Source organism: Lepidochelys olivacea (assembly GCF_965140295.1).
Source record: "Lepidochelys olivacea isolate rLepOli2 genome assembly, chromosome: 1".
In the NCBI taxonomy this organism is placed as follows: domain Eukaryota; kingdom Metazoa; phylum Chordata; order Testudines; family Cheloniidae; genus Lepidochelys; species Lepidochelys olivacea.
In genome coordinates, this window is record NC_140411.1 from 11,737,931 (window position 1) to 11,882,109 (window position 144,179).

Genomic DNA, 144,179 nt, shown 5'->3' on the forward strand with positions numbered 1-144,179 from the left:
ACATATATTCTATGAACTAACAACACACACACATATGTCTTTGCAGGATCAAGGCCTGTTATATTGGTCAGAGAAGGTCACCAATATAAACAGCAAGTTGGGCCATTTCCAGCACAAATCCAGGTTTTCTCACCCTCCGCCCCCCTCCCCCCCAAACTCACTCTCCTGCTGGTAATAGCCCATCCAAAGTGACCACTCTCCTTACAATGTGTATGAAAATCAAGGTGGGCCATTTCCAGCACAAATCCAGGTTTTCTCACCCCCCCCCCCCAAAAACACACACACACAAACTCACTCTCCTGCTGGTAATAGCCCATCCAAAGTGACCACTCTCTTTACAATGTGTATGATAATCAAGGTGGGCCATTTCCAGCACAAATCCAGGTTTTCTCACCCCCCCCCCCCAAAACACACACACACAAACTCACTCTCCTGCTGGTAATAGCCCATCCAAAGTGACCACTCTCTTTACAATGTGTATGATAATCAAGGTGGGCCATTTCCAGCACAAATCCAGGTTTTCTCACCCCCCCCCCTCCAAAAACCACACACACAAACTCACTCTCCTGCTGGTAATAGCTCATCCAAAGTGACCACTCTCCCTACAATGTGCATGATAATCAAGGTGGGCCATTTCCAGCATAAATCCAGGTTTTCTCACCCCCCCACACACAAACTCACTCTCCTGCTTGTTTCATGGTCTCTGTGTATATAATGTCTTCTGCAGTTTCCACAGTATGCACCCGATGAAGTGAGCTGTAGCTCACGAAAGCTCATGCTCAAATAAATTGGTTAGTCTCTAAGGTGCCACAAGTCCTCCTGTTCTTTGTCCCTAGGTGGCAGCATTGCTGAAGGAATAAAGCACCAGACTGTGGGCCTTCAGTATGCTTCCTTCCTTGAAGATTGTACTTACAGTCAAAGTAGAACAGTTCCACGTATTTGCACTTTTTACTGAGTCTGTTACCCTCTCTCTTCTCAAGTATCATTTCTAAATTATTAATACTATTTTTTATAAACCAACAGCATGCTGGGTACTGTACAAAACAATGGACTCTGCTCCAAGGAACTTACAGTCAGACAGCATGATCCTAAATAGGTCACGTTTTAGAGTAGTAGCCATGTTAGTCTGTATCCGCAAAAAGAAAAGGAGGACTTGTGGTACCTTAGAGACTAACCAATTTATTAGAGCATAAGCTTTCATGAGCTACAGCTCACTTCATCGGATGCATTCAGTGGAAAATACAGTGGGGAGATTTATATACGCAGAGAACATGAAACAATGGGTGTTACCATACACACTGTAATGAAAGTGATCGGGTAAGGTGAGCTATTACCAGCAGGAGAGTGGGGGGGTGGGGGGAAACCTTTTGTCGTGAAAATCAAGGTGGGCCATTTCCATCAGTTGACAAAAACGTCTGAGGAACAGTGGGCGGGGGGGGGGAATAGTTTTACTTTGTGTAATGACCCATCCACTTCCAGTCTTTATACAAGCCTAAGTTAATTGTAGTGTATCCTGTGGACTCCTTAAGAATATATGTGGAAGAAGCAGTGTGTCAATAGGTTTTGATGTCCTAGAATGAAAGTCAGGAAACTCAGGGGGTGTCTAGTGAACTGTATTGAGAAAATGTCTCTGAGATCATCCACTGAGATCCTCATTTTATGCTAAAAGGAGGCAGAGACAAATAAAAGAATCTTGAATACATTAAGATGGAAAACGGGATGGTTTGGATTTCGTAGAATCAAAACTCGGGCTTGCTCAGCTGTGGGTCTTATTTTACCTGATCCACCAAATATGAGGATTTGATAACAAGGTTCTGACTTTGACCCATTTCAAAATGACAACCAATATTTTAATTCTGTAGCTTCCAAAACAACTGGGCCCCAGTTGTTCCAAACAGAAATAAAAATTACGCACCAGGAAAAGATAAGCAGAAAAAGCAGCATGTACTGTGTATCTGATCTCTTCCTCCCTCCCAAGGAACCTAATTAGCACGGTACATAGTAAATCAGGGGCAACTACTGCTCATATTGCCATTGTCTGTTGACATTTACACCCAGTTTAGCAGAAGGGACTAGGATAAGCATCCATATGTCTGGGTGCTTATCTGAACCAAATCTCCAAACCTGTCAAAGGCCACCTCAGCTATGTCTCAGGACCAAAATACATAGGGCCATGCCCAATCCTGGTGTAAGCAGGTGCAGCCACTTGGGGCTAAATTCACCACTGGCATAACCAAGTGTAATTATATTGAATGCAGTGGGTGAACTTGTCCCACTAACTTCAGTGGAGTTGTTCCCATTCATACTAGGTCTGCATTTGACATTTAAGGTCAATATTAATATGCTGCATTTCTGTAGTGCTTTTCATCTAAACTTTCCAAGCACTTTCCTGACATTAAAAAGTTAAACTTTACCTTACTCTGGGAAGTGTTACCTCCATTTTACAGATGAGGTTAAGTGACTTGGCCAAGGCCAAGCAACGAGTCAGTGGCAGAGTAGGGAGTAGAAACCAGAATTCCTGAATCCCAGGTTGTGTTTTAACTATCAGAATAGGTTTTCTTCTTGTCTAAAAGGTAAAACAAGGCATGGGAGTAGTGCACTCTCCCTATTTAAGAGGGTCCAGCCATCCTTATTTTTAGGAAAATATTTTCCATTCTGCACATATTTTCCTTCCAAAAAAGGCCAGCTAGCCTCTGTACTTCAGTGGAGTTGGAAGGTGTGTCTTTTTCCTCCCCATTCCTAAATGTCCCTATTTATAGCTCTCAAAAGTTATTTCTTATTACCTCTATTATAGTAGCACCTAGAGGACCTGATTAGGGATCAGGACCCTGTGGTGCTATGATGTACACACCCTGTCCCAATTGAAAAGCATGATGAAATAAAAACAGATGGATAAAACAAATAGATGGAGGAGGAGGACAGAGTATATATGAAACAATCCTGATTAGCTTGATAAATACAGGTGTCAGCACAACCGCTGCCAGATATCTAATCTAATCTAATCTATTAGATCTAATCTATAATCTGCAGTGAACGATTGTGCTGGTAACTCAGTACTGATGAACATTTGACACCAAAGTTCAGATACAGGCCCCGCTAAAGTCGAGGAAAGTTTGGGTCAGCCTATTAAAGATATAGGTGCAGGCTACTAAATTTGGATTCCAATTTGAAATGACCTCCCCACCCCTTGTAAAGTTAGAGGCTGCTTAGATTGGGAGTCGTGGTTAGAGACCATCTCTACATGGAAAAATATAAAATACTGCATGAAGTGTGTGTGTCCTTGATATATAAGCAAATAAAAGTGAGAAGACCACTAATTCCAGTGGATCAGTGTGTACTCAATGAACACTGTAAACAATTTTTTAAAATGACAAGCTTGAAGAGAGAAATCCCTGTTCTCCCTTGACAGATTTAGCTGGTGGTGTCTGTACTTTATTTTCTCTTGTTCTTATCTGAAAATGTTATAGTGATTAGTTATAGAAACAAATGCTCTAAATCACAAATGCATAACCAACACTGCATCTTAGAAAGCCACAAGTAACAAATTAGAATAAGTCAAATATGATGAACTAAGCACATCAGATTAGGGTTGCCAATTTTGGTTAGACATATTCCTGGAGGTTTCATCACATGACATAATCTTTAATGAAAGATTAATTTTTAATTCCTGGAGACTCCAGGGCAATCCTGGAGGGTTGATAATCCAACATGAGGTGGATCCTAGCAATATATGAGGGGAAGGGGTGAGAAACAGGAATTTTGCAATATGGATAGAATAAGAGCAAAGATTGCTGTTTTTGTTGGGATTTCTTTTTTAAATCAAGAGCTATTACATTTTCAAAGTTATTGGCTAAAAATTCAAACAAACAAACAGCCTCTGAAATTTTTGGCTCCAAAAATGTGTAAATAAAAGGCTTAAAACCAACACAAATCACAGAAAATCCGAGTGCAGACAGACAGATTGCAAAATTGAAAGTTAGAAAAAAAACTTTTGGCAATTTCAAATCAGAAGCATACGCTAAGTCCCTCCCCTCCACACAAACACCCCGCCCCACGCTGAAAACTAAAGTAGTCTATGGCTAGAAAACACATGGGCTGAGGAATGTTGTTTGCTACAGCAGCACTGAGACTATGAAAAGGGGTGTCTAGAAATTGTGAGTATCCCGAGTGCTTTGTTATAAGAAAGAAGGTAATTGAGCTGCTTGTTGCTTAACTTGTTTTGGTTTTTCCTCCAGATTCAGACCTCAGCACAGCTCATATGTCTATAAATCCGTAGCTGCCTGAGCTGCTTTCCCCAGTGGGTTACTTTTATACAACTTCTTAGACTGTGCAGGACTTGGATTTCTTAGCAGCTCAAAAAGAGGGAGTGGGCACAAATGTTCTGTACTGTTTGTTCCATGAGGAGTTCTCTGTCCTTGTTTTATTTCTTTGAGTCTCTTGTTCTAACAAAACAACCATACTTTTACACTGCAGCCTTAGGCATAACCCACTTGGAGTGAAATAATCTAGTGAAATAGAACAAAAGTTCCAGTGTTGTTCAAGAAAGTCATTTCACTGTAGGAGATTTCACTAACCCAGACTCACTTTTCTGATGTCTTGCATTTATTTTAGGGCAGGGTGGATTTCTAGGGAGACATAAGCCGTTTCCTATGTCTGAGTATATTTAACCCCTGAAGTTGGTGACATGGAAATAGTGCTCTGTATTGCAAGGAGAGGGACTTGGACTGGATTCCTGACCAGAGACTCATCTCATCAATTAAGGAGCATGTTGCTGCTTCATCTCCTTGGCCAGATGACAAAGACTGTGACAAGGAGCTGGTAGGTGTTAGGGTGACAGAAAAATCAAGCATTAATCTAGCGGAGCTGCATCTCTACACAGACTGTATGGTGACAGGTTTCAGAGTAACAGCCGTGTTAGTCTGTATTCGCAAAAAGAAAAGGAGTACTTGTGGTACCTTAGAGACTAACCAATTTATTAGAGCATAAGCTTTCGTGAGCTACAGCTCACTTCCTCAGATGCATATCGTGGAAACTGCAGCAGGCTTTATATATACACAGAGAATATGAAACAATACCTCCTCCCACCCCACTGTCCTGCTGGTAATAGCTTATCTAAAGTGATCATCAGGTGGGCCATTTCCAGCACAAATCCAGGTTTTCTCACCCTCCACCCCCCCACACAAATTCACTCTCCTGCTGGTGATAGCCCATCCAATGTGACAACTCTTTACACAATGTGCATGACAATCAAGTTGGGCTATTTCCTGCACAAATCCAGGTTTTCTCACATCCCCCTGCACCCCCATACACACACAAACTCACTCTCCTGCTGGTAATAGCTCATCCAAACTGACCACTCTTCAAGTTTAAATCCAAGTTAAACCAGAACATCTGGGGGAGAGGGTAGGAAAAAACAAGAGGAAACAGGCTACCTTGCATAATGACTTAGCCACTCCCAGTCTCCATTTAAGCCTAAATTAATAGTATCCAATTTGCAAATGAATTCCAATTCAGCAGTTTCTCGCTGGAGTCTGGATTTGAAGTTTTTTTGTTTTAAGATAGCGACCTTCATGTCTGTGATTGCGTGACCAGAGAGATTGAAGTGTTCTCCGACTGGTTTATGAATGTTATAATTCTTGACATCTGATTTGTGTCCATTTATTCTTTTACGTAGAGACTGTCCAGTTTGACCAATGTATATGGCAGAGGAGCATTGCTGGCACATGATGGCATATATCACATTGGTGGATGTGCAGGTGAACGAGCCTCTGATAGTGTGGCTGATGTTATTAGGCCCTGTGATGGTGTCCCCTGAATAGATATGTGGGCACAATTGGCAACGGGCTTTGTTGCAAGGATAAGTTCTTGGGTTAGTGGTTCTGTTGTGTGGTATGTGGTTGTTGGTGAGTATTTGCTTCAGGTTGCGGGGCTGTCTGTAGGCAAGGACTGGCCTGTGTCCCAAGATTTGTGAGAGTGTTGGGTCATCCTTTAGGATAGGTTGTAGATCCTTAATAATGCGTTGGAGGGGTTTTAGTTGGGGTCTGAAGGTGACGGCTAGTGGCGTTCTGTTATTTTCTTTGTTAGGCCTGTCCTGTAGTAGGTAACTTCTGGGAACTCTTCTGGCTCTATCAATCTGTTTCTTTACTTCTGCAGGTGGGTATTGTAGTTGTAAGAAAGCTTGACAGAGATCTTGTAGGTGTTTGTCTCTGTCTGAGGGGTTGGAGCAAATGTGGTTGTATCGCAGAGCTTGGCTGTAGACGATGGATCGTGTGGTGTGGTCAGGGTGAAAGCTGGAGGCATGCAGGTAGGAATAGCGGTCAGTAGGTTTCCGGTATAGGGTGGTGTTTATGTGACCATTGTTTATTAGCACTGTAGTGTCCAGGAAGTGGATCTCTTGTGTGGACTGGACCAGGCTGAGGTTGGTGGTGGGATGGAAATTGTTGAAATCATGGTGGAATTCCTCAAGGGCTTCTTTTCCATGGGTCCAGATGATGAAGATGTCATCAATATAGCGCAAGTAGAGTAGGGGCTTTAGGGAACGAGAGCTGAGGAAGCGTTGTTCTAAATCAGCCATAAAAATGTTGGCATACTGTGGGGCCATGTGGGTACCCATAGCAGTGCCGCTGATCTGAAGGTAAACATTGTCCCCAAATGTGAAGTAGTTAGGGTTAAGGACAAAGTCACAAAGTTCAGCTACCAGGTTAGCCGTGACATTATCGGGGATAGTGTTCTTGACGGCTTGTAGTCACCAGCAGGAGAGTGAATTTGTGTGGGGGGGTGGAGGGTGAGAAAACCTGGATTTGTGCTGGAAATGGCCCAATTTGATGATCACTTTAGATAAGCTATTACCAGCAGGACAGTGGGGTGGGAGGAGATATTGTTTCATATTCTCTGTGTATATATAAAGCCTGCTGCAGTTTCCACGATATGCATCCGATGAAGTGAGCTGTAGCTCACGAAAGCTTATGCTCTAATAAATTGGTTAGTCTCTAAGGTGCCACAAGTACTCCTTTTCTCTTTGTATGGTGACAGTGATCCCAGCAGCTCTAGTGGCTGCATGACAGGTGTACAGAGTGAACATCATGCTATGTTGCAGCACGTTTATTTATTATGTGAACAGCCTGCCGGCGAATGGGGTGGAATTATTAGCTTTGGAGAGCCGAGTCTTCAAGTCACAGAACAAGCAGTTTAGCAGTATAGCAATTTCAGTGCAGGTTCCCCTGCATTGTCCCAGCAATCTTTCTCAGCCTTGACTTAGTTGGCTCAACTCTAGGGTGGAGAGAGTGCTTTGCTCTCCACAACTCGTCCAGTCCTTGGTCACAGAAATATAGAATTGCCATGCTGGTTCAGACCAGAGCCCCAGCTATGTAGTCCAGTACCCTGTCTCTGACAGTTGCCAGCATGTGATGCTTCAAAGGGAAAATAAGAGCCTCACAATAGCCAGATGTGGGATAAACTGCTTCCCATGAAGGTTTTCCCCTGTCCTTAATAATTCGAGATAATTTAAACCCAGAAACATGACGTTGTATCTCCTGTGCTATTTTCCTTTGCTACCATTAACTGTTAGAACTTTAGATATTCTTCTTCTCCATATAAATGTTTCAGCTGAAATTTTCTTTCAGGGCCAGGGAGACAACGATACCAGTTGTGATGGTAGTTTTTATGAGGGGGATGTCTGTCCCCTAGGGACTGGACTAAGAGTCATCCAACTCTTTTCACAAAGGACACTGAATAGTCATCAGTTGGTAATGACTTTCAGTCACTGCTAAACTTGGCTGCCTTTGATCTGTTGAGCTTTAGGGGAAAGGCTCTGAACTACAGCACTACTGTAAAACATTTTACAGATGCCACTGTTCCATTTTCACCTAGCATTATCAAGGGAGACAAACGGTGACCCTAGTGTTTTGGAAATGGGAGATGAAGGTTTAATCCCCTGTCTTCCGCAGACTGCCTGTGTGACTTAGGCTTAAGATCCACAACGGTTCTTAGGCACCTGATTCCCAGTTTTAGGCATCACTGCAACCCACAAAATAGCCTTTTAGATGTCTCCCAATCCTGTAGGTGCCTCAACTGTGTATAAATGATTAAAGAGTCTTTGGAGGAGAGGGACTGGATCTCCCGCCTCTTAAGTGGATGCCCTAACTACCAGGCTACCTTGTCTCACTCTGGTCAATGACTCTAAGTATTTATCCACAGTGGAACAGCTTCACCAGGAGAGATTGAGGGACACTCCCCATCAGAACATCCCATAGTTAGAGCACTCCGAAAGGTGTGGGAGATCCTGTTCAAATTCTCTCCCCCTCAGGCAGAGTGAGGAATTGAAAGTGAGGGTCCTGCACTTAGGACGGAAGAACCCAATGCACAGCTACAGACTAGGGACCGAATGGCTAGGCAGCAGTTCTGCGGAAAAGGACCTAGGGGTGACAGTGGACGAGAAGCTGGATATGAGTCAGCAGTGTGCCCTTGTTGCCAAGAAGGCCAATGGCATTTTGGGATGTATAAGTAGGGGCATAGCGAGCAGATCGAGGGACGTGATCGTTCCCCTCTATTCGACATTGGTGAGGCCTCATCTGGAGTACTGTGTCCAGTTTTGGGCCCCACACTTCAAGAAGGATGTGGATAAATTGGAGAGAGTCCAGCGAAGGGCAACAAAAATGATTAGGGGACTGGAACACATGAGTTATGAGGAGAGGCTGAGGGAGCTGGGATTGTTTAGCCTGCAGAAGAGAAGAATGAGGGGGGATTTGATAGCTGCTTTCAACTACCTGAAAGGGGGTTCCAAAGAGGATGGCTCTAGACTGTTCTCAATGGTAGCAGATGACAGAACGAGGAGTAATGGTCTCAAGTTGCAGTGGGGGAGGTTTAGATTGGATATTAGGAAAAACTTTTTCACTAAGAGGGTGGTGAAACACTGGAATGCGTTACCTAGGGAGGTGGTAGAATCTCCTTCCTTAGAGGTTTTTAAGGTCAGGCTTGACAAAGCCCTGGCTGGGATGATTTAACTGGGAATTGGTCCTGCTTCGAGCAGGGGGTTGGACTAGATGACCTTCAGGGGTCCCTTCCAACCCTGATATTCTATGATTCTATGATTCTATGAATCTGACCTTTCACATCCTAGGTGAGCTCTCTAACCACTGAGTTAAATGTTATATGGTGGGTGATGGCATCACCTCCTCATCTGACAAGTTTGCAGGGATTTAGGTGCCTGCCTCACTACTTCTCACAAGAAATAACTTAGGCACCTAAGCCGTGTCACTTCAGTGCAGGGGTTCCTGGCTGTGGATTGCAAGCAGCGATAGGTGCCTCCCTATAGCCTTGATTTAAGTGCCTATCTCTATGAGATGGGTGTGGCTTAGGACAGCCTCCTCTCCTTGGCATCTCCTATTGGATGGCTCAGGCAGCTCCATGCTTAGCATGCTGGCTTTTGTGGATTGTATAGTTAAGCACTTAACTCTCCCCATCCATTGTATAGGGGGCTTAAGCACCTAACTCAGTGGCTGGTGCTGTTAGTCCTGTGATTTTCTAGGCACCTAAAACTTAGGTGTTGTGATGCTGAGCATTGTAATGCACAAATCTCTTTTTGGATCTGAGCTGTCACTTTTCTGTGCCTCAGATTCCTGCATCTGTAAAATTGCCTACTGTACACGGGAGCTGTGAGACTCAATGAGCAAATGTTTGAGCCCCTCAGACAGAAGATGCCATAGCCATAAAAAGTATTAACAGAGAACCCTCTTCCGGCAGTTCCTAGCTCTTCAGGATTGTTGTTGATATACAACTACCGTACAGTGAGCAGAAAATCATAACCAGTCCCTTCTATTTGTAACCTCTCCCAAACATGATAATACCCATTCAGTGTCAGTCTACAAGGGAGAGAATCTGAGTGACAGCCTGGACTTTCCTTTAGATTGTGAATGAAGGAAAGTACTTCTTAAAATCTTTATAAAACTAGGTTTTGCTTCTCTCACTCTCCCAATATGTGGGCAGGTAGGCATATGCACAACTGCCCTCAGCTGGATGGCATCAGAATTGCTAAAAGGTTTTGTATCTCTGTGGCTATCTATTTTTTGTATCTATATTTTGTATCTAGTGGCAGCAAACTAGAGAGGCTAGAAAGCCTAATATTACTGCAACTAAAGAAGATTCTCCTTTAGCCAAAGCGGGAGTAGAGTTTGGTTTGGGGAACTAAAAATCCTTGGTTCTGCCCACAATGCATGTGCATCCAAAAATCCAAACTGACCCAGGCGGTGGGTGTGAAACAAGTGCACAAACTGTTCATTGACTTACACCTTGTGCAACCCCATTGACTTCCTTCAGCCCAGGAACACAAACAGGTCAGATATTAATTAAAACCTGATTCTTGCCTCCTTCTTTAGCAGAGCACTGGAGCAGGGCTATAGTGAGGCACAGCAGGGCATCTTTGGAGCAGGATGGTAAATATAGTAAGGCAGGCTGAGGACCCTCGCAGAGACCTAACATAAGAAATAGTCAGAATTAAAGCCATGAGGGAGTGATACAAAGAGTTACTGCAGTAATTGCTCATATCTGGGGACCTGGGTCGAAATGCTGTCTTAAGGTTGCTGAAATAATTTGGTAGCTGTCATTGGGTATGGCTGCCCTATAACACAGTATGATGGAGCTCGCACTCCCTTCCTCAGTTTCCATCCTTGATGTTGGTCTCCTCAGCTTTCCAGACACTGGTCTGTGTTGGAGATATGGTTCAGCCCTTACAACCAAGTGATAAACTTAACCCTTTCCAAGGTAGCGAAAGTCCAACAAAAAAGTCCCAAACAAAAATAGTCCTTTGTTCTTCAGAACTTTTCTTCAGCCTGCCCTCTGGGCCCTTTTCCTAGTCCCTTCTGTACTACCTTTCAGAGTATTTCCCCTGATCTGGTATAGAGCACTTGTTCCCCAAGTGGGATCCCTTGGAGTACCCAGCCTCCTGCAGACCCTGGCTCGGGGCCTTCTACATGAGCCCTCCCACTCCTTGTGGATCCTCCCAGGCTGATCTCTCTCAGTCTTTTTTATAAGACACAGGGGACCATTAGACTATCATATGATCTTCTGTAGTCCTGTCTTCTCAGGCTGGGAAGCAGCTAATTAAATATAGCACAGTGTAGGTGACCCCTTCTCCCCTTAAAGGGGCCAATCACCCTATGACAGTAGCCTTAGCCTAGAATACAGTCTGTCATCTGTCAGCACTGCAAATGCTAATACACCACAGAATTTGGACTTGAGGGAAAGACTATACTTGAGAGAAACCTAGGACTGAAATAGGCAGTTTGTCTGGTTTCTGCCTGTCCTGGGGCTGACTTCAGCTAGTACTAGTTATGCAATATGACCCTCACAAAAACAAAACAAAAACCAGACAACCACTAACTCATCAACACTCATCAAAGTGGATTGAACTTCAGAACAAACATCAGCTAGCAAAAACCACTAGTCCTGGTTACGTCCTGAGGCTGTAATGGGAATGCTGTGTGTCAGCACAAGGCATCCTGCTTCTGGAGGTTGTCAAAATACTGACTCTACATATCCCTTTGTTAGAGCCAACCTTTAGACACGCTCCTTTGAAAATTTTGTAAAGTAAACATGGTCATGAAGACAGGACTATCAGAGGGATAGCCATGTTAGTCTGTATCCACAAAAACAATGAGGAGTCAGGTGGCACCTTAAAGACTAACAGATTTATTTGGGCATAAGCTTTTGTGGGTAAAAACCCCACTTTTTCAGATGCATGAAGACAGGAGTGTAAAATCTGCTACAGAATAATCAACACAATGGGGAAGCTTTGTCTTGAGAAATTATTCAAACAGGTTGATATTGCATAATACCCATCTTCTCCATTTATGTAACATGCTGAGATTTCAAGTGTCAGCAAAAGGATTTCTCTTCTGCCTTGTGTGTAACCTCCTCATTTCCTTCTCTCTGCTATTTTTAATTGTTTATCTTTGGACATGACTGGTGGATTCAACTCCATGAGCTTTTGGGGATTGAGGTTGTATGAAAGACACAAAACAAAACTGTAGTGTGTTGAGCTGCCGATGTATGTATGTGTACCACTGCCCTCTGCTAGATGAAATCAAAAGTGCTCAGCTGTGAGTCGGAGTCCTATACTACTATAAACAACAGGTGATTCTCCCTGAGCCCACATAACAGGAGCGTTAGCAGCAGGAGTTTTATTCCCTGGAGTCTCCATGAAGTTGTGAGTGGCTTTGGTGTAGAGTGACAACCACAAATTACCTTGAATGTGAACTGTCTGTGCAATTTACTGTGGCTATGTTGCTCAGATCAGCACTGCCTGAGGTGCCCAGTGCTTAGGACTATTCTCTATACTAATTACCAGTTACAAAACCAGCCCCTCCTTCTTTCCTTAATCTGTTTCCTCCAAGGTGAGCTTTAGGCGTTGAGTAAGTGGCCACATGGGATACCATGTTGCAAGGAGAGTTCCATGGCTCCTGTATGAATTCTATTGCAGAACCACGCAATGGGCCGGAAGAACGTCATGGGTCAGAAGCCTATCTCCAGAATGCTGTTTGGGGCAGAGGCTGTCTCTCTGAGTTTGTCTACATGGTGCTTTAGTCTGCAGTAGCCTATTGTGTTCTATAACGGGCCAGTGTGGCCCCTCCTGGTGCACACTCAAAGTTCCCAAGTGCCTCTCAATGTAATAGTGTTTGAAAGCAGAGTTCACATGGGCATATTAGTGTGCAACACATTAGTGCATATTAGAATTTACATTCCTCTAGTGCAGATTAAACCACCATGTAGAGAGTTAGATCGATATTATATGTTTGCAAAATACATGCATAAAGATCATCTGTGCAGGAGACAGAGCTTTCTTGGAGGCTGGTGCCAGACTGTGAAATGAACAGCTCATGTTACTAAGGACCATTACAAATCTCACCACCTTCCGCTCCAAGTGCGAGGCAGTTTTTGACCTGCCTTCACTTGTACAAGCATATAGCAACGTGTACATAGAATCATAGCAGATCAGGGTTGGAAGAGACCTCAGGAGGTCACCTCAAAGCAGGACCAACACCAACTAAATCATCCCAGCCAGGGCATTATCAAGCCAGGCCTTAAAAACCTCTAAGGATGGAGATTACACCACCTCTCTAGGTAACCCATTCCAGTGCTTCACCACCCGCCTAGTGAAATAGTGTTTACTAATATCCAACCTAGACCTCCCCAACTGCAACTTGAGACCATTGCTCCTTGTCCTGTCATTTGCCACCACTGAGAACAGCCTAGTTCCATTCTCTTTGGAACCCCCCCTTCAGATAGTTGAAGGCTGCTATCAAATCCCCCCTCACTCTTCTCTTCTTCAGACCAACTAAGCCCAGTTCCCTCAGCCTGTCCTTGTAAGTCATGTGCCCCAGCCCCCTGATCATTTTCATTGCCCTCCGCTGGACTCTCTCCAACTTGTCCACATCCCTTCTGTAGTGGGGGGACCAAAACTGGACACAATACTCCAGGTGTGGCCTAACCAGTGCCAAATAGAGGGGAATAATCACTTGCCTCAATCTGCTGGCAATGCTCCTACTAACACAGCCCAATATGCTGTTGACCTTCTTGGCAACAAAGACACACTTCTGACTCGTATCTGGCTTCTTGTCCACTGTAATCCCCAGGTCCTTTTCTGCAGAACTGCTGCTGAGCCAGTCGGTCCCCAGCCTGTAGTGTTGCAAAGGTTTCTTCCGTCCTAAGTGCAGGACTCTGCACTTGTCCTTGTTGAACTTCATCAGATTTCTTTTGGCCCAATCCTCCAATTTGTCTAGGTCGCTCTGGACCCTATCCCTACCCTCCAGCATATCTACTTCTCCCCACAGCTCAGTGTCATCTGCGAACTTGCTGAGGGTGCAATTAATCCCATCATCCAGATCATTAATAAAGATGTTGAACAAAACTGGCCCCAGGACTGACCCCTGGGGCACTCCGCTTGATACCGGCTGCCAACTAGACATTGAGCCGTTGATCACTACCTGTTGAGCCCGACAATCTAGCCAGCTTTCTATCCACCTTATAGTCCATTCATCCAATCCATACTTCTTTAACTTGCTGGCAAGAATACTGTGGGAGACCGAATCAAAAGCTTTGCTAAAGTCAAGATATATCAAATCCACCGATTTCCCCATATCCACAGAGCCAGTTATCTCATCATAGAAGGCAATTTTGTTAGTCAGGCATGACATGCCCTTGGTGAATCCATGTTGACTGTCACCTTCCTTTCCTCCAAGTGCTTCAAAATGGATTCCTGGAGGACCTGTTCCATGATTTTGCCAAGGACGGAAGTGAGGCTGACCGGTCTGCAGTTCCTCGGGTTCTCTTTCTTCCCTTTTTTCAATATGGGCACTATATTTTCTTTTTTCCAATCGTCTAGGACCTCCCCTGATCACCATGAATTTTCAAAGAAATTTCCTCCTTAGTCACCTGTAAAAATTTCCATGTCTTGTAAGCTTCCTTTCTGAGTTTAAGCTCACCGAAGATTTCACTGTTAAGCCAAGCTGGTCTCCTGCCACATTTGCTGTTTTTTCTGCACATCGGGATGGTTTGTTCCTGCACCCTCAATAAGGCTTCTTTAAAATATAGCCAACTCTCCTGGACTCCTTTTCCCCTCATATTAGCCTCCCAGGGGATCCTGCCCATCAGTTCCCTAAGGGAGTCTAAGGCTGCTTTTCTGAAGTGATGACAGATGACAGAACGAGGAGTAATGGTCTCAAGTTGCAGTGGGGGAGGTTTAGATTGGATATTAGGAAAAACTTTTTCACTAAGAGGGTGGTGAAACACTGGAATGCGTTACCTAGGGAGGTGGTAGAATCTCCTTCCTTAGAGGTTTTTAAGGTCAGGCTTGACAAAGCCCTGGCTGGGATGATTTAACTGGGAATTGGTCCTGCTTCGAGCAGGGGGTTGGACTAGATGACCTTCAGGGGTCCCTTCCAACCCTGATATTCTATGATTCTAAGTCCAGGATCCGTATATTGCTACACTTCTTTCTTCCTTTTGTCAGGATCCTGACCTCAACCATCTCATGGTTGCTGTTACCTAGGTTGCCATCCACTTCTACTTCCCCTACCAATTCTTCCCGTTTGTAAGAAGCAGGTCAAGAGGAGCACGGCCCCTACTTGGTTCCTCCAGCACTTGTACCAGGAAGTTGTCCCCAACACTCTCCAAAAACTTCCTGGATTGTCTGTGCATTGCATAACAACAACCACCCCTACTAAAACTAAACACTTCATTGAACACACAGTTCTTCACATGGGAAGAGGATGAAAGAACAAGCCACATGTCACATCACTTAACACACTACTGGAAAATGCTCACATACTACAACAATGAGCATGATATAAGAACCTATATACAATACAATAGAACAGGTACAGTCCCTAGCACAATGGGGTCCTGGCCTCTAGGCACAACCAGAGTACACATAATAAATAATAATCACAGGAGGAGACCAGATGGCCAGAAGATAAGTACCCTGCCCTAAAGAGTGGTATTTAAGGATAGATAGAGATGCTGAGGGGAGGGGATGGAAAACTGGATCAAGAACAACCCAGGAAACATCAAGAAAACAGGAACTGCCTTTGTTATTGTTGTTTATTCATTGTATCCATCTTACAAACACAGACTCACTCCCTGTCCTGAAGAGCGCACATTCTAATGCCTGGCATGGCACCGTCTGCCACAGTTACAGACCAACAGGTAGGAAAGCAGGAAGGTGAGCAGATGAGGATCCTGAACATAAATTCACTTCAGCTCCTTTCATTTTGTGCACACGTCTTTTCCAAATACATTCCATGTGATGTACAAAAGTCCCTCACTATCCAGTACCCCCTACACCAGCCACTACACTCCCTCAGGAACCAACCTGGAACTCAGGCCTGCAATCACTCCACACCTGCTCCTGACAATCAGCCTCCCAGTACAGAGGCATTACCTAAAGCACCAATGAACTTAGAGCTGGTCCTAATTTCCTCAATCTTCTTTCCTCTGACTAGTATGCAATCCACTCTCTCTCCTGTTCACTTCTCATTCCCAGTACTCACCTGGCTCAGACACCTCTAGCTGAAATGTGGCTTATTAAGCCCTGGTCTACACTACAGAGTTAGATCAACGCAAGGCAGCTTATGTCCATCAAACTATGGAAGTGTCTACTCTAAAATTTAGCTCCCACTGACATAACTTACCTGCTGCACCTACTTAATAACTCCACCTCCACAAGACACGTAGAGTCAATGTCGATGCAGTTAGGTCGACGCAGTGTCAGCGGAGACACTGCATTGCTTACATCGACTGTTGCTGGCTTTCAGAAGCCATCCCATAATGCCCCACACAGACAGTTCAATTGGTGCAAGTGCTTCTGGTGGGGACCAAGCACAAGCGATGTAACTACGGCAGCAGCTGTATGCCAACATAAGTTAGGTTGACTTCATTTTGCAGTGCAGACATGCCCTAAGTTAATATTGTGTCTGTAAACTAGTGATTTACATTGATTTGTACATAAATCTATAACTAACTAATACAGTGATACTCAGCCAATGGCTTTTTCCACATACTCTTCCTACATACCTTTATCTTCTTGGGGTTAAGAACCCCATTGTGTGGTGCCTTAACATGCACACAATGTAGAGGAATAATTGCACAGCTATTCTTCTGCTAGGATTAGATGTAAGGAAAAGTTTGGCAGGGCAGGCAGAACTGATAGGCAGAGTGGGCAGCAGGTGAGAGGGTACCATGGGAAGATTTGTGTATATTTTCAGTTTATAATTGTCTTAACCGCAACCAAATTATTTTAAATTGGTGTTTCTGGTGCATTCATATCACTTCAGGCTGTGACCTAGTTAAATCTCATTAGCTAACCTACTGTAGGTCCAGGAGTATTTGGATAGGAGACTGCCAAAGAAAATCAAAAGGTGCTGCAGGATATGATGGCTCATTATAACAATAGAGCTCAATTGTTAAATGTGGCTTTGTTAAATCTCCTGAACCAAGAGTATTATTTTCGGTCCATATTTATTAACAACACAAGTTTACAGCAGAGGATGCTTTCCTCTTTCTTTTAAATAACTTCTTATGTCTCATGATGGCTTAAAAAAATCCAAAAATAGTTTCTTTCATTTTTATTTTCATTTCTATGGGATTTCTCCAATAGCCTTGTAATAATTTCCATTATAAAGAGTTATAAAGTTAGTCTTAGCTAGCGTTCACTCCCTTGCTGTCTGTTGGGTACTGTTTGGGTACCAGTCTTTGGATACATGTTTAAATCCATTTTCTTTCTTATTCCAAGGAGAAGATGTCGTGTATAGTATGTCATCTATATTTATTGGTAAGGTAGCTTGTCCTCTTCACTGAAAATTTTCACTTAATACACACAAATTTAAGTATTTCAGTTTTATAGCTAGTAAATTGTAAATGATCCACAAATTTAGTAAAAGGAAGCTAGCTAACTCGATATTTCTAAGCTGTGTGTGTGTCCCTTGCTGAGCTTTAATTTGCTGCGTTTATTTCTCCATTTACGCAAGCTCCACTAAGCTCAAGTACTAACAGGAGTGTTTCCTTTTTCAAGTCCCCAGCTAATAAGACCTGTGCTGCTATTAATAAAAGTGTTATTAATAAATGAGAATGGTGCACTTGGATCAAGACTAGTATATTAGAAGTTATAGATGGAAAAGATGTATTAGACTAGGTAATCTATCTCACTACCACTAAAGAATTGTTCCCTACAGTACCTTTGCTGGGTGTTTCTTCAGGGTTCGCTGCACCCATTCCCCCCAAGTGCAGCAATCCAGAGTACAATGATAAGAGCTTTAGGCAAGGAAAACATCAGAATCCCTGGTAGTCATACTTTACATTAGTAAGATTTTGTAATTTAAAAATAACTATAGCAGGCTGGCCTTGTTCGAGATCTTAGTTCAAATTCTAGGCTCAGTACCTTGCCCCCGCCCCCACCTCAAAAGGTTTGGAGTACTGCTCCCAAGCAACGCATGCATGATAGATTCAAGGATCTGCATTGATGGACTTAGGACGGAACCACATCCTCCCAGGCCAGAGGAGGGGGTTATTGAGGCTCAGGGCCTCTGAGAACACAGAAATAAAAAGGAGAAAATGGCATCTAAGAGAAGTTCTCATCCCCAAAGTTAATGGGGCAGATTCTCTGCTGGCATCCATTGGAGCTGTTACAATTTACAGTAGCTGAAGGTCTGCCCCAGTACCTCTAAAATCCTAAAATGGCTAAGAGAGGCCCATGTGCATAATATGCTGACTCCCCCTCAATATTGTTGGTACAGGAAAGTGAGCCAACCTTCAGCACCTTGACTAGCGGCTGGTGGACCATTTCCACAGCTCTCTATGGTTTGGCTGAGTTAGATGAAGCATACAAAATGGGTGCTTATCTCAGTGCTTTATATCTGTTCGTCTTAGACACCAAACAAGAGGGACCTTTGTCCGAGTCCCCTGCAATGTAAATATCAGTTCATGAAACTTTGACCTAGATTGCGTGAACTGAAATCTGGTTGCCCTTGCATCTGGCTGTGCTCTGTTAACGCCTGTCAGAAACGTGGAAAGTCCCTGCAAGTTTTATGGGAGCAGCACTTTCTCCTTGAGAGCTTAAGAATTTACTTTCAAGCATATAATAAGTAAACAGTTTTCTGCTCCCCTAGGAGAAATGCTGCTTTGTAAAGAGCTTTGTGCTAGGGTCAATGACACTATTTAAAATGATCGATCTGCCACCTTTGCCTGCTGCCCTTGAAATACTGCCCGGTGCAGCCGTTTTTCACTGATTCTGATTTTCGGAGCAAATGAATAGGGAAATGAATTCGTGGTGGCTCTTATTTGGGGCGGAGGGGGGAGGGGCAGAGAGTAGGAGGAAGAGACCGCATATTTGAAAGCTACAAGATTACAGTAGGGGGTAATAAACAAAATGCTGGAAATAGCTGCTAGAATAAGATAACAGCTCTCTGGACAAGTGATGCGTATAAAGATTAAATCTGAAACCCACCAATATAAGCCAAGAAAGCTCATGCAATTGTTAATCCTTTAGGGAATTTCCATTGATATAGCACCTGTCAGTCCCAAGTGCTTTGCAGTCTTAATGTGATATGTCAGCTGTGCACATAGGGCTCATTTAACCCATTGCAGGGATGCAGCCACCTTGGGTAGACCTTAGGAGCTGGATAACAGCAAAAGTTTCCACTATACAACAATTTAGGACAGGAAGAGAAGGCTAAGGCTATGTCTACACTACAGAGCTTACAGCAGCGCAGCTGTCCTGCTGTACAATCTCTTGTATAGCCACTTTATGCCAATGTCTCCCGTCGACATAATTAATCCACCCCCAACGAACGGCGGTAGCGATGTCCGCAATAGAAGCTCTCCCACCGACACAGTGCTGTGTACACCAGTGCTTATGCCGGCAAAACTTATGTTGCCTGGGGAGGTGGAATATTCACACCCCTGAGAGACATAAGTTTCTCCCACATAAGTAATAGTGTAGACATAGCCTAATTCTGTTGTATATTCAAGTTAAATTGAAGGGAGGAATTTAGTGAAGCAGAACATTATAGTTTGGTCGCAACTCCAGCACTAATGCACTCTTGGCTTTTGAAATCAATAATGTTAGGGTGTAATAGGGAGCAGAATTGAGCCCCTCCCTACAAACTCCCCACACACACTCCACCAACCATCCCCATCCCTTGTAAAAAGTGCCATGGTATCTTTAATAACGATGAGTGGTCAGGACCTCAGAGTTAGGGCTTGTCTACACTACCGCGCGGGGTCGATCTAAGATACGCAACTTCAGCTACGTGAATAGTGTAGCTGAAGTCGACGTACTTAGACCTACTCACCGCGATGTCTTCACTGCGGTAAGTCGACAGCTGATGCTCTCCCGTCGACTCTGCTTGCGCTTCTCGTTCTGGTGGAGTACCGGAGTCAAAGGGAGAGCGCTTAGCAGTTGATTTATCACGTCTATACTAGACACGATAAATCGACCCCCCCCTGGATCGATCGCTGCCCGCCGACCTGGCGGATAGTGTAGACAAGCCCTTACTTCTCCTATGAAAGACAGAATCTCTGATAACACAGTGCCCATTAAAAGCACAGGAAGACAGTTGTTCAGAAGTAAGAATGCCACCTACTGAATCGGGAAAACCACATGCTACAGCACCTGGGGATTCCTCAGAAGTCTCCCATCACTGTCCTGACCTAGCTCAACCCCTAGCTTGTGCACTGAGATGGGATCTTAGCCCAAAGTGGGATGGCTACCAATAATCCAGTTTATAAAATCAGGGCTTGAAAACTGCTGCAATATTATAGTCAACATCTCAGCAGGAGCAAAGGAAAGTACCCAACTCAGACTGAGCTTTTTCCTGTCTTCCCCAGCTATTGCAGTACTAGTGGGCACCTGAAAAATAGCACTCACTGCATAGAAACAAGCCCATCTGCACCATGAAGAGTCTCAGGTATAGACTAAAGTGCAGAAAAGGGAAGAAAACATTTGATCAGCGATAATCTGGAGAAGGCTGTTGGGGTCTCTTGTGAGCCCATTGTTAAAATACTACCATCAAACTCTTGGGAGGGCTGGGGAAGTTTCCCTGTCTCTAACAGAGCTCATCTACCCCATTTGGAAAATACTGCTCGATCATCCCTACCAGAGACTATAAAGAGTTTGCCTTTCTATTGTGCCAGGTGTCAGGTATGTCCTAAGGAAGGATTCTACATTAACTAGTTAAGCTAATTAAACAGAGTACAAACATGTACAGTTCTACAAACATTATCTAAATTACTCCTGTTCAGCTAATTAAAGCTGGTGGACGTTTCCTCAGGAGTTGCAATGCTTATTTGCTTTGTGTTTGTAAATCACACTGAGAGCCTCACAAGGAGGCTGCTGTGTGTCACTGGAACTGCAAAGCATTCTTATTTGGAAAGTGATCTTTGAGATCTCCCACAGAACCCTGAATGCAAACCTGAATTGTATTTACACAGTGTGAGTAAGAACCTCTTCTTAAACAGCTAGGGCTATGTCCAGTGAGCTAATGGATCCTGTAAACACAGTATTATTGCCTGGGAAAAGATCTTGCAAAATTCCATTGTAGTGGGAATACACGGCAGCTTGTGTAACTCTGGGTGGTATTTAAACAATTGCTGGTCCTATTTGGCATTCTTGGAGATGGCACAAAATAGTTTCCAGCTCCCCTGCCCTGGTTAGAACTGTACTTGTCTACAACATCTCCTGGTCCAATATATGAAGCAGAATTCATGGCTGTGCTCTTTCAAATGAAGTTTTACAGTAGAGTCAAATTTCCATGAAGTGGAGGCCTGCTTGGTGAATTGTGAGTATTCCGTTGTAATGTTATCAGAGAGGAGATGGGACAGGTCAGGCTGTATATTGCAGCAGCTCTTATTTTGGTCTTCCTAGCGTATGCGCAATGTGCTTCAGGTGGCATGTGACCAGGATTCATCACCGAACTTGGTCCGCTGGGTGGATCATTAACTTCCCTGGCTTGGGCCGGGTACTGCCGGGGAGTGCGACGTGAACACTGATCCATGTCCCCCTGTATTTTGGTTATTGCTTATGACAAAGTACCTCTATAGTTCAGAGCTGACTCTAGAATGCAGGCATTTAGTGAAACAATAAACAACTCCCTTTGTTTTAAGTGTTCCAGTGTTTCTTACAATGAAAGAATATGGAATAATGGGCCCAATCCATCCCTGTGCAATAACACCTAGCTCTTATATAATGCTTTTCATCTGTAGATCCCAAAGCATTTTACAAAGTAAGTACCATTACTTTCAATTTACAGTGGGAAAACTGAGGCATGGAGCAGTGCCATGACTTGCCCAAGATGACCCAGCAGGCCAATGGTAGAACCAGAAAGAGAACCTAGACCTCCTAGTCTAGTGCTATATCCACTGGGCCACAGTCGAAATGAATTAGGCCCTACTTCTGTTGGCTTTCAAATTAAGTTAAAGAAAACCACTCCAGTATTTTACATCTCCCCCTTAGTGGCAGGTGGGTGCATGAATAGGTTAAAGTACAGCCTTGTGGCATGGGAACACATTGCTGGGCATAAGGAGGTCAGGAACATAGTCCTGGGAATGCAGGCCTCTTCTGGGATAGTGGGACCTGCAATTTGTTTAGCTCCAGCCTTGACCCAGCTAAGCAGGCGTGTAGTCCCATCCAAAGCAGGGGGAAAGGATTTTTCCCCCCTCTGGTTTTCTTTCCCTCCCTTCTTCTCCATTATTTTAATTAGGGAGAAGGCAGGTTGGACACACTGTTCCAGTATTTGCCATCTCTTTCCTCTACTGGCATGAACTGCAAACTCAAAATCAGCCTCCATTTCAGGAAAGAATAAATTTCCTCTTCTTCTCGTTCCTTAGAGGTGCAGATTCACTGAGGAATCCTCACCTGGAAAACCCATTATTTTAAATGGATGCTTTTGTACTTCGGGATCTATTTGTAAAGAGAAAGGGTTCAAAATGGAGGACAGTGCTTTTGTACAGCAAGCCCAGCCCCCGGGAGGGGTTTTGATAAACTGGGGGAGCATTGACTGCGGGTTATATATACAGCTCTGGTGTGAATAACTGGTAGCCTGGTTTGATTTTTGAAGAAGTGAAAAATTAATGAGACTCTGTTGTTTTCATTGCCTGGTTACAACTTGTTTTCCCTTTTAAATGTCTATGTGTTTCTATCTAACCTCGTCTATCCAATTATTTCTTTAAGTTGAAAGAAAAGGAGTACTTGTGGCACCTTAGAGACTAACCAATTTATTTGAGCATGAGCTTTCGAAAGCTCATGCTCAAATAAATTGGTTAGTCTCTAAGGTGCCACAAGTCCTCCTTTTCTTTTTGCGAATACAGACTAACACGGCTGTTACTCTGAAACCATTCTTTAAGTTGGTTATTTGTCTTGCCTGGTTTATAAAAATATTTTTTCTATTCTTTCATCTGATATTCCCCTCATTCTTGCAAGCACATCTTTGTTAAAATTATTATCATCCACCCACTAAACTTCTTTACTTTTTATGAATTGTGCCTTACATTATTTAAACTGACAGAATTCTGAAAATCTACTTTATGTTTCACTATTTATGTGGTTTGTCTACTTTCGTATTTTGATTCTCATGCATTAGCTCATTGATACAATATTGATTTGCAAGCACTGCAAGGAAATTTATAATCCAAATTAAAAAACAAAACAAGATTATTGTAATGAACACACCAGAGTGTACATGAACCAGTGCCCTTGACTGGATGGACTCAAAACTGCTCGATTGAGTGTTATATGCCCTATACTGCTAACAGCGAATGTAGATTCTTCTTTAACTCAAGTGGTAATGGACTCTGTTGGAGGAGGAGGATCTGAGCTCTATCCTTGGTGATGCTATGAAATTCAATGTGGCTATGGTGAACAACAAAAGGACAACCCTGGAGTCCAAGACTCCCATGGATTTCTTACAACATTTTATACCTGTTTTTCATACTGTAATGAAAATATGTCTAGTAGTGATTGGTTTTGTAAAACTTTTTAAAAAAAGAGGTTAGACTAACTCAGAGTCTGACTGCTTTCACAAAACATACTAGAAGATCAACAAGAAATAATTACTAAGGAAGAACTCCCTGTAACATGTAGATGGTGAAGAGCAGTACAGTCCTCAAAGTCTCCTATAGACCTTACTATGCAGGTTTAATTTAGCAGTACGGCACTTACATGCTATGGTATTGAGAGCTATTGAAAATTCTAAACCACACAGAGGACATGGGAGAATTTTTACACTGAGACCCTAAAGTACTTAACAGTCACTTTACCCATAAACATGCATAGCACTGCATTTTGCACCATAAAAATATTTGTGCTGGACACTTATTACTCCCCACTCCCATACATTTTGACACCCATCCTGCCCCTAAGCTAAGGGACCATCTCTAAATCCTTATCACACTAAAGAAGTGTGTAGTTGTAATTCATCACCAGTCCAGCTCCACAGGGCTAGCAACACGGGATGCTGTAGTGCACACAAGATCAGGTGTTTATACCACTGTATCATTTAACCTTCCAGAGGTCCAAATAGGCTTTTCTTGGATGCTTTAATTTATTACTGTAGTTACTTTTTAATCCCATACCGTGTTTTAGTATGGCATAACCTGTTCTCTTGGAACAGGACTGAGAGCAGCAACCAAGGCCAGTATGAAACTTGTAGATACCTGTTGTGTAGTTCATGTTTTTAGATTTATGTCTGCTGTGAAATACCTTTAAGAGCTGTATAAACATCACAGTTAAACCAATATTTGAGTTCACTTGAGATTTTGTCAAGCTTTACAGCAAACAATAAAATTGTTCGTTGATGCAGATTGCATCAGCTGATCAATTTTCTGTCCTGGGGGGAAATAGAATTATATGAAAATGAAAAAAGAAAAGGAGTACTTGCGGCACCTTAGAGACTAACCAATTTATTTGAGCATAAGCTTTCGTGAGCTACAGCTCACTTCATCGGATGCATACCGTGGAAACTGCAGCAGACTTTATATATACACAGAGAATATGAAACAATACCTCCTCCCACCCCACTGTCCTGCTGGTAATAATAGAGCCGTGTTGGTCTGTGTTCGCAAAGAGAGGAGGAGTGCTTGTGGCACCTTGGAGACTGGCCAATTTGTTGGAGCGTGAGCTTTCGTGGGCTGCAGCTCACTTCGTCGGATGCGTGCCGTGGAGACTGCAGCGGACTTTGTGTATACACGGAGAATATGAAACAATACCTCCTCACTTTAGATAAGCTATTACCAGCAGGACAGTGGGGTGGGAGGAGGTATTGGTTCATATTCTCTCTGTATATATAAAGTCTGCTGCAGTTTCCACGATATGCATCCGATGAAGTGAGCTGTAGCTCACGAAAGCTCATGCTCAAATAAATTGGTTAGTCTCTAAGGTGCCACAAGTACTCCTTTTCTTTTTGCGAATACAGACTAACACGGCTGTTACTATGAAAATGAAACTATTTAAAGCATCCCCTTCCCTATTTACACTAGAGTTTATGGCAGCTAATCCTCCGAAATATAAATGTTGCCCAGGAATTATGCATAAAAGGAATGGTTTATCAGAAGGAAATGGAGAGAAGAAATGTGTAAGATTCAGAGATTCTAAGGCCAGAAGGGACCACTGTGATCATCTAGTCTGACCTCCTGCTTCCCCAAATTAGTTCTTAGAGCAGATCTTTTAGAAAAACATTCAATCTTGATTTAAAAATTGTCAGTGATGGAGAATCCACAATCCCTTCTTGGTAAACTGTTCTGAGGGTTAATTACTCTCACTGTTAAAAATATACATCTTATTTCCGGTCGGAATTTGCCTAGCTTCAACTTCCAGACATTGGATTGTGTTGTACCTTTCTCTGCTAGATTTCAGAGACCATTATTAAATATTTGTTCCCCATGTAGTTACCTATAGACTGTAATTAAGTAATTAAGACTGTAATCTTCTCTTTGTTCAGCTAAATAGATTGAGCTCCTGGAGTCTGTCACTATAGAGCAGGTTTTCTAATCCTGTAATCATTCTTGTGGCTCTTCTCTGAACCCCTCCAATTTAACAACATCCTTCTTGAATTATGCGTCCCAGGATTGCATTAACTCTTTTGGCCACAGTGTCACACTATGAGCTCATGCTCAGCTAATTATCCACCACGACCCCCCAAATCTTTTTCAGAGTCACTGCTTCCCAGGATAGAGTCCCCGATCCTGTAAATGTGGCCTACTGTCTTTGTTCCTGAATGTATACATTTACATTTAGCTGTATTAAAACACAATGTTTGCTTGCACCAAATTTACAAGTGATCTAGGTTGCTCTGAATTAGTGACGTGTCCTCCTCCTTATTTACCACTCTCCCAATTTCTGTGTCATCTGCAAACTTTATCAGTGATGATATTTTCTCCTTCCAGGTCTTGATAAAGATGTATATAGTGTAGGGCCAAGAACTGATCCCTCTGCAGGACCCCACAGTTTGACATAGAAGAGGTTAATATGTCTCTGAACGCTACAACTTTTGAATCAGGAAGTCTGGGTACTGAAAGCAGAACAAAGACAGCAGTCTTTCTGCACATCATGCAATTTACAGATTTAGCCAAAAGGAAAAATGGAACACAGCACATCAGAGGAGGGCTGTTGTACAATGGGAATCCCTCCAAGGGTTCACTTCAGATAAGTTGTTTACATTAGTATACAACTCCATTTTGCAAAGCATCTTTCATACACCCTGTCCACACTGAGCTTTACAGATTTAAATTCACTTTCACCTTTAAAATAAAAAAAACAAACACAGATGGAGAGAGAAGTGAAGTATGAAAAGATGCTTTCAGGTGAGATTTGAAAATGCTACAAACGGAAATGAGGTGGAGAGGGAACGAGGCTCTTGCACCAGAATTGATAAAACTGTGTGAAGAAAAGAAGAGCTTGCCTCCCTTTACCCCACAGTTAATTCAGGAGCAGGCATCACTTCCTCTGCATCTGCAGCCATCTCCGTGGCTGGAGGGGAGCCATCTCCTTCTCCACATTCAGCCCATCAACTGAAAGGAAAGTAGCTCTGTATCCATTCCCAATTAGTTTAGGGGACGACGTCTCCATGCTCAAGGGAAGGAATCCACTCGGAAGCATCCACCCCAATCTGCTCAGGAGAAATACTTGATCCATGGGAAGGGATCTCCACATGCACCACTACCTGCCCCAGGGGAACACATTTCCACGTACACCTTTTTCTGGCTTGTCTTAGCTCAGATTTTTGGATCCTGTCCTCTCTGATAAGAAACTGCAAATAGACGAGTACCCTCCAACAAAACTTAGCAGCAGATATGTACTGGGTCACAGATTTCCCCAGGTATCATAAAAAAGCACAGAACAAATACTTGTAGCTGGAATACTTTGTGGAATGGGTGAGGTCTTGGGGAGTGTTTGGCCTGCACTGGGAAGCTGTTCCGGACAGGTGGGTGGTAGTATATGGAAGAAAGCAGAAAGCCCGAGTGGTTGAAAAAAGGGAGCAATCACGAGTGAAACTTGGGTAGACTTGTGAGAGCAGTAGAGCCTGTAATGAGTGCAGAGTTATGAAATTATTTTTTTATTCATATAGTTGGGAGCTGGGAACTCCAGAATATTGATTCTAGCTCTGCCACTGAGTCACTGTGTGGCCTGGAGCAAGTTACTTAACCTCTTTGAGATTCAGTTTCCCCAACTCTAAAAGAGGGCTAATAGTTCTTAACCTCTCTCTCACCCTGTTGATTAGTGTATTAATGTTTCGTATCATGCTTTGCAGATGTAACATGTTATTTAGTTAATAAATATTGTTAATAATAATTAGTATTGACTTACTATGGCCAGGTACCAGCTGTGTCATTATTTACAAAGCTCTACTGGGTTTTGCAGTGTTGTGCAGAGTTTACCCATCTGCACATTAAGCAATGTGTTGAATAATTTCTTTTCCGGCAGGCATATAAAGTGTAACTCACAGAATGGCAGCCACCATTACAGAGAGCAGCTCTGAGGATCAATCCAGACGAATATTCTGCAGGAACCCATTTCTCAATATCAAGGTAGATACCTCAAGCATGCTACGATCCCCACAAGGTCACCGGGCAAGGAAAGAAAAGGAAGTGTTTGGTTTCTGCAGCAGTCATCTGTCCTTATTTCTTTTTATTACATGATTCTTAAAGCTCAGATATGGATTTCCCTACTTGCAGAAATTCAACGAGGCAAAACGTGCTTTTAATCTAAAACGAAATCCTGCAAAAAGGATGTTACAACACAAGTTTTACTTACCATGTTTGTAGTATTTAACCTTTCACTGTTAAACTCTCTGCACCCATTATTGGAGCCAGATTTTCAAAATAATTTCACTCCCCTTTAGGCATCTACCGATGGGCCAGATTTTCAAAAGTGCCCAGCTCCCAAAATCTGGTCATTTTTCTTATCATGTCACAACAAGTGTACAAAAAGTATTATAAGGCATTTGAATTGGAAAAGGATAGCCTAGTGCTGAGAAAAGAGGGGAGGGACTCTGGGTTCAGTGCTCTCTCTCCTGCCATCTGAGGAATCGCTGGGCAAGCTTGGGCAAGTCATTTAGACCCTAATCCTGCAGAGATTTATGTGAGTGCTTAACTGTAAAGCAATGAAGTACACTGCTGAACCCAGTGAAACTACTCATGCACTTACAGTTAAGCATTGGCATAACTCTGCAGGATCAGGATCTTCCTTCTCAGTGTCTTGGAGCTTTTGAGGCTCTTCATCCATCTATCATATGTATCAAGTTCTGGGGTGCAATCCAGCCCAGTGAGGGGTTGTGTCACCCCTGCCCTGCAACCTTGTGTACCTCACAAAGACTTGCTAATGTAACTCCCAAGATGGGCTGCTCACAAACAGCCAAACAGCATGCAGGTCGCACCCTGAGTGTCTGTGTGTAACTATCAAGTATCAGGGGGTAGCTGTGTTAGTCTGTATCCACAAAAACAACAAGGAGTCCAGTGGCACCTTAAAGACTAATAGATTTATTTGAGCATAAGCTTTCGTGGGTAAAAACCTCACTTCTTCACATGCATACACAAATATACTTGTAACCCTTCTGCCTGTCAGAGTTGGCAGCAACAAGGGCCTGGTTCAGTATCTAGGGGATCCATTCCAATAACACAATGCAAAACTGGCTCGAGCCCCCACCCAGTGACCTGGGACAAATATATACCACCCCTCTCCCCTCCCCGGGCGCCTCCAAGAGGCAATACTTCCCCTCTCGCAAGCACATAGTCTGAGTGTAGCAAAAAGCCTTTTAATAACAGAGAGAAACAATGTGGCATTATGTTGTGGAAACACCACCACCAGGATTCATAACACAACCCATGAGCAAAAAACCCACCCCAAGCAAATTGGGACGTGTCCTTTCCCTTTGGTTCTTGAGTCCAGCAACCCCAAATCACCCAAAGTCCCAAAAGCCCAACGACTCAAAAGTCTCTGTCCCTGGTCAGGGCAGCCCCAGAGTTCGAAAGTTTATCTGTGGAGCTTTACCTCCCAACCTGGGTGGAGATGGGGGGGGAGTAAGGGGCACCTTACATGGTCCAAAGCTGATGGCTCCACCTCTCCATGGGGCTCCACTCTGCCAGCCGCCCCATGAACTGCTCTGCTCCACCAGCCGAGGGCTCACCGTCCCACAAACTGCTCCACCATATATCTTCAGGCTCCCCCACTCCTTAACACAGCACTCAGTGATTTCAGCTCTTAGTCAGTTCAGCTCTTTTGTGATTTCAGCTTGTAGTAAGGGAGCCTCAGTCCTGGTGCACCATTGGCCCAAAGTGAATTCAGCTCAGCAGCCTGTAACTAGACTCCCAATGGAACCAAAATTAGCTCTGATATTCCACAGTGGAGAGAGGAGGACGTGCAATTAGCATGTAAAGCCCTCACCAGGGGGCCCATGCCACCAACTATTAATACCTATCCCCAACCTCTCTTAAGTCACAGAGTTTTGGAACCCATGTCCCTTGCCTAGCGAGTGCTACTTAGTTGATGGCGAGTGCCTCCATCATAACAAAAGGCCAAGTACAGTTCCACTGTCCTTGATTCCCGTAATCAGGGTAATAACAATTTATTCTTCCTGCCCCAATAACAGAGACACTGGGGATCCCACAGCAGCCAAAGTGACCATTTGGGCAGCTATGGCCTTATTCTAGGCGGGGTGGGTGTGCCTATGCAAATGAGATCAGCTCCTGAAGTTCTTTTCCACAACTTGTCACACCTCACCGCCAGATGTCAGGGTGGAGCTCATCCTGACTCTGCTTACATCTTGACACATGAAGAGAAGGGAGTGACCTCACAAGTGGAGAACCAGTGTTGACAGGGACAATTCAATCAGGGTGGATGCAGTCCACTCCCAACAATAGATGAGGAGGTGTCAATTCCAGGAGAGGCAAAGCTGCTTCTGTGATGAGCCAGCCACTCCCAGTCCCTATTCAAGCCCAAATTAATGGTGTTAAATTTGCAAATGAATTTTAGTTCTGCTGTTTCTCTTTGAAGTCTGTTTCTGAAGTTTTTTTGTTCAAGTATAGCTACTTTCAAATCTGTTATTGAATGTCCAGGAAGATTGAAGTGTTCCCCCTCTGGCCTTTGTGTGTTACCATTCCTGATGTCCAACCTGCATGTCTACTAATGGGATATATGCCATTATGTGCCAGCAATGCCCCTCTGCCATGTACATTGGCCAAACCGGACAGTCCCTATGTAAAAGAATAAATGGACACAAATCGGACATAAATATACAGGGAACTTCATATTTTATACAAAGTTTATTACAATAGTGTGTAGGGTGTGAATATAGGGGTGCATTCAGTCACAACGTAGTTGTAGTAATACTTATTACCTGATAGGATCAGAGCTGTGAGGTTTGATTCATTAATGTTTGCAAAGTGCTTTGAGATTCTTGGACAAACCATGCTGTATATTTATGGTGTGAAGTTGATCACCTGATACTTTCTTATTAGATAATTTTACTAAGTTATAAAGTTACATGACCAATGCTTTGTTTTAAAGCGCTGGAGTAAAACAGGTATAGCCCTGCCTAATAATAAGACTTTTCAAAGTGTTTTACAAATATTAATGAATTTTGCCTTACAACCCCCTCTGAGGTAGGAGAGCATGATTGTCCCTGTTTTGCAGATGAAGAAGCTGAGGCTCGTAACATACCCACAGTCACACACGGAGTTTGTGGGAGAGTCAAGAATGTAACTCAGATTACCTATTGAGTTAGCCACAAAACCTTTGTTCCCATCAACTTTATTTTGTTCTCAAGGGTGTCCAAGTGCAAGTAAAACAAAGCTAATATTTTTTTGTGATGATGCCTACGAAGTGAAACTCAAAGAAACAAGCTGCAATAAGAGTGCTAACGATGTGTGGCACAAGGAAGCTCTGAAATCGGCCATTATTCTGGCCCAATCAGCAGTTATACTCCTGAGTTCTTTCCTGAGATGAGAGAGACACATAAGTCTTCCTCACAAATGTTGCGGGTCAAAGTGCCTGATAATGGACTGTGTTGTTGTGTGGGACTGGAAGGCTTAAGGATTTGATTACTGGTTTCTGAGCCTTTCTTTGCTGGGACGCTGGTCTGAAGCCAGTCCTTGCTGGTGATAGAAAATAGTTATTTTTTTGGTTATGTTCCAGGTCAGAATTGAAGCACATTGGCATGGCAATGTGGGGAATGTTTGCACTGACCGCTATCCATGTTCTGTAGTTGCTAACCCAGCACTTTACCAGCACTAAGCTCACTTCCAAAAGTCTGAGAGAAAATATGAGTGAGAGGCGTTCTGTTTCACATCTCCATCTACAGTATTAACTACCTGCACAACAGTCTGGACCCTTAGACAACTCTCTTGCAAAGAAATCTAGAGTTTGCTTCTAGGAACTTGGCAAGGCTTTAAAGGCATTTGCCACCTGACCTACTTCTTAGAGATTTATCTTTGTTGAAGAGAAAGCTATGAATGTGTCAGGAATCCCACCCAAAATTTAAAGCCCAGGAAAAGGCATCATGGGCTTTGTGTGTGGAAGTGTATTTGGCTGCAGCTCACTGTGAGTTTGAATACTATAAAAATAGATGATCTGAGCTGTCATGTGGATTTGTGCATGTGCTAGGAGAACCGAGACACAAGAATTCACTCCTCATGGACTCATAGACTCATAGATATTAAGGTCAGAAGGGACCATTATGATCATCTCCTAATCCATGTTGAATGCTGTGCAGAGAAGCTTTTCCCCATGCTTTATGTTGCTTTCCTGAAGTTAGGTCACTCAGGTTTCAGAATCAATGTCTGACTTCCTCACATTCTGGGAGACAATTTTAGAAGCAGGATCTGAATGATCCTTACAGGAAAACCAAAAAATTGCTTAACACACTTTGCACGCTTACAACAAGCTCGGTTGATTGCAAATGGAATCATGTCACTGTAGGTTTTCAAACAACTAAGGCACAAAAATGCATCTTAAGAACTTCATGCAAACAGTCCTCCCAGGGAATGCTGTACAGACCAGAAGGACCTTAAAACATTTAGTGACATGTTGCACTAATTCCTTCAATACTACAAAATGGACAAAATAAGGATTTGATGCAGTTTCCAGTGAAGTGCATGTCAAGACTCCATTGAGCTCTGTGGCAGCAAGATCTAGCCTTGACTTAATATAGTGAACATTAGGGGGCAAATTCTTTTCTACGCTACACAAAAGGAACTCCACTGAAGTTGATGGGGTTGCACCAGTATTCATGAGAGGAGAATTTGGCCATTAGACTTTGTAATAGAAGAGCACATCAAGCAAAATACATAAAGACCACTGACAAAGCTTTTTTCATGAATATTGTAATGAACATAAGGAGACAAATCCAGGAAGGAAATATGGGAAGATGGTGCTGGGGCTAAAGCCTAGGACTGAGCACAATGGGCCAATATTTTCAAAAGTGACTTCATATTTTAGGTGCCTGACCTGAGTCACTTTATATGGTCCTGATTTTCAGAGAGCAGGAGCTCAGCACTTTCTGAAAATTAGGTTCCATTAAGGTGTCTCAAGTTGGGCAGCCAAAAATGTAGGCACCCAAAATCACTAGTCACTTTTTAAAATCTTGGCAAAGAAATTGGGGTTCTATACTTGGCTCTGCCACAGGGTACCTCCCTGGGCCTGACTTTCCCCACCTGCAAAATCCAGGCTGTTGTGAGGGTGAATTAATTAATGTGTGTGAAGGGCTTTGAGATCCTCAGAAGAAAGGTGCTGTGGACAGGTGAAGTGTTATTAGCAGTTACCGTGTGCGTCATGGCAGCAATTCACCTGAGTAAAAACAAAGTTATGAGTGTAATATAGTCTGCTTGACAGCAAAGACATATAATTATATGGTATGGACACTGGCCAGCTACTATATAAAAAGAACTTGAGGTGTGTGTGTGTGTTTTCAGTCACTTCCTAGCTGGAATCAGTCCAGAGGCTGCACATCCATTTGAATTACTCATAACGTTAACCTGCACATTACTGTGGTTAAAGGGTCAGGTCTTGGCCTTCTTGTAAATAGCTTGCTCTGTCCTGCCTTGAATCCCCTTGCCGACTGGAGACATATGTGCATGTTGCCCATTTGGCTGGCAGCCTGAAATATGTTACGTGCAGGCCTGGCCTGAGGTCACACGGGGTGCTTGTGACCATCAAGAGAGGAGCCATTGCATGCCCCACAACTAAAGCCTGTGAAAACAGCACTAACCCAGCCCGGATTCTGCTGAGGAGAGCTGTAAGGCCCAACAGTGGAGGGTCAGCCCTGCCTGTGTTCTGCGGGCAAGTGTTGTGAGACCCAGACTGGTATGGGGATGGGCAGGAGAGGGCGCTAGGGGTCTGTTAGTAGCCGCTTGCTAAATATTCTGCCATTCTCAGGAAGAGTTGGTTGGGGTGATTTCCCTGCCTCTGACAGAGCCAGGCCAGCTCTGAATATCACTGAACCCCCCTCCCAGAGATGAGTGATGCCTAAGGCTCAGAAAACAATACTTCTGAAAAGTAACAGTTTTCCCTCTGTTATGCACCAGATTGCACCATGTGTCATGTATTTTCAAAAAAAAAAAATATCTTGGGGAAGGAGACTCTCTTCTACAAGCACTGTTCCCCTCCCCCATGACAGTTCAGATTACACAAGCTGCCCCCAGGCTATGCTAGCAGCATGCTGTGCATATTTGTTTAGGAACAAGCTCCAGATACTCCTTGCACAATGCCCTTAGTACAAGTTTGTTTGTGCAGTGGTTTGGCTTTGGTTATGGTTATGAACAAGCAGTTTTGATTCAGTGGGGAAACAAATGATTCCGCAGACTCTCAGCCCCTCCTTTCTGCAAATGCCTAAAAGTACAGGCTTTTATCACCGGCTAGGGGAGAAAATATCTGTGGGAGCCTGTTGTTAAAATAGCAGCAGCATATTCCTGAACAGACAGGAAGCAGTGTGAGATCGACTTTGCTACGACACAAAGTGTAATGGCTGGTATGTGTCTTTTCTGAGCATCCATTAAAATGGACGCTAGGATAGTGTAACTAGTAAGAAGTTTTTCAACTCCCTGATAGTAAGGAGTTCTTTTCCAAGCTCTACAACTTACTGGCTGCCTGGCTTTGGGCAAGTTGCTCCATCTTATTCTGTGTCTCCATTTCCCCCATGCGTAAAATGGGGATAGTAATACCTACCTTCCTGAGGCGACGTCAGGCTTACTGGATCTCTTGTTTATAAAGGGCTTTGAGGTCATTGGATGTAAGGCTCTGTATAAATACACATAATTACATTATTATAACATTCCCAGTCTCATGTAGGTGCCATGCAGAATTTTGACAGCCATTCAGATGGTTAATGTTGTGAAGAATCATGTGGATAAAATGCATCTGCACCAGTGATTCTCCCGCACATGCGCTTGGTTACATAGATCATAGAATCATAGAATCATAGAATATCAGGGTTGGAAGGGACCTCAGGAGGTCATCTAGTCCCACCCCCTGCTCAAAGCAGGACCAATCCCCAACTAAATCATCCCAGCCAGGGCTTTGTCAAGTCTGACCTTAAAAATATCTTAAGGAAGGAGATTCCACCACCTCCCTAGGTAACGCATTCCAGTGTTTCACCACCCTCCTAGTGAAAAAGTTTTTCCTAATATCCAACCTAAACCTCCCCACTGCAACTTGGAGATCACAAATGTGATCTCAAAAAAAGGTATTGCTTACAGATGTGGTCTCCTCATCTCAAAAAAGGTATACTGGCATTAGAAAAGGTTCAGAAAAGGGCAACTAAAATGATTAGGGGTTTGGAACAGGTCCCATATGAGGAGAAATTCAAGAGGCTAGGACTTTTCAGCTTGGAAAAGAGGAGACTAAGGGGGGATATGATAGAGGTATATAAAATCATGAGTGGTGTGGAGAAAGTGAATAAGGAAAAGTTATTTACTTGTTCCCATAATATAAGAACTAGGGGCCACCAAATGAAATTAATGGGCAGCAGATTTAAAACAAATAAAAGGAAGTTCTTCTTCACACAGCGCACAGTCAACCTGTGGAACTCCTTGCCTGAGGAGGTTGTGAAGGCTAGGACTATAACAGGGTTTAAAAGAGAACTGGAGAAATTCATGGTGGTTAAGTCCATTAATGGCTATTAGCCAGGATGGGTAAGGAATGGTGTCCCTAGCCTCTGTTTGTCAGAGGGTGGAGATGGATGGCAGGAGAGAGATCACTAGATCATTACCTGTTAGATTCACTCCCTCTGGCGCACCTGGCATTGGCCACTGTCAGTAGACAGGATACTGGGCTGGATGGACCTTTGGTCTGACCCAGTATGGCCATTCTTATGTTCTTAAATGTGGGTCTGGAATATCATTTATTTTGGTCAATGGTATATCGACAGAGACCTGGTGGAGAGATTCTCCTTCCTGCACTGAGCAGGGATCATCAGTTAGGATCAAATGGGTGTAACATACACGAGCTAATTGTAGCTATTGCAGAGAAGCAGGCACTGGTGAGCCTTGGTCCTTTCAGTCTTCTGTGAAAAACTACACTTACAAAAACAACAAGGAGTCCAGTGGCATCTTAAAGACTCACAGATTTATTTATTTTACACTGATAGAGTCATGCACTATCCGGTCAAATAGGGACCTGGTTTTCTAACCATGTTGGCAATGCTGGTAAGAGTCCCACATATCCTCTTCCCCAGGGAAATGGAAGAAAGTATAATATACTACAACCTAGATCAGGCGTGGGAAACCTTTTGGCTTGAGGGCCACATCTGGGAGTAGAAATTATATGCGGGCCATGAATGCTCACAGAATTGGGGTTGGAGTGCAAGAGAGGGTGAGGGCTCTGGTTGGGGGTACGGGCTCTGGGGTGGGGCCAAAAATGAGGACTTCAGGGTGTGGGAGGGGGCTCTGGGCTGGGGAAGTGGGTTGCGGGGCAGGGGGGTGTGGGCTGTGGGATGGGGCTAGAGATGAGGAGTTTGGGATTAGGAAGGTGCTCTGGGCTGGGTTCTCTGGGCTGGGTTCAGAGGGCGGGAGGGGGATCAGGGCTGTGACAGGGAGTTGGGGTGCAGGCTGTGGGGTGGGGCTGGAGATGAGGGGTTTGGGGTTCAGGAGGGTGCTCCAGGCTGGGATCGAGGGATTTGGAGGGTTGGAGGGAGATCAGGGCTGGGGCAGGGGGTTGAGGCATGGAGAGAGACTCAGGGGTGCAGACTCCGGGTGGTGCTTACCTCAAGCGGCTCTCGGAAGAAGCAGCATATCCCTTCTCTGGCTCCTACACAGAGGCGCAGCCAGGCGGCTCTGCACGCTGTCCTGTCTGCAGGCACCGCCCCTGCAGCTCCACTGGAGTGCCGGAATTGGCCACTGGAGCGGGGCAATTGGAGTGAGTAAGAGCCAGAGGGGGGCCATGCCGCAGCTTCCAGTAGCCATGTGGAGCAGGCCCCGATCCTGCTCCCTGGCTGGAGCGCCGGAGCGAGCCAAGCTCCAGACCCTGTTCCCTAGCGGGAGATCGAGGGCCGGCGTAAAACAGCTGGTGGCCGGATCCAGCCCACGGGCTGTAGTTTGCCCATCCCTGACCTAGATGGAGCTACTATTAGGTGGGTACATAACTGGGGCTGGAAAACCGTTCCCAGAGAGTAGTTATCAGTGGTCACAGTCAAGCGGGAACATGACCTAGGAGGGAAGATTGAAGAAATTGGGTTTGTTTAGTCTGGAGAAGAGAAGACTGAGAGAAGAATCTCCTTCCTTAGAGGTTTTTAAGGTCAGGCTTGACAAAGCCCTGGCTGGGATGATTTAACTGGGAATTGGTCCTGCTTCGAGCAGGGGGTTGGACTAGATGACCTTCAGGGGTCCCTTCCAACCCTGATATTCTATGATTCTATGATAAGACATGATAAAAGTTTTCAAGTAAATTAAAGGTTGTTACAAGCAGGAGGGAAAAACATTTTTCTTCTTAACCTCTGAGGCTAGGACAAGAAGCAATGGGCTTAAATTGCAGCACAGGTGGTATAGGCTGGACATTAGGAAAAACTTCCTATCTGTCAGCGTGGTTAAGCACTGGAATAAATTGCCTAGGGGGGTTGTGGAATCTCCATCATTGGAGATTTTTAAGAGCAGGTTACACAAACACATGTCAGGGATGGTCTAGGTAATACTTAGCCCTGCCATGAGTGCAGGGGACTGGACTAGATGACCTCTCGAGGTCCCTTCCAGTCCTACAATTCTATGATTCTATGTTTATTGCAGTGGCAAGGAATCCTTAGCTCACAAAAGGCTGGAAATTTTTTCTACCGATTTCTTTCAATCTTCTGGAGACAAGACGCTATTCTTGACAAAACTTTTAATTTTTTAGAGGCATTTGAGTATTGATCTTGGGCAATTGAGAAAACTTGACAGGAGAGTCAAGTGAAAGATTTGATTTGGCTTCACCAGCCAAAGCACAGGCAAAGCCACTGATACTTCATATACATATGTGGCACATCACATGTCTGAGAGCAAAAATTTATATAAGACAGAGCCTATGGTCACTTTTAGCATCAGGAAGGGGATTATGGAAGCAAGTGGCTGGACTTGTCTCTCTGGCTTGTTCTCCATACTGAAGGTGAACACATCTTGATCCAAATTGAAGCTTTCCTTGCCTTGTCCTCTATATTAGATATAAAAGAAGTGGCACTCTGCAGAATAATATACTGAGATGGTCATTGAGAGAAGCTGCAATTAAGCATGCTCACTGGAAGCCTTAGTTTCCGCTGGAAACAATCATAACCCAGAATATCATAACGCAGCAATACATTGACAATCCAGGAACACAACTTCCTGGTACAAGTGCTGGAGGAACCAACTGGGGGCCGTGCCCCTCTTGACCTGCTGCTTACAAACAGGGAAGAATTGGTAGGGGAAGTAGAAGTGGGTGGCAACCGAGGCAGCAGTGACCATGAGATGGTTGAGTTCAGGATCCTGACAAGAAGAAGAAAGGAGAGTAGCAAAATATGGACCCTGGATTTCAGAAAAGCAGCCTTAGACTCCCTTAGGGAACTGATGGGCAGGATCCCCTGGGAGGCTAATATGAGGGGGGAAGGAGTCCAGGAGACCTGGCTATATTTTAAAGCAGCCTTATTGAGGGCTCAAGAACAATCCACCCTGATGTGCAGAAAGAATAGAAAATATGGCAGGTGACCAGCTTGGCTTAACAGTGAAATCTTCGGTGAGCTTAAACTCAAAAAAGAAGCTTCCAAGAAGTGGAAATTGGGACAGATGACTCCCTGGGAGGAGTATAAAAATATTGCTAGAGCATGCAGGCATGTAATCAGGAAGGCCAAGGCACATTTGGAGTTGCAACTAGCAAGGGATGTGAAGGGTAGCAAGAAGGGTTTCTACAGCTATGTTAGCAACAAGAAGTCGATCAGGGAAAGTGTGGGACCCTTACTGAATGGGGGAGGCAACATAATGACAGATGATGTGGAAAAAGCTGAAGTACTCAATGCTTTTTTTGCCTCGGCCTTCAAAGACAAGGTCAGCTCCCAGACTGCTGCACTGGGGAACGCAGTATGGGGAGGAGGTGAGCAGCCCTCAGTGGTGAAAGAACCGGTTAAGGACTATTTAGAAAAGCTGGACTTGCACAAGTCCATGGGTCCAGATCTAATGCATCCAAGGGTGCTGAGGGAGTTTGCTGATGTGATTGCAGAGCCATTGGCCATTATCTTTGAAAATTCATGGTGATCGGGGGAGGTCCCAGATGATTGGAAAAAGGCATATATAGTGCCCATATTTTTAAAAGGTTAGAAAGAGAAGCTGGGGAACTACAGACGGATCAGCCTCACTTCAGTCCCCAGCAAAATCATGGAGCAGGTCCTCAACTAATCCATTTTGAAGCACTTGGAGGAGAGGAAGGTGATCAGGAACAGTCAACATGGATTCACCAAGGGCAAGTCATGCCTGACTAATCTAATTGCCTTCTATGATGAGATAACTGGCTCTGTGGATATGGGGAAAGTGGTGGATTTGATATATCTTGACTTTAGCAAAACTTTTGATACTGTTTCCCACAGTATTCTTGCCAGCAAGTTAAAGAAGTATGGATTGGATGAATGGACTATAAGGTGGATAGAAAGCTGGTTAGATTGTCGGGCTCAACAGGTAGTGATCAACAGCACGATGTCTAGTTGGCAGTCGGTATCAAGCGGAGTTCCCCAGGGGTCGGTCCTGGGGCCAATTTTGTTCAACATCTTTATTAATGATCTGGATGATGGGATTAATTGCACCCTCAGCAAGTTCGCAGATGACACTGAGCTGTGGGGAGAGGTAGATATGCTGGAGGGTAGGGATAGGGTCCAGAGTGACCCAGACGAACTGGAGGATTGGGCCAAAAGAAATTTGATGAAGTTCAACACGGACAAGTGCAGAGTCCTGCACTTAGGATGGAAGAATCCCATGCACCACTAGAGGCTGGGGACCGACTGGCTAAGCAGCAGTTCTGCAGAAAAGGACCTGGGGGTGACAGTGGACGAGAAGCTGGATATGCGTCAGCAGTGTGCCCTTGTTGCCAAGAAGGCCAACGACATATTGGCCAGCAGATCAAGGGAAGTGATCATTCCCCTCTATTCGGCACTGGTGAGGCCACACCTGGAGTATTGCGTCCAGTTTTGGTCCCCCCACTACAGAAGGGATGTGGCTAAATTGGAGAGAGTCCAGCGGAGGGCAACGAAAATGATTAGGAGGTTGAGGCACATGACTTACGAGGAGAGGCTGAGGGAATCTGCAGAAGAGAAGAGTAAGGGGGGATTTGATAGCAGCCTTCAACTACCTGAAGCGGGGTTCCAGAGAGGATGGAGCTCGGCTGTTCTCAGCGGTGGCAGATGACAGAACAAGGAGTAATGGTCTCAAGTTGCAGTGGGGGAGGTCTAGGTTGGATATTAGGAAACACTATTTCACTAGAAGGGTGGCAAAGCACTGGAATGGGTTCCCTAGGGAGGTGGTGGGATTTCCATCCTTAGAGATTTTTAAGGCCTGGCTTGATAAAGCCCTGGCTGGGATGATTTAGTTGGTGTTGGTCCTGCTTTGAGGAGGGGATTGGCCTCCTGAGGTCTCTTCCAACCCTAATATTCTGTGATTCTAATATCATCTAATTTTGTCACATTGGGTAAATCAGGAGATGTAGGTTCTATTCCCAGCTCCAACACTGACTTTCTGTTTGGCCTTGGGCAAGTCACATATCTCTCTGGGTCTCCTTGACTTCCAAAAGAGGATAATAATGCTTCCCTATCTCATAGGGGCGATATGAAGCTAAATTTCTTAATGTTTGTACGGGGCTTGGAGATCCTTTGATGCAAAGTGCAGTAATAGGGCATGCCATCCATTTTGCTCAGGCAAGCAACTCTAGACCCGGATACGTCTCCATGGTGCTATAATGACTGAAAAATGTTTGCCAGCTGTTTATTCCCAGGGAATGAGCAGGTAGAAAGAATTTTCCCATTTGAGCTGGATCGTGAGCACTCTCCGCCTGTGGCTGCAACAATAAACTACCAGACTGGAATACCACTCAGTTCACCGTAGTACTTGAGAATCTTCCACCAGTGTGCACTAAGTGATGTGACTGACTAACATCTGTCATGGGTGGTTAATTCTCTCTCTCTCTCTCAACCAGTCCCTAGGTGAGAATCATATGTACAGTGTTCTGCTTTGTTAGGGTTTTTTAAAATATCTACACATGAGATGGAAAAGCCCTAAGGCCATCTTGTCTGTTTCCTTGTCCCAGGGCCCCTATCACAGAATCTAAGAATTTAAAAATGTCTTTTTCTTCCTTCTCAGAAAGAGATCCTGGTCCAGCTCCCTACGGGCACATTGCACCTCCCTGTGCCAGCCTGATCTAGTGTGTTCCAGGGAATGGCGGAATCCATCATGTAATGGAGGGCAGGCAGCTATTTCCACTGGGGGTGGGCAGCTTTAATTTCCATAGAGTGTCATAGGAGCATTAAATCATCATATCCCCTGACTGTGCCCCTCCCTCATAAACACTGCCATACTGGGAGCTGCACTGGCCTGCTTGGGGTCCCTAATTTAAGGAAGATTGTGGCTTTCTTGTGTTGCTGTAATCCTCCAATGAACCTTCTGCTGCCAGGATTCCTGCCCGCAAAGGCCATTGCAATGGACTGGGGCCCAATGCCTTTGGATCTTGGAATTGTTCTTCCAGTAAATCCCTTCAGATCATTGTTCATTTTTGTTGTTTTTTTTCTCTGATTTCCTTTTCTTTGTTGACCTATTTCTGGTTTTAAGTTGGCTGTGACTCAATGTGTTGCTCGCAGAGAGGAACTGTTGTCTTCCTGCTCAGCGCTGTTATGTCTTACTAGAAGAAACACACACCACATTATACAAATAATACAATACATAATTTCCTGCTGGAGAGAGGAAAAGAGAACAAAGAACCATAAATGACAGCTGCTAGTCACATTGCTTAATGCGCTTCAGGAAGGCACTCAGCTAACATGGTGATGAGAGCTGTATAAGAACCTGAATAGAAAGTATATAAACAGATGTTGAGCTCTGAGACACATAGAAACAATGAGATCCATGTTCTGATTCGGGTGTTTCATCTGGATTAATGCAAATTAGTAAATCACAATTTACTGAACTAAAAGAAAACATACTTTTTGATGCCTTCAAGTGCCGTAAGCCCCACATTTCTAACATTTCCTGAAAACTGTTGTAATCCCATAGGAAACATCATCAAAAAACCTAGTAGCACCTTCAAAATCTATTGCTGTGTCACTTAGAAATTTTAAAACAAACAAACAAACAAAAAAGCTTTTGCTTTTGCAGAGCCTACAATGTATGCTGATAGGTTACCCAGTGATAAGAGAAGAAACCCAAGAGGTGGCAAGTGGAAATGCTTTGTTAATTTCAAACTCCAAGGATACCAGAGCACTGTGATCCATGTCTGACAAATAGGTAGGGATGAGATTGACAATACAATTTCTCTCGCTGTCAATCTTCTATGAAGGTATTACAAATGAAAGAGAACAGGAAGATATTTCAATGCAATAATTTCTGGCTTGACACTGAGAGAGAGAGATAGAGAGAGAGATAGAGAGAGTGTGTGTGTGTGAAAGAGAGAGAGAGAGAGATTTGGAGGTATAGTGGCCAAATGTGCTAACCTTTTCTCTCTACAAATGGAAGGGGAGTTACTTCATGGTTAGAACAATGGGATCTGGGTAGTTGGACTTCTAGAGTCTCTTCTCACCACTGACTCATTGCCCAGCCAGTAAAACTGGTACAATATACTTACATTCTGGTGCTGTGAAGCTTATCAGTGTTTCAGAAGTGCTTTGAGACTGTTGGAGGAGACGTGCTATGGAAGGGAAAGTTTAGTTTTTCAAATTCTGGCTTAGATCACAGGTCAGTCAAGTTTGGTGTTATTATTTTTAGCCTTAGTTGGCATCACCATATGGTACATCCTCATTTGATCGTCCCTGCCCTATGAGGGACGGATGTAGCATGGGACATTTCAACACATTGGTTCAGAAATTGTAGAGGCACTACAAGCCATGTGTATAGGAGATCTCTATATTGCCAGCTGGCGTTATGCCTGGCTCCAGCTATGGCTATCTGCCCTTCCTTGTATCTCCGTATGTGCAGCGTCTTCTCTATCGCAAACTCTCGTGCAGGAAAATGACCTCTGAATCAGACAGAGTGTTGTCTGAAACTTCAGCTTGTCCAGCGTGACCTAACACGGAAGCTGCTGAAGTGAGCAGTCTATGCTGCAGTACAAAGAGCAGGCCTGATGCATGGAGATTTGAGAGCTCTTCTGCTGTACAGCAGCTCATTAAAGTAACCTCAATGGTAGAAACCAGGTTTTGTTTCATGTGTTTCACTTTCAGATCCATCCACAGCATTGGCCTGCTAAACCCAGGGTTGTGAGTTCAATCCTTGAGGGGGCCATTTAGGGATCCTGGGAAAAAATTGGGGATTGGTCCTGCTTGGAGCAGGGGGTTGGACTAGAGGACCTCCTGAGGTCCCTTCCAACCCTGTCTATGTTTTTACAAAATTCAAGACTATCATAGATATGCGCTGACGTAAAGAGCAGGCGGCAGACTGTCCCCTCCATTCCATTGGAAAGGAGGATCAGTCTGATGGAACTGGATGAGGAGATACAGAAGGGAGGATGCCACATCTAAAGCCTCGTTCTTCCCTTCCCCTGACCTCATGGAAACAACTTTCTGGGGGCACCATGAGGAACAGTCTCTGCAGGCTGGTAGAGGGAACACCACTATCCATGTTATTGTTCTTGAGGGAACCTCTAGGGAATCAGTGAGTATGATCTGGCGGGCCAATTCATGAAGGAAGAGAGAGAGAGTGTGTGTACATAATCTTTGCCATTTTGGAGACACCTTAGATATCTGCAATAGGTAGCTGGAGAATCAATCAGTTTTCCAAGCACATATGACCCTACGCATTTCAAATGTAAAGATGTTTCCTCTCTCTCCACCCCCCCCTTATTACTGGGTTAATATTGTTGTAAATAGTTATTTGTCTTTCCAAAGGTGAAGAGCTTCTTTCTAGAACACACAAGCCAAAGAACCTGATGTCATGATCCAACAATTAATATAAAACCTCTATCACACTGCATGGTGAAATGCAGTAGAAAATGGTGCAACAAAAGACAAATAGGGGCCTATGATCTCCTAAACTGTCCTAAAGTCAACATCTCTTTTTCCTCTTTCACTGGTATGGTCTGAGGGCTAGAGGACGGGACTCAAAGGAGCTGGGTTCTATTCCCAACTATATCATTGAATATCTCTGTACATGAATTCCCTGATCTGTAAAATAGGGAGAATAATATGCGCCAGTATTTGATAACCTGGGATGAAAAGGTTTATGGAAATACCAAGTATCACTGGGAAGTTGCTCAAAAGGGAGTAAAGGTAAACACACACATGAAAATAGAAATAGCAGTAGTGTGGTCTGTTACAGACAGTTGAGGATGTGACAAATCCTGGATTTGGACTGGATGGATACACAAATCCACACTGATAGTGGAGGTTTTTCAAATTGCTCCCATAATGTTCTGAAATGAATACAGGTAACAGATAGCCAGAAGTGGCTCTGTCCATTCTGCTGAGCCCTGGGGCTTAGTCAGTCAGTCATCAAAAGTACTCAGATTCCACCTGAATGATATTCCTGTGGCCAGAAATCATGCCCCTGTAGCAACTTAAGATATGGAGAGGCTGGTTGTGTGGTGAGGGGAGTAGCTATGAAGCTACTAGTCTTTAACAAGAACTTTGAGAGCTGGGAAAGATCCATAGCTTCTTCCTAAGATATTTGACTAAATGCATCCTTTGCCACCCAGTGCCTGTATCAACAGAAATCAGGGGGAGGGAAGAAATAGAATTATATAAGGTTTTTCCCCGCTGAGCCTAGAAACAAGGTATTCGTTAATTTTAGATGCATGTTTGTTGCTGCAGTGCTATAACAGCATGTCAGGTTTTATTAATATCTCAGGCAACTGGATGGTTCTGAGTCATGGAAAGTAGAAATGGCTATGGAGCTGTCCATTTCTTGACCACCACTTGAAAGCCAGTGCAGGCTGGTAGTGCCCCATATGAAATGAGTTTGATTATCTAAGCCCAGTTTCTAGTGGACAGATGTCCCTAGCGCAGCTGGCAGCAACTGGCACTCTTGTTGGCAGTTTCAGCAGAGAAGGATTTAAGGGAGCTGGTGTTTGAACTACTCTCTAGCCCCAGGGATAGTGCCGCCTGGTTAGGATCAAGGTCCAGTATCTGGAGGGCGTGAGAGAAGTGTGTACCTGCTCTGGGGATAAATAACTCCAGTCTCTGGAGTCTCTCACCAGAAATGTCCATACTCAGTAACAGCAGTAACAACGAGGAGTCCTTGTGGCACCTTATAGACTAACAAATTTATTTGGGCATAAGCTTTCGTGGGCTAAAACCCACTTCATCAGATGCATGGAGTGGAAAATACAGTAGCAGGTATATATACACAGTACCTGAAAAGATGGGAGTTGCCTTCCCAAGTGGGGGGGGTCAGTGCTAATGAGACAATTCAATTAACAGTAGAATACCAAAGGAGGAAAAATCACTTTTGTAGTGGTAATGAGGGTGGCCCATTTCAAACAGCTGACAAGAAGGTGTGAGTAACAGTAAGGGGCAATTAGTATGGGGAAATTAGATTTTGTAATAACCCATCCACTCCCAGTCTTTATTCCGGCCTAATTTGATAGTATCCAGTTTGCAAATTAATTCCAGTTCTGCAGTTTCTCATTGGAGTCTGTTTTTGAAGGTTTTTGTTGTTGAAGAATTGCCACTTTTAAGTCTTGAGTCTTTAAGTTATTGAGTGTCCAGGGAGGTTGAAGTGTTCTCCTACTGGTTTTTGAGTGTTATAATTCCTGATGTCAGGTTTGTGTCCATTTATTCTTTTGCGTAGAGACTGTCCGGTTTGGCCAATATATATGGCAGAAGGGCATTGCTGTCACATGATGGCATATATCACATTGGTAGATGTGCAGGTAGCGATACTTTAAAGTTTCTCCCACATGTTCAATGGCCACCACACTTCTTATTTTTAAGGGATTGTTTTATTTAAATATAAGAAAGTTTGGGAAAAGAGTTTGTTTTTAGGTTACAACTTTCAATAGCAATAACTGTACTGAGTGGATTATTTTTTTGTCTCTGCAGTTTTTTGTGTTCTGCCATGGGTTTCTCCAGCTCTCCCAGCTCTTGCTATCTGGCTATCTGAAAAGCTCAATTTCAACAATTGAGAAGCGGTTTGGCTTGTCCAGTCAGACATCTGGATTGCTCGCTTCCTTCAATGAGGTAATCTCTGCTGTATTCAAAATTCTCTCTTTTAATCTCCCACCCACACAACTCTCCTGTACTCTTCTCTGTCCTAAGGAGGTCATTTGCAAAGTGTTTCAGAAGCTTTTTAATCTCTGTCTCCTACTGCAGGTTGGGAACACATTGCTGATCGTCTTCGTAAGTTACTTTGGAAGCCGAGTGAACAGGCCCCGGTTCATTGGCTGCGGCGCTATTCTTGTATCCATAGCTGGGTTTCTCATGTCTCTTCCTCACTTTATAATGGGGCTCTATGAATATGACCAGTCCATTGCCAGTAGGTACTCTAAATGTATATACTTTTTGGGAACAGGTAAAGGGGGAGACCTTTTCTTGAGGTTTCATTAACTGCAAAGCATAAAAATGTGGAATATGACACCAAAGAAGCAGATGTTGAACTTTTGTTTTCAGAAATTAAAATGTACTGGCCCCAAGAGGTAAATATTGACTGAGGTGGAGCCAAGAGAGGAATAACAAGAAAACAGCTCCTAGGCTGGAGTTAAAGAAAAGGAAAATGAGATCTAAAGCATTTACATTCTTAGATATACTGCTGCTTCCAGTTCCTGCTTCCCCTTTCATTATGATTATTTAGGGCACCAAATGTACCCTGGGTCCCTACCCCAAAGAGATTACAATCAAGGATCTATTCCTGCAAATCATTACTCACACAAGTTGTCCTTACACAAGTAGTCCCACTGAGTTCAGTCCAAATCAAGGAGAATACTTATGTGAGCAAGGGTTTGTAGGATGGGGCTTTAAACTGTAGGTGAAGGAAGAGGATTGGATGCAGTCAACAGCAGTGGTAGAGCAGTGACCATAGGCACAAGTGCCTGGATTTTAAATCTTTCTTTCTTTATTTGTGATTTCATTGATGCTTCCTTGTGGGCAAGGAGTAGTGTTCGTGGGCCTCATTGAAGAAGTCACTTTTAGGAAGGGACGTGAAGGAGGAGATGGTAGGATATGGAGGACCAGGTCAGGGAGGGGATTTACAGGCATCGGGGGCTTCATGGAAGAAGTTAGGAGATGAGAATGGAAGGAGAATATGCTGGTGGAGGTTAGTCATCCTACTCCTTGACCTCAAGGTTATAATCCCCAATCACAGTAATAATAGAAATCCTACTATCAGACTCCACAAAATCCTTTAGAAACTTCCCTAAGAGGCCTTTTCCCTGTTTCCTTGGATCACTGCAAAGGTACAGACCAGCCAGAACACAGCTGGGGTCACAGACTCGGTCTGCATTGTACTTTCCCATTAATATTTCCTCAGTTACAGCCACCAAAGGAAGATTTACGAAGTGCCTAATTCACAGCTATATCCAGGGAACAAGGGCTAACGAAAGTATGGAAACAAGTCCAACCTACACTTCATGACAGGCCCTTGGCTAGTGCAGATGTCTCCTGGGTCAGATGACTGATCTGTCAAACACAGAGGAAAAATCCAGAATTCTGTGTTGTTTGGGGGACTAAACAAAAATTCCAGAACTTTCAAAAGCAGCTGTTATGCTACACTTTTCAATATTCATTAATTATTTAGATAATTACTTTCAAGATAAATCTGTTATCTATTATTTCACAATTATTTATGATACCCAATTTTTTTTATCTCATGTCTCCATCTCCATTACACTGGTATCAATCCAGAGTAACTCCACCAGAGTCAGAGTAGATGAGATCAGACTGCTTCTTTAATTGGACTTGATTTTTATCCTTTTTGTATCCATCTATATTTTTAAATGTGACAGTTTCTGTACTTAGCTATGGAGTAACTTTTGGTTATTGCCATTGTTCTTTTATCATAATCATCTTTCACAGCTCAACAAATACATTTTATTTGTTTCTGATTGTCTTGCACAGTGTCGCAAATATGGATGTTAAATTAAGGCCTCCTGTTTATTTGATGTATATCTAGATGTATTTGCCATTGTTGTTAGGTAGGTTATTATTAACTAGATAAAGAGATTTTTAAAAAGAAACAAATATTGTACCAAATTCTGCTCTGTGTAACACTTGTGCAATTTCATTAGTCCATTGAGGCAGAAGGGGGTAACTGAAAGTAGAATTTAGCCCATCATTTGTTTAATTTGTAAACCATACATGGCTATAGAAATCACTCAGAGCCGGATTTCCCCTGGCCTCAGCAGCTGGCACGGGGTTGAGGAAAAGCCAGAGGTCAAGGACTATTTCAGCTCCTGCTTTGGAGAAATGTAGGGACTGCATGCTCTGTGTTGTATGCCAGGCGGCAGGATGAAAGCACTGTGCGGTGGAGCTGGGCTGGGGCACCAAGAAAGCAAGTTGTGTGCCAGACTGCAATCACTGCTTGTGTTCTGGAGAGCATGGGGAGGAATTAGTCCTCTGGAGGCACACTCAGTGACTGAGATCCCCATGGGGCTGTGTGACTGCACAGTCAGGACTGTAGCTAAGGGCCGCAACCTAACCCTCAGAGAGACAAACAGCAGCTCTGTATCTGATGCTATTTTACAGAGGATGTTTCACGTCTAAGGTTAGGTGCTCACCAACTTCGGCTTTGAGCACTTAGGGGTGTTGCATTTGCCTCCGCAGGTGTGTTCAGCAATTCTACTGATCTCTGCCAACCTGCTATATCCACCAGAAACCTCAGTGACACAGACTGCACCCCACATGCAGTGAAAGAAAACCGCGAGGTCCTGCTGATCCTGTTTATTGGCCAGGCTTTGCTAGGGATTGGAGGGGTCCCCATCCAGCCCTTTGGGATCTCTTACATTGATGATTTTGCCAGTGAGAGAAACTCACCTCTCTATTTAGGTAAGACTAGAACTGAGTCCCACCACGGTAAGAAAGAAAAGCAGCACTTATGCTGGGCTGGAGGGATCAGTTCCATGACAGGGTGTGACTGCTCAGCTCTCAAGAACAGACCCTTAGACTACAAGAAACTTCAAGTGTTTTTAATTTTGGCTGCTCCAGGGTATAAATAAACTCCTGAAACATATTTCACAAGGATTCAGGGTAACGAAGAATTGAGTCTTATGTATGTTCATGCTTTTCATCAGTAGTTGTCGTAAGAGGGCTTCCATGTAAAAGCTGAAGTAGATAAATTGAGGTAGCAAAAAAACATTTCAAAGAGCATGGCACAGTTTTTAATCTGAACAGTGCCAGCATATATCTTGAGTACCTTTCTGAATGTAATGGAGGTTTTACACGAGGAGTAACTGAAGTCAGAGTTTGGCCCCTGATGTACTGCGGAAGTCATAAGGGGTTCAGAGAAGAGTGACAAGAATGATTGAGGGCATAGAAAAACTCTCCTAAGGAGAGAGATTGAAAAGATTGGGATCGTTTACCTAGAAAGGAGAATTGGTAAAAGAATATACAATAATTACGGTATAGAAGAGGTAGATAAAGGATTTTGATTCTCTTTTTCACTTAAAACAACAACAAGGGGATATTAAATTAAATCAAAAGGTGGGAAATTCAAAACTGCTAAAAGGAAATACTTTTGCATACAACATGTAATTAGACTGTGGAACTCATTGCCACATCAAGTCCACGAGGCCAAGAATTTAAGCAAGATTGAAAGACAGATTGAACATTTATATGGATAACAAGAATATAGAGGTATAATTAATGGTAACAACATTTTTGGAAGGAATATTAGAACTCATGCTTCAGGGTTTATTAGATATCAGGATGAGACCTAATGTGGGGGTAGATTAACTCACACCTGCTCCTGCAAGTTTCTTACACCTTCCTCTGGTGCTGGCCCCAGTCAGAGACAGGATACTGGGCTGGATGGACTTTGGGTCTGACCTCATTTTGTAGTTCCTATTTTCCTGTGGTTTTGCATCTCATGTCCCCTGCATGCACTCCTCTCAAAGACAGAACCTTCCTGCTGAGTGGAAAATGCTTTCTTTTTGCAGGAATCCTGTTTGCTCTAACTATCATCGGACCTGGCGTGGCATTCATGTTAGGATCTGCCATTTTGCGCTTTTATGTGGACATTGACAAAGTTCCCCCAGGTGAGTTCATGTAGGTTCTGAGGGCCATTATCCATTCTTAATGCAGTGTGTGGGAGTGTGTGTGTGTGTGGGGAAACTTTCCTGTTATCATAGGCAATGTTATTTTAGATCTGAGAGCTAGCATCATGATGCCAAAAAAGTTAAAAAGATCTGAAGTGTGCAGCGACGCTGCTGTTCATCTGCCATCAAGTGAAGCAAAGCCTGGCTTCCTTTAACTCTGCTGACACATTTGTATATGCCTGAGTGCATTAACTGAGCTTCCTGTAATCATTCTGCTAGCGGCTTGCATGGTTCCGGGGGTGGTAAACCAAATACAGAAAGTGCTGTGATGGAACTCTCCGAATAATCAGATATGGCAAGTGGGTGCTTCCCTTCTAACTCAGGGTCACACACAAATGTTAGAGGGTTAGATCAAGCATGGCTGCTGCAGAAACTTCATGTTTTCCTCATGCTTTCTCCTTCCTCAATCATGGGGATCACTCAGACCTGTGCTGCAGCTCATTTCCAACATTGCCAGCACGAGTAGAATGAAGCCGACTTATCTGTCCTTACCATGCTCACCACTGTATTAGCTGGGTGCCCACAAGGATTACACCTTATTCAATATGCTTCTCTCGATTGCTTCTGAGTAGCCAGTGGTGCATGGGAACTGAACAGGTATGCACGTTCCACCCACTACCAGCGATCAGGGTGGGTGTGTAGGAGGAGGAGAGCAAAAATGAAAGGAGAGGAAAGAAAGGAGTGGAGGAGAGAAAGAAAAGAGACATGGAATGTGCAAAAAGAGAGGGTAACTGAGGAGGGGAGAGAGGCAGGGGGAAAGGAGACCAAAAACAAGGAGAAGAGACAAAGATCAGGGAGAGAAAAGGACAGTAATTGCCCTTAAAGTCATAGAATCATAGAATATCAGGGTTGGACGGGACCCCAGAAGGTCATCTAGTCCAACCCCCTGCTCGAAGCAGGACCAATTCCCAGTTAAATCATCCCAGCCAGGGCTTTGTCAAGCCTGGCCTTAAAAACCTCTAAGGAAGGAGATTCTACCACCTCCCTAGGTAACGCATTCCAGTGTTTCACCACCCTCCTAGTGAAAAAGTTTTTCCTAATATCCAATCTAAACCTCCCCCACTGCAACTTGAGACCATTACTCCTCGTTCGGTCATCTGCTACCATTGAAAACAGTCTAGAGCCATCCTCTTTGGAACCCCCTTTCAGGTAGTTGAAAGCAGCTATCAAATCCCCCCTCATTCTTCTCTTCTGCAGGCTAAACAATCCCAGCTCCCTCAGCCTCTCCTCATAACTCATGTGTTCCAGACCCCTAATCATTTTTGTTGCCCTTTGCTGGACTCTCTCCAATTTATCCACATCCTTCTTGAAGTGTGGGGCCCAAAACTGGACACAGTACTCCAGATGAGGCCTCACCAATGTCGAATAGAGGGGGACGATCACGTCCCTCGATCTGCTCGCTATGCCCCTACTTATACATCCCAAAATGCCATTGGCCTTCTTGGCAACAAGGGCACACTGCTGACTCATATCCAGCTTCTCGTCCACTGTCACCCCTAGGTCCTTTTCCGCAGAACTGCTGCCTAGCCATTCGGTCCCTAGTCTGTAGCTGTGCATTGGGTTCTTCCGTCCTAAGTGCAGGACCCTGCACTTATCCTTATTGAACCTCATCAGATTTCTTTTGGCCCAATCCTCCAATTTGTCTAGGTCCTTCTGTATCCTATCCCTCCCCTCCAGCGTATCTACCACTCCTCCCAGTTTAGTATCAACCGCAAATTTGCTGAGAGTGCAATCCACACCATCCTCCAGATCATTTATGAAGATATTGAACAAAACCGGCCCCAGGACCGACCCTTGGGGCACTCCACTTGATACCGGCTGCCAACTAGACATGGAGCCATTGATCACTACCCGTTGAGCCCGACAATCTAGCCAGCTTTCTACCCACCTTATAGTGCATTCATCCAGCCCATACTTCCTTAACTTGCTGACAAGAATACTGTGGGAGACCATGTCAAAAGCTTTGCTAAAGTCAAGAAACAATACATCCACTGCTTTCCCTTCATCCACAGAACCAGTAATCTCATCATAAAAGGCGATTAGATTAGTCAGGCATGAGTTGCCCTTGGTGAATCCATGCTGGCTGTTCCTGATCACTTTCCTCTCATGCAAGTGCTTCAGGATTGATTCTTTGAGGACCTGCTCCATGATTTTTCCAGGGACTGAGGTGAGGCTGACTGGCCTGTAGTTCCCAGGATCCTCCTTCTTCCCTTTTTTAAAGATTGGCACTACATTAGCCTTTTTCCAGTCATCCGGGACTTCCCCGGTTCGCCACGAGTTTTCAAAGATAATGGCCAATGGCTCTGCAATCACAGCCGCCAATTCCTTCAGCACTCTCGGATGCAACTCGTCCGGCCCCATGGACTTGTGCACGTCCAGCTTTTCTAAATAGTCCCTAACCACCTCTATCTCCACAGAGGGCTGGCCATCTCTTCCCCATTTTGTGATGCCCAGCGCAGCAGTCTGGGAGCTGACCTTGTTAGTGAAAACAGAGGCAAAAAAAGCATTGAGTACATTAGCTTTTTCCACATCCTCTGTCACTAGGTTGCCTCCCTCATTCAGTAAGGGGCCCACACATTCCTTGGCTTTCTTCTTGTTGCCAACATACCTGAAGAAACCCTTCTTGTTACTCTTGACATCTCTGGCTAGCTGCAGCTCCAGGTGCGATTTGGCCCTCCTGATATCATTCCTACATGCCCGAGCAATATTTTTATACTCTTCCCTGGTCCAACCTTCCACTTCTTGTAAGCTTCTTTTTTATGTTTAAGATCTGCTAGGATTTCACCATTAAGCCAAGCTGGTCGCCTGCCATATTTACTATTCTTTCGACTCATTGGGATGGTTTGTCCCTGTAACCTCAACAGGGATTCCTTGAAATACAGCCAGCTCTCCTGGACTCCTTTCCCCTTCAAGTTAGTCCCCCAGGGGATCCTGGCCATCCGTTCCCTGAGGGAGTCGAAGTCTGCTTTCCTGAAGTCCAGGGTCCGTATCCTGCTGCTTACCTTTCTTCCCTGCGTCAGGATCCTGAACTCAACCAACTCATGGTCACTGCCTCCCAGATTCCCATCCACTTTTGCTTCCCCCACTAATTCTACCCGGTTTGTGAGCAGCAGGTCAAGAAAAGCACCCCCCCTAGTTGGCTCCTCTAGCACTTGCGCCAGGAAATTGTCCCCTACGCTTTCCAAAAACTTCCTGGATTGTCTATGCACCGCTGTACTGCTCTCCCAGCAGATATCAGGAAAATTAAAGTCACCCATGAGAATCAGGGCATGCGATCTAGTAGCTTCCGTGAGCTGCCGGAAGAAAGCCTCATCTACCTCATCCTCCTGGTCCGGTGGTCTATAGCAGACTCCCACCACTACATTACTCTTGTTGCACACACTTCTAAACTTAATCCAGAGACACTCAGGTTTTTCTGCAGTTTCGTACCGGAGCTCTGAGCAGTCATACTGCTCCCTTACATACAGTGCTACTCCCCCACCTTTTCTGCCCTGCCTGTCCTTCCTGAACAGTTTATAACCATCCATGACAGTACTCCAGTCATGCGAGTTATCCCAGCAAGTCTCTGTTATTCCGATCACGTCATAGTTCCTTGACATCACCAGGACCTCCAGTTCTCCCTGCTTGTTTCCAAGGCTTTGTGCATTTGTATATAAGCACTTGAGATAACCTGTTGATCGCCCCTCATTCCCAGTATGAGGCAGGAGCCCTCCCCTCACAGACATTCCTGCCTGTGCTTCCTCCCGGTATCCCGCTTTCCCACTTACCTCAGGGCTTTGGTCTCCTTCCCCCGGTGAACCTAGTTTAAAGCCCTCCTCACTAGGTTAGCCAGCCTGCTGGCAAAGATGCTCTTCCCTCTCTTCGTAAGATGGAGCCCGTCTCTGCCCAGCACTCCTCCTTCATGGAACACCATCCCATGGTCAAAGAATCCAAAGCCTTCTCTCCGACACCACCTGCGTAGCCATTTGTTGACTTCCACGATTCGACGATCCCTACCCCGGCCTTTTCCTTCCACGGGGAGGATGGACGAGAACACCACTTGCGCCTCCAACTCCTTTCCTTGAAGCCTTTCCAGTTTCATTTGTACTGCACAATGTTAGGAGAGCATTTGTGGGATTTGCTGGGCATGGGAAAGATCTCTAACACTCTCGTAACATCAGCCTGTCAGCAAAGGCAAAACTAGAAACTACCACAGAAGGTAGGGAGGGTCAAAGAAGATCCACCCAGTCAGCACAGAGTTGTAACAGGGATGTGTACTGTGGAAAAGCCTAAGAACAAAACTGATGCTGCTGTCTCAAGAAGAGCTGGCTCAGGCACCAGGGAGGGCAGCGGCCCTGAGGAGGGGCTAAATAGCTGGTTGTCATTCTAAAAAGGATGGCAGGATGGGCAGGGATGGTGTCTCTAGCCTCTGTTTGCCAGAAAAAAATTAATCGCAATTAATCACACTGTTAAACAATAATAGAATACCATTTATTTAAATATTTTGGATGTTTTCTACATTTCAAATATATTGATTTCAATTACAACACAGAATACAAAGTGTACAGTGTTCACTTTATATTTATTTTTGATAAGTATTTGCACTGTAAAAAAAAAAGAAATTGTATTTTTCAGTTCAACTAACACAAGTACTGTAGTGCAATCTCTTTATCATGAAAGTTGAACTTACAAATGTAGAATTATGTACATAAGAATGGCCATACTGGCTCAGACCAAAGGTCCATATAGCCCAGTATCCTGTCTTCTGACAGCGGCCAATGCCAGGTGCCCCAGAGAGAATGAATAGAACAGGTCATCATCAAGTGATCCATTCCCTGTCTCCCATTCCCAGCTTCTGGCAAACAGAGGCTAGGGACACCATCCCTGCCCATCCTGGCTAATAGCCATTGATGGACTTATCCTCCATGAATTTATCTAGTTCTTCTTTGAACCCTGTTATAGTCTTGGCCTTCACAACATCCTCTGGCAAAGAGTTCCACAGGTTGACTGTGCCTTGTGTGAAGAAATACTTCCTTCTGTTTGTTTTAATCCTGCTTTCTATTAATTTCATTTGGTGACCCCTAGTTCTTGTGTTATGAGAAGGAGTAAATTAAACTTCCTTATTTACTTTCTCAACACCAGTCATGATTTTATAGACCTCTGTCATATCCCCCCTTAGTCATCTCTTTTTCAAGCTGAAAAGTCCCAGTCTTATTAATCTCTTCTCATATGGAAGCTGTTCCATACCCCTAATCATTTTTGTAAAATTTTAGAGCCTGCAAGTCCACTCGGTCTTACTTCTCAGCCAATCACTCAGACAAACAAGTTTGTTTACATTTGCAGGAGATAATGCTTGCCCGCTTCTTGTTTGCAATGTCACCTGAAATCGAGAACAAGCGTTCTCATGGCACTGTTGTAGCTGGCATGCCAGATGCGCTAAAGATTCATATGTGCCTTCATGCTTCAACCACCACTGCGTCCATGCTGATGACGGGTTCTGCTCGATAATAATCCAAAGCAGTGCAGACTGATGCATGTTCATTTTCATTATCTAGTCAGATGCCACCAGCAGAAGGTTGATTTTCTTTTTTGGTGGTTTGGGTTCTGTAGTTTCTGTATCGGAGTGTTGCTCTTTTAAGACTTCTGAAAGCATGCTCCACACCTCGTCCCTCTCAGATTTTGGAAGGCTCTTCAGATTCTTAAATCTTGGATATAGTGCTGTAGCTATCTTTAGAAATCTCACATTGGTATCTTCTTTGCGTTTTGTGAAATCTGAAAAGAAAGTTTTCTTAAAACGAACAACATGTTCTGGGTCATCGTCTGAGACTGCTATAACATGAAATACATGGCAGAATGCGGGTAAAACAGAGCTGGGGACATAGAATTCTCCCCCAAGGAGTTCAGTCACAAATGTAATTAACACTTTTTTTTTTTAATGAGCATTATCAGCATGGAAGCATGTCCTCTGGAATGGTGGCCGAAGCATGAAGGGGCATATGAATGTTTAACATATCTGGCATGTAAATACCTTGCAATGCCAGCTACGAAAATGCCATACAAATGCCTGTTCTTCCTTTCTAGTGACATTGTAAATAAGAAGAGGGCAGCATTATCTCCTGTAAATGTAAACAAGCTTGTTTGTCCTAGCGATTGGCTGAACAAGAAGTAGGACTGAGTGGATTTGTAGGCTCTGAAGTTTTACATTAATTTTGGTTTTGAGTGCAGTTATGTAACAAAAACAAATCTACATTTGTAAGTTGCACTTTCACGACAAAGAGATTGCACTACAGTATGAGGTGAATTGAAAAATACTATTTCTTTTGTTTATCATTTTTACAGTGCAAGTATTTGTAATAAAAATAATATACTCTTTAATTTCAGTTACAACACAGAATACAATATATATGAAAATGTAGAAATATCCAAAATTTTTAATAAATTTAAATTGGTATTCTATTGTTTAACAGTGTGATTAATCATGATTAATTTTTTGAGTTAATTGCGTGAGTTACCTGCAATTAATCAGCAGCCCTAGTTGGAAATAAATATACTTAGTCCATTCACAAACATAAATATGTCTCACAGTTCCTCTATAAGGTATTATAAGCATAGGCATGACATGATTTGCCCAAGGTCACTGTACCAGAGCAACATTGTCTGCTTACTCAATCCATGCTTAAACCGCTAGAGCACAGCTCTTCCTAGCCCATAATCCAGGTGGTGTTATGTGGGGATGGAGCTGTAAATTCCAGAACTTTGGAGTTTTGCATATTGTAGGCTTGCTTTGTTCTAGAAGCAGTAAGTGGCTGCACATAATGTAACCCTGTGACCCTTCCTCTGCCCTTGTCAGCTTTGGCTGGATCCTGCCTCCTAGTGTCCCTTAGAAAGACTTCAAAAAGTAAATTCTGAAGGAACAGAATCAATAGTTCTTTTCAAGCAAAGTCCCTTTTTCTTAGTTCCATTTTCTTGACTCAAAAACCAGAGGGAAACTATTCTCTCTGAAAGACTGGCCCTATATTAAAATGCTTTTGATTTATAATTATGCAGCATTGCTGTAGCCTTGTTGGTCCCAGGATATTGGAGAGGCAAGATAGGTGAGATAATCTCTTGTATTGGACCAACTTTTGTTGGTGAGAGAGGCAAGCTCTTCTTCAAGTCTGGGAAATGTACTCAGAGTGTCATAGCTAAATACAAGGTGGAACAGTTTTTTAGTGTAAGTATTTAACATATATTTCAAGGGACCATTCAAGATGAAGTGGCCCAGTAGCACCTGATTGTCGATAAAAGATTTCTTGGTGTGCTTGGGGTGGCTACTGGATCTGTGAAGGGAAGTGTGGTGATCCATGGGTTTCTTATGTGTTAACTGCTTATGCTAAACAATCGGTTCCACCTTGTATTTAGCGGTGACACTCAGAGTACATTTCCCAGACCTGAAGAAGAGCTCTGTGTAGCTTGAAAGCTTGTCCCTCTCACCAACAGAAGTTGGTCCAATAAAAGAGATTACATCACCCAGATCGTCTCTTCAATTTATATAACAGCTTTTACTCTGATGGACCCTCAAACTCTGCACAATCCACAGATACCTAATATCACAGAAACAACTATCTCTGGCAGGAGGGTAGCAGCCAACTGACATGCAGCAGGCTATACACATGGGGCAAAGGGAAATCTGGATCAAGGACACTGGACAAACTCTTATGAAAACTGCCATGGGATTGTTCATATCTGTGCAGAACAAACAAAGCCCCAGTTTTAAAGTCTGCAGCAAAAGACCCTGAAGTGGTAAGTGGCTTGGCACTCAACTTACCTGCCTCACGCTGTTGAAGGGATGGATTGACCATGGTGGGGATTGTGGTCCCAGGGGCTCTGCAAACCTGATGCTTAGATCTTCTAAGACATCCCCTCAGACTAAAGCTAAGTGAGGAATATGTCTGAGTAACTGGAGAGCTCCCTCTACCTGTGCTGTCTTCAGATAGGAAAGTAATTGGCTATTGAGTGAGAGGGAAAGGAGGAAGCGCAGAAAGTGGTGGCAGTGGTAGCTAGTCATGCAAAAATAAGGCTAACCCAGTCTCATGATTCTTGGCTAAACCTTGTCCCTGTGCAATTCCAGAAGGAATTTTAACCCCCACATACAGCACTACACAACTGGCTATGTGCATTGTGGAGGTAGGAGGTTATTACCTTCCTCCGAATCATGTTACCAACCCCTTCCAGAGACAAGTGGACCAGATGGTCCATCTGGCTTATCTGATACGGCAAATCCTAAATTTCTAATCAGACCCCATATGGCAATAACCAGCTGGCATGTTACATCCTAACAGTTGTGTAAGAGATGCTGTTCACTTATCCTTTAGGACTAGTTTCCTAGAACTAGGCTTAAAATTGATATCTAACCGCAGGAATTCCATGATCTGTAGAAATACTCCTTGGTTAAAACTGATTATATTGAGAAATTGCATCCTGACTTCTGAAGTTCATGTTTTATTTAGGCCCAGTACCTCCCCACAGTGTGTGTCATCTTTAGCAGGAAGCTGCTCTTATTTTGTGAGAAAGGGAAAAAACATTCCAGATGTTCTGTCTGCTCATGCAACCGGGGGGCGTGGGGGGTGGGGGCAACGGTCATTCAAACTGGAGGAAAAAGCAGAAGGGGGAGGAAGAGATGGAAGTTACCAAAAGATTTTGTATAATTGGTCAATTTGGGCTGTATATTGGAGATGCCTTAAAAGGGAGTGTTGTCTAACCATGAGACTAGCAGAGTGGGAGTCTGGTTCCCTGGGTCCTACTCCTGGCTTGGCTGCTGAGAGTAGGCAAGTTATTAAAGCCAAAATATTCAAACTTGGGTGCCTAAATTTAGATGCTTAAATTAACATTTAGTGGATTTCTTTAATGCTATTTAGAGCATTTCTTTAATGCTATTTAGAGCTATTTAATGCTATTTAATATTTAGAGCTATTTAATGCTATTTCTTTAATGCTATTTAGAGCTGGCTGTATTGTAAAGAATCCTTATTGAGGTTACAGGGACAAACCATCCCGATGTGTCGAAAGAATAGTAAATATGGCAGGCAACCAGCTTGGCTTAACAGTGAAATCCTTGCTGATCTTGAACACAAAAAAGAAGCTTACAAGAAGTGGAAGATTGGACAAATGACCAGGGAAGAGTATAAAAATATTGCTTGGGGATGCAGGAGTGAAATCAGGAAAGCCAAATCACACCTGGACTTGCAGCTAGCAAGAGATGTTAAAAGTAACAAGAAGGGTTTCTTCAGGTATGTTAGCAACAAGAAGAAGGTCAAGGAAAGTGTGGGTCCCTTACTGAATGAGGGAGGCAACGTAGAGACAGAGGATGTGGAAAAAGCTAATGTACTCAATGCTTTTTTTGCCTCTGTCTTCACGAACAAGGTCAGCTCCCAGACTACTGCACTGGGCAGCACAGCATGGGGAGGAGGTGACCAGCCCTCTGTGGAGATAGAAGTGGTTCAGGACTATTTAGAAAAGCTGGACGAGCACAAGTCCATGGGGCCAGATGTGCTGCATCCGAGAGTGCTAAAGGAGTTGGTGGCTGTGATTGCAGAGCCATTGGCCATTATCTTTGAAAACTCATGGTGATCGGGGGCGGTCCCGGACGAATGGAAAAAGGCTAATATAGTGCCCATCTTTAAAAAAGGGAAGAAGGAGGATCCTGGGAACTACAGGCCAGTCAGCCTCACCTCAGTCCCTGGAAAAGTCATGGAGCAGGTCCTCAAGGAATCAATTCTGAAGCACTTAGAGGAGAGGAAAGTGATCAGGAACAGTCAGCATGGATTCACCAAGGGCAACTCATGCCTGACTAATCTAATTGCCTTCTATGACGAGATAACTGGCTCTGTGGATGAGGGGAAAGCAGTGGACATGTTGTTCCTTGACTTTAGCAAAGCTTTTGACACAGTCTCCCACAGTATTCTTGCCAGCAAGTTAAAGAAGTATGGGCTGGATGAATGGCCTATAAGGTGGATAGAAAGCTGGCTAGATTGTCGGGTCCAACAGGTAGTGATCAATGGCTCCATGTCTAGTTGGCAGCCGGTATCGAGTGGAGTGCCCCAAGGGTCGGTCCTGGGGCCGGTTTTGTTCAATATCTTCATAAATGATCAGGAGGATGGTGTGGACTGCACCCTCAGCAAGTTTGCAGATGACACTAAACTAGGAGGAGAGATAGATGCGCTGGAGGGTAGTGATAGGGTACAGAGGGACCTAGACAAATTAGAGGATTGGGCCAAAAGAAATCTGATGAGGTTCAACAAGGACAAATGCAGAGTCCTGCAGTTAGGACGGAAGAATCCCATGCACCGCTACAGACTAGGGACCGAATGGCTCGGCAGCAGTTCTGCAGAAAAGGACCTAGGGGTTACAGTGGATGAGAAGCTGGATATGAGTCAACAGTATGCCCTTGTTGCCAAGAAGGCCAATGGCATTTTGGGATGTATACATAGGGGCATTGCCAGCAGATCGAGAGACGTGATCGTTCCCCTCTATTTGATATTGGTGAGGCCTCATCTGGAGTACTGTGTCCAGTTTTGGGCCCCACACTACAAGAAGGATGTGGAAAAATTGGAAAGAGTCCAGCGGAGGGCAACAAAAATGATTAGGGGACTGGAACACATGAGTTATGAGGAGAGGCTGAGGGAACTGGGATTGTTTAGCCTGCGGAAGAGAAGAATGAGGGGGGATTTGATAGCTGCTTTCAACTACCTGAAAGGGGGTTCCAAAGAGGATGGATCTAGACTGTTCTCAGTGGTAGCTGATGACAGAACAAGGAGTAATGGTCTCAAGTTGCAGTGGGGGAGGTTTAGGTTGGATATTAGGAAAAACTTTTTCACTAGGAGGGTGGTGAAACACTGGAATGCGTTACCTAGGTAGGTGGCGGAATCTCCTTCCTTAGATATTTTTAAGGTCAGGCTTGACAAACCCCTGGCTGGGATGATTTAGTTGGGGATTGGTCCTGCTTTGAGCAGGGGGTTGGACTAGATGACCTCCTGAGGTCCCTTCCAACCCTGATAGTCTATGATTCTATGATTTAGCAGGTGGAAGTAAGGAAGAGATTCAGCATTATGTGATAAGTCAGCTCTCCATGGTCCACCAGCAAATGTTCTGTGGACCTCCAGGGATCCACAGCCCCCAGCATGGGAGCCATTGCTCTGGAGCACTCAGCAAAATTAATTTGTTAGGGACAGATGGACACATCCAATATAGCCCATTTCCTGCAGTCAGAGGGGTAGGGGTGAAGACAGTGGTGGCCCTCACTTCTTCCCCTCATCTGTGTTTCTAATTTGTGTTTATTTGCTTGTATTTCAGAGGAAATTCAGCTCACTAACAAAGATCCTCGATGGGTTGGAGCCTGGTGGCTCGGCTTCCTGGTCGCAGCCACTCTCGTGGCCTTATCTGCCATCCCTTATTTCTTCTTCCCAAAAGAAATGCCTAAAGAGGTAAGAACTGGAATGGAGACAGGCAAGGTCAATTGCACAAATCATTCAGCTGATTTAAACAATTAAGTTCTCTTAGCTCCCATGGCGGGTGAGTTTACTCTAGGTTGGGATGTGAGGGGATGATGATCTCAGTGAGACTTTCCTGAAGCTGGTTGGGCAGTGCTGTGATGCTGAAGTCAGACAAGGTGTAGAATATCAATATGCTGTGAAGAATATGTTATAAATGTGCTGTTGTACACATGCCACCTCTCTCTCTCTGCTTCCCTTGTGGGCCATGTGCCTTCTAGAGATGGCCGTGTGCTGTGAAGTTTGTATCCAGATTCAAACTTCTCAAAAGTACAAAGGGCTTCTGACGGATGTTCTGATTTGAACTCTTCTCTAGTGTCTGTAGCCCTTACTAGCTCAGATCGGATAAACTAAGCAGAGTCCAGCCTGGCCAGGACTTCGGTAAGAGGCTACCAAGAAAAACCCAGAGTGCTGCTGATAGTTTAGTAGGTGGCATTCTTCCCTCTCCAGAGGTGCAAAAAACAATGGTATGGAATCCCTATTCTATTCTATTCTATTCTATTCTGCATAGGTTCTTATACCATGCTCATCCCTGTAGTATCTGAGTGCCTTCCAGTAGTGTATTAAGCAAAATGACTACACATCTGTCCCTGACCATGTGACCCATGGTACTTTTCACAAATACTTCCCCAAATTCTACTGTGGATTAGTATATTTTGCTACATAACACTACGCATTTTATTTCAACTGGTGAAGTGATTTTTCATTTCCTGTTGAAGGGGAGAATCTTGCAACCTTTACTCATTTAAGTAGCTCTTTTGAAGTCCACAGGGATACTTCCATGAGCAACCATTCCTCTATCTCACAGGTGACTGCACATCAGTGGTGGGAATATTATACTTATGTTCATAATATGTAGTCTGAATGGCACGGTGGGACCCTTCTAACTAAAGGGATGTGGTCTAAATCTAAGATATTATCCTCATGGTGTTTGAAAATGCCTTTCAAGGGTACTTCTGCTGATGAGTCAGCTTCTCAGCTGTACTGTTCTTTCCCCAAGATCTCTCTCCTCAACCTTCTTCAACCAGACTGAGACTGGTATAGTAATGACAGGTTTCAGAGTAGCAGCCGTGTTAGTCTGTATCCGTAAAAAGACAAGGAGGCCTTTTGGCACCTTAGACAATAACAAATTTATTAGAGCATAAGCTTTCGTGAGCTACAGCTCACTCGCTCACGAAAGCTTATGCTCTAATAAATTTGTTAGTCTCTAAGGTGCCACAAGTCCTCCTTTTGGTATAGTAGTGTCCCTCTTGTTCCCTTTAAACCTTTGACTTTCCTTTGGGTTCAGGGACAAATCAGCAGCTGCATCAGAGGCCAGTCTCATCTATCACCATTTATAAGTGAATTGCCTGCTAGCCCAAAGGAGTGAGAGATTTCAGATTACTCCCTTTTCCTGTTCCTCCCCTTTTTAATGCTCCCAAACCAAAATACATATAATCACTTGCGTGCTGTGCAGCATAATAGCTTCATGGAACAATAGGCACCTTCCATTCTGCCCAGTGTTTCAGTAACACTGTCAGGGGCGGTATGAGCCAGTGAATGGGGAGCAATGGATTGAGAGACAGGCAACTCTGGATCTGTTCCAGTTCTGCCAAGTAGAATCACCAGAGATGTCAATCCTGAAACTTTCTTCAGCACTAAATTCACACAGAAAATGCCCCTTCCACACACACACACTTTTTGTCACCAAAACCGAGCACACGTAAAGAACGTCACCCTTTGAGGAGGTATCTTTGTCTCTCTTGGCTCAGGGTTGTGACATTTCCTCTCTTGCCATGCAGCATTCCATCAGCAGTGCCCAGCGACATCCCTTCGTATTGCTGGCATTTCACAGCCCCCTGGCTCTGCATGCAGCATTCCATCAGCAGTGCCCAGCGACATCCCTTCGTATTGCTGGCATTTCACAGCCCCCTGGCTCTGCATGCAGCATTCCATCAGCAGTGCCCAGCGACATCCCTTCATATTGCTGGCATTTCACAGCCCCCTGGCTCTGCATGCAGCGTTCCATCAGCCTCACACTTCCGGTGTGAGGTGCCCTGACTCCTCGTGGGGCATTTAATCTCTGTTACAATGTACAAGCCTGCATTAGAAACGTCACAGTGAGGCTCCCTGTCAGTGCCACAGGGGGGATAACACCAATAGAAGTACTAAAAGTGACTGGACACTAAATTGGTAGATTAGATGGAATATGGAGCAAAGCTCTGTAGTATGGATTAAAGGAGAGAAACTTGTCCTAATGCTTTAAAGCCTGATTTCTAGCAGCGCTCCCAGCTTCAGATGAGGTCAGTGGGAGCTACTATTAATTATTATGATTATTCCCACATATGGGTGTCTGATAAGGCCTTTTCCTGACTGCCAAGATTAGCCCCGGGCAATGTCTGGGATGGTTATTTCATTTACTTTTTTACTTGAAGAAATCTGGATTTTCAACAATGACCCTGTGGTATACAACTGATGGGTGAGCTGCTGAGCCCATACGGTGCCCCACTGAAGTCTGTGGGCTCTGCACAGGTGCAGCAGTCTGCTCTCACGGTGCCAGGCTGGGGGCCTAGCTCCTTGAACCCACAATGTGCGGAGAGCCTCCTAGCACATGCTGAGCCCCCACAGCTCCTACCAGCATCAGTTAGTAGAGTTCAGGAGCACTGTGGATGCCGAAAGGAGTCAGGATATTCAGCAGATCAGAGTCTGAGTAAATCACAACTTCACCCGGATGTTGCCCCTCCCTTTACTGGGTGCCGAATGGGGAGCACTCTGGAAGAAACATGTGGCCCCTGTTCTGCACCAGCACCATTATATGCAGGAGTGTTCAGGAAGTGAAGTGAAGATAACATCTCTAATGTTTAGCTTGAGCCAGACTGGCATATGGAACAAAGCCCCTTTAAGGCTCTTTAACAGTTATGCAGCTACTTATATTACCTATTTTTGGTACTTCCAATAAACATGAACAGCTTAAAGGAAAACACTGAGGCAGAATTCTTGAGAGGCTATTCTAAAACCACATCTAAATTGAGCTTGCCAGCATGGGGGAAGGGTTGTCTTGTGGTTAAAGTACATGACCAGCAATCAGAAAAGCTGGGTTTTGTTTCCAGCGTTGTCACAGGCTTCCTATCAGACTTTGGGCAACTCAGTCAACCCTTGTGCCTCAGTTTCCCCATATACAAAATGTGGGTAACCACACTGGCCTACCTCCTGGGATTGGGATGTTGTGAGGATTCTTTCATTAATGCTTGTAAGACACTTGCAGAAAGTCTTAGAAATACACTGTATTATTTGAGGAACACCAGGGAGGCAAATTAACAGGTTGTGTTTGTGGCACTAATGTGTGAGTGGCCACAGCACAAGAAGGCAACAGGGATGGATTTGTCCCCATGTTCAGATTTTTGGCACAAAGTTTTAAAAACAGAAGCAACCAATTGCTTAAAATAATCATCCAGTCTAATATAATTGAGTCCCCTGATGTTTGGTTGTTATAATAAGGCACATACAAAAATAAAAAAAAACTAAAGGGAACCAGCATTTGCTGGAGGAGGTATAATGAGTGTTTGTTGGGAGCTTGACCTGCTCATTAACTGAGGAAATTCATTCTGAACTGATTTTTTGAGGCCTGCTGGATTTTTATCTCTTATTTATTTAATATTAAAATAGTATCTGTCACCATGTTTTCACTAAGTTTCAAGGGCTACCTTCTGCACAGTAGGTGAGAGCTCAGCAGGAGCTCCAGGTTAAGCAGAGAAAATCCCTCTTTTGCATTTTGGAGGTATTTATATGTTTTTTTTTCTGATAAATCCAAAATAAAAGCAGATTGGCAAAGCCTGTGGGTGCTCTACCTACAGGTGAAATACCACACAGATAGGGACACTATTTTTCTCACCAGAGCCTGCTAGCAGACAACTTCCATCTGTTTCCTCAGTGGAAAGGAGACCTGCCTCTTTCTGAACCTAGCTGGACTCAGCTACACTTCATTAACTCAAGTGTACATAGGAAGCCTGAGGCTTCCTCTCAACTGTTGTCAGCTCAGGTAGTCCCCCCACAAAAGACAATCAGAAAACCTGGTCCCAACACCTGCTGGGATTTGACCTCAACTCCTCACATCACTGTTTGGCTCAGTGGGGTCTCTCCCTAGGGGCGTAACTCCAAGCTGAGTGGACCATGTCTGCAGGGTCCCAAGGAAGGTACCAAAGGGTTAGTATACCTGCAATATCCCATTTGCGTAGTATCACAAAGTGGCATAGCATGAGCCTCTCAGTTAGCTTAAGCTAAAGGAAGTCCAGCCTGGTCGGGCCTCCCTAAGGCTTCCTGGTGGAACAGCCTGATACTCAGAAAGTGGTGCTGGGGGTTCAGTAGATGGTGATCTTCCTTCTGAGTAACTCATAGAATCATAGAACCATAGAATCGTAAAACCATGGGTTTTGAAGGAAACGCAAGTGTCATCTAATCTGACATGGGACAGATTCAGGAATAAGTGTCCCTACAGAAAGCGGGGAAGGAGATGGGATTTGCCCCTGAAGCTGTCTGAGGAGCTGAACTCACAGCCCGGCTCATCAGATACCATCACCAGCTGACATACCACCTATAGGTTTCTGGCTGGGAGGTGGCAGTGTGACCGACTGGCAATGCTGTTTGTGAAAGGAAACACATCCCTCTGAGCAAGAGGACTTTGGGGAGGGGAAAGAAATCATAGTGGATGGGGCTATAACCAAGAACCATTGATGGGAAGAACCAAGATGGACCCAACTGTGGTTTCTGTACAGGTCGATCTACAATCTATGTTATATATACTCTGCAGAATGTTATTGAAAAATGCCTAGGGCAACAAAAGGAAGTTAACATTACATTTATAGACTTTGCAGTTGCTTTTGCCTCAGAGCATTGATCAGCACCGTGGATACTGCTATGCCAGTATGGGGTGCCTGAGGCCTTCATTAATGTGCCTAGTGGAGGAACTGTACCATGGTACATTTAGTTGTATGAGGATCAACGGTTGTATTACAGACTGGTTTTTGGTAGAATCAGGATTGTGCTAGGAATACATTATTTAACATTCTAATAGACTAGCTGATGACAAAGCTGATTGAGACCAAAGTAAGAAGTGTGAAATTTAAAGTTACGTCTTTAGAAGAACTCGAGTATGCGGATGATATTGTCTTACTTGGAGAGACTACTGACCAACTACAACGAATGCTAGAAGAGCTGTGAAAAACTGCAGAATCTATTGGACTTAAGATCAATGGTGATAAAACTGAAGCTATGCATGCCTCCTATGAAATTGAAATGAACAACCTGCCAATGCTGCATGTAGATGACAATGACACTGAATGAGTGAATGGCTTTATTATATATTGGGAGTCAGCTGACAACAGGAGGTTCTATAACCAAAGAAGTCACACAACAGATTGGTCTTGTGTCAATGGCATTTCACTGTCTTCAAAGGCCTCTGGGCAGCAGGATGTCTGTGTGAGAACTAAGATACAAGTGTTCAACTTAGTAATGATGACAGTCCTGTAATATGGAGAAGAAAAATGGCCACTAAAAACAGCAGAGAAGAGGAAACAAAACAGTTTTCAGCTTCAAAAGTTGTGGTGTATTCTTAACATCTATTGGTTTGATTTTGTCACAAATAGGGAGATACTTAGACGAGCCCAGTAGCTTGCAGTCTTGCAGTGGTTGGGAACAAGATGAGTGCAATAGCGGGGTCATGTTCAACCTGCAGAAGAAGGTATGCTTCTACAGGTTTATAGAGCTGAAGTTGAAGGAAGTTGAGCAAAAGTCAAAACACATAAGGTTGGAAGATGCAGTACTGAGGGATTTAAGAAGCTTAAATCCTCATATTGACTCTTGTTGAAGGAAGATTTGCAATGGACTGTTCAAGAAGGAAGTCCATTCAACACACCACCACGGTTATCTCATAGCCATGAGAATCTGCTGCTGCTGCTACTGGTTTGCAGGGTTAGCCTGCACAGATCCAGCTGCAGGATCAGGCCCTAAGTATGGCTTTAGGAACCTAACTTTAGGCACCCAAGTTTTAGACGGATAGACTTTAAGATCAGAAGGGACCATTGTCATCATCTAGTTTGACCTCCTGCACACTACAGGCCTCAGAACCTCACCCACCCACTCCTGTAACAGACCCCTAACCTCGGTTGAGTTACTAACATCCTCAAATCATGATTTAAAGACTTCAACTTACAGAGAATTAACCATTTACACTTTTTTTAAACCTGCAAGTGACCTGTGACCCATGCTGCAGAGGGTGGCAAAAAAAAAATAAAAAAATCCCAGGAGTCTCTGCCAGTCTGACGTGGGGGAAAAGTCCTTCCCAACCCCAAATATGGTGATCAGTTAGACCATGAGCATGTGGGCTAAACTGGGAAATCAGGTAGATACCTGGGAAAGAATTCTCTTTAGTAACTCAGAGCCTTCCTCATTCGGTTTTGAAAAGTTTGGTCTTGGCTATGAAAATCTCTCCTTTCATGGACTGCCTCCCTGTAATGCTTTTAATCATTGTCATTACCCTTCTCTGGCCCTTGTCTTTTACCGCAGTGAATACATTAACATGACAGTACATTACTGTACACACAGAGAAATATTAGACATCCGTTGTACTTCCAGCCTTGGGAGGAATTTGTCAAAGGGATGATGAGAGATACTGTTAGTTTGCTTGGGGGTTGAATTCTGCCCTGGGTTTAGGTACGCAGCTCCCCTTGACTTCAGCCCCACTCCCAGCCTCACCGGCATCCATAGGTGCAATACAGCCCCTGGTGAATAAGCCCCATTTCCTGTTGGTCACCTCTAAAACTAATTTTCCTGGATTTCTATATTAATAGAAGCCTGGCACATACTTTACTGTACATAGATAATGGCCCAATTTGTTATTTATGAGGTGCTATTCATTACAGTTTGACAAATGAAAGTGGGGAAGGAAAATCCGGTTATTATCCCTTTGCTGAAAACCTCTGATTAACCCCTCTGAGCACATGGTGGCCTGCAGCTATGGCATCTGAGCCTGTGATCTTCTGAGCAATTCTCACCTAAGCAGGAAGGGTGTTAGTGATTTGGTATTTGGCACTCTTCCTGCTAAGCCAGGAATGAACCAGGGCTCCCGCAAGCACAGTGTTATGGTTGTTGAGGAGTTGTGAGGTGTAAAACCAAGGTGTCCTGAGCCTTTGTGGTCATTTAGTACCTCCTGATATTTTTCACTTGGGTAGGGGCTTTTTCTTGGTATCCTGGTCAAGTTCAAACAGAGAGAATTGCATTTTGCCTTCCTAAATTCCTCTTGCAGTTTTGAATATAGTATTCTTCACTTCTTGCCCATAAGTACTGTATATATTGCTGTTAAACAGCTGCCACATCCCATCCCGTAAGTGGCTGCCTCACCATGGTGGGTAAAAAGATTCTTATTTAACTTGTAAACTGTTTGAGAGCCTTCTCGAGTGCAACATAGGGCATTCTCTTTATCCCTCTGTGGATGGAATGCTGGGCCATAAATCAGCATGACTGTGTTTTTGTTTCTTTAAATAACACAGCTGTGATGCAGCTGTGAAGGAGCAAGCGAGCTCAGTAGAACAGCTGTCAGCGTGTCCGAAACTGACAGTCTCTTTGTCTTTTCTCAGGTGGTGAAAGGGAGCAAGAGTGAAGTTAAGAGAAGCAAAGACCTACTGAACCAGCTTAAATCCAAATCAGAAATCATGCAAAGCCTATCCTTAACCCAGTTCATAAAAAGTAAGTTGGTGTTTTCCCCTCCTTGGAAAGTCTCTGAAGTAACTCCTCTGCTCACCCAAGCATATATCGCCCTCCTGGCAATGAGGAGCTTGCTGCTTATATGCACCACCAGTGATAAAAATCTGAGAATAACCCTGGGAACAGTCGGCCTCTCCCAGTGCAATAAGTAAAATGGGCTCTGCTTGGAAATAGAATTTCTAGTGGTAAAAATTCTGCTGTATAAAATGTCTGTGCCAGATTATCTTCATCTATCACAGCTAGCTTGTCTAGAAGTCAGACTTGTCTAATGTACTATGGTGCTCTTATAAGTACAGCTAAGGTCTGTGCTGGGGTAGGTCAGTGGGTTTCATTCTTGGAGTGTATTCCAAGGGAAGGTTTGAAGGAAATAATCCCAACTGTGGCTCTCTCTTATGAAAAGTGACTTTCTGATATTGGCATCATGTCTGCTTCTTCTGGGCTTCCTAACTCTGATCACTATAATCTTCTGGAAACCCTGATTTTTATTACCCCCAGTACGGAGCTGACCCAGCCATGGGAGAGCGAGCTGGAGTCTCTTTGGCTAGTTACACCATTCACTTGCTAGTTCTATTCTAAATTAAACAAGCAAACTGGTTTTTTTTTTATCACCCATTGCCCTTGTTCCTTTATCATTTAGAAATATCTTGTTGCAGCTGGTACACTAAGAAAATTTGCTATGGAACCATTGCCAGGGAATGAATTCACAGCGCACAGGCTCACTTTTCTGTTTGGCTGCAAACAGACTTTAAATGTAAAAATAATTTCCTCTGCTTGCTAAAGGTGGGAACAGATTTACCTTTTCTTCACCTGGAGTTGTGAGAGCAGCAGACACAGGACATGGGAGTCAGGGTTATTTACTATCATTGCTGCAGCCGTGACCACTGGCATCAATCAAGCTCAGGGCCCCAGGGTGCTGGATCCCGTACAAATACATAGGAAGCCACATTCCCTGCCTCAAAAGAATTTACAATCTAAAGACCCAATCCTGCAAATTTTTATGCACATGACTAAGTGAAGATTGTGGAACTATTCAGCATTAATTTATCAGCATTGTTATTTATTTTTAATAGTATCCAAAATCCTCACTCAGGATTGGGGCCCCATTGTGCAAGGGGGCACTGAACAAATATACTGACATTGTCCCTGCCCCAAAGATCTTACAATCAAAAGTTACACACACTGTGTTACCGTTTGCATTGCGGTAGCACCAACGGGCTCCAATCAGAGATCTGGGGCCCACCATGCTGGGCACTGTATATATACTTAACAACAAGATGGTCTCTGCACCAAAGAGTTTACCATCCAAGTATAATGAGAGCTAAAAGGTGGGGATCACAAACAGCCAGGGGAAGTGCAAGGTAACAATGAGGTGAGACTTTGCAGAATTAGGCCCTAATATACGACCAGCTATAATCCATGAATGTAATGAACAACAGGAGGAAAGGGAAAGGAGGATGTGGGAAATTGTAATAAGACTGCCTACATGCACAACTAGACAGTAGACAATTTTCAGTTCTTTTTCAAAGATACTTGCCTTTTCTGCAATGTTTTTCATCCCCTGGGTATTTCTACTGAAATTTCACATCTTCCAGTTTCTGATTGTTTCCAGTTCTCTGTTAACCCTCCACATTCTCTATGGCATGAGCTGAGACTCTTAAGATATACTTAGTATATCTTATATTATATACTTAGTCCTGCCATGAGTGCAGGGGACTGGACTAGATGACCGCTCAAGGTCCCTACGATTCTATATTCTAAGATTCTATATTCTAAGATCTTCCAGGTAGAGACCTGACTGTAAAGTGGCTAGTGCTACATAACTAAGAAGTAATAACACTTACTAAAGACTGCACTGAAAGTGGCATTACAGAGCTGTGATGCTGACAATCAGTACTGGATTGCATTATTGGTACAGTACTCTAGAGACACAAATAGACTGCTCATTGTTAGCATTTAACACTGATTTCTAAAAGCAACAATCGCAGCAGCATTCAGTTGCAAAACTTCTGCCCCAGTATGTTAAACTATCTGATATTCCTAGATCATGGCTAAATAAGAGCCTTATGTCCTTTTGTCTGGGTTCAGTGGATATCTGCATTGTTTGCCTGCTGCTCTTCAGACAGTATTGTTCTTTTGTTCCAGTACAGAATAACTAGCAGCAATGGATATCTCTCTGGGCTCGATGTCCAATAGGATACTATGTAGGCAGACTATAAGTAGGCAGACCTGGGTGTTAAGGGGTGTGTGTGTACAGTAGAAAGAGAGATAAAATGTTGATATCCAGTACCACTTTACATTGGTCAGACACATTATATGAGTGACCAATTAACTTCAACGGAACCAGAATTTGGATTAAATCTGGAGTAACTCCAGCGAAGTCATGGCTCATCCCCAGTTTAACTGAGATTAGAATTTTGCCCCCAGTTTCTATGATTTGTCTTATTTATTTTGTTCATTCTTTCTGATGCTAAACTTTATTGTTTTGTTTGCTTTAATAGTCTTGTGTGCACAGCAGCTTCTAAAAACACAATAGCTGCAGAGTCTCCAGTCTGAATAATCAATACATTTTTATACTTCCTGTTGCTGAAACAGAGGCAGAGTGAAATTTATTTGATGGAGAAATAAAGGGGGGAAAATCCAATTTTTACTCCACATTGCCGTTTTGACATTTTAATGCAGTAATATAGAAGTTTGGCATGGTAATCAGTATCAAGGAAACAGTTGTCATGGCACAAGGTACCGACATTTCACTAAAATCTATGTCAATAATGAAGCTCTGGACACTGTGGATCATTTCTGCTCTCTCGGCTTAATTCTTACCAGCTCACTTAACCTTGATAGGGAACTTGAGGCTAGAATCGGCAAAGCTTCTGTTACCTTTGGCAAACTTACCTGATGTGTTTGGAACAACAAGTTGCTAACCCTGAATGCAAAGGTGTCTATTTATCAGACTTGTGTCCTTAGTACCCTCCTTTACAGTTGTGAAACCTGGGTTATGTACCCCAAGCAGGAGCAGAGATTGAGTAGTTTCCACCTCCACTGTCTTAGAAAAATCTTTGGAGTTACTTGGGACCAACAGATCACCAATACGAGATCCTTGAGAGAACCAACCTACAGACTATGCAGACTACGCTGGATGTTCGCAGACTTTGCCGGCTGGGACACATGGAGTGTATGCCTTAAGATCGTCTTCTGAAGGCTGCGCTCTATGGCCAATTTAAGAACTGCCCACAATGCAGTGGAAGGCCGAAGCTCTTGTACAGCGACAAAGTCAAGCAAGGCCTCAAGAAATTCAGCTTTCCCACTGACAACTGGGAAAATCCTGCCCACAATTGCTCAGTTTGGAGAACCCGGTTTCAGACTGGTGCAGTCACTGCAGAGAGACTGCAGAGAGCCCAGAGGTGAACCAGGAAGCAGAGTGTGCTTCAGCTTCCATTTGGCAAGTGGACCTGTAGCCACTGTAGGAAGGTTTCAGAGTAGCAGCCGTGTTAGTCTGTATTCGCAAAAAGAAAAGGAGGACTTGTGGCACCTTAGAGACTAACAAATTTATTTGATTATAAGCTTTCGTGAGTATAGCTCACGAAAGCTTATGATCAAATAAATTTGTTAGTCTCTAAGGTACCACAAGTACTCCTTTTCTTTTTGTAGGAAGGTTGCCACTCATGCATCAGGCTCTTTTCCCATACCATTGCTAAGCACCACTGATGGATCAGTTTTGTCACATCTCCTTTCATCTGTCAAGATGTTGGACAGCCATATATAGAAGGATCAGTAGTTTCTTAAAAGAAAGTTGCCCTATTTTGCTCATCTTAACTGTCTAAAAGTTCATAGGGTGAGGAGTGCTTACTGCCCTGTCGAAACTCTGAAGTGTAGCTCTTTAGTGTGTAAAGCAGTGTCAGGAGGAGCTCCACCCTGACATCTGGTGGTGAGGTGTGGCAAGTTGTGGAAAAGAACTTCAGGGGCCGATCTCATTTGCATAGGCACACCCACCACGCCTAGCATGAGACCATAGCTGCCCAAATGGTCACTTTGGCTGCTGTGGGATCCCCAGTGTCTCTGTTATTGGGGCAGGAAGAATAAATTGTTATTACCCTGATTATGGGAACTGTGCTTGGAACTGTACGTGGCCTTTTGTTATGATGGAGGGATTCACCATCAACTAAGTAGCACTCGCTAGGCAAGGGTCATGGGTTCCAAAACTGTGTGAATGGAGAGAGGCTGGGGACAAGTATTAATACTTGGTGGCATGGGCCCCTTGGTGAGGGCCTTACATGCTGATTGCACTTCCTCCTCTCTCCACTGTGGAATATCAGAGCTAATTTTGATTTCATTAGAAGTCTAGTTATAGGCTGCTGAGCTCACTTTGGGCTGACAGTGCACCAGCACTGGGGCTCCCCTACTACAAGCTGAATTCACCTAAGAGCTGAAATCACTGAGTGTTATGTTAAGTAGTGGGGGAGCCTGAAGATATATTGTGGAGCAGTTTGCGGGACGGCTGGTGAAGCAGTTCGACGTGGAGCAGTTTGTGGATGGCAGGAGCTGCTTGTGGGCCGTGGAGCTGAGCGAAGGAGTTCGTGGGACGGCTGGCGGAGCGGAACGCAGCTGAGCGAAGGAGTTCGTGGGGCGGCTGGCGGAGCGGAACGCAGCTGAGCGAAGGAGTTCGTGGGGCGGCTGGCGGAGCGGAACGCAGCTGAGCGAAGGAGTTCGTGGGGCGGCTGGCGGAGCGGAACGCAGCTGAGCGAAGGAGTTCGTGGGGCGGCTGGCGGAGCGGAGCGCAGCTGAGCGAAGGAGTTTGTGGGGCGGCTGGCAGAGTGGAGCGCCACTATGGAGCTATGGGGCGGTCAGCTTCAGATCATGTAAGGTGTCTCTTACCCCGGCCCATTTCCACCCAGGTTGGGAGGTAAAAGCTTCGCAGATAAACTTTCGAACTCTGGGGCTGCCCTGACCAGGGACAGAGACTTTTGGGGCATTGGACTTTTGGGACTTTGGGTGATTTGGGGTTGCTGGACTCAAGAACCAAAGGGAAAAGGGCATGCCCTAATTTGCCTGGGGTGGGTTTTTTTTGCTCATGGGTTGTGTTATGAATCCTGTTGGTGGTGTTTCCCCAAGATAATGCCACATTGTTTCTCTCTGTTATTAAAAGGCTTTTGCTACACTCAGACTAGGTGCTTGCAAGAGGGGAAGTATTGCTTCTTGGAGGCGCCCAGCGGGGGTGGTATATATTTGTCCCAGGTCACTGGGTGGGGGCTCGAGCCGGTTTGCATTGTGTTATTGGAATGGATCCCCTAGATATTGAACCCGGCCCTTGTTGCTGCCAACTCTGACGGGCAGAAGGGTTACAAGTGTTTTTAATTGCAACCCGCATTCCTGAGCATTAATGCTGCAGGTGGCCATCTTGCAGAAGTGGGGCATCATGCTTGACACCGGGAGTGTGACATCCTTGTGGAAGAGAAGACATTAAATCAGTTCCCCATGGTTTAACTATAATTAAAAAATGAGACTCTTTAAATAAAGTGTTTGCTCATTCAATATTGAATACCACATTATGCCTTCTCTCTTTAAAACCAATATGAATGGGGGGCGTGGGGTGTGGACAAATAATCTGAATACAGGGCTAGGAACCTGGAACTTGGAGAATCATAGGAATTAGAGATGGAAAAGACCTATTATCCCTTCTAGTCCATCTTCCTGGAGCCGCTACAAGATTGTTCCCTGTATTGAATTAGCTAGTGCATTGTTGTTGTTTTCACACAGCACAAAAAGGCCCCAATGCCTGACTAGCATTTACACAGGAAGGTCACCAATCTAAGTGTTGGTGCTGCTCAGTGTGGGTAGGGGTAGCAACATCAGTACCTGAATGGGGATTTAACCCAAGAAGATTTTCCTGATAGTCATCCCAAATTTCCCCTTTTTAATTTAATCATATCACTTGTAGTTAGATCCCCAGGTTCCCACACTAAATAATTCCTTTCCCTCCTTAGTGTTTACACTCTGTAAATATAAATATTAATAAATCTACACTATAAACATTTGAAGATCCAATGTTCTAGGTGTAAGTGCTATGTATTATTTATGGGCCAGATCTCAAGGCCGTCCTGACCCAGTGTTTACTGAGCCTTTACTCAGGCAAACACGCATTGGCTTCAGTGAGTTCGCTCTGGATTTGGTTCATTATTAATATTAAAGCACTTTCAAAATAGGCTTACAGGCTTTTGCACTGGGCTTCCACAGTGACAGGGCTGAGAGATGGCCATTTACCGGACTGAGCTCGCAGATGCCAATTATAATTAGAAATGTTTCTTTTGGAACGGAAGATATATTTCACAGTGTATTCCCAGTGGAAAGTGTTCTGCTGTCTGTTAGCTTTCACACTGCTGGCCTGAAGAGAACGGGAAGAGCTTTCTTTTAAAACTGATGGCTTAAAAAAACCCTACTTGGAGCTGAGCCAAGCTTTGGGACAATTCCATGTTGCCTACAAGTTTATGTTGCAATTCAGCAAAGAATTTGAGTATATGTTTAAGGCCATTTGCTAATCAGCAAAACAATTAAGTGCTTAAATTGCTTCTTCCATGCTTTGCTGAGTTGGGCCTTAAATTGCTCAGTTCAGCTGGAGCAGAAGGAAATACCCAGATGAGCTGTTCCATTGATTTAAAAGCTACAAAATGAAAATGACCATTAAAGAACAAATTGTGCTATCACCTACACCCATTCAGCCCTGTTGACTTCGGTGAGGTTACGTGGGTGTATGTGAGAGCAGAATTTGGCCCTACATGTCTGATCTTGTACCACTGAAGTCAATGGGATTTTTTTCATTGACTTCAGTGAGACCAGAATTGGGCTCTTACTCCCCCAGTCTGGACTCCTTCTCCAGAACCCAATCCTGCACAGTGCTGAGCTATCTCAACTCCTCTGGAAGTCACTGGGAGTTGTAGGTGCTGTGACTCTTCCAGCTCAGGCCCAATGGGAGAAGATAACCATTTACAAATATCTGAGGAGTGAATTTCAAGGGTGGGAAGAACTGTGTCTAAAACAGTTACATGAATCATAACTAACAATAAGAGGATGAAATGGTGTATGGGGAAAAATTCAGGCAAGGCACTGGAGATGTTTTCAAACAATGAGGTCAGTTATCCAAGGGAAGTTAGCAAAGCTCCAGCACCATAATTACTCCAGATTAGAAAAACCAGAATACTACAGGGAGCAGCCTTGGCTGCTGCGCAGATGGTCTGGATGGCATTGGGCTACATCCTTTCACCTTCGTACTCCCATTACAGTGACTGGAATTACATGTATGACTCAGATTTAGCTTCCAATAGGTCATTTCCATCTCCACTGTCTATGGTTCTACTGAGGGATGTTCAGCATCTGTCCCTGGGACAGTTCGGTGAGCAGTATTGTGCCCAGGAGATGAAGGGTAGTATGGGGTACAGAGATGAGCAGATATGGGAGGTATTAGCTGCCACATAGAAAATGACAGAGCGGCCAGCCGGAGAGTCCCAGCCAGGAGGAAGCAGTTCTCTGACAGGAGAGGCTCATTAAACTCCTGTGGGGCAGCACTAGCTATATCTGTGCCTGGCACTGTGCACTTAGTGCATGCACCAGGCAGACAGTGCTGAGACAGGGGGAAGGGAGCTGAGAACAGACACACTCAGTGCATAGCAAAGGCACCTGGGCACTGAGACCAAAGGAGGGGAGGTGAGACCATCCATTATGATGAATAAAGCATTTCACACCTCTCAGACATATAATTCAGGCTTCATTCCTCACCAGGGGGAGTTCTCATTCAGTTGGGACCACCCCACTGAGATGAATGGGTCACTTCATATCCACCTCGCCTGCTGCCAATGGGTGTGCAGAATCCTTGTCCCATGCACTAGGCTCAGTTGTTAGGTAGGGGCTCTGGAGCTCAACTCTCATCTCTTTCTTTGCCTACAGCTGGTACATGCACTCCTCACAGCTCTATCATCCTTCCAAAGGCCCCTCCAAATCTACCAGGGTTTTAGAGTGGCCAGGAGAAGGTAGGAGCTGGTAGCTGAGTGAAGAGGTGTGCCCAGAAAGTACCTTTGTAGCCACCCATGAGTGCTCCTTAATGATGCCCACCTCACCACTTTCTCGATAGGGCAGAGATAAGCCCACAAGCCCCTAACGTGTGCCCTTCCAGAATGTAGAGTTCCCTCACACTGAAACCTCTGAAAACCAGGAAATAGGGGGAAAGTACACAACACCCCCACCCCACAACCTTAACTCTGACCTCTTTGAGTGACACCCCAGCCTGCCCCTGACAAATACTGCAGCACTCTAACCTCCCATATAATACTGAACAAGGCAGGGACAGCGTACATGAGTGCGATAGGAAAAACTATTACACCTTGTCTTCATTAAGGCGAACATTTCATTTCGTCAGGCTTAGGATATGTCTACGCTGCAATAAAAAAACCCATGGCTGGCCTGCGCCAGCTGACTCGGACTCACGGAGTTTGGGCTAAGGGGCTGTTTAACTGCAGTGTAGATGTTCGGGCTTGGGCTGAAGCCCAGATTCTAGGACCCTGAGAGGTGGGAGGGTCCCAGAGCTCAGGCTGAACATCTACACTGCAATTAAACAGGCCTGTAGCCTGACCCCCCAAGAGCGCTAGTCAGCCATCACGTGTCTAACTGCGGTGTAGACATACCCATAGTGACCAGGAGTTAGCTACCCCTGGCCTACAATTGACCACTGTGCCTTCTCTGCATCCCAGAGTTGTGAGATGTTACTAGTACAAATCCTCACGGCAAGGATAAACCACTGTGGTCCTCTGCTTGGATGACTTACATAACTCAGTGCAGAAATGAGGGATCCCTGATCCCTAGAGGGCAGATGCACCTCACCACATCTGACAGGGTCAGCGCTGGCAATCGGTTGCGATTTAGTCCCAGTACCATTTAACACCTAACTCCTAACACCGCGAAGGGCAGCTTTAGTGCTTGCAGAGTCATCCCTTTTTTAAGGCCAGGAGGGACCACTGTGGTCATCTAGTCTGATTTCCTGTATAACACAGGCCGCAAAACTTCCCTGAATTAACTCCTATCTGAACTAGAGCATAGCTTTTAGGAGAAAAATTCCAATCTTGATTTAAAAGAATTGCCAGCGGTGAAGAAAAATGCTGGCAAATGATGGGTCACAACACAGAATGTGGCATAGTCATTGTCTCTGCTTATTGAGGGGCCGCCCACACTGACCCACATTTAAAGTTTATTTCGAGTGGCTCCAGGGATCAGAGTTAAGATTATAGCGTGAGGTAAAAAGTCTGTTATGCATAACATTTTGGATTCTGTGATATTATGGTGATAGAATGTGTCTAGCCAAATGGCTTTAGATCCCAGACACACGCCGACTCAGGATGTTCGACCACCGCTTGCCCTCATTTTGGAAAAGGTGCTAGGCATTTTCCCATCATTTGTGAGTTGCTCAGACTTCCTGAATTCATGGCACACATTTGTTGCGACCCTTGGCATTATTCTCACACACTAAATTCCACATCTGGGAAAACAATTTAGTGTTGGTCTGGAAAGGATCTTCAGCTATGTTTTATTTAGTTGACACAAAGATATACAGAGCGTTGCAAGGAACTTTACTATTTATAGGATGGTAGAGGCATGACTGGGACAAGAGGTTCCTACTGAGTAGGAAAGACGACTTTCACACTGCTGGACTGAACAGAATGGGAACAGAACTGGAAATTGCAGTGCTCCCGATGGTGGGTGTTATCCATTTTTTCCGATTCCTCGTTCGAGGGGATTGTTTGTTCTGGTGCCTGGGCTATGCAGGTGAAACTGGTTTCTCCTCTGCATTGCAGAGCAAGGAAGGAGTGCAGCCCCTAGGGCGTTCTTCTTAGTTTTTCTTGTCTGTAATCAAAAATGTATTTTTTTATGATCAAAAGAAAAGGATGCCGGAATTGCAGCAGCAGTGAACAAGGAAATAAACCTTTTACAACTTCACAGCTGCTTTCTGAGTTCCTTATAACAGAGGCCTTGCAGGAAGCACAAGGAAAGGAAATGCACAGGCAAATGACAAAACAACACTGGGCTGTGTGAGATACATACTATACAAGGAACCATATCCTGAGGCATTTTCTCTCTTTCTACTCATTTCTTCTCTATGAGAACTCCCATTCACTGCAGAGTGAGCTCACCCAAGTAAGAACTCAATACAAATGAAATAAGAACCTCAGACTTTGGCCCCTAGATTTTAAGGGAAAGAGACTCCGGTTCCCATTCTGATCTCACTCACAGCAAGTTCACAGTAAATCCACTGAAGCCATTGGAGCTCTGCATTTGCAGTGGTTCAGCTGAGATCATGAACTGGCCTTTGGTCATTCCTTTGATTCATTAGGCACCAGGAAAATCTAATGTGCTATATAAGTAACAAAAAACAATCCATACATATGAGCTAGTGGTGAGAACAGGGCCCTGGGAGCCCAGACTCCTAGGTGCTTCTCCTGACTCTCTCACTGTCTTACCAGGTGACCCTGGGCAAACCACAGACAAGATTGTGACTGGCAGCTGCATGGGTTCCCTTCCCTGTACCCAGCACAAGATCCTGATGTATTCACAGTCCCTGCACTCCATACTACTCCCCACATCTGCCTTCCTAAGGGCACAATACACTCAAAAAGGGGGAAGATCAGGCTTGTGCCTTCCCACTCCATGGAGCAGGCCATGCACATCATGGCAAGGTGGAGGCTACATCACCCTAGAAGATGGTTCCACCTCCAAATATACACACCCACCTGTAAAGCAGGAAGCTCAGGGAGGGGGCTGCACCACAATGCAGTGTTGCATGGAAATGGCACAGTCTTGCCCTTAACCTCGCTGTGCCAGTTTCTCCAGCCACACAGAGAGGAAAATGATACTTAACCACCTTTTGTAACGCACTTGGAGATCCTGGGGTGAACACGGCTACAAAAGTGCATTACATCCAGTGTGTTCACATAATGAAAGACCCTATTGCAATCCACGCATATAAGGGGACACAGTAGGGGTGCTTTAAGAACCTTAACTCTGAATGTCCTGACTCACGCATTTAAAAACTTGATGTTGCATTAACTCAGGTCTTTTATAGTTGATATGTGTGTGCATGTTTAGAACTGTAGTAAATACCATTTGAAGGTCTTAATGTGTGTGTGTTTCAGCAGCTGATAAATATGAAAAGGTGTTATCATCAGTTAATCAAGTCTATTCAATAGATATGGAGATGCTCCTTGCTGCCCCCCTTTTCCAATTTCCGCCATAGCTGTTAAAGATATATTAGCACGGTAGTTGGCTCAATAGTTTTGTGTATGTGTGCTGGCTGACCTGGAACCAATGCTGTGTCACTTAACTAATTTCCAGTATCTGTTTCACACACCTCCTCGCTAGTTGTCTCTCTTATATTATTACTACTTTTATCACTGTATTATATAATTCTGAGTATTATAATGGTAGCGGGATGCATGCTAACCTGCCAGGAGATGGAACTTCCCTTTTGCAGCCAGCTCTGTATATAAATATGTTTTTGTTACTAATTCTCCTTTTCATTTCAGTCTTTCCTCTGATTTTGTTGAGAAATCTCCGGCATCCAGTCTATCTGCTGGTGGTTTTGGCCCAAGTCAATCTGTCTGCCATGGTTGCCGGTTTAGCAACATTCATGGGCAAATTCCTGGAGAGGCAGTTCTCCCTCACTGCATCATTTGCCAATATGATCATAGGTAAGTACTACCTGTTACTACTGTAGACATTCCAGCTCTTAGTGAACATGCTAGGGAACACTGAAGCCCTTGTTTCCTGATAGGCTACCCCAAACTCAATGGAAATTTACATAGGAGACAGCAAAACTCAAACAAAACCCAGTTTACATGACAGCAACCAGATACATACGGTCTGATCTGCTCAGAAGCGAGGTAAGGCTGGTGATGGGTGAGGCTCATTTACAAAGTAGCTCAGGAACAGGTCTACAAAAGTATATTCAGCATTCCCTGAAACTGACTGAAGAGCATACAGTTTTGCAGAGGGAGTTTTTCTAGTAGTTATCTCACAGGAATTGGACTCTTGAATTCTGCTCCTTTCTCTTCCATTGAGCTAGTTACGTGACTCTGGGCAAGCCACATAAGGTGTTTGTGCCTCAGTGTTCCCTTTGATAAATAGATATATGGTTCACCTATCTATTTAAATGCTATAACTCTCTTTCTGTTTACTGCACCTTTAACTCTCTCATGTGGACTCAGGCCAATGCAATCTCCCTCTCTCAGATATATTCTCAGATGCAAACATTGGCTGCGGGGAGGGATGGATATTCTGTGTCCTCTTAAACTAAAATAAAAATCATTAGGAATAAAAGTTATTATTATATTATTTATTTGTATGATGATAGTGGCTAGGAGCACCAGTCAAGGACCAGCACCCCATTGTGTTACGTGCTGTCCAAACACAGAACAAAAAGGTGGTCCCATCTGTTTGCTCTTCGTGTGTGGAGAAATCAAAGTAAGATGATATCAGAGTTCAGGGCAACTGCAACTGTATTCCCACTCCATGGTTTAGCAAGGGCACCCGCTCTCAGGCTTTCAGCTCCCCAGCCATGGCCTCTTTTGTGCAGAGACACACATCTCACTCCCTCCTAACTAGCGTATTTCCAGGCTGTACAGTTCTTTGCTTACACTGTGAATTCCCCAGCAAGTCAGACCGCCTGAGCAGGCCTCCTTTGCTTTTCTCCTCAGAAGCTATAAACAGCATAATTTCACATGGTTTTAAGTTACTACACAGCCCTTTCTAAGCAAGCACATTTATTCTTAAGGTGAAAGCATTACAGAGAAAACATATTACAAACAATAAAGAACCTACACTCATTCTAATAAGCTTATCAGAGATCACCACCATCATCTCCACAAAGGCTCTGGTTGGTGTCAGTCCTTCCAACCCTTCCCTAAGGATTGGGGCCCTTCCTTTAGACAGAAGGTGCTGTCCATTTGCTGGATCAGAAGGAAGGCCCTGACTCATTTTAGACTCAGGCTCTTTATCCAAAAGTCCTTTCTTTGTCAATTGGTTCTCTAGAAAATCCAGTTTGAACCAGTATATGCGAGCCTCTCCAGGGGATGGTACCTCTTGGGAGGTATTACAACCTGAGTGAATTTGCTTAATCACTCTCCAGTGTTTTTAATTCCTGGAGGGTAGTGAAAGAAATCAGAAGTGTATTCCACACCCTATGGTCCACCCAGCAAAGGCCTGATTATCTTTGACTTAAGATGTGATAAAAGGAACTCAACTGTGGATGGTGTTTGAGCACAGATGTCAGGGAAGAGTGTTAAATATTAAGGGCCTAGTTCCCCAGGAAGGAAGTGTGACTGAGAAGTAACTAAAATATTTTAAGAGCTCTGAGATGTCTTCATGTCACCAGGGCCTGATGAAATGCATCCTAGAATACTCAAGGAGCTGACAGAGAAGATATCTCAGTCATTAGCAATTATCTTTGAAAAGTCATGGAAGACAGGAGAGATTCCAGAGGACTGGAAAAGGGCAAATATAGTGCCCATCTATGAAAAGGGAAATAAGAACAACCCGGGGAATTACAGACCAGTCAGCTTAATTTCTGTACCTGGAAAGATAATGGAGCAAGTAATTAAGTAATCAATTTGCAAATATCTATAAGATAATAGGGTGATAAGTAACAGTCAGCATGGATTTGCCAAGAACAAGTCATGTCACACCATCCTGATATCTTTCTTTGACAGGGTAACAAGCCTTGTGGATGGGGGGAAGCGGTAGACATGGTATATCTTGACTTTAGTAAAGCTTTTGATACTGTCTTGCATGACCTTCTCAAAAACAAAACTAGGGAAATGCAACCTAGATGGAGCTACTATAAGGCGGATACATAACTGGTTGGAAAACTGTTCCCAGTCATGCTGAGCTTGAGCTGATGGCTAGTCACCCACGGGGAGATGTCAGAGAGACAAGGGAAATTTTAGTTTGGACAGAAGGAGATGGGTCTGGAGTAGAGAGTTAGATATTTTAGAGAGTAAACACCAGAACTGAAATGGTAATCTGGTAAGGATCTCAATCATGCTATATACAGAGGTCAGACCAGATCCCTACTTTTATGCAATTATCCCCTGCTGATACATCTAAGGATCATGTTTGCTCTCTTAGCCACTGCTTCACTCTGGGAACTCATATTCAATTGGTTATCCACCATGCCTGCTAAGTCCTTTTCTCAGCCACTGCTTTCTAAAGTACAGTCTCCCACTTTGATGTATGATCTTAATTTAGTTGTACTAAAATGGATGTTGTTCAGGTGAGCCCAAATTATCATGTGATCCAAATGGCTTTGTAAAACTGACATGTCCTTTTCATTATTTATCACTCCACCAATTTGGGTGTCATCTGCAAACTTTCCCAGCTATGATTGTATGGTCTCTTCCATTGATAAACATATCAAATAGCACAGAACCAAGAACAGAGCTTGCTGGTAGAAATTCCCCCCACTGGATGATGATTTCCCATTCCCTCCTACAGGAGACAGTGAGCCTCATGGGGAGAGCCCTGGGTTGGGCCACAGGAGACATGGGTTCTATTCTTGGCTCTGCCATTGGTCTGTGGGGTAACCTTGGGCAAGTGACTTCACTTAGATTCTCCCTCTGTAAAATGGAGACATGATGCTTACTTCCTTTGTAAAGTGCTTTGAGATCTACTGATGCTCTAACATGAAAAAACAGGGAATTATTTTTTGCAATTACATTTTGAGATCTAACAGTTACCATTTAATCCATTTACGATGTTCTGCATTGACTGGAAGGTGTTGAATATTGTCGCGGATATTTGGATCTCAACTCTCTTGCTCTTGTTTCTGTTCCCAAGGTTCTGTGAACATCCCTGGGGCAATGGTTGGAATAGTGGCAGGTGGAGCCATCATGAAAAAGTTCCAAATGACCCTGAAACAGTGTGGCATCATGTGTGTCATCGGCATGCTCCTCTGTGTGACCTTTGCCTTTCCCCTCCTCTTCCTGGGCTGCCCTACACAGAAAGTTGCTGGCCTTAACTACAGACAGAGGTACCACTCGTAAATATAGACCATAAGGTTGGCCCTCGGACACATTTTCATTGGCTGACTGATTGATTTATCAACTGTCCCTTTCCACGTGCACTGCAGAAAGTTTACACAGGCATTAAACCAAAAAAAATCCATGAAAAGGTCACAAACCCCACAAGTTTAATTAACTTTATCACAAATAATTCAAAATCAAAAATTCGTACTGGAAAATGCTTGACTCATCATTCACTGGTTGATAATTTACGAAGATGTTAACATGGAGAGAATATTTTTGAAATAATGGCCACCTCTCTACATGCTGAAATGCAGGCAGACCCTTACCCTCTATTAAGAAAAAGAGACCCCTGGTAGGAGGCGAGTTTTGACTACTCAGTGTGTGGACTGTAGTTTAGAGCAGAAGGAACCTGCTCACAAACAGTGATACTAAAGAAGAAACTATTAATTCTGAATTGGGAATTTTTTACTTTTACATATTCCTGATGTGGTACCATTAGTTCTCATGAGCTGCTAAGTTCCACTTGCATGGGGTGGTAGTAGCAGGAGAAATATATGGCACGAATATAAGTGGCTGCATGCTTTGTTCATGGCCAGACTTTCAAACTTTTGAGAGGTTTTTTTTTTAGAGGTACAGGAATTAATCTATGGAAATTATATTTTCTGTGGGTTTGGCAGAGTCCACAAATTCACACTTTCAGTGTTAAGCAAGCAAGCTCTTGTTCTCTAATATCTACATATATATGGTATACTACATAAACCCACAATGTATATATTAATATACTCTGAAACCTATATTAATATAGTCATATCTTTCCTTCTACTGTAGCTCTGGTGTTGGACAACACTCTTTTGAATGTAACAGTAAATGCAACTGCCTCGATAAGGCCTATAACCCTATATGTGGGGCTGATGGGATTGAATACATCTCTCCATGTTTTGCTGGCTGTGAAGTTGTAAACTCTGATGTGGTTGAAAATAAAGTTCTGGTGAGTAAAGTTTTTTTTCTTCACTCAGCACTAAAGCCCTGACTTCGCATTGGTAATGAGTCAGAGTCCAAGGCAAAGATCAATGCTGATAATTCAGTGATACTGTTTAGATCCTCTGTGTAGCAAGAAAATCTTTGGCCAGATCTACACTAAGAGGTTAGGTCAACCCAGCTCTCCCTGAGCAGCATAGTTAAGTGCCCTGGTGTAGACAGTGCTAAGTGGATGGAAAAAATCTTTTATTATCCAGCTACCACCTCTCAGAGAGCTACCACCCCTTTCCCGTCACTGTAGTGAGTGTCTGCAGAGGTGCAGCAGCAGCGGTGCGGTTGTGTTGTTGTAGTGGTTTAAGTGTAGACATAGCCTCCATCTTTACTGTGAATTGGACTCTCCCATGCCTCTTAGATGCCTTCTCTTTGCATCACTGCTGAAAGTCGTGCTGACAGAGGACAAATGGAAAGTCCCAGGAAACTCTTGGCAGAGCTGTATCCTCTTAAGCACTCTCCAGTGTTTTGCTGAAATTTGTAGGCCAATGCCTTGTTCGGGGCAATACTCCTGCAAGTATAGCATTCAAAATGACAGCGAACAATGAGTTTTCAGAAAGATCAGGCAAGCAAAGTATGTTTCCCACTTCTACTGCTTTTAATCAGCTCAGGTTTTGCTATTGGGGCCTTTATTTAATCTTTAATATAGTCTATGCTTTTCAAAGGCACCCGCTGGTTTTTGGCAGTCACAGTGCCAGGGTTTGCTGTGCTCACCTCACAAGTCGTCCCTTCAAAGGGCCCTTTTCATAATTGTGTTTTCTTGTAGTGTAACTACACTATGGGATGGCCATAAATAGAGATAGAGGGCTTTGGTAATGCAGCGGGGACCACGGTGTACAAGCTAGTCATGCACTCATATCATAATGGGGTTAGTGCCCAGAGGTGGATAGGTTTGGTAATGGTGTCAGCAGTGGCTGAAAGTTGTTACCATCTGATGGCTGAGCAGTGGCTCATGAGAAGTGAGTTGTTGTTATTATTATTATGTATTTGTATAATTGTAGCACGTAGGAGTTCCAGTCAACTAACAAAATCATCCAAAGCACAGGACTTGGTGGTGATGGGGGACTTCAACTACCCAGACATCTGTTGGGGAAATAACACAGCAGGGCACAGATTATCCAACAAGTTCTTGGAATGTATTGGAGACAAGTTTTTATTTCAGAAGCTGGAGAAAGCTACTAGGGGAGAGGCTGTTCTAGGTTTGATTTTGTTCTAGATTCGATTTTGACAAAGAGGGAGGAGCTGGTTGAGAATTTGAAAGTGGAAGGCAGCTTGGGTGAAAGTGATCATGAAATGGTAGATTTCATGATTCTAAGGAATGTAGGAGGGAGAACAGCAAATAAAGACAATGGATTTCAAGAAGGCAAACTTTAGCAAACTCAGGGAGATAGTAGGTAAGACCCCATGGGAAGCAAGTCAAAAACAATTGAAGACAGTTGGCAGTTTTTCAAAGAGACATTATTAAGGTCACAAGAGCAAACTATCCCACTGCATTGGAAAGATAGGAATTATGGCAAGAGACCACCCTGGCTTAACCAGGAGATCTTCAATGATCTAAAAATCAAAAAAGAGTCCTACAAAAAGTGAAAACTAAGTCAAAATAAAAAAGATGAATGTAAACAAATAACGCAAGTATGTAGGGACAAAATTAGAAGGGCCAAGGCACAAAATGAGATCAAGCAAGCTAGAGACATAAAGAAAACAAGAAAACATTTTACAAATACATTAGAAGCAAGAGGAAGTCCAAAGACAGGATAGGACTGTTACTCAATGGAGGATGGGGGGGAAACAATAACAGAAAATGTGGAAATGGCAGAGGTGCTTAATGACTTCTTTTTTTCGGTTTTCACCAAGAAGGTTGGTGGTGATTGGACATCTAACATAGTGAATGACAGTGAAAATGAGGTAGGATCAGAGGCTAAAATAGGGAAAGAACAAGTTAAAAATTACTTAGACAAGTTAGATGTCTTCATGTCACCAGGGCCTGATGAAATGCATCCTAGAATACTCAAGGAGATGACTGAGGAGATATCTGAGTCATTAGCGATTATCTTTGAAAAGTCATGGAAGATGGGAGAGATTCCAGAGGACTGGAAAAGGGCAAATACAGTGCCAATCTATAAAAAGGGAAATAAGAACAACCCAGGGAATTACAGACCAGTCAGCTTAATTTCTGTACCTGGAAAGATAATGGAGCAAGTAATTAAGTAATCAATTTGCAAATATCTATAAGATAATACGGTGATAAGTAACAGTCAGCATGGACTTGCCAAGAACAAATCATGTCAAACCAACCTGTTATCTTTCTTTGACAGGGTAACAAGCCTTGTAGATAGGGGGGAAGCGGTAGACATGGTATATCTTGACTTTAGTAAAGCTTTTGATACTGTCTTGCATGTCCTTCTCAAAAACAAAACTAGGGAAATGCAACCTAGATGGAGCTACTATAAGGTAGATGCATAACTGGTTGGAAAACCGTTCCCAGGCAGTAGTTATCAGTGGTTCACAATCATGCTGGAAGGGCATAATGAGTGGGGTCCCACAGGGATCAGTTCTGGGTCCGGTTCTACTCAATATCTTCATCAATTATTTAGATAATGGCATAGAGAGTACACTTATAAAGTTTGTGGATGATACCAAGCTGGGAGGGATTGCAAGTGCTTTGGAGGATAGGATTATAATTCAAAATGATCTGGACAAACTGGAGAAATGGTCTGAAGTAAATAGGATGAAATTCAATAAGGACAAATGCAAAGTACTCCACTTAGGAAGGAACAATCAGTTGCACACATACAAAATGGGAAATTACTGCCTAGGAAGGAGTACTGTGGAAAGAGATCTAGGGGTCAGAGTGGACCACAAGATAAATATGAGTCAACAGTGTAACACTGTTGCAAAAAAAAAGCAAACATCATTCTGGGATGTATTAGTAGGAATGTTGTAAGCAAGACACGAGAAGTAATTCTTCCGCTCTACTCCAGTTCTGAGTGCCACATTTCAGGAAAGATGTGGGGAAATTGGAGAAAGTCCAAAGAAGAGCAAGAAAAATTATTAAAGGTCTAGAAATAATGACATATGAGGGAAGATTGAAAAAGTTGGGTTTGGTTAGTATGGAAAAAAGAAGAGGGGACATGATAACAGTTTTCAAGTAAATAAAAGGCTGTTACAAGGAGGAGGGAGAATTGTTCTTCCTAACCTCTGAGAACAGGACAAGAAGCAATAGGCTTAATTTGCAGCAAGGGCAGTTTATATTGGACATTAGGAAAAACTTCCTAACGGTCAGAGTGGTTAAGCACTGGCATAAATTGCTTCGGGAGATTGTGGAATCTTAATCACTGGAGATTTTTGAGAGCACATTAGACAAACACCTGTCAGGGATGGTCTAGATAATACTTAGTCTTGCCATGAGTGCAGGGCACTGGACTAGATGACCTCTAGGTCCCTTCCAGTCCTACGATTCTAACTATTTATTTGTATAATGGTAGCACCTAGGAGTTCCAGTCGTGGATTGGGACCCCATTGTGTTGGTGGTAACAATCCAGTTCTTAAGTGGAGAAATTGGACATTATTACATAATGGTTGGCGCGTCTCGTGGCTGTCTCAGCAAAGAAGCCAGAGATTCAATGGGATGGCAACTGAGCTCGCCAGGCCAAGACAAAGGCAGTCTGGCTGAGGAGACCTGCGTTGCTGCCGCCTGTACCATACCCCTCTATGGATAACTAGAGGAATTCAGTCTAGCAATTTTCTCCAGCACTAACGGCTTGATCCAATTCTCAGAGGGCTCACTGGGAGCTGGTTAAGATCCTAGATTCACTTCATTCTTAATTCGCACCAAGTTTTTTTACTGGCATGTTTTTGGAGCAGCAGTGGAAAGTGTTGCTTAGCACTACAATGATATGACCATTGGTAAAAATCTAGAAACATACAAAACATCCATGGGATAGCAAGGTGGTGAGTGGTTTGGTTTTTTTAGAGTGATGACGAACTGAGCCAACAAGCCAAAATAATAGTTAAACAGGCTTTCTCTCAGTGACCTTTGGCAGCTGCAGAACCTGATTCTCACCCATTAGTTCTCTGATAGTCAGGATTACCCTATTTACTGTTCAAAGCCTGAAATCAGTGACTTATTGACTGGAGTGGACTGCACTGACCAGAAAATTACAGGTTTCAGATTATAAAAATTACAAAATATAAAATTTTCTCACATAATCTGCTCACAGTAACTTCCTCCTTTCTCTAGCCCAAGATGACCAAGATAACTGTAATCCATGGCATTTAACACCCAGTGTTACCTACCAACAATACCGTCACCCTTCTGCAGAGCTATAGTAGATGTTGGGGTCTTACCAGTCAGTTTCCTATTAGAGGAGAAATCAGTGTCATGGAGTCTGGGTATTTCCTTAGTGTAACTTGTTTTATTTACACTGTGTATACCAGTTTTTGAACAAATAATAATACAAATAAACTATCGTAATCATTATAAACCAAACCAAATACATACATAATGTAAGACATTACGAGTCCATTTTAAAGAAGTAGCATTCCCCCTCCTCCTACCACAGTGTACACACGCAGAGGATAGGGACTGAATTTACACCCTTTTTGAAGGTGTTCCTCTCAACAAATAAATGTCCTGCCAGAGCATACTCCTGAATATGGTTGGTTTTAGGTTTGTGCTTTGCAGGAACACTGTGTCCTGCCCCAAGCTTCCTCCGCCCCTGAAAGCCTTCAAATACTTTTACATTCTGGGTTGGTGCTCATAAGATGCACCCATGTATTATTTGTATTACAGTAGAATCCAGATGCCCCAAACACCATGAGGGCCCCATTTTACTGGTGCTGTACAAACACATGAGCAAACACGAGCTATTAAAACCAGCAATAGCACTTCCTGCAGCACTTGGTGGTGAGGAGGGGGAGGGAGAGTTAAGGCTCCGTCCAACCGTGGACATATCTTGACCCAGTGTAGCTTGGGAGATCTTAAGTACTTCAGGGCATGGATTGTCTCTTACTGTGTGTTTGTCTAGTCCCCAGCACTATACCAACACATAGTAAAATGGGCATTATAAGTAACCATGACAATGAGATGAGTGCAGACAATGCCATGGCTACTAAAACTGAACTATGCTCCTTACGTGCCTATTAAAGAGTTACTCACCCAGCTTTCCACAGAACAACTTCAGTCTCTTTTTGGTTTGGATTCACCATAGTCCCTGCCAGAATCTCCTGTTTCCTGAAGATTAAAACTAACTCCCATCTGTCACACCGCACGTGGTCTTGCTGCTCGTTAACCTAGATAACAGAGTTTGTTGCACGGCAGCCACCCAAGACACAAAGTCATCTAGATAAAAGCTCAGATAAAGCCGAACTTTACTCTTCCCACATCCCAGCAGTATAGCGTAGTTATTGGGGACTCTCTTCTGGGGACTGTATTCCTTCATTCTGCTTTTTTTCCTACTGTAAGATAAAAGCTTTCGCAGGCTGAAAGCATATGTTTTGCCACTTGTGTATGAAAGCAAACTCAACTTGCATCAGGGCTTCTCAAACTTTGCCCAAAGTGAAGGCTGCACTGACCTATTGCCAACAGCCTGAGGACCACCACCCATTCTCCTCACATGGAGCAGATTACATTCTTATTTTTCACACAGGGGTGCGGGCTGCAGGAAATACCGGCCCGACCTTCCCAGCATCACCTATGGATTGTGAATTGTTGGCTATTTATAACATAAGTATATAACCATGCCCAGTAACAGTAGGGTAAACTATTAAGAGAGTTACAGAGACCAGAGTTAGTCTGAAGAAACCAGTGTGGTGTGTGCCTGGGAACGGGTGATGATAATGGTAGCACTGATACTCCTTGGTATCTAAAGGACTCCCTGTGCTGGAGCTGGTGTGGGGTGTATGGAAACACTTCCATTCAGGACTCTGAGGCACAGCATAGAATTCACTGCCCAGGAGGCTGGGGGCGTTCGAGTGGCGTTAAGCCATCTTTGCACTCTCCCAATCATGAGCTGCCCCAGGGCCTGTGGAGGCCCGCAGCAGAACTTTGGCAGCCCTGGGGGCCAGCTGAAGTTAGAGTAGCCTCCTGGAGCTGCCCTATAGGGTGCAGCACTGCCTGGAGTTTCCCTGTTCAAACATACATCTCCTGCCCCCAGCCCTGCTCTGAGCATGCCTTCTACATCAAAGCTTGTGAGGGGGTCCTCAGAAGGTAGCCTTATGGCTGTCTTCTGCAGTCAGTCCTGCACTGAAGGAATTCTCCTCCAGCTCAATGTGGGACTTTTAGGACATCTTATGTCATTCTGGCCCTTCTGTGTGATGTATGAGGATGGGAGGGAAGATGGGGCTCTAACCCCTTGAGTAGTGGTTTGGTGGTGTGTACTAATAAGGACCTGTATGAGAGACCTCCCAATACTGTCCACATGTAACTTAATCATGTCCCCAGAGCTGAGATATTAGTGTGCCAACTTCCACTGTACCCCCACATTCACATACTAGATAAACAATCTGAACCTGACAGGGGCAAGAAAGATGTGTTTCCTCCTCTGAGAGAAAAAGCAACAAAACGTTGAATACCAACAAGTCCCAGCTAGCAAAAGGAGGAACACACAACATGCACAGGTTGATGTGACCTATTTTCTCATTTGAGAACTCAATTGCCAGATATTACCACTGAGTAATATTATTTGACATCCAGAGATGAAAGGATTTGCGGTTGGCTGCCCGCCAGAGCAGGAGCCTGGCTGCTACTCACTCCCACAACCCGCAGAGCAGGTTTCAGAGGTTTGGTGAAATTCTTTTTCGAGTCATGACTGTGAAACACACGCTATGGTAGCAGGATTTTCTAAACCAGGGTTTATGTAATCTGAAAAGGCTCCCAAAGGCAGCTCTGTGCTGTGTTAAAACACCTATGTGTACAAATTGGGTAGCATACGTATTTCACAGCTACTCTCTGTTGGAAGGATTCAGACCTGCTCAGATATCTGTGGCTGTATTGCCCTTTAGTAGTTAGAGGCTTTGAAATGAATCTGTGGTCACCCACTGCCGTGAAGTCACAACCGAATGAAAGGAAAGGAGCATGGTCTTGTGTCAAGGTTCCTCCCCCACTCTGAACTCTAGGGTACAGATGTGGGGACCTGCATGAAAAACCTCCTAAGCTTATCTTTACCAGCTTAGGTCAAAACTTCCCCAAGGTACAAAATATTACACCCGTTATCCTTGGACTGGCCGCTACCACCACCAAACTAATACTGGTTACTGGAGAAGAGCTGTTTGGACGCGTCCTTCCCCGCAAAATACTTCCCAAAACCTTGCACCCCACTTCCTGGACAAGGTTTGGTAAAAAGCCTCACCAATTTGCCTAGGTGACTACAGACCCAGACCCTTGGATCTTAAGAACAATGAACAATTCTCCCAACACTTGCACCCCCCCTTTCCTGGGAAATGTTGGATAAAAAGCCTCACCAATTTGCATAGGTGACCACAGACCCAAACCCTTGGATCTGAGAACAATGAAAAAGCATTCAGTTTTTTACAAGAAGACTTTTAATAAAAAATAGAAGTAAATAGAAATAAAGAAATCCCCCCTGTAAAATCAGGATGGTAGATATCTTACAGGGTAATTAGATTCAAAAACATAGAGAACCCCTCTAGGCAAAACCTTAAGTTACAAAAAAGATACACAGACAGAAATAGTTATTCTATTCCGCACAATTCTTTTCTCAGCCATTTAAAGAAATCATAATCTAACACATACCTAGCTAGATTACTTACTAAAAGTTCTAAGGCTCCATTCCCGGTCTATCCCTGGCAGAAACCAGCATACAGACAGACCCAGACCCTTTGTTTCTCTCCCTCCTCCCAGCTTTTGAAAGTATCTTGTCTCCTCATTGGTCATTTTGGTCAGGTGCCAGCGAGGTTACCTTTAGCTTCTTAACCCTTTACAGGTGAGAGGAGCTTTCCCCTGGCCAGGAGGGATTTCAAAGGGGTTTACCCTTCCCTTTATATTTATGACACGCCCCCCAAATCTCAGCTAGGGTGAAACACTGGCTGGGATTTCTTCCTGGAGCTCTAGGAAAAACAGAGTTAAGACACATGCATCTCTAAATATACTACCAAGTACATAAAGACTAACAATATTTTCCACATCTCAAGGACGATTTTAACCAGTTGATTCTGGGAAACTTTCACGGGAGAGTGCATCAGCCACTTTGTTAGAAGCTCCTGAGATGTGTTGGATGTCGAAATCAAAATCTTGGAGAGCTAAACTCCACCGAAGAAGTTTTTTGTTAGTTTCCTTGATGGTGTGAAGCCACTTCAGTGCAGCATGGTCGGTTTGCAGGTGGAAACGCCGTCCCCAAACATATGGGCGTAGCTTTTCCAGAGCGTAGACAATGGCATAACATTCTTTTTCAGTGACTGACCAGTTGCTTTCCCTCTCAGACAGTTTTTTGCTGAGAAACACTACAGGGTGGAATTCTTGATCAGGTCCTTTCTGCATTAAAACTGCTCCCACACCACGCTCGGATGCATCTGTGGTTACTAGGAACGGTTTGTCAAAGTCTGGGGCCCTTAGTACAGGGTCAGACATGAGTGTCGCTTTAAGCTTGTTAAAGGCCTTCTGACACTTTCCGGTCCACTGAACAGCATTTGGCTGTTTCTTTTTGGTTAGGTCTGTCAGTGGGGCAGTGATTTGGCTGTAGTGCGGTACAAATCGTCTGTAATAACCGGCCAAGCCTAAGAAGGATTGAACCTGTTTCTTTGACTTTGGGACAGGCCACTTTTGGATAGCATCCACTTTGGCCTGTAGGGGGCTGATAGTTCCTTGACCCACCTGGTGTCCAAGGTAAGTCACTCTGTTTAGGCCTATTTGACACTTCTTAGCCTTAACAGTTAGTCCTGCCTCCCTTATGCGCTCAAGGACTTTTTGTAGATGTTCCAGGTGGTCTGCCCAGGAATCCGAAAATATGGCCACGTCGTCAAGGTAGGCGACTGCATATTCTCCTAATCCCGCTAGGAGACCATCTACAAGTCTTTGGAAAGTGGCGGGTGCATTTCGCAGCCCGAAAGGGAGTACATTAAATTCATACAGCCCAAGATGTGTGATGAAGGCTGACCTTTCCTTGGCAGATTCATCTAGCGGTACCTGCCAGTACCCCTTGGTTAAGTCCAAGGTAGAGATGAACTGGGCCCGTCCCAGTTTCTCTAATAGTTCATCTGTGCGTGGCATTGGATAGTTGTCTGGGCGAGTTACAGCATTTAGCTTACGGTAGTCCACGCAAATCGTATTTCCCCATCTGGTTTGGGAACTAGAACCACTGGAGATGCCCATGCACTTTCAGAGGGGCGGATTACACCCATCTGTAACATATCCTGGATCTCCCGTTCTATAGCAGTTTTAGCTTGAGGAGACACCCGGTAAGGTTGGACCCTAATTGGGTGAGCATTACCTGTGTCAATGGAGTGGTATGCCCGTTCAGTCAGTCCTGGGGTGGCTGAGAACGTTGGCGCGTAGCTAGTGCACAGCTCCTGGATCTGCTGTCGCTGCATACGCCCAAGGGTCATGGAGAGGTTCACCTCTTCCACACCACCAGCACATTTCCCTTCGTAGTAAACACCTTCAGGCCACTCAGCGTCGTCTCCTCCCTGGGCTGTAAACTGACAAACCTTTAATTCTCTGGAATAAAAGGGCTTTAGAGAATTAATATGGTACACCTTAGCTTTCGGTTGGAGGTGGGGAATGCTATGAGATAATTAACAGCTCCCAGGCGCTCCTGGACCGTGAATGGCCTTTCCCACGATGCTTCCATTTTATGGGCCTGGAGCGCCCTTAAGACCATGACCTGGTCTCCTACTTTGAAGGAACGCTCTCTGGCATGTTTATCATACCAGGCTTTTTGCTCTTTTTGAGCATCCTGTAAGTTTTCTCTAGCAAGGGCTAAAGAGGTTCGGAGGGTGTTTTGTAGGTTGGTTACGGTTCTGGGACTGGTTCCGTCTGGGTCTCTGGGACTGGATCCACTACTGCTGTTGCAGACATTGGCCTGGGGTCCGGGTCCATCACCTCTGACTGGGTCCTGATAGAAGTTTCCGGAACAGAGCTAGGCCTCACGGCTTGTTTAGCCTGGCTGCGGGTGACCATTCCCACCCTCTTGGCCTGCTTCACATGATTGGCCAAGTCTTCCCCCAACAGCATGGGGATGGGATAATCATCATAGACTGCAAAAGTCCACATTTCTGACCAGCCCTTGTACTGGACAGGCAACTTGGCTGTAGGCAAATTGAAAGAGTTGGACTTGAAGGGTTGAATCGTCACTTGGATCTCTGGGTTGATTAAATTGGGGTCCACTAAGGAAGCATGGATAGCTGACACTTGTGCTCTGGTGTCCCTCCACGCGGTGACCTTCTTCCCGCCCACACTCACAGTTTCTCTCCGCTCCAAGGGTATCTGGGAGGTATCTGGGCCTGTGGACCTCTGGTGTGATTCCGGTGCAATGAACTGTAATCTGTTGGGGTTCTTGGGGCAGTTGGCCTTTACATGCCCCAGCTCGTTACATTTAAAACATCGTCCAGCTGACGGGTCACTGGGGCGAGGAGGGTTGCTGGAGAACGGGGTGGTGGGACGATAAGGGGTCTGGAGGGTTCTTTGGGAGGTAGATGGGGCTTTGGGCGGCCCCCGGTAATAGGGTGTGGTCTGGGGTGGTCCCTTCTGGTCTCCGCTCCAACTGCGACCAGTTTTCTTCTTCTCTGCCACCTCCACCCATCTGGCTCCAATCTCTCCTGCCTCAATTACAGTTTTGGGTTTCCCATCTAGGATGTATCTTTCTATTTCCTCAGGAACACCCTCTAAGAATTGTTCCATTTGCATTAGGAAGGGCAAATTTACTGGAGATTCAACACTTGCTCCTGATATCCAGGCATCCCAATGTTTCACAATGTGGTAGGCATGTCGGGTAAATGACATGTCTGGTTTCCACCTTAGGGCTCTGAACCTCCGACGAGACTGCTCGGGTGTTATCCCCATTCTGACTCTCGCCTTGGATTTAAACAGTTCATACTTGTTCATGTGTTCTTTAGGCATTTCAGCTGCCACCTCAGCTAAGGGTCCACTGAGCTGCGGCCTCAGCTCTACCATGTATTGGTCAGTAGAGATGTTGTACCCAAGGCAGGCCCTTTCGAAGTTTTCTAAGAAGGCCTCAGTATCATCACCTGCCTTGTAGGTGGGGAACTTTCTGGGATGGGAAGTGGTACCTGGAGAAGGATTGCTAGGGTTTGTTGGTATATTCTGCTGGGCCTTTATCCTCTCCACCTCCTCCACATGCTTCCTCTCTTTTTCCTTCTCCTCCTCCACATGCTTCCTTGCCTCCATTTCCCTCTTGTGGGCAGCCTCCTGTACCTCCTTCTCCAGCCGCAAGAGTTCTATCTGTCTTTCATGTTCCCTTTGTTTTTCCTCAGCCTGAAATTTGGCTAATTCCAGCTGTAGTCGAGCTGAGGATTTGGTCATTCTAACCGCTCTGTTTTTAACTAACTTTACACCCGAGGTTTAGAAACAAACAAACAAAACGTGGCTGTAAAATTTTGCTGTGCTGGAATAGAATACCTATTCTCTGATAGTGACTGTCAGCCTACAGAAAAAGACAATTCCCTTGTCTCTGCTCTGGGCCCAGATTAAAGCAAAAAACCTCCAGTTACTTGGAAACCTGCTTACCCAGCCCAAAGAAAAAGCAAATGGGTAGAACACACACCCCCTATTTACTTTTAGGAAGAAAAGAAAAAAAAACCCTCTGGGTTGGAAGACTGTGAATTTCCCTGCAGGAGTTAAGTACCCTGCCTCCAGGCAAAGAAAACCTGCAATTCACAAGATAATCCCCTTTTGTCTCTGCTTGGCCACAAAGCAGAGAGAAACCAAGCTGCTTTCAGTTTCAAAGCTGCTTTCTGGACTTCCTAAAAATTCCTTTTTAAAATCTCTATTTCTAGTATAAAAAATCTCAACTGGATCTCAAAATGATTTCAGGTTAATCCCACCACTGTGCCACCATGTCAAGGTTCCTCCCCCACTCTGAACTCTAGGGTACAGATGTGGGGACCTGCATGAAAAACCTCCTAAGCTTATCTTTACCAGCTTAGGTCAAAACTTCCCCAAGGTACAAAATATTACACCCGTTATCCTTGGACTGGCCGCTACCACCACCAAACTAATACTGGTTACTGGGGAAGAGCTGTTTGGACGCGTCCTTCCCCCCAAAATAATTCCCAAAACCTTGCACCCCACTTCCTGGACAAGGTTTGGTAAAAAGCCTCACCAATTTGCCTAGGTGACTACAGACCCAGACCCTTGGATCTTAAGAACAATGAACAATTCTCCCAACACTTGCACCCCCCCTTTCCTGGGAAATGTTGGATAAAAAGCCTCACCAATTTGCATAGGTGACCACAGACCCAAACCCTTGGATCTGAGAACAATGAAAAAGCATTCAGTTTTTTACAAGAAGACTTTTAATAAAAAATAGAAGTAAATAGAAATAAAGAAATCCCCCCTGTAAAATCAGGATGGTAGATATCTTACAGGGTAATTAGATTCAAAAACATAGAGAATCCCTCTAGGCAAAACCTTAAGTTACAAAAAAGATACACAGACAGAAATAGTTATTCTATTCCGCACAATTCTTTTCTCAGTCATTTAAAGAAATCATAATCTAACACATACCTAGCTAGATTACTTACTAAAAGTTCTAAGGCTCCATTCCTGGTCTATCCCTGGCAGAAACCAGCATACAGACAGACCCAGACCCTTTGTTTCTCTCCCTCCTCCCAGCTTTTGAAAGTATCTTGTCTCCTCATTGGTCATTTTGGTCAGGTGCTAGCGAGGTTACCTTTAGCTTCTTAACCCTTTACAGGTGAGAGGAGCTTTCCCCTGGCCAGGAGGGATTTCAAAGGGGTTTACCCTTCCCTTTATATTTATGACATCTTGTTTGGAGCATGTGCATGGGAGACAGGTGTCTTAGGGTTGTATTCCTGACTCTGCCGTGACTTTTGGCAAGTCATCTAAACTCTTTATGACCCAGCTTCCTTATAAAACAGACACAATAATACCTCACTCAAGGTGGCTTTAATTAACCTTAACTAATTACTGTTTGTAGAAGTGCAGAGTGTTATCTTCTAAAAGAAAATCACACACTCAACTGTCTGTTGAACTCAAACTGAAAAGACTGCAGGGCTCAGATTAATACATATGGCCCCAGGAAGCCAAGACATTTCAAACCTGGTGCTGACATCACACATTCATGTGCTACAGACCACAAATATATTTACCCAATAAATCACACACACACTTGGGGAGGCCACTTCCACTTGAGTTAAAGGAGCACTTCCTTAGCTGGCTATTGACATAGTGAGATTTCCTGTTGTGCTAAGTTAGCACAGGTGGAAAGACTGGTGTCCCAAAGAGTTTACAATCTAACTAGACAAGATAAACAGCACACAACCAAAATGCCAGAGGTGCAAGTCTTTCTTGTTAAGGCTTGTCTTCATTACCCGCTGGATCCACGGGCAGTGATCAAGCCAGCGGGGGTCAATTTATCGCGTCTAGTCTAGATGCGATAAATCGACCGCCAAGTGCTCTCCCATTGACTCTGGTACTCCACCAGGGCGAGAGGCGCAGGTGGAGTTGACAGGAGAGCGTCAGCTGTTGACTTACCACAATGAAGATACCGTGGTAAGTAGATCTAAGTACGTCAACTTCAGCTACATTAGTCATGTAGCTGAAGTTGCGTAACTTGGATCGATTCCCCCCCTTAGTGTGGACCAGGCCTTAGTGACAATCTACAATCGATAAATGTAATCTAAAGCATTTTAACACTGATCTACACCGTGCCTCAGAACATCTGCTTTTTTTTCTAAACAAAAGCAGTTGGCCCAGATGGAAACGCCTCTTGTTCTCGTGGAGAACGTCGGGTAAGTGCAGAGGGTGATGTGCACACGTTGTTTGTTGCCCTTTTGCCAGTATGGGTGTGACACTTTGGGCATTCACCCAGACCAATAGCGGTTGTGTCACCACCCGCCCTTTGACCCTGGATGCTTCTGTGCTGTATAGCTTTGGTTCAGAGCCCTGGCAGCCTGCTCCCAGCACGCTGAACTCAGCCTGGCTTCCACCAGCCTGGTTACTCCTTGCAGGGTGACATCAACAGCCCCTCCAGACCCGAGTCTCCCCAGAACCGTCTCCTTTGAAGTGCTCAGCCCCTCTCACTGTAGCACTCACAAAACCTTATGAAGTTTGTTGCTTCTTTTAAGAGAGTTCACAGCATGAGCTTATTAGTTTGGCCAAGGGTTTTACTCCTCAGTTTGAAACACAGCCCTGAGTTGGTTTTGTCACAAAACAGGATTACGCTTATGAACGCAGAACAGACATCTAGGTGATACCAAAACGGACGGAATTGGGATAGAAATGGTTACAAACAAAGCATAAAAAATAGACTGCCGAGACTAAAACCTCACTGAACAACCTCGAGTCATTTGGTCAAAGTCATTTTCTCCCCACAGTTGTTCTTCCAGCAGGGCTGGCCAGTTCTTAGCCAGGATCGAACACAGAGCTCAAAGCACTTAGTTTCTTTGTCTCTTCAAGTGACGGATGCCAAATGGCTTTCTCTCTCTGCTCCTATCCTCAAAGTTTATCTTTGTTTTCAAGGGCTCAGCTTGCTGTGTCCATCAGGGAGCTGACGCCGTGTTAACTTTTGCAGTCTCCTCTCCCCCACTGTGAGAGTTAAGTGGCTATCTCCCCCACGCGCTAGGTTGTGAGCTTTGTTTACCTTTTATGTAAATGTACTTCCCCTGTCTCTTTGCTCAGTTTACGCTGGAGACACATTCAAGCAGGCAGGACCACATCCCTTTGTCTAGGGCAGGATGACTTAAGCCCTACCTGCCACACAAATTTTAAGGACATATTTCCAGTCCATAGATATAGTTTTCTGTATAGCATCTGTACATATGCCACTCAGTAGTGTTAATCAGCAGTGTGTTACCAGTTTGTATATCATACCTTGCATGACACCTTTTAGATGCAGATTATAACAATGGTGAGTTGGGGTATACTGAGCTGGTCAGGCCAGCTGGAGACTCACTGCTAAATACCAGGGAGCCCTTTGTCTTCTGGCATTGGGGTGCTCTAGGGATCACAGTAGGTTTGTCACATTTCTTTCTGGCGCATGTGAAATGTCTTTAACAAGCTCCAGCGAGTGCCAACAGCTTTCTTAAACATGCTTCTATAGCAGTGGATGCAGTGAACATGTCACCTCTTGTTCAACATCCTCCCCTTGTGGGCAGAGAGAGGAGTGAATGTACAGTACACCTTGGCTCTGACTTATGGGTGCCACGTACATTTGGTTTCACGGCTATGCTGTCGACATCAGGAAGCAGCAGATAAAAATCTCACTAGCCCCATTTTTAGTTGAATGCTCTCTTAAAACCTGGAGTATCAATCATTATGACCCCTGCTCTGTACGATAACAAGAATGATCCTGCATTTATATAGGGCCTTCCTTCTACATGGGACCCAAATCACTTCACAAACGTCATTAATTCTACAGACTATGAGGCAGATCAGGGCGAGAGTTCTGGGAGCTCGCTCTGTAACTGCCCTTTGTGCCAGTATCACCGTGATTGGTCAAACCCTGGTTTAGTGCACGTGAGCAAAACTCCCTCTACCGGTAACCCTTTGCAACTAACAGCCTGGCACTCGCTCGTGACTGGGACTCGATCTCCTGTGGACCTAAGGTCTCAGGACAAACTTGACTTAGAGATACCATGTGGGATGGGGCATCCAGGCCTCACAACGGCGAGGCTCCAGGAGGTTAATGAGGGCTTATGGATCCAGCTGGCCCACCCTGCTACACATGTAGCAGATGTCAGGAGTGGAGAGGAGAGGTAAAAGGAGGAGAGCAGCTAAGTTTGGGGCTGACCAGGAAGGGGAGCAGAGCTCTGCTTCTCCCTTCGTGAGAGAAGCCTGCTTTCAGCCGAGTGTCTGTGACAGCTTACTGCCAAGATGAGCCTCCTAATGGATGGGAGGACTGGGCCCAGGAAGACAGGCTAAACAGACTGGTTGCACGAAGACAAGCCCTGAGTAGAAAGGTGGGGTCCTGCTGAAGACGTCTCAGACAACCCTGGTTTTGAGTCCATAGAATTCCTTTATTTTTGGACTTCAGTACCCCAGAAGGATGGGACTCAAGTGTGCCTGAGCTGGAAGGCTAAAGCATCACTGCCCTGAACCCTTGAGAAGTGACAGCCGACTATCGGAGACCCTGTTGTGGGGGCCCACAAGGGGCACCACAGAGGTAGGCCCTGTCACACAGTGATTTACAGTCCCCAGTCAAGACTCCTTCTAGAGGCTGTCCCCAGTCAAGATCACAGCTTGCTACATACTAACAACTGACGGAGTTGTTCCTTTAGCTGAAGTAATTGATATATGGATGGTTCTGTGAGGGGAGCCTGCAGAGCAGCTGTCTGTGCTGTACCTGTTTTGTGAATACACATCTCAGCCACAGGCTGTAAATCCAGTCCCTTTCACAAGCTCTCCCTTCACTCTCTGTTTGTTTAAAGGTCTATTTTAAAGAATGAGCTCCTTGTAACATCAAAGTCAGTAGAGACTAAAAATAGAGAAACTGGAAAAATCTATATCCCATGCCCACAATCTGTTCTCTTCACTAACAATATGTTGGTTATTTTTGTCCCTCTCTCGAAGGTGAGGCTTTGCATTCTCCCCCATCCCCCAGCCCAAGCAGCGCTTTCTAATTTAATATTTCATTCAGTTTGGGTTTAGTGAAAGCAAGCGATTAATGGCCATGGCTAGAACCAGGCACAGTGGGAACATGCAGACAAGCCTCTCAAAGTTACCCACTCCAACCCTGACAGCGGCCTTCAGCCCTGACCTGTGGGAGACTTGTTCACACCCCAGGCCTAAGCACTGACTGACAGCTATGCTGCATCTGGTGCTTTTGTGATGTATTTATCTTGTATTCTTTTGGTTTAGACATAAGATGACACTCTAACCAAGAGCTGCCCGCGTCCATGGTCCTGGAACAGAGATGGAAATTAATAGGATCAAATTCATGCCATTATGCTGTATAACAAAAGATTTTGCATTCCATCCAAAGTAAATAAATAGCCAACCCCCATGCTCTATTAGTAGAAATTCCCTCCAGCTCTGGGATAAGAGATCCCTCCATTCTGATTGACAGTCACTCATCGCAGCCTGCCGGGCCCTCTCTGAAAAAAAGGAACAAAAGCATTCCAAGCCAGGGATTGCAGATGTGTTAGGAACACCTCATGGTCAATGGTGTCTAAGGCAGTTGACAGATCTAATAAAATCAGAATGGATATCTTATTCTTGTGTGTGAAGAAGTTCATTTGCAAACTGTGCTGGGATCTACCAACTTAAGGAATCAGGTCACAAATGAATTTAAGGTTCTGAGGGCCATCAACTTCACAGCTTCATTGGCCCATGGATGGGTCTTTGTATAGACCTTTCAGACAGATTGATATAGTTTTGTAAAGCACAGAACTAAAGTGAGGCCATAAAATAGATCAGAGACATAGGTTAACCAGATTAGGTAGAAGTTAAAGGTTACACAGGCAACACAGGGGTATCATTAACACCAAGCCATCCGTATAACTTTAGAGCTTCCTCAAAAAAAAAAGGAGTACTTGTGGCACCTTACAGACTAACAAATTTATTTGAGCATAAGCTTTCGTGAGCTACAGCTCACTTCATCGGATGCATTCAGTGGAAAATACAGTGGGGAGATTTATATACATAGAGAACATGAAACAATGCGTGTTACCATACACACTGTAACGAGAGTGATCACTTAAGGTGAGCTATTACCAGCAGGAGAGAAAAAAAGCCTTTTGTCGTGATAATCAAGGTGGGCCATTTCCAGCAGTTGACAAGAACGTCTGAGGAACAGTGGGGTGGGGGTGAGGGGAATAAACATGGGGAAATAGTTTTACTTTGTGTAATGACCCATCCACTCCCAGTCTTTATTCAAGCCTAAGTTAATTGTATCCAGTTTGCAAATTAATTCCAATTCAGCAGTCTCTTCTTGGAGTCTGTTTTTGACTTCCTGACTCAGTTACAGCATGCTGCTAAAGACACTGGTTCTTTTCTCAAGCTCTGAGAGCAAATTCTTCAGGATACAGAATCCTATTGGCCAGTCCTATTACCATTGCAGTCCACAGCAAAACTCTCATTTCTCTTCAGTTTCTATTCCACTCAGAACGAGAGAAAACCTCCTTTCTGGACAGAGAAATGTTCTCATTCAAGAATGCGTTGGTATATTGAAAGTAGCCTCCAGTATTGATTTCCACCTCTTCACCAATAAGGTTCCAACTTTTATAGGGCATAATTAACTATTCCGTTCTACATAGGTTTTTATAACTAAACTCGTAACCACCTGGAGTTCCATCTGTGGTGTAATGAAAGCACGTTGAACTTGAAATGTTGTCCATAACACTGCATGCTGGAGACAGTAACTGTCATTAGCAATGAGATAGGATCTTGCACATGCTGTTGAAAGTGAAAGATAGGACGCAATTACCTCACTTACAATGATTAAATATTCAAGCACAGCCTTTTCGTCTGAGCCACTCTCTGTTTCGTATGTTTCATGTAGCAGATTGGATAGATAATTTTATTGACTATTTGTAGGTATTTTACTAACTATGTAATTCAAAAGAACCGGTAAGATGGGCACACATCTGTTCTTTAATTGGTCCATGTTTCCAGAGTTTTGCATCAGTAAGGACTGCAGGATTTGGCCCAGATTGTAAATAATAGAACATTTCTTATGGAGCTGTGATATCAGAGAATGGGAGGGGAAGTGGGAAACCAGTGTCTATCACTGGGGAGAGACTGGTCTCCTGTAGATACCAAGAATTCAGTTGGTTCTGGGAGCTTAATCATTGATCATCCCATTGAGGTGGGGGAAGCAAAACTTGCCCCTTCCTTGATGGAGCAATCTAAGGGAAATTCTCCATGCAATCCTCCCTCAGTGTTCTGCCCCAGATCTGCTCCAACAACTGTTTCTGCAGGAAGGTTTAATGCAGGCAAATGGATAAGTTTGATTTAATTTTTTAACAAGCTATTGATGAGATCTTTCATAACAGATGAAACTATCCCAAGAATCAGAGTTTGTTTCCGGTGCCAAGGTATTCAGCTGCAGGGAAAATGATGTCATTACAATAAATTAGTGCATAAACATCTCAAACACACAATAGACGTGAAACATTGGACTGAAAGCACAAACCCTGAGGAATCACTACAAGAACGGGTGGGGAGGAGCCCTACACAGGGGCTGGCATGACTGATAATAGAAATGTCTCTGGAAAAGGAATATTACTAGATGGTTTCTAAAAGTGAGGAGCCCAGAGTCACCCCCATGGAGCCCTGATGTCTACAGAGGGCCCCCCTGTGGGTGAAAGGATCTGTGCAGGCCAGACTCCTTTGTGGACTTGGGGCCTAACAAAAAAAAAGGAAGCAAATTTCATGCTTCAGGACAGAAGCAGGGGTCAAGAAGGTGTGTTCCATAGGCGCCAACTCCATGGGTGCTCCAGGGCTGGAGCACCCACGGGGAAAAATAGTGGGTTCTCAGCACCCACTGGTGGTCCCACCGATCAGCTTCTCCCCCTCCCTCCCAGCACCTCCCGCCCTCCATTATCAGCTGTTCAGGAGGTGCTGGGGGAGCAGGGGGTGGAGTGAGGGCGGGGCCCGCTCAGGGAAGGGAGCAGAACAAGGCGGGAAGGGGCAGGGTGGGAAGAGGTGGGATGGGGGTGGGGTTGGGGAAAGGAGTGGAGTGGGGGCAGGGCCTGGGGCAGAGTGGGAGTCAAGCACCCCCTGGGAAATGACAAAGTTGGTGCCGGGGGCATGTTCCCTTCCTTACTGCAGTCTGCCACTGGCCCGCTATAATAGTATTGAATTCTTTGCCTTCATCAGAAGCCTCAGATGCTAGTTACTGCTGGAGGCTGAATATGTGACTAAATAGACCCATGGTGTGATTTAGCAGGCCAAATCCTAGGTTATCTATATCTGTGCCTCCAATTACAGCTGGCTGCAGTGCCTTGTATTTCCGATGGCTTCCCCCATCTCAGCATCTTCTTTGCTCTCTTTTCAGAACTATACAAACTGCAGGTGCATCTCTGCAAATGGGGCTGAAGGATCCGCCTCTCCTGGGACCTGTGGCACAAATTGCTTCCACCTCCTCTTACCCTTTGTTGTACTTTCCTGTCTGGCTGGAATCCTGGCAAGCACTTCACACACACCATCCTTCATGCTCATCCTGAGGTAATGTAGGCGGGATCGTCACCACTCTTGCACCACGGGCTCTATCCGGCATCTCCCCTTCTCTGTAGAACACTCTGGAGCTGGGATGAGGAGGCTGAGTTTTAAAAACCCAAAACCATTGTGGGCTCAGATCTGGGAGCTATTTTATCCAAACCACAAACATTCAGGGAGTGGCAGGCATAAGGGTTAAATTCAGAGCGTCCATCTTGGCACATCTCTATTGTATTTATCCACACTTAACCATAGATATTGTTATTTATAGTGTGGCCATGCCTAGAGATCCCAGTCAGGGGTCATGGCCCCAGCATGCTAGGCCCTGTACAAGGGAGGAAATGGAGCCCTAGAGGGCTCACAGTCTAGGGTTATGACAAGACACTGCAGGTGGATAAGTAGATAGACAGGGACCGGGGAGGGTGGTGATAAGGTAACAGTGAAGATGGGTTCATTTGCGTATCGGCCTGATTCTGATCCCCAATTGATTTTACAGCAGTGTAACTGCACTGGGGCTCACTCCCCACTGCCTTGCACCTGATTTACCCCAGTGCAAAGTAAGGGTAAAAGTGGGTGTAAAGTGCTACCAGATCAGCATGACAGCATTTCCTACATGCACTGTGCCCAGGTGTTAGTGAAGGCAGTGGAGGATAAGGCCCAGTGACTTCACTGGAGTTATAGCTGATGCCATCCCGGTCTATGTCTCGCCATCCATCATCTGTAGCTATCCTCATCTAAATCTGCTTCTGTCTTTCTCCTTGTTTCTCTCTGTCTTTCTTAAAGTGTCTCCATCTTTACACTATAGCAAATCACCAAGACAGAAGGGCAGATAAGCACACCATGTTCTTCCCCCTTCGGCTCTTGACCTAGTAGCTCAGTTTGCTAGCAGGTATGGGAAGCTCTGTCATGTGTCTGAATGTCAAATAGTGCTAGAAACAAAGAACTGCTTTACACTGAAGTGTCAGAGCAGGAGAAATCATTGGGACTGATGTTTGCCTCACACAGACCCTTACAACAGGCTGTGCCTTGTATTAGGAGATCTGGCGGAGCACCTCTCACAGCAGGTTTCAGGTGCGCTTTGACTATACAGGCTCTTTCCATCTCTTTAACCAGAGCAGCTAAATCCTTTGCAGAGTTAAAGAACAAGTCATCAACACTAGCCAATGTGATGTGTATTGTGGTGGCACCTTACAGTGCTGAGCAGCTGTCAACATTTCAACATCATTAACCTCCCAGGGACTGGGACATTCTTGGCTGGTTCAGTGAAATGGTTACTCTGTCGGTCATAGCCCATGGAAGTTGCGCTGCTCAGAATTTGTGACACCAGGGGCTACACGGGCAGCTTGGGAGCCAGAGGCCTGTACCTTACTCTCCTATAGATTTTACAATAAAAAACAAATGGACACATCCATCATTTCAGTTTATACAGTCTCATTCCTCAAAGGAATTCCTAAAACCCTCCAATGACGGAGATTCCACAACCTCCACAGGCAATCTATTCCAGTGCCTAACCACCCTGACAGTTAGGAAGCTTTTCCTTATGTCCAAGCTAAACCTCCCTTGCTGCAAATTAAGCCCATTGCTTCTTGTCCTATCCTCAGAGGTTAAGGAGAACAGTTTTTCACCTTCCTTCTTGTAACAATCTTTTATGTACTTGAAAACTGTTATCATGTCCCTTCTCTTCTCCAGACTAAACAAATCCTGTTATTTCAATCTTTCCTCACAGGTCTGTTTTTGCAACAGTGTTACACTGTTAACTCATATTTAGCTTGTGATTCACTATAACTCCCAGATCCCTTTCCACAGTACTACTTTCTAGGCAGTTATTTCCCATTTTGTATGTGTGCAACTGATCGTTCCTTCCTAAGTGGAGTACTTTGCATTTGTCCATATTAAATTTCATCCTGTTTACTTCAGACCATTTCTCCAGTTTGTCCAGATTATTTTAACCTTATCCTCCAAAACACTTGCAACCCCTCCCAGCTTGGTATCATCCGCAAACTCTAGGCCACCATCTAAATCATTGATGAAGTTATTGAACAGAATCAGACCCAGAACTGATCCATGTGGTACCCCACTTATGCCCTTCCAGCTTGACTGTGAACCAACTCTCTGGGAATGGATTTTTTTATTGTCATTACATTTGAGCACCAAATACATGCTAGGTGCCAAAATGAACATCTAAATATTTGGCCAACTGATACGTCAGGAGATGCCCAAAATCCTAGCCTTGTCCTCTGCTATTACAGAATATGTTAAACAAATGAATACAAGGAAATAACATTAACCTTTGAAAACATGTTACAGTAAATAATATAAAAGAATGGAGAGATTATAAGAACTAACCAAAACATCATGGCTGTGATATATCTGATGGCGCAGTCTGCCCTTAGTTACGCACATACAAGATTTGCATGGATGTAACAAAGGGCCATATTTGTTCCTATTTCTGTGTAGAGGGATGTACTAATTCCTCTTTTGTTTTTGCTTTTCAGGAGTGTTCAGCCTGAAGATAAGTCATTTGCTATTGGGATACAGTTCCTGCTGCTGAGAGTTTTTGGTAAATTAAAATTTGTTGTTATGTAGCATTGAAAAGTCATAAGATATTTTGTATTCACATGTATCAGATGGGACATCAATAGAAATACTCAGGTGCTACAAAAGAAGGGTATTGTTGATTCAGTTGGGGTCACATTTTTCTCAGGTAAGGCAACCTAAACCTCCCCCACTGCAACTTGAGTCCATTGCTCCTTGTTCTCTCATCTGCTACCACTGAGAACAGCCGAGCTCCAGCCTCTCTGGAACTCCCCTTCAAGTAGTTGAAGACTGCTATCAAAACTCCCCTCACTCTTCTCTTCTGCAGACTAAATAAACTGAGTTACCTCAGCCTCTCCTCATAAGACCTATGCCCCAGCCCCGTAATCATTTTAGTTGTCCTCTGCTGGACTCTCTCCAATTTGTCCACATCCTTTCTGTAGTGGGGGGCCCAAAACTGGACGCAGTACTCCAGATTTGGCCTCACCAGTGCCGAATAGAGGGGAATAATCACTTGCCTCAATCTGCTGGCAATGCTCCTACTAATGCAGTCCAATATGCAGTTAGCCTTCTTGGCAACAAGGACACACTGCTGACTCATATCCAGCTTCTCATCCACTGTAATCCCCAGGTCCTTTTTTGCAGAACTGCTGCCTAGCCATTCGGTCCCCAGACTGTAGCGGTGCATGGGATTCTTCCATCCTAAGTGCAGGACTCTGCACTTGTCCTTGTTGAACCTCATCAAATTTCTTTTGGCCCAATCCTCCAATTTGTCTGGGTCACTCTGGACCCTATACCTACCCTCCAGCATATCTACCTCTCCCCCCATCTTACTGTCATCTGAAAACTTGCTGAACATCCATCCCATCATCCAAATCGTTTACGAAGATGTTGAACAAAACCGGCCCCGGGACTGACCCCTGGGGCACTCCGCTTGATACTGGCTGCCAACTAGATATCGAGCTGTTGATCACTACCTGTTGAGTCCAACAATCTAGCCAGCTTTCTATCCACCTTATAGGCCATTTTTCCAATCCATACTTCTTTAACTTGCTGGCAAGAATACTGTGGGAGATCGTATTAAAAGCTTTGCTAAAGTCACATCCACTTTCCCCATATCCACAGAGCCAGTTATCTCATCATAGAAGGCAATCAGGTTGGTCAGGCATGACTTGCCCTTGGTGAATCCATGTTGACTGTTCATGATCACCTTCCTCTCCTCCAAGTGCTTCAAAATGGATTCCTTGAGGACCTGCTCCATGATTTTGCCAAGGACGGAAGTGAGGCTGACCGGTCTGTAGTTCCCCGGGTTATCTTTCTTCCCTTTTTTAAAGATGGGCACTATATTTGCCTATTTCCAATCGTCCGGGACCTCCCCCAGTCGCCACAAGTTTTCAAAGATAATGGCCAATGGCTCTGCAATCACATCAGCCAACTCCCTCAGCACCCTTGGATGCATTAGTTCTGGACCCATGGACTTGTGCATGTCCAGCTTTTCTAAATAGTCCTTAGCCTGTTCTTTCACCACTGAGGGCTGCTCACCTTCTCCCCATACTGTTTGCCCAGTGCAGCAGTCTGGGAGCCGACCTTGTCTGTGAAGACCAAGGCAAAAAAAGCATTGAGTACTTCAACTTTTTCCACATCATCTGTATCTAGGTTGCCTCCCCCATTCAGTAAGGGTCTCACACTTTCCCTGACCATCTTATTGTTGCTAACATATCTGTATCTTCTTGTTACCCTTTACAACCCTTGCTAGCTGCAACTCCAGTTGTGCCTGATTACACCCCTGCATGATCGAGCAATATTGTTATACTCCTCCCTAGTCATCTGTCCCAATTTCCACTTCTTGTAAGCTTCCTTTTTGAGTTTAAGCTCACCGAAGATTTCACTGTTAAGCCAAGCTGGTCTCCTGCAATATTTGCTGTTCTTTCTGCACAGCGGGATGGTTTGTTCCTGCACCTCAATAAGGCGTATTTAAAATATAGCTAGCTATCCTGGACTTCTTGCCCCCTCATATTAGCTTCCCAGGGCATTCAATTCAAATAATTGTTTTTCTTATTGCAGTCATGAATTTTTACCTGGAGAACACTGGTATATGTCCCAGAAGTCCTAACAATGCACATTTTCACACAATACAGTATGGACAGGAAGAAGTGAGCCTACAATTGCAATAATACCTGGATTGTGTGAATGTCCCTTATATAAAAATGACATAAAAAAGCCCATCACATCTGGCTTAACCCCAGCCAATGCAGGATTGTTCCTTAAAGCAGTATTTAACAAGCCTGTAGCTGCCTATAATATCGTGGTTGTAGCTATGTTGCAAAGCGTGGCCGTTCTGCAATGACAGACCAGACGGAATTAAGTCTAGCCTGGTAGAAATGCAGGTTTGGGACCTTGATGTCTCATTCCATTCTCAACTATAGTAACTTTTAGACAGAAAGTATGTGAACAGCCACTCCAAGGTGCTGGAGGATGTTTCTTCTAACTGGTTAAGGCCTTTTCTAGTGTCTGGCCCACAGACAACTTGTGGCTCGTGATACTGGGAGGGCACAATGTAAAGGGGGGTGGACACTTGACCGTCCCACATGTTGCCTCTGGGAGGAACTTCCAGCACCACCTCCCTGGGCCAAGGCAGCCAATCCCAACAGCTCCTGGGTGGCTAGGGCCACAGGAGTGGGTACCATATGCCTCTGGGCCTGGCTGGAGGCCCAGGGAGATCACAGCACCAGTGTCTCCCTGGAGCTTGTGAACACCTCAGCAGGGGAGGCATAGGCAATGACCCTACCTCTGGCTGAACAGAGGCCAGGGAACCTGTTCCCGGCGCCTTCTCCAGTGATCACCTGCCTTGTGCCCAGCCCAGGACAGCCGCGCTCTCCCCACTTCACCAGAGTTACCTGCCAGGAGTGACGGGGGCAGGGCTCTGTCCTTCTCCCATTGTGCCTTCCCGCAGCACATTTCCAGCTCGCTCACCCACTCTCCCTGGCAGCCAGGCCTGGGCAGGAAATGGAGGGGGTGGGACAGAGCCACTTCTCATGCCACTTCTCATGCCAGCTCATGGCGGCTGCTCCACGTCGCTGCCTCTGTGCAGCACGGCAGCTGCCTGAGGGAGATCCCAGCTACTCCCCGCCCAGGCCCAATTGCCGGGGTCAGGGGGCAAGCGAGCCAGAAACTTGCCGTGGCGGGGGAGGGGGAGCTCCAGTTCACTCGGCCCCTGTCCCCAGCAGTGGACCCTGGGCAGGGAGCAGAGGGGGCTGGACACCCCCCGCCCCCCAGCAGGGTTCTCACAGGCAGCCGCTGTGCTGCACAGAGCAGCGACCTGGAGTGGCCACCCTCAGCCGGCATGAGAAGCAGCTCCATTCACCCCTTCCACTCCCCACCCGGGCCCAGCTGCCAGGGACAGGGGCTTAACATGCCAGGGGGCAACATCCCAGGCAAGCCAAGCAGAAATCAGGGGCGGGGGGGGGGGACACTTGACCCGCATGCCCCCCTATGTTTCGCCTATGCCAAGAAGACACCAGCCGGGCCACCAGCCATTCTGAAATCAGTTTAATGTGGTTTTGAAAAATGGTAGGATGGGGTCTGCCCTAACAGAAAGCAATGCGTCTCATTTGACAAACCAAGTGCCCTGTGCTTGTTTTCCAGCCTGGATGCCAGGACCGGTGCTTTATGGCAGTGCCATTGACACAACCTGCATCCTGTGGGAAAAGAAGTGCAAGAAGAACGCAGCTTGCAGATATTATGACAATGATCTCTTCAGACAAAGGTATGGCCCCTGTGAGGCTCCATCAGACACTGCCTGTCCTGAGGGGTTGTCTACATTACAGGGGCTACAGGGGCATAGCTACAGCACCACAGCTATGCCATAATCCTGAAGCGTAGGTACACACTACAGCAACGGAAGGGTTTTTCCCATCACAGTAGTAACTCCACCTCCCCAAGCGGTGGTAACTAGGCAACAGACGCATTCTTCCATTGATCTACCCATATCTACACTGGGGGTTTAGGTCGGTGTATAGAATCATAGAATATCAGGGCTGGAAGGGACCTCAGGAGGTCATCTAGTCCAACCCCCTGCTCAAAGCAGGACCAATCCCCAATTAAATCATCCCAGCCAGGGCTTTGTCAAGCCTGACCTTAAAAACTTCTAAGGAAGGAGATTCCACCACCTCCCTAGGTAGCTATGGCGCTTAGGCGTATGCATTTTCCACACACCCCTGAACACCGTTGCTATGTCAACCTGACACCTCCTCATCAATTATTGGGAGTGGACCACATCCACCCTGATCAAATTGGCCTTCTACATTGGTTCTCCACTTGTAAGGTAACTCCCTTCTCTTCATGTGCCAATATATATTTATGCCTGTATCTGTAATTTTCAGTCCATGCATCGGAAGAAGTGGGGTTTTTTTACGCACATATGCCCAAATAAATCTGTTAGTCTTTAAGGTGCCACTGGACTCCTCATTGTTTTTGAAGCTTTTAAGTGTAGACCAGGCCACACTTTTTATCGTACACTGGTGGCATCTTTAAAAGAAAATGGAGGAATCTGCTTGGAAAACAAGGTGATGAACACGGGATGGATGCATGGATAGACTGGAAAGTGGCATCATGAGATTTGCTAGGCAGACTTCCTACTCTGTTACAGTGATGTGCAGTTAATAGCTTATTAAAGAGCTCTCATAGAAACATCCCCACTTTTCCTGCCATAACCCCGTGTTCAGTGAGGTACATGTACCGGCAGAGATATGGGGTAAAGGGCTAGGACATCGGTAATTTGTTTCCCCATTTAAATAAAGACACTTTCTCCAAATGCCAGGAGGTAGCACTGTCCAGCAGACAGATTTCTAGTCAGCTGTGCTTGCTGCAAAGCTTTGTACTTACTACCTGAAAAACACTGTAAGTGTGGAGCACCATGCTCAGCTTGAAGTGGAGCAAAGGGTTCTCATGGGGTTCAAGGGTATTCTCCAGAGGACAGTTTGTTGAAATGACCTCACACATGGTGCAATCCTCTGGTAAAAAACAAGTTCCTCAGTAGAATGTGTATGAGCCCCTGGAGATCCCTCTTCTCTGTCAGGGATAATATAACAGCATCCAGAGATGGAATGGCTCCACCAGATGCAGGGAAATCATCCCGGACCTCTCGACCAGTGACTGAAGTGGCACTGCTCAGCTGAGGAGAATCATGAGGAGGCTGGAAGGCACTTCTACCTGGTTGCTTACATTGAGTAGGATTTGCTGCTGGCATGAGCAAGTGTTATTCAGCCTGGGTGCGGCGGCATGTTCCATTTTATTTTCTAAAGCTTTCCACCAGTAAAGCTATTACTGAGGTCAATATTCAGCCAACATTTTCTTTTGGCCCTGACACATGGAGATTTCCTTCCCATTGATGGGTGATACCCACTTTCCCTGTTAATTGACTGACTGAAAAAGCTCTTGACATAAACTCCACGCTCATTTGATGCATGTCCTGAGGCTTGGTGGTTGATAGATGCTGTTCCCTGAAACTTTGCACCTTACCTTATTACCTTGTCCTTTTGTGTTTCTGTACCTTAGGTTCCTTGGGCTCCAGTTTTTCTTTGAAGTGGGAGCTTTTCTGTGCTTCGTGGCTGTGTTCATCATTCTCAGACGACAAGAGAGGGAAACCACGAATGCCACAGAGCCAAAGACAATCCCAGAGAAGGAGAAGCTGGCAGAAAAGTCAAGCAAAAACCTAGGCTCCAAAGTCTGACTCAGAGAACGTGAATCACATTCCATATCTGCTACCAGGGAAGCACACAGATTGCCTTTTACTGTTACTGTGAAGAATGGATGCTTGGGATTAGACTGAACAGGAGATAAGCTTATTTATTTCCTGTCTTTATCTTTGGCAGCTACAGCTTCTGTTCTTTCTTCTTTTTTTATCTGCTAGTTTACATCTACCCATGCTTGAGTGGTGCCTCATGCACTTCTTTGATTGGGTTAATCCCTTTGGACATTGCAGCCTTATAGAGTTATATCTTCCTAAGCATTCATTCAGCTGGCAGCCTGGATGATGCCAGCACTCTAAGCACTAATACGTACCGCTGAATTGTTTTTATAAAGGTTTTTATACAGTACACAAATGTCTCTATGTATCCTTGTACAGTATTCTGTACTTGCCCATAAACACCAATTATCACAGCACTAGGGTACCTTCTCTTCTTGTTACATTATTAGATGGCCTCAGGACCTCTGAAAGCCTGGTCCTATTCGCACTGAGGAGTTAGGAGTTATGCTGTGCTAGATGTATGGTTGTAAGGCTGGCTGACATACTGAAGCTCTTGTGTTGGTTGAAAGAGAGGCTACATGTGCATGGGGTAACACCAGCCGGTTGGGAGGGAGAAGAAGTGGTACTGGGAGTGAGAGGATAGCAAGGTTGGACTGTAATGGGATGTACTGGCCCTTTAAGTCTAAGGGGTCCAGAAGGCTGCATTCTGGGGAGGTGGTTGTGAGCACAGGCTCAGAAACATGCTGAAGCCAGACAAGAGGAAGTAGTCCCGGGGAGTTAGCGGTGGGGTGGGAAGATCCCAGAATGCTGTCGTTAAGGGCACAGGATCAAGAGCCCTGTAGTACAGGCAAGGGCAGACTAGTATATAAGCGTCCTTCCCTCTCAGAATAGGGTGCGCATGGACAGAGCAAGGGAGACTGAGCCAGAAGGCTGGGCTTCTGTTGAGCAGAATAAGGTCTCTGTCGAGGAGAGGAGCATGAACTATGGGGTTACTATGATGAATCTTGCGTTTGGGACACTGAGGCAAATGGCTACATGGACCCTCAAAGGAACTGCAGAACTGTCCCAGGCAAACAGACTCTGAGTAGATGGGCTGCAGCATGCTGGGAGTGTTGCATCCGTCTGCAATAATGATTTGCACTGTTACATCATTAGCCATCAAAGCACTTAACAGAGGCACATGAGTATTACTGTCCCCATTTTACAGCTGAGGCAGAATGGAGTCGAGGAATATGCCCAAGCTCACAAAGCCAGGCAGTGCCCTAAACAGGAGTAGAACCCAGCTCTATCAAGTTCTAGATGTAGCCTGAAGCTAACCCACTAGGCCACAGTGCCAAGCTGTCCCTGTTGTGCCTCTTCAGTGGGGTAGAGAGATTAAAGGGTCAGAGTTAGCTGTAATTTTGGGTAAGGGTCAAATCTGTTTTATTTTAATTCACATCTCCACAGCAGTCTGCATTCTTTCCACCTCAGCAGACCCTCTGCCCATCATTGGCACATGGGTATTTCTGGAGCAACTACTGGGAAACAGTCAATTGTGCCTTCCATCTCTGTCCCCTCCACACCCTCCAGGTGGGCCCCTAGAAACATAGTGCAGCATGCCATTCAGTACTTCCCTGGAATGTACAGCTAAGGCCCACAGTGCTGGGGTATGGTGCTGCAGACTTGGACGGGCCTCCAAATTGTCTGCTTAGCCATTATGAGAAGTCTGGAAAACATCTTATGGTGAGAGACTAAAAAAGCTCAATCTATTTGGTTTACTGAAGAGAAGGTTAAGACCTGACTTGATCATGGTCTGCAAGTACCTACATGGAGAAGAGATTTCTGACAGTTCTTTAATGTACCATAAAGAGGCATAACAAAAAACAATGGCAGGAAGCAAAAGCTAGACAAATTCATTCTACAGTTAAGGCATGGATTTTATTAAACTGTGAGGGTAATTAACCTTTGGAACAACTTGTCAAGAGTTGTAGTGGATTCTCCATTATTTGCAGTCTTCCTGTCAAGAGGTGCTATAGCTCAAACAAAAGTTATGGGCTTGATGCAGAAATTATTGATTGAGATTCTCCAACCTGTGTTATGCAGGAGGTCAGACTAGATGAACATAGTGGGCCTGTCTGGTCTTAAAATCTACGACTTAATTAAGTTTGGTTGCACCCTCACCACCTCCTTTTGAGAAGAAGAAGGCCATGCTCCTTGTTGAGTGCTATGAAGGGTTCTCAGCTCTACAAGCAATTCCTTGCCTTCCAATCAGCACAGTTTTGCCTGAAAACATTCAGCAGCACGATAGAAATCTTAACAGACTAATAAGAACTCAAATTGTTCTTACTGGCAGGAAACACTTTATAATCATGGACTGTAGAGAGATGAACTGCCTGGAATATCACTATGCTTGGAATCCCGAATGAGATTAGTGAGGTACTGGTTCAGAGGTTAAAGATGGAAGGCCTGCTCCTGCAAACTCTTCCATACCTCAGTAGTCTGAATGGCTTCAAATGCAGGAAGGAATGAGTTAGGACTGCTCATGTGAGCCAAGGTTTGCAATATCAAGCTTCTTATTAATAAATAATAATAATAAATGATATCTATTAATAATATTTATTAATACTGATATTTCCACTCCTATGAGACCCTTTACAAGAGGATCTCAAAGCACTTTTTGGAAGTTAATTAAATATGGCTTGCAACACCTCTCCCAGGAAGTATTTCTGCCTTATTTAAACATGGAATAATTGAAGCGCTGGGAGATTAACAGACAGTTCCAAGTAACACAAATGAGTCAGTATCAGAGTCAAGAACTAACCTCAAGGGTCTTGGTGCCCCAGCTGCTCTTCTAACTGCTGGCCTGCCTCCACTTAAGAGGTTACCAAAAATGTTGCTTAAAAATACATTCTCACAGTTACTTTATGATGATGAATTTGGATGTCACACTAGGGCTCTGGGCAGAGACCTTGTTGACTCTATATTCTGCACCTGGCCAGTGCTCAAAAAATAATAAATCACCACAGCGATAATGATTTTGCCATCACTGAAGAAATCCTACAGGTTGAGAAAAATAAGGAAACCAAGTAGAAATAAGAAACATTGTGTTTTTAAACAAATAGCTGGATATAAGTCAATAGTGTGCCCTTGTTGCCAAGAAGGCTAACGGCATACTGGGCTGCATTAGTAGAAGAATTGCAAGCATCTCAAGGGAAGTGATTAATTCCCCTCCATTCGTTACTGGTCAGGCCACCTCTGGAGTATTGCGTCCAGTTTTGGGGCCCCCACTACAGAAAGGATGTGGACAAATTGGAGAGAGTCCAGCGGAGGGCAACAAAAATTATTAGGAGGCTGGGGCACATGATTTATGAGGAATGCATCCGATGAAGTGAGCTGTAGCTCACAAAAGCTTATGCTCAAATAAATTGGTTAGTCTCTAAGGTGCCACAAGTCCTCCTTTTCTTTTTGAGGGAACTTACTTAGTCAGCAGAAGAGAAGACTGAGGGGAGATTTAACAGCAGCCTTCAACTCCCTGAAATGGGGTTCCAAAGAGGATGGAGCTCGGCTGTTCTCAATGGTGGCAGATGACAGAACGAGGAGCAATGGTCTCAAGTTGCAGTGGGGGGGTGGGTCTGGGTTGAATATTAGGAAAAGCTATTTCACTAGGAGGGTGGTGAAGCACTGGAAATTTTTACCTAGGGAGGTGGTAGAATCTCCATCCTTAGAGGTTTTTTAGGTCAGGCTTGACAGAGCCCTGGCTGGGATGATTTAGTTGTGGATTGGTCCTGCTTTGAGCAGTGGGTTGGACTAGATGACCTCCTGAGGTCTCTTCCAACCCTAATCTTCTCTGATTCTATGAAATAACTGGATACACAGCAGGGACAGTGCAAGGCACTCCAGAAACATACATGACAGTTCCATGAGGGATGGATGACAGTGAGGTAGAGCAGGAGTCAGAAGATCTGCTCCCAATTCTGACACTGACTTCCTCAGGGCCCTTTAGCAAATCACTTGACATCTCTGTGCTTCAGTTTCTCCTTTTTGAAAATGGGGCTTAGGACAATATAAAAAAAACAACCAGAGCCACATATAGCTGCATCATTACACTGAGCACAATAGACATGCAAACCTTCACAATGACAGCCGGGCTAGAACTCAGAGGCAGTAGGGCACTTCCAAACGTCTCCTCCATTATAAAACACTGTGAGGTCCTTGGCGGCTTAAATGCAAAGTATTTATTTCTGAAAGTTCTCCTGATTGAGGCAGCTGTTCTTTAATCCTTCTGATTACCAAACAGTTGCTGAAAATGAGCCCGTTGTGCTGTTTGTGGGGTGGTGGGGGGGAACCACAACGCACACAGCCATTTATCTTGTGATGTTCATTACAAATTGCACATGCACTAATAAAGAGTGAGCCCATTTGCACTCCCTAGAATCTGCTGTTCTATTTCTGACAACGAATGGATTGAACAACCCCCCAGCCGTTCAGCGGGAACAATGGCAAATCTTGCTGGGCTTGTGAATGCGCTGAATGCAAACCACAAGCATGGTCTGACTCTTTTATAACATTCAAGCCTTGGCTTCTTCCCACTGCTGGCTCAAGGGATGTGTAGCTATTTTCCCACTTTGAAAGCTCTTATTGGATCATACAGAGATTTTTTCCCCAGCCATGGCACAAACTGGTACAGCATGAGCTATTCCCTCCCTCATTACCTCCGCATTAGATGAAAGCTTCCTGCTGGTAAGGAGTCAGCGACAATTGCCAACAGCTGGGCTCAGCTCTGTGGTCAATGTAAACAGCCATTATCATATTTTTGCTGTGGTAATATCCAAGGTCTGGAACTGCAGTTGCTATAAACATAAATAAAACCATCGTCTCCCCCCAGACTCCAAAAGAAAACTACAGGGGGATTGACTTGTGAGGAGAGATTAAGAAAATTAAGTACGGAACGGGTAGCACCACCAACTAGCTAACAGGGAGGAGACAGATAACAAGATGCAGATATGTGAAGGGTGTAGACACCAAGGGACAGAGACATTCCTTGGGTAGGGCGAATCGGGGCAACCACTCCCGGTCCCACGTTTTGGGGGGTTCTGCGGGCTGGTGCGATTGGCTGGCATGGTCAGTCCTGGAGACCTGGTGCAACGAGTCCCCTGCCCTGGCCAGAGCCCTGAGCTGCCATGGCGCTATGGCCAACAATAACCCTGAGGTAGGCGCCGGCAACTGCCAGCAGCAGCAGGCTGCCCAGCACCAGGCCAGATCTGTCCTGCCGGCCCAGCTGCCGATGCAGAGTGGGGCCCCCAAGCCAGCAGCAGCTGATTTACAGTGGTGCTGGAACGTTTTTAATAGTGAAAGCCAGCCCCATTTTCCCTGTCCACACCCCCCCCCCCCAGCTGAGGCCAGCAGCAAAGCCCTGGGTGTGCAGGGCCGGCAGCCGGGACCCTGGGGGTGCCGCAGTACCCCCCGCACCCCTAGTTCTTATGCCTATGCTGATTTGTCCTGGGCCCCGCACCCCCCCAAGGATGGCCCTGTCAAGGGAAGAGAGGGTTTGTTTAATGTGGTACAGGGGGAGGAATGGGATGAAAGGAAACAAAGGAAAATATAACAGCAAGGAAAACTTCCTAGTGCTGAAGGCTATGGCTACAGAAGCTCCATCCCCAGAGTTATTTAAAAATAGCTTTTAGAAACCATTTGAGATCACTGTGTAGGCAACAATTGTGAATTGCAAAGGGAGAGATGATATGAACCAAGCCCATCGCTGGGGTAACTCCATTGACTTCCATAAGCCTGGCCCTCTTTGTATTCTAGGCAGGCTAAAGGAGAACAATGAGAGTAGGGATAATGTAGCAAAAATGTGCTTGGCAAAGCACTTCCTGCAGATTGTGTTTTCTTTGCAGCACTCTGCAGGAGCACGGCTGGCTGCTTGCAAAGACAGCCTGTGGTGATGGGGCCTGTGAGGATGTGCCAGCTCCTCAGAGATGAGAAAGGAGAAACACAACAGGAAGGGAAACTACTTCCTGGTTAAAAGGGAAGGAAATGGAAGTACTGGAGGAACCAACTAGGGAACATGCTCCTCTTGACCCGCTGCTCACAAACAGGGAAGAATTGGTAGGGGAAGCAGAAGTGGGTGGCAACCTAGGCAACAGTGACCATGAGATGGTTGAGGTCAGGATCCTGACAAAAGGAAGAAAGTAGAGTAGCAAAATACGGACCCTGGACTTCAGAAAAGCAGACTTAGACTCCCTTAGCGAACGGATGGGCAGGAGCCCTTGGGAGGCTAATATGAGGGGGAAAGGAGTCCAGGAGAGCTGGCTGTATTTTAAAGAAGCCGTATTGAGGGCGCAGGAATAAATCATCCCGATGTGCAAAAAGAACAGCAAATATGGCAGGCAACCTGCTTGGTTTAACAGTGAAATCCTTGCTGATCTTAAACACAAAAAAGAAGCTTACAAGAAGTGGAAGCTTAGACAAATGACCAGGGAGGAGTATAAAAATGTTGGTCAGGGATGCAGGAGTGAAATCAGGAAGGCCAAATCACACCTGGAGTTGCAGCTAGCAAGAGATGTTAGGAGTAACAAGAAGGGTTTCTACAGGTATATTAGCAAGAAGAAGAAGGTCAGGGAAAGTGTGGGCCTCTTACTGAATGGGGGAGGCAACCTAGTGACAGAGGATGTAGAAAAAGCTAATGTACTCGATGCTTTTTTTGCCTCTGTCTTCACGAACAAGGTCAGCTCCCAGACTACTGCACTGGGCAGCACAGCATGGGGAGGAGGTGACCAGCCCTCTGTGGAGAAAGAAGTGGTTCAGGACTATTTAGAAAAGCTGGACAGGCATAATTCCATGGGGCCGGATGCGCTGCATCTGAGGATGCTAAAGAAGTTGGCGGATGTGATTGCAGAGCCATTGGCCGTTATCTTTGAAAACTCATGGCAATCGGGGGAGGTCCCAGACGACCGGAAAAAGGCTAATGTAGTGCCCATTTTTTAAAAAGGGAAGAAGGAGGATCCAGGGGACTACAGGCTAGTAAGCCTCACCTCAGTCCCTGGAAAAATTATGGAACAGGTCCTCAAGGAATCCATTCTGAAGCACTTAGAGGATAGGAAAGTGATCAGGAACAGTCTGCATGGATTCATCAAGGACAAGTCATGCCTGACTAACCTAATTGCTTTCTACGATGAGATAACTGGCTCTGTGGATGAAGGGAAAGCAGTGGATGTGTTATTCCTTGACTTTAGCAAAGCTTTTGACACGGTCTCCCACAGTATTCTTGCCAGCAAGTTAAAGAAGTATGGGCTGGATGAATGGACTATAAGGTGGATAGAAAGCTGGCTAGATTGTTGGGCTCAACAGGTAGTGATCAGTGGCTCCATGTCTAGTTGGCAGCAGGTATCAAGTAGATACCAAGGTATCCAAGGGTCGGTTCTGGGGCCAGTTTTGTTCAATATCTTCATTAATGATCTGGAGAATGGTGTGGATTGCATCCTCAGCAAGTTTACAGATAACACTAAACTGGGAGGAGCAGTGATTACATTGGCGGGTAGGGATAGGATACGGAGGAACCTAGACAAATTACAAGATTGGGCCAAAAGAAATCTGATGAGGTTCAACAAGGACAAGTGCAGAGTCCTTCACTTACAAAGGAAGTCCCATACTACGGATTGGGGACTGAGTGGCTAGGCAGCAGTTCTGCAGAAAAGGACCTAGTGGTTACAGTGGACAAGAAGCTGGATATGAGTCAACAGTGTGCCCTTGTTGCCAAGAAGGCTAAGAGCATTTTGGGCTATATAAGTAGGAGCATTGCCAGCAGATCAAGGGATGTGATCATTCCCCTCTATTCGGCATTGGTGAGGCCTCATCTGGAGTACTGTGTTCAGTTTTGGGCCCCACACTTCAAGAAAGATGTAGAAAAATTGGAAAGAGTCCAGCAGAGGGCAACAAAAATGATTAGGGATCTGGAGCACATAATTTATGAGGAGAGGCTGAGGGAACTGGGATTATTTAGTCTGCGGAAGAGAAAAATGAGGGGGGATTTGATAGCTGCTTTCTACTACCTGAAAGGGGGTTCCAAAGAGGATGGATCTAGACTGTTCTCAGTGGTAGCTGATGACAGAACAAGGAGTAATGGTCTCAAGTTGCAGTGGGGGTGGTTTAGGTTGGATATTAGGGAAAACTTTTTTTACTAGGAGGGTGGTGAAGCACTGGAATGGGTTACCTAGGGAGGTGGTGGAATCTCCTTCCTTAGAGGTTTTTAAGGTCAGGCTTGACATAGCCCTGGCTGGGATAATTTAGTTGGGGATTGGTCCTGCTTTGAACAGGGGGTTGGACTAGATGACCTCCTGAGGTCCCTTCCAACCCTGATATTCTATGATTCTATGATGTGGCAAAAGCTGAAGTACTCAATGCTTTTTTTGCCTCAGTCTTCACAGACATGGTCAGCTCCCAGACTGCTGGACTGGGCAACACGGTATGGGGAGGAGGTGAGTAGCCCTCAGTGGTGAAATAACAGGTTAAGGACTATTTAGAAAAGCTGGACATGCACAAGTCCATGGGTCCAGATCTAATGCATCCAAGGGTGGTGAGGGAGTTGGCTGATGTGATTGCAGAGCCATTGGCCATTATCTTTGCAAATTCATGGTGATCTGGGGAGGTATTGGACTTTCGGAAAAAGGCAAATATAGTGCCCATATTTTAAAGAGGGAAGAAAGAGAACCAGGGGAACTACAGACTAGTGAGCTTAACTTAAGTCCCGGGAAAAATTATGGAGCAGGTCCTCAAGGAATCCATTTTGAAGCACTTGGAGGAAAGGAAGGTGATCATGAACAGTCAACATGGATTCACCAAGGGAAAGTCATTCCTGACCAACCTGCTTGCCTTCTATGATGAGATAACTGGCTCTGTGATATATCTTGTGATATATCTTGACTTCAGCAAAACTTTTGATACGGTCTCCCACAGTATTCTTGCCAGCAAGTTAAAGAAGTATTGATTGGGAACTCCTCAGGGCCACCCTAACACTAGGGGAAGATCAGTCCATTCATCCAGTGTGGAAAAGGTTGAGTGGCAGATGTGGTACATTACACCAGCCAATCAAAAAGCTATAATGTGTCAAGGCCTTTATAATGGAGATTCTCCCAAAACATTTACCTTCTATGTAGTCGCTTAGGTGTAAAGCCCTCTCAAACAATGTTAAACTTCATACTTTAGTACAAATGGCCTGCAGCCACTGCGTTGTAGTCTGTGATCTTGTGGGAGCTCACAAGCTAAGCACGGTTAGGCCAGTAATAATACATGGAACCAACCAAGAAGTGCCCACAGGCACTGGTGGTTGTGGTTTAGTAGTTGGCATTCATTCTTCTGTCTCAGCAGTGCTCTGCCATGATGCTGGGGTGAGGGGGTATACACACGCTCACTCTGCTTTTATGTGGCTGTTTTTCAGATAACATGAAAGGAAAACAAAGTCCTAAACATTCTGCATCACTTAAAATCTCATCACACTTGTTACAAGGGACATGGTGTTAATCTTAGTGTCCTGGACAAATTTCATTTCCTGTAATTATATTCCAAATCACTCTGCAGTTTCTACCATGTAATATTTCAGGTGCCATGTATAACCTGCAGAAAGTAACTTTGCCCATAAGAAATGACTCTTCTCTGATAGATCAGGACAGAGAGAACCAACTTTCTGCTGATATTTTCAGCGTCAAAGAAGACTGCGCCACAAGCAACAACAAGCATTTTCCCCAGCTCTAACTGCCTATTCGTTCAGTTAAACAGAACTTGTAAGGCTATCTGTAATATCACCAGCCCGTGACTCCCAATAATATTCTTCATTTCCTTCACTGAAGTACTGTGTGGTGTTTCACTGCCCTTTTAAAGAAGTACTTGTATTTCTGTGGAATATACTTGGGTTAACAGTCCCCTGCCATGCAATGATCCCAAACAGAGCTGATAATCTTACATGAACATACTGTCTTTCATCAAAACACACATGAAAAAAACCATATGGTGCATATAAGAATGACTGCCCCCAGCAATGAAATGCAGCCACCTCTGGAGTGAAACACAGAAGATGTTTAACACCACACACAGAAACTCTAAGCATCAGTTTATGACAGGAAGTGAAAAATATAGTCTACTGAAATACAAAGGAGAAATTAGGTAGACAGAATGTACTGTATTTCGCAGACTGGAATTTGGCCAAGCTGCTGGGTCTTTATAATATCAGTTTTATGTTCTCCGCATCCCTTTAAATTAAACTAACATTTAACAAAATTCACTTGATATTTTAGCTGAAGAACACAAGACCATGTGCACACAAATCCCTCATGTTTGGGAATATATCTTTGTCTACTGATGAATTATACAATTCACCTATTAATTTCTTTTTTTCCAATCCGTGCCTTCTTGAAGGACCAAGACAAGCAGAGCGGCATAAATCAGGCTCACTTTCTTGTGTTTAGAGAGAAGTTGAGTAATGATCACTCATCAAATATGAAATTCATCTCGCAGGCTTAATGTACTTATAATGAGTTTGGGAGAGGAGCTTGTTTTGAAGGTCCTGCAATTACAGTGGTGAAGGAACAGGATCCTTTATCTTCAGGATCTGAAAAGAGGTGATTGTATCTTAGTTAGCATTCCCTGTTTCATCCTAATCTGTTGCATTCTGGGCACTGAAGGACAGAAAGTGTTTTCTAACACTGCTGATAAAGACTGTTGTAACATATTAATCCCTATTTCCTGGCTTTTCTAGTTTAAATGACTTTTGCTAAGGAGTCTGGTCCCTTAGATGGTTCCAAGTTGTGCACAGTTATTATAACCCTTAAAGTGGGAACATACAATTCAGAGTCAGCTTCAGAGAACAGCACATAGAATCATAGAATATCAGGGTTGGAAGGGACCTCAGGAGGTCATCTAGTCCAACCCCCTGCTCAAAGCAGGACCAATCCCCAATCAAATCATCCCAGCCAGGGCGTAGTCAAGCCTGACCTTAAAAACTTCTAAGGAAGGAGATTCCACCACCTCCCTAGGTAACGCATTCCAGTGTTTCACCACCCTCCTAGTGAAAAAGTTTTTCCTAATATCCAACCTAAACCTCCCCCACTGCAACTTGAGACCATTACTCCTTGTCCTGTCCTCTTCTACCACTGACAATAGTCTAGAACCATCCTCTCTGGAACCACCTTTCAGGTAGTTGAAAGCAGCTATCAAATCCCCCCTCATTCTTCTCTTCCGCAGACTAAACAATCCCAGTTCCCTCAGCCTCTCCTCATAAGTCATGTATTCCAGACCCCTTATCATTTTTGTTGCCCTTCGCTGGACTCTCTCCAATTTATCCACATCCTTCTTGTAGTGTGGGGCCCAAAACTGGACACAGTACTCCAGATGAGGCCTCACCAATGTCGAATAGAGGGGGACGATCACATCCCTCGATCTGCTCGCTATGCCCCTACTTATACATCCCAAAATGCCATTGGCCTTCTTGGCAACAAGGGCACACTGTTGACTCATATCCAGCTTCTCGTCCACTGTCACCCCTAGGTCCTTTTCCGCAGAACTGCTGCCTAGCCATTCAGTCCCTAGTCTGCAGCTGTGCATGGGGTTCTTCCGTCCTAAGTGCAGGACCCTGCACTTATCCTTATTGAACCTCATCAGATTTCTTTTGGCCCAATCCTCCAATTTGTCTAGGTCTCTCTGTATCCTATCCCTGCCCTCCAGCGTATCTACCACTCCTCCCAGTTTAGTATCATCCGCAAATTTGCTGAGAGTGCAATCCACACAATCCTCCATATCATTTATGAAGATATTGAACAAAACCGGCCCCAGGACCGACCCTTGGGGCACTCCACTTGATACCGGCTGCCAACTAGACATGGAGCCATTGATCACTACCCGTTGAGCCCGACAATCTAGCCAACTTTCTACCCACCTTATAGTGCATTCATCCAGCCCATACTTCTTTAACTTGCTGACAAGAATACTGTGGGAGACCATGTCAAAAGCTTTGCTAAAGTCAAGAAACAATACATCCACTGCTTTCCCTTCATCCACAGAACCAGTAATCTCATCATAGAAGGCGATCAGATTAGTCAGGCATGACCTTCCCTTGGTGAATCCATGCTGACTGTTTCTGATCACTTTCCTCTCATATAAGTGCTTCAGGATTGATTCTTTGAGGACCTGCTCCATGATTTTTCCGGGGACTGAGGTGAGACTGACTGGCCTGTAGTTCCCAGGATCCTCCTTCTTCCCTTTTTTAAAGATTGGCACTACATTAGTCTTTTTCCAGTCATCCGGGACTTCCCTCGTTCGCCACGAGTTTTCAAAGATAATGGCCAATGGCTCTGCAATCACAGACGCCAATTCCTTTAGCACTCTCGGATGCAACTCGTCCGACCCCATGGACTTGTGCACGTCCAGCTTTTCTAAATAGTCCCTAACTACCTCTTTCTCCACAGAGGGCTGGCCATCTATTCCCCATGTTGTAATGCCCAGCGCAGCAGTCTGGAAGCTGACCTTGTTAGTGAAGACAGAGGCAAAAAAAGCATTGAGTACATTAGCTTTTTCCACATCCTCCGTCACTAGGTTGCCTCCCTCATTCATTAAGGGGCTCACACTTTCCTTGGCTTTCTTCTTGTTGCCAACATACCTGTAGAAACCCTTCTTGTTACTCTTGACATCTCTCGCTAGCTGCAGCTCCAGGTGCGATTTGGCCCTCCTGATTTTATTCCTACATGCCCGAGCAATATTTTTATACTCTTCCCTGGTCATATGTCCAACCTTCCACTTCTTGTAAGCTTCTTTTTTATGTTTAAGATCTGCTAGGATTTCACCGTTAAGCCAAGCTGGTCGCCTGCCATATTTACTATTCTTTTGACACATCAGGATGGTTTGCCCCTGTAACTTCAACAGGGATTCCTTGAAATACAGCCAGCTTTCCTGGACTCCTTTCCCCTTCATGTTAGTCCCCCAGGGGATCTTACCCATCTGTTCCCTGAGGGAGTCAAAGTCTGCTTTCCTGAAGTCCAGGGTCCGTATCCTATGGCAGGCAATTTCCCTGGCTGGCCTCTTTTTGCAGAAATCCTTTTATTGTCTCTGCTTTTCTCAGCCCAGATTTCTGTTCTGCTGCTTCTTGTGCTGAAGTTATGATTCCGTTTGGGTGACCTAATTACACATCAGAAATAGGTTAACAGTCCCCTGCAATGCAATGATCCCAAACACTGAATGCATCCAATGAAGTGAGCTGTAGCTCACGAAAGCTTATGCTCAAATAAATCTGTTAGTCTCTATGGTGCCACAAGTCCTCCTTTTCTTTTTGCAGATACAGACTAACATGGCTGCTACTCTGAAATCTATCAGAAATAGGATGTATCCAGACACCTTCATGCTTGGAATTCAGAGGCACAACCAAACTTCTGGGCTCAGCTGTTTCTAGTATAATAACCCTCCCAGACTATTAAAGCATTTTGCATCCCTTTACTGGCTCCCTCTTCTCTACAGTAGCAGATAAGCTATTTTTCTTCACATTCAAAGTCCTTCACAGCTTATCCGCACCATGCCGATTATCTCTCATTCAGTAACGAAAGGTCAGCTCCCTCTGCCAACTGATCCATGACGCCAGTCTCCATCGCCCATTGGTTATATTTTCAAACAAGCACCTTTGGGCTTTCTCCCATCCTGCCCCCCCATGCTTGGCAGCAGCTCCCAGGGAACATCCACAAAACGAACTCACTGACCTCCTTCAAAACCATCCTTAAAACTCTTCCCTACTGTGATGCCTACATACAACTTGACAATGTTTAGGCTGCTGCTGTGTGGAGCCCACAATCTAGCACACTGACCAAGATCGTTTCATGGGACACTCCCAATGGTGGCCCAAAAGTGTAAGTACCACCCTCAGGGCAGACTGTTCCTAGACTGGTCGTGAGTTCTAAATTTAGATTTCACCAACCAGCTGCACCAAAGGCAAACTCCGCAGACACATGAACACAGTCACAGACATTTCCCTTGGGTTTTTTTGTCTGACCACCTAGTTGTGCCGACCTTTCTGATAGATGGTACCTTACACAAAGAATCACAGCAATATACAGGTTACTCCCAGTCCCAAAGGCCCAGTCACTTATCCCAGGTCAATTGGGTTTTAGATCTCACCCCAAGGACAATGCTTGTAGCCAGTCCTATAATAAACTACATGAAGATTTATTAAATAGGAAAAGGAAACTAGAGAATTATTTACAACGTTAAAGCAAGTGAAGATAGACACACGATTGAGTTACCATCTTAGGTGTTAAAAGGTAGTTTAGACTGCCATAATTAGCAAGCGCTATTTATCCTTTAGGGCTAACCCACTCTAAGCTTATGTCTAGAAAACTCCCCCACCCACTCCCCAGAGTCCCAGCCACATAGAAATCCTTAGTTCCCTTTGGTTTGGGATTTTTAATCCCCCTCCTTCCATGTGCGCTCAGCCGCTAACACAGCAGATGGGAAGAGTCCACTTTCATGACTCATCTCCACAGGGAGGAGAGCAGAACAACTATAAGAGTCTTTAGTTCTTTTGTTGATGATTCCTCAATCCAGATGTCTGGAGTTTCCAGTTGTGAGCTCCAGCCATAGCCTGTGTGGTATCAGTGGGTTTCCTTTTTGGGGAAGAGCATCACGATTTCTGTAGAAGAGCAGCTCTTTGCACTAATTAATGTCCCTCTCCTGCAGGGTGATTGGTACAGTGAGAGGATCACACTCAAATATTACCTTACAGTATGGAACAGAGATATTACAAGTAAGACACATGCAGGCAGCAACTCACAAGCATTCAATAGAGTCCAACCACTAAACGTTTTCTTATCATTCTAATACCTCTGTTCTAACAATATTAACCCCCAAGTGAGCCAGACAGATTCCAGCTATATATCTGTCAGGGTTCAGCTGAAACACGGGGACCTTGGCATCAGCTGGCACCTGGTTTGCCAGTATCACAGTTTCCTTGCACTTACCCATCTGTTTGTATCCATCTGTTGTCTTTTGTCTTATGCTTAGGTTATAAGGTCTTTGGGGCATGGACTGTCTTTTTGTTCTGAGTCTGTACAGCACTGTGATGGGGCATACCTGCCCTGCGCTGGACAAGAAGGAGTTAACCCCATGCTATGGGCTGAGGAAGCTACACGCCCTCGCCACTGCTGGGCATGCCGCAACTGGACCCTCAGTATAAAAGGGAGCAGCCCAGTTTCGTCTGGGCTGATCGCTAAGGAGAGAGGACACATATTGCAGGCTCCCTCCCAGGAGCTGATGGAGCCCCAGATCACGGAGGCCAGGCATGCCAAGACCCAGGGAATTACCCAGAAGCCCACAAGGGGACGAAGTAACTGGGAGCTTTGCCAGCTGATGACACCAGAGACCCAGAGGACCAGTGGAGGACACCATGGGAAAACAGGGTAGGAAGTAGCCAAGGGGAACTAGCCATTGTTCCAGTTGTGGAATTGGGGTGAAGTCAGCATGTTTCAGACGGATCCCCGCCGAGCTAGTGTTGAATACAGTTGTCGTTGACAGGGTCCTGGGCTGAGACCTGGTGGAGTAGGGAGGGCCTGGGTCACCCACCCCTGGGTGCAGGAGTACTTCCCCCCTGTCCACTAGGTCCCACAGCCCTGCATAGGAGCGTAGCCCTATTGATTCTGGCCATGGGGCCTTGCAGCCCTGAATAGGAGGGCAGCCATATAGACTCTGGTCACTAAGTCATGAAGCCCTGAATAGGAGGGCAACCATATTGATTCCAGCCATTAGGCCATGCATCCCTGAATAGGGGGGCAGCAATATTGACTCTGGCCACTAGGCCACACCACCCTGAATAGAAGAGCCTTCTTATTGACTCTGGCCATTAGGCCACACTGCCTTGAGGTGGTTATTTGGATTCAGCCACAGAGCTATAATGCCCTTTCTCTCTCCCCAAAGGGGGATGGGGTATACCTACCCAACAACAAGCACCTAACACAATGGGGTTCTGATCCATGGCTGCGGCTCCTAGAAGCTATAATAATACAAATAATACAAATAATAATTGTGAAGGCCTTAAATGTGAAGACAAGCAGCTTACGTTTGATGCAATAGAGAAAGAGGTAGCCGGGGGCACAACCCCGGCACAGCTCAAGTCATGCCCACCCACCCCCAATGACCAGAAAGCAGTGGCCCTTCCCTGCACATTTCAGCTGTTCCTGCTGTCTCTATATCTCCCTGACTCGTGCAGTTCTCTGGCTCAGCTGCCCCACAAGACAGCAAAGTCCTGATCAGGAGCCAAATGTTCCCCCAGTTTGGAACTGGATTTTTGATTCAGGCTCATCCATATAAAGTCACTGACAAACAGAAGAACTTCAATACTGACATTTTTGTGACATGTATTGTTACCCCTCTGCTTCCTCACTTTTCACAATACAATAATCATTTTCTCAGAAAACAAAATTCTTTCTTTCCTGTTTGGGAGTTCTAGAGAACTTGGGCTTTCCAGACCAGATTCCAGCTAATGAAGCTGGCAAGCGGGTTTACTAATCATAAATCCTCCCCAGTCAGCTGTTTCCACAAAACAATGTAACAACAATAAGATTCAATTTTGGGTTTGCTTGTTAATTCCAGTAAAGATATTGCTCACAAGCAAACTGCCTTCAGCGGCTGTAGCAATCTTGGGTGTGTTAAATAGCACAGTTTAATCATAGAACCATAGAACATCAGGGTTGGAAGGAACCTCAGGAAGTCATCTAGTCCAACCCCCTGCTCAAAGCAGGACCAATCTGCAACTAAATCATCCCAGCTAGGGCTTTATCAAGGCTGACCTTAAAAACTTCTAAGGAAGGAGATTCCACCACCTCCCTGGGTAACGATATCCAGTATTTCACCACCCTCCTAGTGAAAAAGTTTTTCCTAATATCCAACCTAAACCTCCCCCACTGCAACTTGAGACCATTACTCCTTGTTCTGTCATCTGCTACCACTGAGAACAGTCTAGATCCATCCTCTTTGGAACCCCCTTTCAGGTAGTTGAAAGCAGCTATCAAATCCCCACTCATTCTTCTCTTCCGCAGACTAAACAATCCCAGTTTTCTCAGCCGCTCCTCAGAAGTCATGTGTTCCAGCTCCCTAATCATTTTTGTTGCCCTCTGCTGGACGTTTTCCAATTTTTCCACATCCTTGTAGTGTGGGGCCCAAAACTGGACACAGTACTCCAGATGAGGCCTCACCAATGTCGAATAGAGGGGGACGATCATGTCCCTCGATCTGCTGGCAATGCCCCTACGTATACATCCCAAAATGCCATTGGCCTTCTTGGCAACAAGGGCACACTGCTGGCTCATATCCAGCTTCTCATCCACTGTAACCCCTAGGTCCTTTTCTGCAGAACTGCTGCCGAGCCATTCGGTCCCTAGTCTGTAGCTGTGCATTGGATTCTTCCGTCCTAAGTGCAGGACCCTGCACTTATACTTGTTGAACCTCATCAGATTTCTTTTGGCCCAATCCTCCAATTTGTCTAGGTCCCTGTGTATCCTATCCCTGCCCTCCAGCATATCTACCGCTCCTCCCAGTTTAGTGTCATCTGCAAACTTGCTAATGGTGCAATCCACGCCATCCTCCAGATCATTGATGAAGATATTGAACAAAACCAGCCCCAGAACCGACCCTTGGGGCACTCCACTTGATACCGGCTGCCAACTAGACATGGAGCCATTGATGACTACCCATTGAGCCCGACAATCTAGCCAGCTTTCTATCCACCTTATAGTCCATTCATCCAGCCCATACTTCTTTAACTTGCTGACAAGAATACTGTGGGAGACCATGTCAAAAGCTTTGCTAAAGTCAAGGAATAACACATCCACTGCTTTCCCTTCATCCACAGAGCCAGTTATCTCATCGTAGAAGGCAATTAGGTTAGTCAGGTATGACTTTCCCTTGATGAATTCATGCTGACTGTTCCTGATCACTTTCCTCTCCTCTAAGTGCTTCAAAATGGATTCCTTGAGGACCTGCTCCATGATTTTTCCAGGGACTGAGGTGAGGCTGACTGGCCTGTAGTTCCCAGGATCCTTCTTCTTCCCTTTTTTAAAGATGGGCACTACATTAGCCTTTTTCCAGTCATCCAGGACCTCCCCGGATTGCCATGAGTTTTCAAAGATAATGGCCAATGGCTCTGCAATCACATCTGCCAACTCCTTTTGCACTCTCGGATGCAGCGTACCTGGCCCCCTGGACTATGTCCAGCTTTTCTAAATATTCCCGAACCACTTCTTTCTCCGCAGAGGGCTGGTCACCTCCTCCCCATGCTGTGCTGCCCAGTGCAGTAATCTGGGAGCTGACCTTGTTCGTGAAAACAGAGGCAAAAAAAGCATTGAGTACATTAGTTTTTTCCACATCCTCTGTATCTAGGTTGCCTCCCGCATTCAGGAAGGGGCCCACACTTTCCCTGACCTTCTTCTTATTGCTAATATACCTGTAGAAACCCTTCTTGTTAATCTTAACATCTCTTGCTAGCTGCAACTCCAGGTGTGATTTGGCCTTCCTGATTTCACTCCTGCATGCCCGAGCAGGAGTGAAACCGTGTTTGTGACATTGAAGCTAAGATAATATGAGTATAAACTGTACACAGTAGAATGTGAAAGCCGGTCTAAAATGGATAATTTAAGCAAAGCAATAACCACCCCCATAAATGGCTAACTACTTCTCTAGTTCCCACCTCTATGGTAACTGAGCATTTCACACACACTAATGAATGTATCCTCACAGTCCCCCATGAGGTAGGGACGTTATTACCCCCATTGTTCAGATGGGAAACTGAAGCACAGAGAGATTGTGCCCTGAGGGGCTGCAGGCACATGTGAGAGGGCTTTGTGTGTGGACAGGGTGGGATTCAAACGCCTCAGAGCCCAGGTACATGATTGCAACATCGATACACCCTGAGGGACTCACTCCCAGTCTCCTGGGGCAGAACTAAGAATGAACCCCGCAACTCCTGAGTCCCCGAGCAGTGTTTGTCGCCCAGCCTTTGGGATCTGGGAAGTGGAAGTGACTATCAACGGAAGTGAAATGCAACTCCTCTGACTTTCATTGGCCAAGCAGTAAAAACTGTAAAGCCGTGGTTCCCTGTTCCTGACTGAACCGATTGTTCCCGGCACTCAGCATTCCCCTGCCTGCCTACCACTCCGTTCTGTTCTCCTCCCGGCTATGAAATCTCCCCCTCAGGGCACACATCACCAACACCTCCCCGGCTAGCACTGATGCCTCTGAGTTGCTATTGTGTTATGGGGCTGGCATTTGGCATTAGCTGCCTGGGTTGCCCATTGCATAGGGGTTCCTCTGGCACAGTCGCCCCGCTCCCCCTGTACCGCCTGGAAGCTGCATCAGCCCTGTGGCAGCTGCAGCCTATTTGAGAGTGCTCTCCTTACATTATGGAACAGCAGCCATAGCCAGGAGCTGCCTCACCAGTGCATCTCCAGCCTGGGCCTGGGCCTCCCTTCAACACAGCTGGAGAAGGGCAGGGCAGTGTGGGTTCCTTTAAAAGCAACACACACGTTACCAGCAGCAGCCAGGCAGGGCCTCGAGCTGCTGCATCACTGCTGCTCCAACTCAGCTGCCTACCGGCCCAGAAGCGAACTCCCCACGCCGGCAGCTCCAGCCCAAAAGCAAGGGCCAGGGGGGATGTGTAGTTCAGGCCCTGATATTTTAAGTCAGGAAAGAAAAGGGTTAAACTTGTGTTGAAGTTCTGGGGAAGAGACCTTCAGCCATTTAAAGAGAAATCGCTCCACATCCTCGGGTGGTTGCTGGTTTTGTCTGGAAGGAAAAGTGGAAATGCTGAGTCAGAGGCTGCTTCCTGATACCTTTCTGATCCCGCAGATAGGAGGGCGGGATGGGGAACCAGGAAACTTACCCTTAAAGGTCTGAGTATGTCTCATGCCTCTATTCAATCAGAAGCCAGCCAGCATGACAGCTGTACAATCCCTCCCCCCAGCACGGGAGCCTTACATCAGATGGTATTTTCTTATAGCAAACAGCGTTCTGGCGAGCAAGGTTGGAAATGTGCACCTGAGCTGGCCTGCACTGTAGCATGGATTGAGGGACTTTCTGTAGATTTGGGAAAAAGAAAAGGAGTACTTGTGGCACCTTAGAGACTAACCAATTTATTTGAGTATAAGCTTTTGTGAGCTACAGCTCACTTCACTGGATCGGAGCTCACAAAAGCTTATGCTCAAATAAATTGGCTAGTCTCTAAGGTGCCACAAGTACTCCTTTTCTTTTTGCAAATACAGACTAACACGGCTGTTACTCTGAAACCTGTAGATTTGGGGTATTTCCACTGCTTTAAGCTTCCATTTAAAAAAGAATCCCAGCCCTCCAGCTTGTGCAAAAACCTTCCAAATGGAACAGCAATACTTGGCACAGGGGCCAGATATTCAGAAATATGCAGCAGCCAGCAACTCCCACTGGGAAGCCCCTGGGTAGATTTTCAACAAAACTCCGCTCCCAGCATGCTGAGAACATTTGAAAAATCTGGCTGCAGATAACTGCACCAAGGGCCTGATCCAAAGCCCTGGAAGGCAAGGACAGTCCTTAGATCCGGTCCTAATCTCGTGTATATCCTGCGCAAAGGGGAACCAAATGCAACTTTCCTTTTCCAGCATCTTTCCTCCAGATGATCCCCAGGTGGCTTCCATCACTAGATAAACACAGCTTGAGTGAAATAAAAACTAGGAAGAGAGACATTAAACAGCAAACATACATCACCTATGTTCAAGAAGAATGAATTCAAACTGGAACAGGTGCAGAGAAGAGCTCCCAGGTTGATCAGGGATAGCTCAGTGGTTTGAGCATTGGCTTCTAGACCCAGGGTTGTGAGTTTGATTCTTGAGAGGGCCATTTAGGGATCTGGGGCAAAAATAAGGGATGGTACTTGGCCCTGCTATGAAGGCAGGGAACTGGACTTGATGATCTCTTAAGGTCACTTCCAGCTCTATGAGATAGGTATAGCTCCATATTAAATCTCTCCTCATATGGGACCCGTTCCAAACCTCTAATCATTTTGGGGGGAGGGATAGCTCAGTGGTTTGAGCATTGGCCTACTAAACCCAGGGTTGTGAGTTCAATCCTTGAGGGGGCCATTTAGGGTTCTGGGGCAAAAAAAAAAAAAAAATTGGGGATTGGTCCTGCTTTGAGCAGGGGGTTGGACTAGATGACCTCCTGAGGTCCCTTCCAACCCTGATATTCTATGATTCTATGATCAGAGGAATGGAGGGCCTAGTTTATGAGAGCAGTCTGGAAGAGTGTGGCTTCTTTAGCCTAGCAAAATGAAGGCTGAGAGGGGATCTGTTTGCTCTCTATAAATACATCAGAGGGCAAATACCAGGGAGGGAGAGAGCTCTTTAAGGTAACAGACAGTGCTGGTGTAACGCTGACAGACCCTGGTCGTCAGTGGGCGGGATCGAACCTGGCGTTGCTGGAGCTTCGTGCATGAGCCTCTATTGCATGAGCTAAAAGCCAACCGGCTCTTAGATAAGGCTGTAGAGCAGACTCATTTTATCTCTCTCTAGGGGGTCTCGGTGCCACTAGATGGGACAGAACACCACACCCAGGAGGCGTGTGGGTTACACTGGCACAAGAATAAATGGCCGTGAACTGGCCATGAACAAGTTCAGGCTGGAAATTAAAAGACAGCTTCTACCATCAGAGGAGTGATCAGCCTCCCAAAAGGATTTGTGGGGGCAAAAGAGAGCTGGCCACGTTTACAAGTGGGATTATATGATGGGGTTACTTGTGATGGTGGGGAGCAGGGCTCTGCAGCCCTGGGAAGTTCCTTCTGGTTTATGTCTTATGTTCCTAAAGCTCATGCTTCTGGGCTTCTGCTGGTCATTTGTGGGGGTCAGGAAGGGATCCAACCCCTCCCCCCAGTGTATTCTGTATTTTATTTGTTTCTTTTTATCTCCTTCCTCCCAAGCATCAAAGATGGCCAAGGCTGGAGATGGGATACTGGATGGGGCAGGCCAGAGCTCACTTGACACTGAACCCTTTTTCCCTCAGCTGCTTAGCTGACAGGTTCTTGTCACATGTTCAGGATCTAACTGCTCACCATATGAGGGGTCAGGAAGGAATTTTCCCCCAGGTCAGATTGGCAATGAACCTGGTTTTTTTCACCTTCCTCTGCAGCGTGGAGTGTTGGTCACTTGCCAGGATTATCTTAATCAATTCCCCGCCATTGCAGGGGCCTCGGGCACTGGTGCCTACATTGGTCCCTCCTATTCTTGGTCTGTGGCACAGAATAGTCTGGTCTCCTGTGGGCTGGAATATTTTGGTCTCATTCTGGTTGCTGGGCTTAGTGTGCAGGTGCTGGGTGGGGTTGCTGGCCTGTGATACACAGGAGGTCAGACTAGATGCTCTGGTATTCCCTTCTGGCCTTAAATGCTACGTCTCTACATGTTAATAATAGATAGGGAGGAAGAGAAAAATTAACAAGCAGCAAGAGCTGGAGAGATAAAAACAGATGGGATCAGAAATTAGACAGAAAGTCAGTGAAGGGGAGGAACCCAGGACGGCAGCTCCAGAGGAAAAGGGTTTGGACACATTCTTCTTTATTTCAAATGGTGGCTCATGACCACTGCTTTGGCTCAGACACAAATGCCACAGTCCTGATTTGGGGTCTGTCAGGGTTCTCTCCCCACTCTGAATTCTAGGGTACAGATGTGGGTACCTGCATGAAAGACCCCCTATGCTTATTTTTACCAGCTTAGGTTAAAAACTTTCCCAAGGCACAAATTTCGCCTTGTCCTTGAACAGTATGCTGCCACCACCCAAGTGATTTAGACAAAGAACAGGGAAAGGATCACTTGGAGTTCCCATTTCCCCAAAATATCCCCCCAAGCCCTTACACCCCCTTTCCTGGGGAGGCTTGAGAATAAACAAGATGAGCACAAACCAGCCCTGGATTTTTAAGACCCAAAAAACCCAATCAGATTCTTTAAAAAACAGATCTTTATTGGAAGAACAAAAAAAGATAAGAGAACAACTCTGTAAGATCAGAATGGAAGATAATCTTACAGGCAGTCACATTCAAAACATAGAGAATCTCTCTAGGCGAAACCTTAAGTTACAAAAAAGACACAAAAACAGGAATATACATTTCCTCCAGCACAGTGAATTTCACAAGCCAAAACAAAGAAAACCTAATGCATTTTCTAGCTAGATTACTTACTAACTTTACAGGAGTTGGAGGGCTTGCATTCTTGATCTCTTCCCGGCAAAGGTATCACACAGACAGACAAAAGCTTTTTCCCCCACTCCAGATTTGAAAGTATCTTGTTCCCTCATTGGTCATTTTGGGTCAGGTGCCAGCCAGGTTACCTGAGCTTCTTAACCCTTTACAGGTAAAAGGCCAGGAGGGATTTTATAGTATTGTATATAGAAAGGTGGCTACCCTTCCCTTTATATTTATGAGAGGGTCAGATTCTGCAAACCCTCATGTGAGTCATTCCAGGGGGACTACTCCCCTGAGCCAGGGCAATGTGCGGGATGGGAGCAAGGGTTTGAAGGGTCCTGCCTTGTCTTCTGGCCCACTGTCCTAACACACCTGCAGGCTGCTTTTATCCTGGGATCAGAGCGCATGTCTGCTCTTTATGGAGAGTTTGAATCTTCATTATTGTTAGTAGTATTCTACTAAAGGCCTTGACTGGATGGGAGGGGACACAGAGGGAAATAACTTTCCCACAGTCATACTGCAGATTGGTGCAGGACTGGGATTAGAAATCAGGTGTCCTGCCACCAAGTCCAGTACCCTGAACTACTTTGCCGCTCCTAGAAAAAGGATATTTTTAATATGTAAGTTTAACATAATAAAACTTGAGGTCCATTCCAGTCCTATGATTCTATGCTTTCAAAATCCAACATTTATTGTGTAACTACAGAATGTTTTTGTAGCCTAACCTCAAAGTCACATTCAGTGGGGGAGGAGGGCCATGAAAATACATGACACTGCATTTGGGGTGAGTGAGGGTCAATTCTGTGTCAAGTTCTGTAATTTTGTAAATAAAATTTTGGTGAGGGCGGGGGAGGAATCTCTACACATGATGTCATAATTATTAAATAAATTATGTGCCAGGAAACAGTCGCCACTGATACACAGATGATAGATTCAAAGCGGGATAAACAAACTCTCATAGGCAAGTATGTCCCGCTCGCTTCCCGTGATTCCAAAACAGAACCTACTGCAGCCAAAACTCCAATCGATGAATACAGAGGGCGGTATTAAGGAATTGGGATCAAAGATCTGGATCTGGCTGGCTGATTAGCCCTGCCTGCTGCACCTGAGAAAGAGCTGGAACTTAGTTAGCTGGCCCTTATAACAGAGGGCAGCAGGAAATGGAAACCAGAAAGCTTAGGAGCTGGGGGCACTGCTCCCAATGAACAGCTACTGACACTTCTGCAGAGTGTTTCTGCTCTAGAAAAACCAAACAGATGGGAGGGGAGGCTGTTTGCAGCCCTTTATTGCTGAGGCTCTGGGGTAAGAGCCAGGACATCTTGTTATCAGTGCGAGAGACAGACTTGGGGAAGGGACTACCCTGCTTGCCCAGGCTTTGAGAGAAGACTCTACAAGACTTAAATAAAGCAGCTGCCCCCTGCTGACACAGATTTTCTGGATTCCTTGAGAAAGCCCACATGGAATTAACGCCAGGGAGTGAGCTGACCCAGCAGGAGCAAAGCTGGGGCTGTAGGAGGAGGGTGCTATAAAATAGGCCTGATCCTTTTACAGTCCCTTAAGAAAGGTGTTTGTAGACTCATAGACATGTAGGGTTTGAAGCAGCTGTTGTGAGTATACCCTTGTCAAATATACCGGAGATAGATTTATTTACAAATCAACAGTGCAAGTTTGTTAATTACACTCATAGACCCACCCGCTTGGTCATTCAATGGTCACCTTAGAGATAAAATTGAAGTTCTCCCTGTTTGATTTTAACTTGAACACTCTCTGGCAAAGCCTGGCAAGGTCACTGGGGTGAAGAATGAATGCACTTGTACATACTATAGACCTGTCATAACAAGGATAGAGGGGACAGACACTGTTTATCTAATGCAGCCATACAAATCAAACCAAGGAGAAATAGGAGCCATCTGGGAAATCCCAGAAGTAAATAAGAAAAGATTAGATAAGGAAAACAATACAGATGCTATGTGCCAAAGAGCTACTTTTTTCAGGGCAGGGGAGATAAATGAAACGCAGAGGTGCCCGGAGGTTGCAAAAGCAAACAATTTATTGAGAACCAGAACACAGGGAAATGTAAACTCATATCCTCCCAAGACAGCATCAAAGGTTGCTATCCTCCCAAAGTAATTTAGACCGCAGAGAGGGGATGCAGTTTGAAGAGGGAGTCACAGATAGTGGGTGAGGAGGTAGCTGAGCTAAGGGAGGTGCACGCACTGACCCTTGCCGGCGTTCATCTGCAGTGCTCGAACGTGGAACTTTCAGCAGTACAGCTCAGCTTTCTACAACCGGTGCTAAAGGAATAACCCCATTAAGAGGCAAAAGCAATAGGCTGTTGTCCTCTACACTAGCCAGCCACTAGGGGGGGATGTGGCACACACTTTCAAGCATGTTAAAAGTGTTGTGAAATAATGGTGAAAGGTCTCGACTGACAGTTTTGGAGACCAAAAGTCTGGTGTTCTCACACGAAATTCAAACTGGGTAGCGGTTGGACGAGCTTTCCAACTTGGCTCCACCAATGTATCTCAGTTCCATTCCACCCCTCTGGGCTGTGACCTCTCTGCTGAGACTGCTAGCAGGCATGCCAGCTCGTGCTAATCGTGGGTGGAAGTTTGCATGATGGGGATATTTCCCTGTCGGAAACCAAACTGAGATCACCAGCTCATTACTCATCCGTTACCACACGGCCCTCACATGGCGATAACTTTCTGGGCTAGATTCACCCATGTGTGTCTCCATGGGGGCAACCTTTATTTAGGATACCACATTCCAGCATCATGGGTTGCAGTCCCTAATCCCTAGTGATGAGTCTTCATTATTTGATTTGGCTGCTGCAGGCGGCTGGCATGGCATTAGACCAGAAGTAAAACTATGCCTCCACCACCCCCTGAGAAGGTAACTGCTCAGACACCTTCCTTCTGAGTCAGTGCTATTGCTTTAGTATGGTGCTAAAGGGAATACGTTTTCAGAAAGGCTGGAGACCCAAGTTCCTGAGCAACTATGGCTGTTAACAGTCCAATTTTTGGAAGAGTTTAGCATGCTGGGTGCTGGGCACTTTTGAAAAGCTAGACCCAGTTGTGGGTGCCAAGTGTGTGCAAATCAGACTCTACAAGATCTGATGGCCTTTTCCACAAGAGCAGGTGCACAGGCCCAGATGTTCCGCCCCCTTGCCCCACAGCTAGTGGTCACACCAACCACCAAATCTGGGCACCTACAGTCTGACTAATTTAAACTTCCCCTGTAACTTCAATGGAGAAGTGTTTGCATCCATAGTAAGCAAGATGTATTTATTTTAAATATTCATTAATGATGGGGCACGGGGAGAAGGGAACAAGGACAACTGCAGTCTATTTTCCTCCAATTCGCACGGTCTTTCCTCCCATTAAACATAATGGGTAACGCACAGGGTGATCGGCCCGTTTAAGATCGAATGGGTCCAGTTCACCTGTAACTAATTAGCTGTCTTCCCACAGGGTCTGATAGAGATAGATGCCTGGCGTCTATAAAACTCCAGGCTGCTGGTAGGCTAGGAAGGAAGGTGAACTGGCCCAGAAACAGACCTGAAAAGATCTGGTGGGACAGTACTGCTCAGTGATGGGAGGAACCTGCTGGGTCGAAGCTAGAGCTACATAACAAAGGCAGCGTGCAGCTTTCTGGTAAGCTGCTGTAGGTGTTGTGTGTATGGAGCAGAGAGCAGGACACAGCGAGGAGCAATGGCGTACATATTAGTGGCTTTTACAGTGTCTACTAACGGCTTAATGGGAAGGGGAGGGGGAGCTGGCAATGGTGTGGAGGGGGTACATGTTGAAGGGAATTAGGGAGTGGAGAAGGAGAGAGAGACACCAGTCATCTGCCACACACCTAAAGTTACTGTAAAAAACATATAATAAAGTTGTCAAGTTTTTCAGACACAGACCATGGATGAGATGTCTCTCACCAGCCCTGCTAGCAACTACACATTGCAGACATTGCAAAGCATGATCATTATCCCTAATCCACTATAACAAATTGTACAGGGGGCAGGAGCACTAAGGAATCACATGGCAACCATGTGGCCTAGTGGAAAACCCCCTGGAGGCTGGGATTATTCCTAGTTCTGCCTCTGGCCTACTGGGCGAATTTGGACGAGTCATTTCACCTCTATGCCTCAGTTTCACAGCTGTAAAATGGGGACAATGATTAAAGATCTTTATGATCTACTGATAAAAAGCACTGTACACAAGCTAGGTCTTTTGATTATTATCTAGCCACAGTAACATATCAACTGAAAACATAGGTGTGACCTACAACTTCCTAAATGACCACTAACTCCTACCAACAAACATTCCTCTGTTTAAAAAAACTAGGAAATTGAGTGGCAAAAAACTTTGCTAATGCAGAGTTAAGGTTGCCTGGTAATGGCTCGTGCCCTTCCTTTGCCAACTCAGCAAAACTCAAACGTCTGAACACCAGAAAATACAGAGTTAAGGCAAATGCTCACACAACCTTAACTCTGCCCTTCTTTATAAAAACCCCAAGATCCTCATAACATGGACATCCCCACTTGGCCTTTTCACTGTCATGGGCAGTGGCTACCTACATTTGCCCTGCGCTCAAATACTGAGCCTGCTCCTCCAACGCAATTCAGTAGCCACTGCCTACCCTTTTAAAGCTATTCACACTTGAGCACAGGATACTATCTAAACTTATACTTTCCCCTGCCAATCATTACATCCACAGACTGCTTTCACATTCCACCTCACTACTGACAGTACCCATGGCAAGAAGATCCCAGTGCCCTGCTCCTGGCACAGCCTACCCAATTCTGTATTGAGATGCTGCAGACTGAACCCTCAAGGGCCACATGCGCTCTTTCCTTTGGAAACACACATAGGAGGTACTCAGATCCAGAGCTCCTCACATCACATTCACAGCTCAGTGACGCTCCTTAAACTGCTCCCCAGTTCTACTCATATCCTGATCCCAGCTTCTCCACCATGCAATACAGATACACCTAACACAGTGAATGTTCTGGGGACACCTGCAGACAACTCTCTGTGGCCATGGCCAGCTCCAGGGCAGAAGTGGTCAGTTTGTGTAGGTCGTGTTGTATTCATTTAGATGGACTAAATGGGCTAACAGTGTCAACATAACTCCATCACTGTCTTACATTAAACAGTGCTAAACAAGGGCCGTGGTTTGCTATTGAGAGACCTCAGCCTGTTTCGTTTCATGGCAAACACACCATTAAAAACCCTTTTAACCTTTTATTAAAGATAAAAAAGAAGGAAAATCAGTTAATACTTTATATTTCAAATGCTTTAAGTGAGCTTTTCATTTTAACAACATCCCTTGTTCCCTTTCCCTTTATCTGGAGAGAGTATTTAGAAGGAAAAACCCCCTTGTTTGCAGTCGCTCAGATGCTATCAAAGATGGTAATAACTATCCTCTTGGGTGAAAGAGAAGAAGTTAGCTGAGGTGAGTGGGAGCTGTCGTTGCTGCTGCTATTGTTAAAGTCTGACTCTGTTTCATCTCGGGTGGTACTGGGATTTAGCTGGAACTGGTAGCGGTGGCAATGTCATTTGGATCCTCTCTCTGGCCCAGTCTGGCCAGGACATCACTCAGGATTAGGACGAAGGCAGCCCAGGTTCCCAGGAGATGTTGGGAGACACAGCCATGAGGGTGAAGCTCACTCGAGTGGCCTTTATTTGTTTTTCTTCTTTTTCCCCAAAGTCTCTTTCTTTTAAGTACCCAAACGGGGAGTAATGGGTGAAATAGCCCATCCCCTCCTTCCCTGTCCACCAATTAGGCCTAATATCAGACACACCAATTTTGGTTCATTAATTTCCGGTTCTGCATCTTCTGTTCTTTCCAATCATGATTTCAACACAGTCCTTGAGTGATAGCAGGAGGCCTGCCTCTCAGTATGTGTATGTACAACACCTAGCACAGCTGGGGACCCCTGGCTTCTAGGGTCTCACATACCACTCAGGCTCTGTGTGTGCCTCAGAAACTTGGCAGAGTTCAAACGCAGGCCAGGCGAGCCGTGTCCACCACGCCCACCTGACTGCTCTAAATATGGAAAAGCCAGGAAAGGGGGAAGGCTTCAGAGTGCTAGAGACAAGAAATGTCCGTGTTAAAGATGGGCACCTGGGAGACACCCCACCTCCTGATTAAGGGTCCAATCCTCTGGCTCAGAGCAGAGGTCCTGTTGCAACAGGACTAGCCCGGCTCCCCTGTGCAGGGAGGGGCGTGGTGCACAGAGGAGCCTTCATTATTCAGTGAGACTGGCCACAATCCGAATTGTCAGCCAAGCTGCGGAGCTGTGATTGGTTATGTGGTGCTGCCCTCCCCGCTGGCTGAGCGTAGCTCTTAGGAGCGGGTTTCTGGCACAAATGTTTGCCGAGCGAATCCAGGATTTGTTTTGCATAATGAGTATCTGAGCATTCGGGCTAGGAAAACTCTGCTACATTGGTGTTGGAAGCAAATAGAAAAAGGCAGTGAACAGGGCCAAGGTAAATGCAGACTTAGAACTGAATCAATATCCACAGAAAATGTTTTGCTTTATTCCCTCAGTAAAAGAAGGCATTCTCAGCCATTAGCAAAAGTCCCAGCTGCTTTGTGATGCTTCCTACACTTCGCCTTTCCACTCTTAGTTGTATTGCAGTGGCCCCTGGAGGCTTTAGTGGAGATCAGACCCCCACGGTGCTAGGTGCTGTACAAACACACAGTAAGGGGCAGTCCCTGCCACAAGGAGCTTACAGTCACAATGGACAAGAAACAAAGGAAGGAGCATTCACCACATTTCACAGATCGGGAATTGAGGCCCAGAGAGATAAAGTGACTTGACCAAGGTCACACTGCAAGTCTAAGGCGGTGCCGGAAATGTAACCTAACCCATATACATCCCAGCCCTGGGCCTCAACTACATGGCCATTGTTCCTCTCCAGGGACACTGCTTATTATCTAGCTGCCACAGGGTGTTCTACAGCTCCCAGGACCACAGTAAGTGCTTTCGATCACATATGTGCTGTCCCGCCAGTTAAGGAGGCAGGGTCTCTTCCAGCAGCTTCGGGCATCAGTGACACAAGCTGTTACGTTACTGTTAACTACCTGCTGTTTTCCTTGTGTTGGGGTGGACACGTTAGTCCCAACTCTACTCTGAACATGATGATGTGTGAACACAGGACTG

At 44.9% G+C, this 144,179-nt stretch overlaps 1 protein-coding gene across 4 annotated transcripts; it reads left to right on the plus strand.

Annotated features, from left to right (window-relative positions):
- The first annotated feature begins 4,062 nt into the window (after positions 1 to 4,062).
- SLCO2B1 (solute carrier organic anion transporter family member 2B1) lies at positions 4,063 to 114,230 on the plus strand. 4 transcript variants are annotated; one of them, XM_084617422.1, is made up of 16 exons: positions 4,068 to 4,154; positions 4,612 to 4,818; positions 27,464 to 27,567; positions 45,690 to 45,827; positions 45,960 to 46,122; positions 48,405 to 48,626; positions 49,736 to 49,834; positions 61,204 to 61,334; positions 69,011 to 69,119; positions 80,696 to 80,860; positions 84,003 to 84,195; positions 85,019 to 85,178; positions 105,373 to 105,542; positions 108,029 to 108,093; positions 111,714 to 111,834; positions 113,625 to 114,230. In XM_084617422.1, the coding sequence occupies exons 3-16, from the start codon at positions 27,487 to 27,489 to the stop codon at positions 113,797 to 113,799; spliced, it is 1,992 nt and encodes a 663-aa protein (XP_084473548.1). In that variant the 5' UTR covers positions 4,068 to 4,154; positions 4,612 to 4,818; positions 27,464 to 27,486; the 3' UTR covers positions 113,800 to 114,230. The 4 variants fall into 4 exon arrangements, with proteins under 4 accessions (XP_084473547.1, XP_084473549.1, XP_084473550.1 ...); XM_084617421.1 differs by lacking the exon at positions 4,612 to 4,818 and having other exon boundaries at positions 4,063 to 4,154; XM_084617423.1 differs by lacking the exons at positions 4,612 to 4,818; positions 111,714 to 111,834 and having other exon boundaries at positions 4,063 to 4,154.
- Positions 114,231 to 144,179: the final 29,949 nt, after the last annotated feature.

Bases quoted from the DNA above. Each gene is read 5' to 3' on its own strand.
- SLCO2B1 (XM_084617421.1), top strand. From the start codon at position 27,487: ATGGCAGCCACCATTACAGAGAGCAGCTCTGAGGATCAATCCAGACGA. The intron at 49,835-61,203 runs GTGAGTTCATGT...CTTGTATTTCAG, and splicing joins CATTGACAAAGTTCCCCCAG to AGGAAATTCAGCTCACTAAC. The intron at 111,835-113,624 runs GTATGGCCCCTG...TCTGTACCTTAG, and splicing joins AATGATCTCTTCAGACAAAG to GTTCCTTGGGCTCCAGTTTT.